This window comes from Hemitrygon akajei, chromosome 19 (genome assembly GCF_048418815.1).
Source record: "Hemitrygon akajei chromosome 19, sHemAka1.3, whole genome shotgun sequence".
In the NCBI taxonomy this organism is placed as follows: domain Eukaryota; kingdom Metazoa; phylum Chordata; class Chondrichthyes; order Myliobatiformes; family Dasyatidae; genus Hemitrygon; species Hemitrygon akajei.
In genome coordinates this window covers 55,283,939-55,427,188 of record NC_133142.1, presented here as the reverse complement: position 1 = coordinate 55,427,188, position 143,250 = coordinate 55,283,939, and the positions used below count along the sequence as shown (strand labels likewise).

The window sequence follows — 143,250 nt, the reverse complement described above, 5'->3', positions numbered from 1 at the left end:
AAGCTGTTTCTAAAATGTCAAGTGTGTGTGCCTTCAGGCTCTTGTACCACCTCCCTGATGGTAGCAATGAGAAGAAGGCCCATTGGGGATAGGTGGGCCCTTAATGATGGATACCCTTCTTAGGGCATCATCTTCTGAAGATGTCCTCAATGGTGGGGAAATCTGTACTCATAATGGAGCAAGATGAGTTTACAACCCTCTGCAGCTTTTTCCAATCCAGTGCATTGGCACCTCTACATCAGACAGTGATACAACCAGCTAGCAAGTTTCCCGCAGTACATCTGTAGAGATTTACGAGCGTCTTTTGTGACATACCAAATCTCCTCAAACCCTAATGAAATATGGTGTGTCTTCTTTGTAACTGTATAAATACGTTGGGCCCAAGATAGATCCAATTCCCATTCCCATTCCGACATGCCGGTCCATGGCCTCCTCTACTGCCACGATGAGGCCACAATCAAGTTGAGGGAGCAACACCTTATATTCTGTCTGGGTAGTACCCAACCTGATAGCATGGGCATCGATTTCTTGAACTTCCAGTAATTGCATTCCCCATTCCTGTTTCCCTCTCTCACCTTACCTCCTTACCTGCCATCGCCTCTCTCTGGTGCCCTCCTCCTTCCTTTTCTTCCATAAACCTCTCTCCTCTCCTATCAGATTCCCCCGTCTCCAGCCCTGTATCTCTTTCACCAATCAACTTCCCAGCTCTTTACTTCACCCCCTACCCCTGGCCTGGTTTCACCTGCCACCTGCCACCTTGTATTTCTTCCTTCCCTCCCCTCAGCTTTTTACTCTGACTTCTCCCCTTCCTTTCCAGTCCTGAGGAAGGGTCTCGGTCCAAAACATCGACTGTTTACTCTTTTCCATAGATGCTGCCTGGCCTGCTGAGTTCCTCCAGCATTTTGTGTGAGTTGCTTTAGACGTTCAGGGATGATGACAACCAGAAACTTGAAAGTCTTCACCCTTTCCACTGATGACCTGTTGACGATGATTGGTGTGTATCAGCATCTGACTTGATATCCAGTATATTGCTGATATTTTATCAATAAAATCCTCAAGCTCCCTACCAAAGATTACTAGCAGTGCCTTCATCGCATAGATAGGGGTAGTGACCTTGAGTTCGTATGTCTAGAATTGTATCATCACCTCAGTCAGGGACAAGTATAAATGTTTGTTTTGCCTGCAATACCAGTGCTTGTGAATAAGTAAGAGGAAAAGAGTAGCAAAGGCACTAAGGAGAATTTTGGTCCTGGGAATGGAATCTGTAACAGTGGAATGCGTAGCCAGAAATTTGGATGGAACCCATCTACCTCCATTGGATTTCCACTCCAGGAAGGAATCAGCTGAAGATGTTGGTAATTATACTTCTATTCAGCTTGATGGTCTGTCTGAAGGTGTACCTGAATTCTCCATCAATCTTGCAAGTTTACCACTGCCGTTGCCCAGCAGTGATATTAATCCGCACCAGAGTGGGCAAGTAAGAGGGCAGCTTATTATTTGTCTCAGGACCTAACACTGTAGCAAATGTCCCACCAGCTTCTGTGCAGACAAGTCAGCTGTCTGAGACTACCAAGCTTCCATGATTTTCACCATGTGACCATCCCTGACATGGTGCTCACTTGGCCATAAAATGAGAATGACCTCACTTGGAGTACTGTGCTCAGTTCTGGTCGCCTCACTACAGGAAGGACGTGGAAACCATAGAAAGGGTGCAGAGGAGATTTACAAGGATGTTGCCTAGACTGGGGAGTATGCCTTATGAGAATAGATTGAGTGAACTTGGCCTTTTCTCCTTGGAGCGACGGAGGATGAAAGGTGACCTTATAGATGTGTACAAGATAATGAGAGGCATTGATCGTGTGGATAGTCAGAGGCTTTTTCCCAGGGCTGAAATGGCTAGCACAAGAGGGCATAGTTCTAAGGTGCTTGGAAGTAGGTACAGAGGAGATGTCAGGTAAGTTTTTTTATGCAGAGAGTGGTGAGTGTGTGGAATGGGCTGCCGGCAGCAGTGGTGGAGGCGGAAATGATAGGGTCTTTTAAGAGACTCCTAGATAGGGTCATAGAGGTAGGAAAAATAGAGGGCTATGGGTAAGCCTAGGTAGTTCTAAGGTAAGGACATGTTCAGCACAGTTTTGTGGGCAAGCGTCTGTATTGTGCTGTAGGTTTTCTATGTTTCAATGTTTTTACCCCTACCTTGAGACTTAGGTCATGGTAGCTGTCTCAGCTACTGTACTATGAGACTGTCAGATCTTTTGTTCCAAAGGAGGCAGGAAATAGTCATTTAAAAATACATATCCCTTTAGGATAATTAATTAGGTTAAATTAAATGTAACATAACAATAATTCCTTAGACCTCAGCAGCAGTTTAAGAATTAGTAGCAATAAATCCCCTTGCTGAAGTGGTGCTTTAAAACACTTAGTTATTGCACATAAATCTGCAGCTGCAACTTTTCAAATGACTTTGGATCGCTGCCTTTTCTTTCAAAACTTTCTCAAAACTCAGTGTATGGCCAGGCACTTACTGCCAGAGAGAATCTGCTATAACTTAGGAGGTTTCTCCATGTTAAGAGGGCAGGGTGAGTGGTTGTTGCTGCTGGAGATCGTTTGAAGAGTTGACAGGACTCCCTTAACTTAAAGCTGAACCACAAGGGTATCTTAGATATAAAGTGAGTAGAGCAAGAGGCTTAGCACACAGTCTTGTGACGCACCTGAGCTGATGGTGATTGTGGAGATGTTGTTGTCAATCCATTCTGATAGGGGTCTACAAATGAGGAAATCAAGGATCTGGTTGCATGAGGAAGTATCAAGGCTCTGGTCTTGGTGCTTAGTGGTGAGTTTCATGGGGATGATAGTGTTGAATGCTGTCAATGAAATGGCATCTATTCTTGGCCTATTATGACAGTGGGCAAATTGGAGTGGATCCAGATCACTCCTCAGGCAGGAGTTGATATGCTTAATGACCAAACTCTCGTAGCACTTCATTGTGGATGTAAATGTTACTGGAATTTAGTCATTGAGGCAGATTACCACATTCTTCTTGAGCACCAGTGTATCTGATGCCTGCTTGAAACAGGTGGGCACCTCAGACTCCCGAACTGTGACTTTGAAGATGTCCGTAAACACTCCAGCCAGTTGCCCATGGGATGACTGTAGTTGAGAAGAAACGGTAGCTCACCTCTTTGCAACTGTGGGTTTGGAGAAAGATGCGAGTGCCTGTGTCACGTTCATCCTGAGCAGCTGCATGACAGAAGATTGGGATCTACAGGCTGTTCGCATGGAGGTGAACATCAGGTGCTGCTGACATAGCCTCACCTTGGTGAAAGATGCCGTTCACTCTGTTTGAGAGTTGTTGGTCTGTCAGCAGATTGAGATATTCATAGAAGAATGCTGCTGACTGGCTGCAGGAGTACGTGCTGAAACTTGGTGCAACCTCTTCAAGAGCTCCTTGTGGGAAAGCACCACAGTACAGGGTTCTTCCTGGACAGGGAGGGGCCAGGTTGGGTGAGGAAGCCTCTCAATTATTGCAGTACTGTACCTGAGTGCTTTCCTGGATTGCCATTCCTGTCTCCTATCTAGTCCTCAGCAGATTTCAAATCTCTCGGTTCATCAAGGGCTTCTGGTTGGAGAGGACTCTGATTTTTTTTTGGGGGGGGGGAACACACCCATCCACAAGTGTCTTTATAAAGTCTGTGACAACCATGGTGTATTCATTTAGGTCTTCTGATGAGTCCCTGAACATGACCTTTGAAAGAATTCCATTGCGGCTCCTCTGCCTCTCACGGTCACCTCTTTGTTGTCCTTACCTCTGATACCTTGCTCTTCAGTCTCTGCCAAAATGCAGGTAGGAGGAGGAGAGCCAGATGAATTTGATTGAGGGATGGAACAGTAAGCACTCTTGATAGTAGTGTAGCAGTGGTCAAGTATGGTTGGTCCTCTAGTGCTACAGGTAGCTGGGCAGAGGTTTCTTCAAGCTAGCCTGATTGAAGTCCCTTGCAAGGATGTGAAAGGTGTCAGGGTAGGCTGTTGCTTGTTTGTTGATCATGGCATTGAGTGCTGGCTTGACATCTGCCTTTGGCAGGATGTAAACTGTGGTCAAGGTTACCTTGGAGAACTTTCTCAGTAAGTAAAACAGTTGGCCTTTAAATGTTCCAGATCGGGAGAACAAGAGTGAGACAAGACTGCTACGTCCAAGCACCAGGAAGAGTTTAATCATGAAGCAGATTTGTTCTCTGACCTTTCCTGATGTCACTGGATGTTCCATACAGTGGATTGAGACCCCACAGGCATTGTTTAGAGTGTGGAGGGTGAGCCACGTTAGAGAACGTGAGCCAAACAGAGAACGCAGCATTACTTCATTTCCCTCCAATACAGCAATCTTGCCCTTAGCTCATCTGTCTTTCTCTCCAAAACTGTAGGATGCTATGGAGCACTGGTCATTTCCCCTTGCTTTAGTCTGGCCTGGGGTCTTTGGATTCTTGAGGAAAAGCCCATATGTTTGCTTATTATTTGCTATGAAGAAAACAGGAGTGTTGGAACAGAGCTGGGATGAGACATTCCGATTTTCTTTTTAATATGGAAATGTGTGCATCTGGATACCAGCAAAAATCCTTTCTGCTGAATACACTCTGATGTATCGGTTCTGAAGGCTGTGGGTTTCCTGCCACTCCAGTGCTTTGACCTCCTCATTCCATGCTGACTTTCCGGTGAAGTACTGAAGAACTGTTGTACTGGCCTTATTGATGCTAATCTTGCCATCTAAGTCATTTTGTGCACTCCTGGCTTTTTGTTAAAGTAAGACCAATAAATGTCCCCATTGTCCTGGCTAATCCTTCAAAAGGCATTGCTAAAACATCTTTCATTTTGTTGCTGGGTGAGGACCTAGCTGAACATTTGTGCCCTCTAACACTGGCAGACTGCAGCCCACATTGTTTAATCCTAGCAGAATGCACTGCAGCAATTTAGTGATGTTCATTAATAGCACTCCCAAGCTTCTAACCGCTGGGCATGGAAACTCACTGGAGCCTCCTGCAGAGCAATCTGAAGGAAGTACTTACACTACACCTTGCAGATTACTTCTTTGGTAGGTCTGTCACTTTACACAGTAAATAGCTGCTTGTTTGAGTAGAGTCTCAGGTTTAGGAGGTCGTTATCTAAAGCTCCTCGTGTCCACATTCAATTATCAGATTAGATTATCCCGGAGCAAAAATCAGTTTAGAATGCACAAAATGAGGAGAAACAAAGACAATTGGTTTGTCTGTTCCCCTTGTCTGATTCATTCGAATCCACTAATTGTCGACTAGTTTCTTCTGGCCAACATCTCCCTCCTCTTGATCCAAACATATTTATCTTAGGATCATTGTCTTCCTCTCATTCAGTTGACTGTCCATAGGAGTGCCATAGAATCCCAACAGGTGTGCAGCACTTACATTCTATAAATAATACTAGTATTTACTTACTAAATTCACCCACTTAATTCTGACAATCGTCTCTGCTGGTTCATGAAAGCATCATCCTCTATTTTTTTTCCATTATTTCAGCCCTCCACCTTCTCAGTTGACATACATTAAACAATACAATTATCAGGGCACATAAGATTAGTATTACAGCAGCATGTGATTCTATTTTCACTCACGAATGTATCTGAATATTTGTTCCCCAATTCCAAAATTTACTTCAAAAGCCTGGGTCAAACAATATTTCATTGCCTTACCAGCATGTGTTTTATTTGCTTTAGTGTGTTTAGTCTGTTGATGGATTACTCCCTCGCCTCCTCCACAACACATGGCCAGTCTGCAGTCGTGCTCAATTGGTGGTAACTCAGTATCAACATAGTCCCTCTGTATCAGAGCATTGGATCTTGAAGTTCTCCTTCATTACTGTGTCTCCTGCTGGCTGAGGCAAAGTTCATCTTCCAACGGCCAGATGTAAAGTCACATTCCCTATGGTGACATTGTGACTTTCCAAAGGGCATTGTTTCCATCCCTTGGTATAACTTGTGGCCACTGTTGCTATATAATATGCCTGTCCCACCAATGCATATTGTAAGAAAGACTGATTATTCACAGGCAAAATAGACAATGAACAATTTTCTTAAGTACAGAAACAACAAATTTGTAAGTTTCTGCTTACCGGTAGTTATTTCTTCCAGATAAGACAACTGGTCTCCCCCTCGATGGTCTTTAGATAAATCTTTCTCTTTCCCATAACAATAGAATGTACTGGTGGGTTACTTAGGAAATCCATGTATTCTCATGGGATTTACCAACATTGTGAACCCTTTTCAAAGGATAGCTTGAATTATCTCCATGTCAGGGAATGTGCTCTGATGTAAAACCTTCATTTACCATCAAGAGAGGTACCCAGTTCTCTGTAAGACTTCTAATATGACACAATGGCACCCTTTCTCCGACTCATTCTGTTAGCTGCACATCTGAGACACAATTTGGTACTTGATGTGCATCAAGTTGTAATAAGTTAGTGCCGATCATGGTAAGCAACCAATTAGCAAATGCAGCACAGATCTCAGTTTTCTGCATTTCCTTAGACATGAGGTCTATGCGGTCAGTAATCAGATTTGTTGCATCTTGAAGGGGCTTCAGAAGTTAAACAGCATCCAGAGTTACCAGGGATGCATCTCGACCAATCTGATTACTTTGTACCTGATCTTGGTATATTTTTTCAATAATATCCCATATTTCCTACTGGAGGGACTGTATCTGGTTTTCTAATTCTGCTCTATCTAGGGTGTTGACCGTTGCTACCCCTGATGCATAACCTGCTCCCACTAATTCCAACAGCCCTCTTTTTCCTTCTATATTTGACTGGCTAGAACTCACACTTCTGCTTAGTTATTTCCCAAGAAGGTGAGTAAATAATCGTTTTGTTGCAGGCAAACACCGTTATTTCAGTTAGATTAAAAGCTACCTGCACATGCAGGTACCCTGGTACCAAAGTGACAAACTCCCCTGTATCTTCTAACACTAATCCTGCCCCATTCGTATTACATTGTGTCTCACTACATTTAGACTCTGGTGTAGTTTCCGTCGCTTGTGGGTGTGGAGTAGTGATTTTTCTAATTGTTTTGAAAACCTTAAAGGGGCCTGGGCCCCGATTCTCCATGTCCTTTAGTGCCTTCCCCATTCTACTCTCCTGTGTACTACATTCCCTTGAAGACAGTTTATAATGATGGAAGCAACCTTTGAGAAACGCTTGGGGTGACCTCCCCAGTTGATATATGATGCACCATCAATAACTCTCAGAGACGTGAGGCAAGATAAAGGCTTTTATTGGCTGGAAGAAAGAACAAGCAGCAATTGACCACCACACAACATCCTGGAGACTGAGGCCGGGGCTGTGTCTCCAATCACCTTTATACCGGGGTCTGTGGGAGGAGCCACAGGAGCAGTCAGCAGTGGGGGGGGGGTGTGTCCAGACAGGTATATGTAGTTCACCACGTTCTCTCCCCCTTTGTTTTAAAAGAGAGTCCCCATGGGCGAAGTTTCTTACAAGTATATTTATAGGTTTAGTCTATCAGGTGGTCGAATCTGTCGCTGCGATCTACGTAGCACCGGCTGTGATTGCACAGGTACCGGTGGTGATTACACCGGAGACGGTGGTTGTGCTGGTTCTGGCCTGACTGGAGGTGTCAGCCCACTAGGCGTCAGTGATCCCTCATGCGTGTGCGAGGCGCCTGGTATATGCGTGTGCGAGGCGCCCGGTATAGGAGTGTCGTGAGGAGTCCGTGTAGGGCTTGGTGTGCGCGGTGTCACCTCGGGTACAGGGTTCATAGTTACCGTGGAGTGTTTGGGGTAGTGGTCTGCTGCTCCTGCGGGCGCCAGGTTGCGGACGGAGACCGTGTCCTCCCGCCCATCAGGTAAAACCACGTAGGCATACTGGGGGTTCACATGTAGTAGGTGAACCCTCTCGACCAGCGGGAAGTATTTATTGCTCCTCACATGTTTCCGGAGCAGCACTGGTCCTGGGGATGTCAGCCAAGCTGGTAGGGTGGTCCCAGTGACAGACTTCCTGTGAAAAGAGAATAGGCGCTCGTGAGGGGTGGCATTGGTGGACGTACATAACAGAGAGCGGATAGAGTGGAGTGCCTCGGGGAGAACCTCCTGCCATTGAGAGACCGGCAATCCCTTTGACTTAAGGGCTAAAAGTGTGGCCTTCCACACTGTGGCATTCTCCCTCTCCACCTGTCCATTCTCCTGGGGATTATAGCTCATGGTCCTACTAGTAGCAATGCCCCTAGCCAGCAGGTACTGGCGCAGCTTGTCACTCATAAAGGAGGACCCTCTATCACTGTGGATATAGCAGGAATATCCGAACAAAGTGAAGAGCTGGCGCAGGGCTTTTATGACGGACGTGGCAGTGGTGTCGGGGCAGGGGATGGCAAAGGGGAACCGCAAGGACTCGTCGATAATGTTGAGAAAGTAGACATTGCGGTCGGTGGAGGGAAGGGGGCCCTTAAAGTCAACACTCAGTCGCTCAAAGGGGCGGGTGGCCTTGATAAGTTGTGCCTTTTCAGGACGATATAAGTGCGGTTTGCACTCAGCGCAGACTTGGCAGTCCCTGGTCATCGTCCTGATGTCCTCAAGGGAGTAAGGCAGGTTCCGGGCTTTCACGAAATGGTAAAATCGGGTGACCCCCAGGTGGCAAAGATCTGCATGGAGGGCGTATAGCTAGTTGACCTGCGCGCTGGCACACGCTCCCCGGGATAGGGCATCGGGGGCTCATTGAGCCTTCCAGGCCGGTACAGGATATCATAGTTGTAGGTGGAGAGTTCCATTCTCCACCGCAAAATTTTATCATTTTTGATTTTGCCCCGCTGTTGGTTGCTGAACATGAACGCAACTGAGCGCTGGTCGGTCAGCAAGGTGAACCTTTTGCCGGCAAGATAGTGCCTCCAGTGCCTAATAGCTTCCACTATGGCCTGGGCTTCTTTCTCCACCGCGGAGTGTCGAATTTCAGAGCCTTGAAGGGTAAGAGAGAAGAATGCTCCCGGCCTTCCTGCCTGATTGAGGGTAGCAGCCAGCGTGAAGTCGGAGGCGTCACTCTCTACTTGGAAGGGAATGGTCTCATCCACCACATGCATCGTTGCTTTGGCAATGTCCCCTTTAATGCGGCTGAAGGCCGCGCGGGCCTCGGCAGAGAGTGGAAATGTGGTGGACTTGACCAGGGGGCGGGCCTTGTCTGCGTAATGGGGGACCCATTGGGCGTAATAGGAAAAGAAGCCCAGGCACCGTCTGAGGGCTCTGAGGGTGGTGGGAAGAGGGAGTTCTAACAGGGGGTGCATACGGTCGGGGTCAGGGCCAATGACCCCATTCTCCACGACATACCCAAGGATAGCGAGTCGGGTGGTTCCAAACATACACTTGTCCCTGTTATAATTAAGGTTCAGGGCTTTGGCCACTTGGAAAAATCGTTGGAGGTTGGCGTTGTGATCCGGCCAGTCGTGACCACAGATGGTGATGTTATCCAGATAGGGAAATGTGGCCTTCAGTTGGCACTGGTCCACCATCCAGTCCATTTCCCTCTGGAAGACAGAGACACCATTCGTGACACCGAAGGGGACACGCAGGAGGTGATAGAGCCTGCCACCCACCTCGAAGGCAGTGTAGGGGCGGTCATCTGGGCGGATGGGGAGCTGGTGGTAAGCGGATTTCAGATCTATGGTCGAGTACACCTTGTACTGAGCTATCTGGTTGACCATATCCGCGATGCTGGGTAGGGGGTACGCGTCAAGCTGCGTGAATCTATTGATGGTCTGGCTATAGTCCACGACCATCCTATTTTTCTGCCTGGTCCGAACAACAACCACCTGGGCCCTCCAAGAACTTGTGCTTGGCTCAATGATCCCCTCCCTGAGCAGCCGCTGCACCTCCGACTTAATGAAGGCCGTGTCCCCCACGCTGTACCTCCTGCTTTTGTTGCCACAGTCTGTGTGGATAGAACTGAGGAACAGTAAGGGCAAAAGGACCCAAATGGGTGTTGTCTACAGGCCACCAAACAGTAGCATGGATATTGGGTGCAAGTTGAATAGGGAGTTAACATTGGCATGTGGCAAAGGTAATGTCGCAGTAGTTATGGGGGATTTCAACATGCAGGTGAACTGGGAGAATCAGGTTGGTGCTGGACCACAGGATAGGGAGTTTGTAGAGTGCCTATGGGATGCATTCTTGGAACAGCTTGTACGAGAGCCGACCAGGGACAAGGCTATTCTGGATTTAGTGTTATGTAATGAACAGGATTTGATAAGCGATCTTGAAGTAAAGGAGCCATTAGGAGGTAGTGATCATAATATGATAAGCTTTTATCTGCAATTTGAGAAGGATAAGGGCAGCTTGGAGGTGTCAGTGTTGCAGTTGAACGGGGGAAACTATGGAGCCATGAGGGAGGAGCTGGCCAAAGTTGACTGGACGGATAGCCTAGCAGAAAAGACAGTGGAACAGCAATGGCAGGTATTCTTGGGAATAATGCACAAGGTGCAAAATCAGTTCATCCCCCAGAGAAGGAAGGATTCAAAGGGGGGAAGGGGCCACAGTGGTTGACAAAGGAAGTCAGAGATTGCATAGCATTAAAAAAAAGGAAGTATGACAGAGCTAAGGTAAGTGGGAGGACAGATGATTGGGAAGTTTTTAAGGAACAACAGAACTTAACTAAAAAGGCAATATGGGGAGAAAAAATGAGGTACGAACGCAAGCTAGCTAGGAATATAAAGGAAGATAGCAAAAGCTTTTTTAGGTATGTGAAGAGAAAGAAGATAGTTAAGAACAATGTTGGGCCCTTGAAGAATGAATTGGGTGAAATTGTTATGGGAAACAGAGAAATGGCAGAAGAATTTAATGAGTACTTTAGATCTGTTTTCACTAAGGAAGACACAAGCAATCTCCCAGATGTATGGATGGGCCAAGGACATAGGGTAACAGAGGAAATGAAACAGATTGACATTGGGAAGGAAACGGTGATGAGTAGACTGATGGGACTGAAGGCTGACAAATCCCCAGGTCCAGATGGTCTGCATCCTAAGGTACTAAAGGAGGTGGCCCTGGAAATTGCAGATGCATTGGTAATCATTTTCTAATGTTCCTTAGATTCAGGATCAGTTCCTGAGGATTGGAGAATGGCTAATGTTATCCCAATTTTTAAGAAAGGAGGGAGGGAGAAAACAGAACTATCGACCTGTCAGCCTGACATCGGTGGTGGGGAAGATGCTAGAGTCCATTATTAAGGATGAAATAGTGGCATATCTAGATAGCAGTGATAGGATTGGGCCGAGCCAGCATGGATTTACCAAGGGTAAATCATGCTTGACTAATCTGTTGGAGTTTTTCAAGGATGTAACCAGGAAGTTAGACGGGGGAGATCCAGTGGATGTAGTGTACCTCGATTTTCAGAAGGCATTTGATAAGGTCCCACATGGGAGATTGGTGGGTACAATCAAAGCTCAGGGCATCGGGGGGAAGACATTAACATGGATAGAAAACTGGTTGGCAGATAGAAAGCAAAGGGTAGCGGTGAATGGGTGTTTCTCGGAATGGCAGGTGGTGACTAGTGGGGTGCCACAGGGCTCGGTATTGGGACCACAGCTGTTTACAATTTACGTCAACGATTTAGATGAAGGCATTGAGAATAACATCAGCAAATTTGCTGATGATACTAAGCTAGGTGGCAGTGTGACATGTGATGAGGATGTTAGGAGAATTCAGGGTGACTTGGATAGGCTGGGTGAGTGGGCAGATACTTGGCAGATGACGTTTAATGTGAATAAGTGTGAGGTTATCCACTTTGGGAATAAGAACAGGAAGGCAGATTATTATCTGAACGGTGTAGAGTTAGGTAAGGGAGAAATACAAAGAGATCTAGGAGTCCTTGTTCATCAGTCACTGAAGGTGAATGAGCAAGTGCAGCAGGCAGTGAAGAAGGCTAATGGAATGTTGGCCTTTATTACAAAGGGAATTGAGTACAAGAGCAAGGAAATCCTCTTGCATTTGTACAGAGCCCTGGTGAGACCACACCTGGAGTATTGTGTACAGTTTTGGTCTCCAGGGTTAAGGAAGGACATCCTGGCTGTAGAGGAAGTGCAGCGTAGATTCACGAGGTTAATTCCTGGGATGTCCGGACTGTCTTACGCAGAGAGGTTAGAGAGACTGGGCTTGTACACGCTGGAATTAAGGAGATTGAGAGGGGATCTGATTGAAACATATAAGATTATTAAGGGATTGGACAAGATAGAAGCAGGAAATATGTTCCAGATGCTGGGAGAGTCCAGTACCAGAGGGCATGGTTTGAGAATAAGGGGTAGGTCATTTAGGACAGAGTTAAGGAAAAACTTCTTCTCCCAGAGAGTTGGGGTCTGGAATGCACTGCCTCGGAAGGTAGTGGAGGCCAATTCTCTGGATGCTTTCAAGAAGGAGCTAGATAGGTATCTTATGGATAGGGGAATCAAGGGATATGGGGACAAGGCAGGAACCAGGTATTGATAGTAGATGATCAGCCATGATCTCAGAATGGCGGTGCAAGCTCGAAGGGCTGAATGGTCTACTTCTGCATCTATTGTCTATTGTTTACATCTATTGTCTATTGTTTACACAGTCAGGGGTCAGGTTGGCGAACAGCGGTGGGGAAGGGATCTTGAAGGTGGAGAGGCTGCAAGTGGTGTCAGTAGCGCAGCTGTCGGCATGGTGCTGGGTGGAGTGTGCGGGTCAGTGTGTGTATGTGGTCAGTAGCAGGGTATATGACGAAGTCCCACAAAACTGAGGATTTCTGTCAGTGAGTGGTGGGAGGGGCCCGTCATATGCCGTAGTCACACTTTCGAGGTGGCTCTGGAAGTCCAGCCCCAATAGCACAGGAGCACACAGTTGAGGCATGACCAGTAGTGCAAAGTCCCGATATTCTGTGCCCTGCATCACCAATGTCGCTACACAACCCCCCTGGATGTCTGTAGAATGCGACCCAGAAGCCATGGTGACCCTCAGGCTTACCGACTGTGTCACGAGTCCGCAACGTTGCACCGTGTCCGGGTGAATAAAACTCTCAGTGCTGCCCGTGTCAAACAGGCAGCTAGTCCTGTGCCCCTCCACCAGGATGTCCATCATTGATCTTGCAAGCTGGTGTGGGGCGCTTTGGTCGAGGGTTACAGAGGCCAGAGTTGAATTGCCGTCTTGGTGCCCGGTAAGCACCCGTGGGTCGGGGGTGGGGCGAGGTGGTTCTGACAAAGATGGCCACCCCCATGTCTCGCACGAGGCGGGCAGGCAAGATGGCAGCGACCAAGATGGTGGCTCCCATGCCTCACACGCGGCGCTGCCCGACCCCGCTCATGGTTTAGACTTACAGACCTTGGCGAAATGGCCCTTCTTTCCGCAGCTGGAGCAGGTCGCTTCTCGGGCCGGGCAGCGTTTCGCTCGCAGGTGGCGGGGCCTGCAGCGTCCATGGAACCGGCGTGGGATCGCACGGCTGGACAGCGTCAGCGTTGTGCAGAGCAGCCTCCAGCGTGTCGGCCATCTCGATCGCCGAGCGTAAGGTAGGATCGGCATTTTCCAGCAGCCGCTGGCACACGTACACTGACCTGATCCCCGTAACGAAGGCGTCTCGTACCAGGAGCTCCGCATGCTGTTCCGCCATCAGTCCCTTGCAGTCGCAGGCCCGCATGAGTGTCTGTAGGGCTCGGAGAAACTCCCTGCTCGACTCGCCGGTTCGCTGCCGCCGCGTCGCTAAGCGATGTCTTGCATAGACAGTGTTCACCAGCCGCAGGTAGTGTCTTTTAAGGGCGTCCAGTGCCCCTTGGTAGGTCGGCATGTCCCTGATAAGGGAGAATACTTTCGGGCTGATCCTGGAAAGGAGGATTTTGTGCATTGTGGCAGGCTCAGTCACGGGAATCACTTCCAAGTATGATTGGAAGCATGTAAGCCAGAGTTCAAAGGCAAGAGCTGCTTCTGAGTCTTGAGGATCAATGTCTAATTTTTCCAGACGTAAAATACTCTCCATATTTTAAAACTTCCAGCCAATAAAATTGATGCACCATCAATAACTCTCGGAGACATGAAGCGAGATATAGGCTTTTATTGGCTGGAAGAAAGAACAAGCAGCAATTGACCACCACACAACATCCTGGAGACTGAGGCTGGGGCTGTGCCTCCAATCGCCTTTATACCGGGGTCCATGGGAGGAGCCACAGGAGCAGTCAGCAGGGGGAGCGTGTCCAGACAGGTATATGTAGTTCACCACAATATACCTCTTGTGTAGATCAGGGCCCCACTCAATATTCACCTGTGTGTGATCCCACAGAACTGTAATCTTACTGGGGCCATCATTACCTGAAGGCTACTTAGTAGTTGGACCTAAAGACTGACTTATGATTATGCCCTCTGGGATATTAAGTAATGTCACCTCTAGAATTTTATTGCATAGGAACTGTACCTTTGATCTGGAATTCCTAGAATTATGTCCACGCATGTCAAGGCATCTAACCCAAATTTGAATCTTCCATTTCTCCTTTGTTAGCCCACATTACCCATGTCCGTAGAGAAGATTTGTTATTGTTCACTGAGTGTTCTCCAAGTAACAACCTCACTGTTGAAACATTGTTCGTGTAATGGCTTTGGAGCACAACCCTAGTCATAGTTAATTCCATTGAAACAAAATTCAAACGTTTGTACATTATTCTCTCCATGTTGATTTAAACCTGTACCACACACAAGTAATCTCTGCTCTTACTTCCAGTTTAAATCTTAAATTATTTTAAATCCATATTTTCTATTTGTTTTTCCAGACCATCCAATCCAGACTCCAAACTGTCTTGGACACAAGGCGTCCATTTTCTCCTCACCCAGTATTGTTTTGGGTCAGGAGAGACAAGCATTAGCATATTTTCCTTTTCCTTTGATTTTTTTGACAAAACTCCCCCGGTTCTCAGGACGAGGGAACTGAAAATTACCCCTTTGATAGGACCTGTCCCCACCTTCTTGGAACAGTTGTTCCATCCTCAAGTCTCCCAAATCAAGGTTATCATGTACATCAATTGTTATGCGACGATGGTGAATACATTCCTGTTTCTCCCCCACCAATTTCAGCTGGTTGATATAGTACCATCCACTTTTATCAGGAGGAGTCAGTACTGGGCTGTGAAATGTGTGCCTTGATCCAATTCGAAACTCCGGGGTAGTCCCCAGTGAGTGAATATCCTTTCCAATAAGATTTTTGCAATGGCCCTTGCTGTCTCCGTCTTAGCCGGGAAAGCTTGCACCAACATCATAAAGGTATCTATTACTACCAGAGTATGTTTGTACCCTCCTGGGATGGGCAGTAAGGGACCAACATAAACCATTAGTCCAAAGCCCTTCCACTAGCCTGGTGTGTTTAAGGGCTGCTTTCTTTACATTTCTGTCAAGATTATATTGTGCACAGATCAAGCAATTTTTGACATAATGCTCCACATCATCCTTTATCTGAGGCCACCAGCCCGCTTCCTCAATCTTTTTCAGAGTGCTTTCGCACCCCTGCTGTCCCCATAGATCATGGTACCGATAGATCATCTGGTTTCTTCCTCCCTCCAGACCCACAAGCTTTCCTCCATATAGAACTACTCCATCTTTGGCAAACACTCCCCTGCTCCTTGTATATTTCAGAACCTGCTCCTTCTATTAATTTTAAAAATTCTTTCTTTCTTTTGCTCCTCTGTTAAATCCATAACCTTAATCTGTCGTTCCTTCTGCCTCCCAATCTGTTCTAATTCTATCAAATCCTCAATTCAACAGCCAACTGCTACTATTTTTTGTAATTGTTTAAACCTCCTGCCCAACAGCTTCCCTTGGGCGATTTTCCAAAGGGCTTTCCCAGCAGTTTTCCCTTTGCAGCCAGGGTGACCGACAAACTCCACGTATTGTGGTCACTTCCCCAACACATAGTTCTGGAGGTATTCCCTCCAATCAAAACAATCCAAGTCCTTCAGACTTGCAAAATTTCCTGAATTCTTCATTCTGGGTTAGTAACTGCTAACTACCCAGCCCCATATTTCTCTGTCCCTCACCTATATAGTCCAACTTGAGTCTACTGGAGAACAAAGATGTATCCTCGAGCCTCCAACAGGGATGCAAATATTCTGTTACAAGAATCACCCCTTGTAATAATGATCAGTGAAGCACAGAAAATCTAGAATTATCAACAAGTAACTTATATTGTCTCAACTAAAAAATCATATGGGTTCACAAGCTAACTACTTGTGTTCACCCTACTAGAATCCTTGAAACTCCATGAACAGTCAATGAAGAGAAAAGGAGTCTAACTGTGGTCCTGATCTCCACATGTCCATGGGGACCCCCTTAACTGCAATGGTTGGTCTCTGGTTGCTGGAGAGTTATCACTGGTACATATTTGGAGCTCCTGACTCATATAGTGGTCCTCATCAGTTGAACTGGTGAATCTCCATCCCATTGTCTCAAGGTCACCTTCTTACTGGTTCTAGTCCAGAGCTACAACCAACATCGTTTCATGCTTCTGCTCACCACTCCCCTCTCCAGCTTTATGTATTTGTGTTTTTCAACTCTGACTGGTCCAAACCGGTTAAACTAGGCAACCCAAACAGAGTCTATTGAGATTACAGATTGCTTCTTTGGTAGGTATGGCATTTTGCATAATAAATAGCTGCTTGTCTGAGAATGGCCTCAGGTTTAGCAGGTCATTACCTGAAATTCCTTGTGCCAACATTCAATTGCTCTGATTATATTATCTCAGAGCAAGAATTAGTTAAGAATCCACAAAATGGGGGAAAAAACCATAAATAAAAGAAAATCTGCAGATGCTGGAAATCCGGGCAACACACATAAAATGTCGGAGGAATTTGGCAGGCCGGGCAGCATCTACGGAAAACAGTACAGTCGACATTTCGGGCTGAAACCCTTTGTGAGGACTGGAGAAGAAGAGCTGAGGAGAAGATTTAAATGGTGGGGTGAGGGGAGAGAAAACCACCAGGTGCTAGGTGAAACCTGGAGGGGGAGGGATGATGTAAAATGCTGGGAAGTTGGTTGGTGAGATGAGGTGAAGGAGGGGAAAGGGTATGAGAAATGGAGAAGGGAAGGGTGTGGGGGGGGGTTTGGGGGACATTACTGGAAGTTTGAGAAATCGATGTTCGTGCCATCAGGTTGGAGGCTACTCAAACAGAATATAAGGCGTTTTTCCTCCAACTTAAGTGTGGCCTCATCACGAGAGTGGAGGAGGCCATGGATGGACATATCGGAATGGGAAGTGGAATGAGTGGCTACTGGGAGATTCCACTTGCTCTGGTGGATGGAGCGCAGGTGCTTGGTGAAGTAGTCTCCTAGTCTACCTAGTGACCAATGGCCACACCGGGAGCACCGAACACAGTAAATGACCCCAACAGACTCACAGGTGAAGTGTCACCTCACCTGGAAGGACTGTTTAGGGCTTTGGATAGTAGAGAGAGAGGAGGTGTAGGGGCAGGTGTAGTACTTGTTCCGCTTTCAAGGATAAGTGACAGGAGGGAGATCAGTGGGAAGGGATGAATGGACAAGGGAGTTGCATTGGGAGCGATCCCTGCAGAAAGTAGGGGGGAGGGAAAGATGTGCTTGGTGGTGGGATCCAGTTGGAGGTGGCAGAAGTTTCGGAGAATTGTGTACTGGATATGGAGGCTGGTGGGATGGTAGGTGAGGACAAGTGGAACCCTATCCCTGGTAGGGTGGCGGGAGGATGGGGTAAGAGCAGACATGCGTGAAATGGATGAAGTGCGGTTGAAGGCAACTTTGATGGTAAAGGAAGGAAAACAAAGACAATTGGTTTGTCTGCTTCCCCTGTCCTTGTTTAATCAAATTCACAAATTTGTAGACTATAGTTCCTTCTGACCAACTGTTCAAAGTAAGCTTATTATCAGAGTACATATATGTCACCGTATACAACCCTGAGGTTCATTTTCTTGCGGGCATTCTCAATAAATCCATAGAATAATACCAATAACAGAATCAATGGAAGACTGTGCCAACTTGAGCATTCAACCAGTGTACAAAAGGCAACAAACTGTGCAAATACAAAAATTAAGAAATAATAAAAAATAAATAAGCAATAAATATCAGGAATATGAGATGAAGAGTTCATTGATTGTGGGAACATTTCAGTGACAGGGCAAGTGAAGATGAGTAAAGTTAAACCCCTGGTTCAAGAGCCTGATGGTTGAGGGGTAAAACTATTCCTGAACCTGGTGATGTGATTCCTGAGGCTCCTGCACCTTCTCCCTGAAGGCAGCCATGGGGAAAGAGAGCAGGTCCTGAGTGGTGAGGGTGTTTGATGATGGGTGCTGCTTTCCTGCAACAGCACTTCATGTAGATGTGCTTAAAGGTGGGGAGGGCTTTACCCTGATGGACTGGACTGTATCCACTACTTTTTGTAGGATTTTCCATTCTAGGGCATTGGTATTTCCTTATCAGACTGTGATGCAGCCAGCCAATATACTCTCCACTACACATCTATAGAAGTTTGTCAAAGGTTTTGATGTTATACCAAATCTTTGCAAATTCCTAAGGAAGTAGAGGTGCTGCTGGCTTTCTTTGTAATTGAACTTATGCACGGGGGCTAGGACAGATCCTCCAAAATAATAACACTGAGGAATTTAAAATTGCTGATCCTCCGATGAGGACTGGCTCATGGACCTCTGGATTTCTCCTCCTGAAGTCAATAATCAGCTCCTTGGTCTTGCTGACGTTGAGTAAGAGTTTGCTGTTAAGGCACCTCTCAGCCAGATTTTCAATCTCCCTCCTATATGCTGATTCATCACCACCTTTAATTGGCCTACAACAGTGACGTCAACAGCAAACTTCAGTATGGCATTGGAGCTGTGTTTAGTCTTCGGTGACATACCAAATCTCCTCAAACTCCTAATGAAATATTGCTGCTGGCACACCTTCTTTGTGTTGGTCCTAGGATAGATGCTCTGACCCAGGAACTTAAAGCTGCTCATCCTTTCCACTGCTGATCCCATGCTGAGGACTGGTGTGCTTTCTCCAGACTTCCCTTTCCTGAAGTCTAAAATAATTTCCTTGCTCTCACTGATGATGAGTGCAAGACTGCTGTTGCAACATTGTGCAACCAGCCATCTGTGATTTTTCTAGCAACAGTGCTGTCACTGGTGAGTTTTCAGATGGAGTTTGAGCTGTGTATAGTCACACAGTCGTGAATGTAAAGAGAGTTGAGCAGTGGGCTAAATATGCATTGGTTGCCAGTGAGGAGACATTATTTCCGACCCGTGTTGACTGCCGTCTCCCAGTGAGGAAGTTGAAGACCCAGTTGCAGAGGGAATGTAGAGACCCTGATTTTGAAACTTGTTGATTAGTACTGAGAGGATGATGACGTTGAACGCTGAGCTGTAATCGATAAACAGCAATCTGTTTTGTGGTTGACTGGAGAGCCAGTGAGATTGCACCTGGTGTGAGGGTGGGCAAGCTGCAGCAGGTCCAGCTCCTTTAACAGAAGTTAACTTTAACTATAGCCAACTTTCCAAAGCACTTCGTTGCAGTTGATGTGAGTGCACACCAGTCAACAGTCATTGAGGCAGCTCACCTGCTCTTCTTGGGACTGGTAGATTGATCCCCTTTTGGGGCAGGTGGGAACCACTGACTGCAGCAGTGAGAGGTTGAAGATGCCCTCGTACACTCCAACGAGTTGGTTGGCATAGGTTTTCAGTATCCAGCCAGGTACACCATCAGGCTGACGCCCTGCGAGGGTTCACTCTCTCAAAGTTATGTTCAGACATTGGCCTCTGAGACAAAGAATACAGGGTCACCGGATACTGTAGGATTTGTCCTTATTCTGCCCTTCAAAACATGCATGAAAGGAATTGAGCTCACCGTGGAGTGAAACGTCACTGTCATTTATGCCGTTAGGTTTTGCCCAACATGCAAACCCTGCCACAGCTGTTATATACCTGATAATGTCTCAAACTTCATACAGAATTGTCTTTTGACTCTCACAAAGGCCTTCCATAACTTCTTATAGGGTTCTGGATCACTATTCTTGAATGCCACAGATTTAGACCTCAGCAAACTGTGAATCTCATGGTTCATCCAGAGCTTCTAGTTTGGAAAGACTTGGTACCTTCTCAAAAGCAAACTGTACATTTGTCCACGTAGCTCAATGAAGGCAGAGACAGCTGTGTTGTATTCATTAAAAATTGGTGATGAATCCCGGAATATGGATGGTCCAGTCTAGTAATTCAAATCAGTCTTGTAAATATACCTCTGCCTCCCTCTCCATCTTCACCTCTGGAGCTATGGTTCTTAGTCTCTGCCTACCTGCCGGCAGTAGAAGTACAGCCAGATGATCGGACTTGCCAAAGCATAAGTGTGGGATGGCACTGTAAGTATTCTTCATCATGGTGTAACAGCAATTAAGTGTATTGACTCCTCTGGTTTTACATATGATATGTTGGATGCAGTTAGTCAGAGGCATCCTCAAGCTAGCCAGGTTGAAGTGCCCTGTAATGATTGGGAAGGCATTAGGGATGCTGATTCGTGACTGATGATTGAAGTGCTAATCTGCTCCAGTGCCAGCTTGATGTTAACCAGAGGTGGAGATGATGGTGGAGAAAAAGTAGAACAGATGACACTGGACCACCAGATGTTTCAAAGCAAAACAGACAGAACTTGCACGTCTCCACCTCTACGTGATACCACCATCCAGTCCATGCAGCCATGTGTCAGTTCCCCATGACCCCAATATTTCAAATATATATATAAAATGATCCAGCCTCCTCCATCCTCAAAGGCAGAAATCCAGAGATTTACCACCTTCAAGAGAAGAACTTTCTATATACATCTTGCTTTTAAATGAGAAGCCCATTCTAAGTGTTCCTCTTGATTGCGTTTCTCCCAGCTGGGATGGAGACATCCCAGCATCTACCCAGTCAAACCCCTTTAGAACCTCAGATGTAATTTCTGCATTTGGTTACACTGATCTTTGGGAATTTAAGACCTGAGCTTCTTGTCCTCCTGGAAATTCTGTTTCAGCTATCAAGACTGCCTTTGAAGAGAGCATGATCCAAGGACTCCTGCAGCAGGGCTGTAATCACATCAACCCAAGAACCACTCTACTCTGAGTAACACCACCCTTTTGACTGGAAAAGAATTGGCTTGTGGTGGTGGGGTAAATATGAAAAACTGTGTTATATCAGAATATCAGAGGATCTGCCCTGGGGCCAGAAACAGGCACAACAGTACCTCTACTTTCTTAGAAGTTTGTGTAGATTCAACAGATCATCTAAAGCTTTGACAAACTTCTATAAATACTGGAGAGTATCATAATGGTTTCATCACAGAATGGTATAGGAGCAGGAATGCCCAGGAATAGAAAGCGGTGGATACAGCCCAGTCTATCACAGGCAAAGTCCTCCCCACCATTGAGCACATCTACATGGAGCACTGTCAAAAGAGATCAACATCCATCATTAAGGGCCCCCACCATCCAGGCTCTCACCATCAGGAGATACAGTATCCTACTCAGATACAGGAGCCTTAGGTCCCACACCAGCAGGTTCAGGAATAGTTATTACCCTACAGTCATCAGCTTGCTGAACTAGCATGGATAACTTCATTCACCTCAACTCTGAACTGATTCCACAACCTACAGACTCACTTTCAAGGACTCTGCAACTCATATTCTCCATGTTATTTATATTTTATTTGCACTATTTATCTTCTTTTGCACGTTGGATTTTTATTAGTCTTTGTATATATATAGTTTTTCAGAAATTCTATTGTATTTGTAAATGCCTGCAAGAAAATAAATCTCCAGGTCAGATATGGTAACATATGCATACTTTGATAATACATTTATTTTGACTTTGTGTGAAGGATCGGGGTCTAATCTTTTCTGTGAGATAATCAAATTCTCTTAATTCCCTCCTCTCACCAAAGACACACGCAGGTTTTGGGTTCCACCACAGTACTGTAAGTGAATGGGTGTTGGAGTGCTGTTTATTCAGAAGACAGACCGCTGCAAAGAACTACAACACCCCGATGCAGGAGCTGTGGTGTGTTGGGCTGTAGTACCTGACATCACCATGAACTCAGAGCCTGGCATTGTGCTGCCCCTCAAGGCTGCAGTCTGTTCGTGTGGAGGAAGGTAGGCAGTTGTCCTTGAGTCAAAGGTCAAACTGCTGGATAACAGAGGGAGCAAACCGGGGGTGAGGGGGTGGTGTGGGTGTCAATTCCATAAGACCATAAGACAAAGGAGCAGAAGTCGGCCATTCGGCCCATCAAGTCTGCTCTGCCATTTCATCATGAGCTGATCCAATCTCCTCTTTAGTCCCATTCCCCCGTCTTCTCACCATAATCTTTGATGCCCTGACTACTCAGATACCTATCAATCTCTGCCTTAAATACACCCAATGACTTGTCTCCACTGCTGCCCGTGGCAACAAATTCCATAGATTCACCACCCTCTGGCTAAAAAATTTTTTTCGCATCTCTGTTCTGAATGGGTGCTCTTCAATCCTCAAGTCATGTCCTCTTGTACTAGACTCCCCCACCATGGGAAACAACTTTGCCACATCCACTCTGTCCATGCCTTTCAACATTCATAATGTTTCTATGAGGTCCCCCCTCATTCTTCTAAACTCCAAGGAATACAGTCCAAGAGCGGTCAAACGTTCCTCATATATTAACCCTCTCATTCCCGGAATCATTCTAGTGAATCTTCTCTGAACCCTCTCCAATGTCAGCACATCCTTTCTTAAATAAGGAACCCAAAACTGCACATAGTACTCCAAGTGAGGTCTTACCAGTGCCTTATAGAGCCTCAATATCACATCACTGCTCCTATACTCTATTCTTCTAGAAATGAATGCCAACATTGCATTCGCCTTCTTCACCACCGACTCAACCTGGAGGTTAACCTTAAGGGTATCCTGCACGAGGACTCCCAAGTCCTGTTGCATCTCAGAACTTTGAATTCTCTCCCCATTTAAATAATAGTCTGCCCGTTTATTTCTTCTACCAAAGTGCATGACCGTACACTTTCCGACATTGTAATTCATTTGCCACTTCCTTGCCCATTTCCCCAATCTATCCCTCTGCAGTCTCTCTGTTTCCTCAGCACTACTGGCCCCTCCACCTATCTTTGTATCATCAGCAAACTTAGCCACAAAGCCATCTATTCCATAATCCAAATCGTTGATATACAACGTAAAAAGAAGCGGCCCCAACACGGACCCCTGTGGAACACCACTGGTAACCGGCAGCCAACCAGAATGGGATCCCTTTATTCCCACTCTCTGTTTCCTGCCAATTAACCAACGCTCTATCCACGTATGTAACTTTCCTGTAATTCAATGGGCTCTTATCTTGTTTAGCAGCCTCATGAGCGGCACCTTGTCAAAGGCCTTCTGAAAATCCAAATGCACAACATCCACTACATCTCCCTTGTCTAACCTACTTGTAATTTCCTCAAAAAATTGCACTAGGTTTGTCAGGCAGGATTTTCCTTTAAGGAAATCATGCTGAGTTCTGCCTATCTTGTCATATTCCTCCAGGTACTCCGTAACCTCATCCTTGACAATCGACTCCAACAACTTCCCAACCACCAATGTCAAGCTAACAGGTCTATAATTTCCTTTTTGCTTCCTTGCCCCCTTCTTAAATAGCGGAGTGAAATTTGCAACCTTCCAGTCCTCTGGAACCAGGCCAGAATCTATTGACTTTTGAAAGATCATTGTTAATGCCTCCGCAATCTTCACTGCTACTTCCTTCAGAACACGAGGGTGCATTCCATCTGGTCCAGGAGATTTATCTACCCTGTTCAGCTGAGTACTTTCTCTGTCGTAATTTTGACTGCGCATATTTCTCTTCCCTGACGTCCTTGAATGTCCGGTATATTGCTGATGTCTTCCTCAGTGAAGACTGATGTAAAATACTCGTTCAGTTCCTCCACCATCTCCTTATCTCCCATTACAATTTCTCCAGCATCATTTTCTATCGGTCCTATATCTACTCTCACCTGTCTTTTACTCTCTATATACTTGAAAAAGCTTTTAGTATCCTCTTTAATATTATTTGCTAGCTTCCTTTCATAGTTCATCTTTTCCCTCTTAATGACCTTCTTAGTTTCCTTTTGTAAGCTTTCAAAAACTTCCCAATCCTCTGTCTTCCCACTAATTTTTGCTTCCTTGTATGCCCTCTGCTTTGCTTTTACTTTGGCTTTGACTTCTCTTGTCAGCCACGGTTGCATCCTTTTTCCATTCAAAAATTTCTTCTTCTTTGGAATATATCTGTCTTGCACCCTCCTCACTTCTCGCATAAACTCCAGCCACTGCTGCTCTGCCATCCTTCCCGCTAGCTTCCCTTTCCAGTCAACCTTGCCCAGTTCCTCTCTCATGCCACTGTAATTTCCTTTACTCCACTGAAATACTGACACATCGGATTTCGGCTTCTCTTTCTCAAATTTCACAGTGAACTCAATCATGTTATGATCACTGCCTCCTAAGAGTTCCTTCACTTCCATCTCTCTAATCACCTCAATTCCAAAAGAGAACAGGGTACTGAACTGTATCAGTTTGTGAGAATGTGGCAAGACTATGAGGCATAGGAGTAGAATTAGCCTGCAAGTGCACATACAGCTGATTGTTCACATGGTGAATCAGTTGGGCCTCCTACAAGCACAGGGGTTCCCAACTTTTTTTATGCCGTGGACCCCTATTGTTAACCAAAGGGTTTGTGGACCATGGGGTTGGGAACCCCTGTACTAGCGTGAGGCATTCTCTTTTTGTGCAGGCTTTGGAGTGCATATGTTTCTGTCTCAATGGGCTTGGTTCATCACTCCCACATTGTAATTGCCTAGCATGTACCCTGGCTAACATGACTTTGTAAAAATGTTTAATCCTACTACTCCATTGTCATTCTTACTCTGCACATACTTAACAGGATCCATTACTTACCCCTACCCCGACTTTCCACAGAGGGCGGACGGAGTTATTCCCATCTCAATGCATCATGGCTTGTCTTGGGATGTCTCCAAGTTGCCATGGATGACTTATAATGGAAGTCCATCCTTCGTTAACCTTTAGTAAGAGGCTCAGAGGTGACACTGAAGGGTTTAAATGGATGCCAATTCACAGGCAAATGCCAAGCCTCATAATGCATAGGAGCGGAAAACACAGGCCATTCATCTCATTGAGACTGCTCCGTCTGCCATTCGATCATGACTGATTTATTATCCCTCCCAGCCCCATTCTCCCTACAACCTTTGACACCCTGACTAATCAAGAACTTATCCACTTCCACTTTAAATATACCCAGTGATGTCCTCTATAAATATCTGTGGCAAAAAATTCCACAGATTCACCACCCTCTGACTAAAGAGATTCCTCCTCACCTCTGTTCTAAAGGGACGTCTCTCTATTCTGAGCTGTCCCTCTGGTCCTAGACACTATCACTGTAAGAAACATCCTCCCCACATCCACTCTATCTAGGCTTTTCAATATTTAAGGTTTCGGTGAGATCCCCCTTCATCCTTCTAAACTCCAGTGAGTGCAGGCCCAGAGCCATCAAACACTCCTCTTGCACTAACCTTTTCATTCCAGGATTCATCCTTGTAAACCTCCTCTGGAGTCTCTCTGAAAACTGAATAGAATGGGAGTGAGCGCTGGGAAGTATGCTGGTGAGTGAGAAACCAAACTCGGTGGGAGCTCTGCATCAGCTGAGTGGAAGAGAGCAGAATTCAGCCACCCAGAGACATAAGAGTTGCTGGAACTTGTCACATGCCACCCCTTGCGCCATCTCCTCTCTACTCTTCCAGTCCAGTGAAGGGACTTGCCCTGAAAGGACAATTGACCACTTCCCTCCACAGATGCTGCCCGACCCACTGAGTTCCTCCAGCTGTTTCTTTGTTGCTCACAGTGAAACTGCTGGAATTAACGACTGATTTTAAAGAGGAGGCTGAACAACCTTTGAAAGTTTGGAATTAACAGCTCTGGGGCAGATCTGTCATGATCATATTAAATGGTGGGGCAGATTGGAGGGGCTGAGTGGCCTGTTTTCATTTTGTTCTTGTAATTCTTTAAGAGGGTGCAAAGATTATGCTTCTCAGCACTATTGCGTAGAGTTGGGAAATGTGAATGATTATCTTCTTTATCTCTTACCATTTGGTGACTCAGAGCTCACGCCTATGTTGCTTCAGGATATGTGTGGGGAAGGGAAGGGCGCCCTTCCATTTCCTTCCTTCAGCCCTCAGACTCTGATGCCATTTGTCTAATTCAACAGCTCCTTAAGGGTGATCCGGAAGCGGTGGGGGTGTGGAGGGGAGGGGGTCATTTGGCTGTTTGACTGTTGAGGTGTCACCTCCATGCCTTCACCTAAAGTCCACGTGCTTTCTGCAGACTGTTTTAGTCTGCTACAACAGTGGCGTTCCAGAGGCTTTTAAATAAACACGTATGTAGGGAACAGAGGGATATGGATCAATGCAAGCAGAATTAGCTTAACACACAAAATGCTGGAGAAACTCAGCAGGTCAGGCAGCATCTATGGGGAAGGGTTTGTTTGATTTGACATTATGTTTGCTGCAGATATCATGGTCTGAAGAGCCTGTTCCTGTCATATGCTTTCAGTAGTTATCACCTTGGCCCAGTGCCTAACAAGGTGGGTTCAAGCATCACTGTGCCTTCTCCTGCAGTGTCGGAGTCCATGAAATGTCACATCATTGGAGAGAGGGCTGGTTCTTCCTCCAATGGTAGTAGGGAATGGATACGATGGTCTTTCATCACTATTAATGCCACCATCCCTACTCAGCTCTCATTACTAATCCACATGCTGCCTGGAAATGGGTTAGGCCCAGAACCTGTCATTCCCCATGGATCTCGTTCTTCCCAAATTGATTCCTCTTGTTCCTTCACTTAAAGTCCAGTTTGGGTGAAGTAAGAAGATCCTCCGATATGGCAAAGATTTAAGTTCTTCAGAATTGTCCACTCCTTCACCACCTTCTGCAGCAGAGAACTGGACCACACCTCAGGCCGCCAGTCACCTTACTGTACCTCCTCTTCCACAGGAATCCTCAGCCTGTTCCGCCCTCCACTGGAAATTATGGCTCATTCTCTTCTCTGGTGTCTGCACACTGTGATCCCAGTGCAACAAAGTGCTCTGGAGTCAGGCGGATCGAGGGTCAGTGTCATGGCAAGAGACTTATGTGTTGTCGGGGAGACCGGAAAATCTTTCACTCTGGGCCTGAAGACCTGAGATCTTTGCGATCTTCGGGCACAGAGCTCGTAAAAAGCGAGGAAATGGACTTTTTAACATCGTAAACCAAGGGGTTGTTGTTATACCTCCCGCTCGCTGTGAAAATGGGGGACACCTCCCTCTCCCTTATTAGGGAGACAGAGAACCTGTGGGTTGCCAAATGCCGGATGAATTGCAATTGTCTTTGGGGTAACTGCAAGGTCTGTATCTTTGCTATTGCTTTATTCAGGCTTGTGCTTGGTAGTGGGTGCGCTTTTTGATTTGCCGGTGGGGGAAGGGGAATTGTTGCTCATTGCCGCTTACACGTGGGAGGGGGGAGCTGGGAGGGTACTTTGGGGTTCTCACATTTAACTGTCATTCTTTTGGGCATTTCTCTGTTTTCATCGATGTTTTGCGAAGAAAAAGCATTTCAAGATGTATATTGTATACATTTCTCTGATATTAAATTGAAACTTTGAACCTCCTTTCTTGCACACTCCCATTCTGGCCTCTGGCCCTTCCAATTCAAGTAAGATTCCTGGGAGGGATGTCCGTTTAGAACAACGCACATTTCAGCGTGTCAATGGAGTGACACGGAGTGACCAGTCACTTGGGAAGGGGCAACAAAAGAAGTTACAGTAGTTTTAGCAGAGCTGCCATTGTGGGAACGGCCATAGTGTGAGTGTGGCAGGGTTGGAGTGGTGAGTTGAGGCTTTGGCTTATAGAGGCTTCAGTGGGGAGAGGCGGATGCTGTAGGTAGATTTTTCAGATAGATTTCTTTTCTTCTTTGTTATTGCACCATTAGATCAGTGGATAGTGGAATACTCCTCGAAGTTTTTGGGAAGGTGGGGAGACCTCCAGTATCCCTGACACTACAGCTGCAAGAAGTGCATCCAGTTGCAACTCCATACAGACTGTGTGAAGTTGTTAGATGAACTCTGGATCATGTGGGAGGTTGAGGGGTTGATTGACAGGTGATTCACGGTGGTAGTTACAGAACGCAGGTGGCCAGGCAAAGGTGGGGGTAGGGACTAGGGAGCCAGTGTAGGGTACCTCTGTAGCCATTCCCCTCAATAAACACTTTGGAAAATGTTGGTGGAATGACGTATCAGAGGAAGGCCACAACCACAACAGTCAGGTCTCTGCCACTGAATTCAGCTCTGTGGCTCAGAAGGGAAGTGGGGACAAGAGACAAGCTGTAGTGATTGGGGATTTGTTGGTCAGGGGAACAGACTGTAGATTCTGTTGATAAGAATGAGATTCTAGGATGATATGCTACTTCTTGGGTGCAAGGGTCAGGGACATCTTGGATCGAGTCCACAGCATTTCAGCATTCTTAAATGGGAGGGTGAGCAGCCAGAGGTCGTGGTCCATGTGGGTACCAATGGCATGGGTAGGAAGGGTGACAAGTCCTGAGCTGCAGATCCTTAGGGACAACATCAGGGAACTGGAGCTGCAGCACAATGACCTTCGCCTGGTCAGGGAGAGTGAGGAGGTGATAGAGCGGAGCTATAGGCAGGTAGTGACACCGGGGCCTTGGGAGACAGTTGAGTGGGTAACAGTCAAGAGAGGGAAGGGCAGGATTCAGAGTGGTTGAATCTGTGGCTGTGCACCTTGACAATAAGTACTCCTGCTTGAGTACTCTGTGTGTGTGTGTGTGAGAGACAGAGAGAGAGTGTGTGAGGGGGGCTTAAACTAGAATTGCAGGGGGATGGGAGCCAGCGCCAAAGTAAATAGTGGAGAGGTTGTGCAGAAAGGTGTTGTTAAGCCTACATACAAAGTCAGTTGAGCATGGTGGGAATAATGTTCAGGTTGCATCTATTCAATGCAAGGAGTATTGTAGGAAAGGGAGATGAGCTTAAGGCATGGATCAGCACATGGAATTGTAGCTATCATTGAGACTTGGTTACAGGATGGGCAGCACTGCAAACTCAATGTGTGGGGTTCTGTTGTTTTTAACATCACAGAGGGGGAGGGGTGGCATTAACAGTCAGGGAAAATGTCACGGCTGTTCTCAATGAGAATGAACTGGACAGCACATCTACTGAAGCTATATGAGTGGAACTGCAGAATAAGAAAGGGATGTCAACATTAATCTCAGGATTATATGCTGCATACATACTTTGATAATAAATGTACTTTGAACTTTAATGGGATTATAGACCACCCAATAGTAATAGGATTTAGAGGATGAAATTTGTAAAGAGATTGCACAGTTGCAAGAAACACAAGGTTGTGATAGTAGATGATTTTAACTTCCAATATATTGACTGGGACTCCCATACTGTAAAGGGGCTATATGGGATAGAGTTTGTCAAGTGTGTTCAGGAAAGTTTCCTTAATAGAAGTCCCAAATTTGAGAGAGTGTGATACTAGATCTCTTACTAGGGAATGAGAAAGGCAGGTGACGGAAGTCCATGTAGGGGAAACACTTTGCACTTAATAACTGTAACTCCATTAGTTTCAAGGTAATTGTGAAAAAGAATAGGTCTGGTCCTCAGGTTGAGATTCTAAATTGGAGAAAGACCAATTTTGAGGATATCAGAAAGGATCTGGCAAGTGTGGATTGAGACAGGCTGTTTTCTGGCAAAGGTGTACTTGTTAAGTGGCAGGCCTTCAAAAGTGAAATTTTTTAGAGTACAGAGTTTGTATGTTCCTGTCAGAATAAAAGGCAAAGCCAACAGGTTTAGGGAACTTTGGTATTTGAGAGATATTGAAGCCCTGGTTAAGAAGGTGCATAGGAAGGAACAAATGAGGTGCTTGAGCAGTATAAGAAAAGCAATAGAACGCTTAGGAAGCAGGAGAGTTAAAAGAAGGAGTGAAGTTGTTTTTAACATAAGGTGAAAGAGAATCCTAAGGGTTTCTACAGATATATTAAGAGCAATAGGATTGCAATAGACATAATTGGTCCACTTGAAGATCAGGGTGGTCATATATGCATAGAGCTGGCTGTGATGGGGGAGATATTAAAGACTTCCATTTACTCAGGAGACAGACACAGAGTCAAAAGAAGTGAGGCAAAACAGCAGTGAGTTCATAGCAATACACACAAAATTTTGGAGGAACTCAGCAGGCAACAGCATCTATGGAAAACAGTAAACAGGTGACGTTTCATGCCAAGACCCTTCATTAGTGAGTTCGTAGACTGTGTCCAGATTACAGAGGAGGAGGTGTTTGCTCTCTAGAGGCAAATCAGGGTGGATGAATCCCCAGGGCCTAACAAGGCGTTCCCTCGCACCATGCGGGTGGCTAGAAGAGAAATTGCAAGGGCCATAGCAGAGGTGCTCAAAATCTCCTCAGTCATGGGTGAGGTGTTGGAGGATTGCTAATGTTGTTCCACTGTTTAAAAAAGACTCTAATAGGCCTGGACATCAAAGGCCAGTGAGGCTAACATCAAGGTGGGTAGTCTAAGGGACTGTTATGTAAGTATTCGGATAGACAGAAACTGATTAGGGGTAGTCAACATATCTTTGTTTGTGGTAGGTCATGTCCAACTGATCGTATGGAACTAGGAAAGGTGGTGGATGTTGTCTAGATGGGACTAGAAGGTCCTGCATGGGAGATTGGTAAATAAGGTACAGATGCTTGGTTTTCAGGATAAGGTATTAAATTGGATTAGACATTGGCCAGAGAATGGTAGTATATGGTTGTCTCTCTGACTAGAGGTCTGTGACTAGTGGTGTGCTGCAGGGATTTGTTCTGAGTCTGCTGTTGTTTGTCATCTATTAACAATCTGGATGACACATGATAAATTGATTCTGTAAATTTGGAGGTGTAGTGGACAGTGAGGAAAGGTATCAAAGCTTTCAGCAGGATCTTGACTAGCTGGAAAAATGGCCAATGGTATTTAACGCAGTCAAGTGAGAGATGTTGCATTTTTGGAGGACAGCTAGGGTAGGACATGCATGGTAAGTGGTACTGTAGAGTGTGGTAGAACAGAAGAATCTGGGAATATAGATCTGTTAATTCCTTGAAAATGTCACAGGTAAGAGGGTTGTAAAGAGTTTTTGACACATTAACCTTCATAAATCAAAATATTGAGTTCAGGAGTTGGGATGTTATGTTGAAGTTACGAAAGATGTTGGTGAGGCCAAATTTAGAGCTTTGTGTGCAGTGCTGGCCACCTACCTACAGAAAAGATATCAATAAGATTGAAAGAATGCAGGGAAAGTTTACAAGTTTGTTGCAGGACTTGAGAACCTAATTTATAGGGAAAAATTGAATGGGTTAGGACTTTTTCCTGTGGTCTAAGGGGAGATTTGATAGAGGTATACAAAATTAAGAGGGGTATAGATAGGGTAAATGCCAGTAGGCTTTTTCCACTGAGGTTGAGTGAGATTAGAACTAGAGGTCAAGAGTTAAAGGGAAAGGTGAAATGTTTAAGGGGAACATTAGGAGGGACTTCTTCGCTCAGAAGGTGAGTGTGGAATGAGTTGCCTGTGTAAATGGTGAATGTGTGTTTGATTTCAACATTTGAGACATTTAGATAGATACATTGATGGGAGAGGTATGGAGGGCTACGGGTTCTGGGTGCACATCAATGGGGCTAGGCAGAATACTTTTTTCAGCACAGCTAGATGGACTGAAGGGCCTGTTTCTATTTACTCTATGAGGAAGAATTTCTTTAGCCAGAGGGTAGTGAATCCGTGGAAATCATCGCAACAGACAGCTGTGGAGGCCAAGCCATTTGGTATATTTAAAAGCAGAGGTTGATAGGTTCTTGATTAGTAAGGGCATCAGAGATTAATTCTGCTCCTGTTTTCTGGTCTTCTAATGCTCAGGAGAAAAACAACGTAAGCTTATCCAACCTCTCCATATAGCCACTACTCTCCAATCCAGGTGGCATCCTGATAAATCTCTTCCATGCCCAGAACTGTGCACAATTCGCTTAATGTGGCCTGGCCAAAGTTTCATACAGCTAAGGATTTCCAGCAGCCAGAGAAATTAATTGGCACATAACATCCCCCTAAGATACAAGAAGAGGGATCAGCAAACATAGAACCTGACAAACAAGGCTCAGAATTTGGATAATTGAATGCTCTGCTCGTTTGAACTCTCTCAATAGCAAGTGATATGCATTCTGGAAATCAGAATCAGAATCAGATTTATCACCACCGACATGTGATGTGAAATTTGTTAACAGCAGCAGCAGTTCAATGCAATACATAATATAAAAAAACACAATAAAATAATAATATATAAATAAGTAAATCAGTTATGGTATATGTGTATCGAATAGATTAAAAATTGTGCAAAAAAACCAGAAATACTATATTTTTTTTAAAGTGAGGTAGCATCCAAGGGTTTAATGTTCATTTAGGAATCGGATGGCAGAGGGGAAGAAGCTGTTCCTGAATCGCTGAGTGTGTGCCTTCAGGCTTCTGTATCTCTTACCTGATGGTAACAGTGAGAAAAGGGCACGCCATGTGGTAATGAAGGTCCTTAATAATGGATGCCACCTTTCTGAGACACCGCTCCTTGAAGATGTCCTGGGTGCTTTGTAGGCTAGTAACCAAGATGGAGCTGACTAAATTTACAACCCTCTGCAGCTTCTTTCGGTCCTCCCATATCAGACAGTGATGCAGCCTGTCAGAATGCTCTCCACGGTACATCTATAGAAGTTTTTGAGTGTATTTATTGACATACCAAATCTCTTCAAACTCCCAATGAAGTATAGTCATTGTCTTGCCTTCTTTATAACTGCATTGATATGTTGGGACTAGGTTAGATCCTCAGAGATCTTGACACCCAGGAAACTGAAACTGCCCACTCTCTATACTTCTGATCCCTGTGAGGATTGGTGTGTTCCTTCATTTTACCCGTCCTGAAGTCCACAATCAGCTCTTTCATCTTACTGATGTTGAGTGCCAGGTTGTTGCTGCGGCACCACTCCACTAGTTGGTATATCTTATACCCTCTCGTCAGCACCTGAGATTCTACCAACAATGATTGTATTGTCAGCAAATGCATAATGGTATTTAAGCTATGCCTAGTCACACAGTCATGGATATATAGAGAGCAGAACAGTGGGCTAATCACACACCCGAGGTGCACCAGTGTTGATCGTCAGCGAGATGTTATCACCAATCTGCACAGATTGTGGTCTTCCACTTAGGATGTCGAGGATCCAATTGCAGAGGGTGGTACAGATGCCCAGTTTCTGCAACTTCTCAATCATGGGAACAATGAACAGTGATCCACCGTGGGATGTAGGTATTGTACATGGGGTACGTGATAGAATGTGGTGCTGTGAAATGGATATTTGAAAACTGCATTGTGCTCAGGGGACATCCTTGGGGAGTGGAATTGGATGCCAACATTTGTCATGTAAATATCATTCTGCTCTTTGAGGGAGGGAGGCAAACACAGGAAACTATAGCCTAGTTAGCTTGATTTTTGTGATTGGCAAGATGGTACAGTCCACTGTGAAGTATGAGGTTTCCGGGTACATGATAAAATAGGTCAGTCAGCAGTTTCCTCAAGGGGAAATGTTGCCTGATAAGTCTATGGGTACTCTGATGAAGTAACAGGCAGAATAGACAAAGGAAAGCCTATGGTATCACAGGAAATATACTAGCATGGGCACTGGCTGATTGGCAGAGGAACAAGGTCGGGAATAAAGATCTGGCAAGATGATGTTCTGCAGGGGTTGATGTTTAGTTTATTACTTTCATGTTATATGTTAAACAGAACTGAGGAATTTGTGGCCAAGTTTGCTGATGATGCAATGACAAGTAGAGGGGCAGGTAGTAGGGAGGAAGCCGGAGATCTGCAGCACATGGACTGATTAGGAAAATGGGCAAAGAAATGGCAGATGGAATACAGTGGAGGGAAGTGTAAGGTCATGCACCTTGGTACAAGGAATAAAGGCATAGACTATTTTCTAAATGGGGAGCAAATTCAGAAATCAGATGCACAGGGACTGAGCACTAGTGAACAATTCCCAGAAGGTCAAATTGCAGCTCGAGTTACTTATAAGTAATAAAGTTGAGGCTTTCTAAAGCATTCAATCAGACCATATTTGGAATAATGTGAGCAGTTTTCGGCCCCATAAATGTAAGAATGAATGTCCAGCATTGTAGAGGGCCCAGAGGGTTACAAAAATGAACCTGGGAACAAAAGGTTTAACATATGAAGTGTGTTTGATGGTTCCAGGCCTGTATCCACTGCAGTTTAGAAGAATGGGGGCAGGGGGACAGCATTGAGACCAACCCAATATTGTAAGGACTAGATCATGTGGACATGCAAAGCACATTTCCAATATTGAGGGAGTCTAGGACCAGAGGGCACAGCCTCCTAACAGGACATTCCTTTAGAACATGGATGAGAAGTTCTTTTGCCAGACCATGGTAAATCAGTGGAATTTATTTCTAAAAACAGCTCTAGAGGGAGGTCATTCAGTATACTTAAAGCAGAGATTGGTATGTACTTAGTAAGGGTGTTAAAAGGTTATGGGGAGAAAACACAAGAATGGGGTTGAAAGGGAAAATAAATCAGCCATGATCAAATAGAGGGCTGAATTCTGCTCCAAAATCTTATGGTTTTAAGATCTAAGACTGATTAGAAGAGTGGTGAGTACAGTCTCAGACTGAAGAGGCAAACTCATACACAACCAACAGCCTGACTCATATGTCCCAGGCTGTGCTGAGTTGGAACAGCCAATCTGCTCCTGGTTGCAAATGAACACAGCACCCCAACTCTGAAAGGCATCAGCCGGGCCGGGGTCTGATATTTCTCTGCTCAGGAGGCTGGCACATGGGCTTTGGCTGCATAGTAAGTGTGAGTCAACACCCAGGGCCCAAGCCTCCAGAAAGGAAGGAACAGGGAGTGTCTCCTGAGTGCAAGCTAGATCAAAGTTTGAAATCACTAGCAATTTAAAAGGATGGAAATCGCTGCATTAACAGGAAAGGGGCAAGCATAGGTTATTAAGCCTCAATACAAACTTGCACTGAAACCAGGAGAGAGGATAATCCTAGAGTTGACCCAGGCTTTTATCTCTGCAAACAGAAAATGCAGCAGTAGGGACCACTGTTTCATGATCTTACAGCAAATTATTGTAGCATTAATGTAAATACAGAATCTTTTTCTTTGCTATTCACTTGCCCAAACTAGTCTAGATTGAAGCCCAAACTCAGAGCAGCTGCCCAGTTGATGGTAACTCCTAGTTTTTAAGTAACAGCCCTTTTCCATTTCATGACAGCCAGAACCTGGCAGCTGAGGTTTGTATCAGTTTGAATATGCTTCAAATGGTATAGGTCCAACTAACCCAAGGTTGCGACACAATATTTATCACTGCCCCTTTCGAGTTGGTGGATGACTGTTTTCCCAGTGGCATCACTGAGGAATGAAATGAGCCTGCACTCATTACCTGATAGCTACTTATAGTGAGCCCTTTGCCATTGCTACTAATGGACAGGCCTTCAGTGTGAACCCAGCCCAGACAGATTCCACAACTCACCACCTACTATATTTGTTCTTGTAGGAATCTTTGAAATCTCAAAGAAAAAATGTCACAGAAAACTCCTGTAATGTGCCAAAAAACTTTTATTAAGATTTTATAAAAGGAATTTGTGTTGCATAAAAAACTTTTATTTAACGAAACATAACAGGAAATATAAAAGAAACAACTGCAAAGGAAAATGGAGAGCGAATTTGAACACCACAACACAAGAAGATGAGGACAGAGGCGGGATGAAGACAGAGGCGGGAAGGGGGAACGAAGATCTGGGTCTGTAATTTTAAACATGGCCATCTGCCCAGAACCCTGTGTGCACACACACAGAGGCTCCGCCTGTATCATTACACAAAACTTTCTTCAGTCAAGGACTCAGCACACTGGCTCATCTAAACAAGTACCCTCAATACCATCTCAAGTGAGGGCAACGTCATCACGTCAATCACAGTGCTTCAAGCTCTACGGAGCGGAATTGCAGGCTTTGTCCAACCTTCCTGCGAGGTCTTGCGTCCCAGGTCAACGAGGACGCCACTGGCATTCAGAGAACAGCCTAGAGGAGGCAAATATGAACGCTTCATGGGACCTGCTCTGAGGGTAAGGAACTTGTCTGCCCTACACTGTCCTACCGCCCACTCCCAGGGCAGATAGAGTCCTCCCACACTGCATTTGAAGAGTGCACCTCACAGCACCCATCTCCAACATATGCCCGAGTCAGGCGGAATGCAAGACTGCACCTGGTGTAAGCAAGGCCTTGAGCATGTTGTACTGCTGGAAACCAGCATTTCTGCATTCCAATTCTAACACCAACACCTCCTTCAACCTGGCAAAACTGGTGTCCAGTGAATGGCCCACGTGCAAGGGAGTGGAATGTCTAATGTAGAAGCTGTCAGTGTGATGTGAGACTGTGTGGTGTATTATTGTGCCTGTGTGGGTGTGTGCATCTTCATGAGATGTGTTGCAATCCTGTAGCCTAGTGGTCACCAACCTTTTAAAGCCCAAGATCCCCTACCTTGGTCTTAGTGAAAGGCAAGATCGACCCTACTAAATTGTTTGGACACATGCATGCGCACCAGGCAGAAGGGACCGGAAGTGGAGCCCCGCAGCCCCAGAAGCAGTTTCTCTTTGCAGGCAGCTTTCCGTAGCGGGAGTGTTGTTATGTTACCATTATCTTAACTGACTGACTGTTGCACTCAGTGTGATGACTGGGGCTGAATACTTTGTCAGTTCCCTGAGATTTGGTTCAAACTACAGCCAGCCAGTCTGACACAATCTGTGAGGTGTCTGTCAGTAAGACAGCTCATGTACTTAGATCTAATAATTTTCATCTGTTGCAGCACAGCACCCTCAGCAGTGACAGACTGAATATTTGAATGGACAGTTCCCTTTGTTAGACTGAATGCTGAACCTGCCACGTTTTTCCAGGTGTTCTGTATTGTTACTGAGGCTGTAGTATAAGTTTCAGAGGTACACAAGCTAATGACACCACTGGTTTTTGTTTCCCAGTTCTTGTACATTTGGGGAACGTTGGAATTTAAAGGGGGAGAAGTATTGTAATGTGAGCATTATCAGACATCCCATCCTGCAAAAATTCATTTCAGGGAGGTAGCACCACCAATTTGCAGGAGACTCCCGGGAGAGGTGGGATGTCTGCAATAGAGTGGCTCCTTAGCAGCTAGCCAGCTAGTTTAAATAATGTTAGCTATGCTAATGTCACCTGTTAAACTCACCTCAACATGTCTTTTACAGTCATTTAACCCACCATGGGCAATAGAAAAGTCACTGTTGCAAACAGTGCAGCGAGCAATACTGTCATTATTTTTGACCCCTATTAGGCAGGGGTACACTTTAGTGTAATCTGGGGTGAAATACATTTTATATTTTCCTTTTCTTGGAAAACTCTGCCATGGTGTGCTCTCTCTTTAAAAAACGAGATTTCAGGGATATTGTATATAATTTGTGGGTATCAGGGAGCCGCTATCAATATGCAGGAAACTCCCAGGAGAGGTGGGATGTCTGCATTATAAAGATAGGTTGATGCCGATTAGGATAATGGTGATATAGCGGTGCTCCCGCTGCAGACAGCTGTTTGAGGGGAGAGGTCGTTTCCAGGTTGCAGGGCTTTGCTTCCAGTCTTTTCTGCCCGGTGCACATTTTCCCCCCCAGGATCTACCGGGGAAGTCTCAAAGGTCGACCGGTCGATCGTGATCGACTGGTTGGCAACCACTACTATAGCCTGTACAAAGAACTTTTTCCTTCATGTCTGTCCTGCTATGCTCCATTCTGCACTGGGAACATTGGAGCCGCAGAGGAACTGGGAAAATATGATACATTTTTCTAAATAAACCAGAAAAGGTCCAGTTCCAATAGTTTACAGAAATCTGTCCTCTGGGAGTGGCTGCATTAGTCAAATCAGATATTTGTAAGTTTTTAAAAATTAAGTCTATGTGTAACTTTGCATAGTCAGTTAATGTTTAATTTTCATTATGTGCACTAAGGGTCAGGGATTAGATACATGGAACTGGTAGGAGACACTTAAAAACTTGTTGAGGTTGGACCAGAGGTGTTTACTGGCTGTTCCCCTCACTATGCCTCAGCAGTTACTGTGGTCATTTCATACTTAGAGAGAAAACCAAAATAATTCCATTGTAATTATTCAAAGTTGAAATATTGCCTGAAGTCATCAGGTATAAACTAAAATCCTTAAACATCTGAATAATGCAAAATACAGCACAGAAGTGGTTCGATTGACAGAATGCACCAAGCCCCAAATGTCCAGTGACTTCCAATACATCTTCCCAATATCCAAAAAGCACAGCAAGCTGTTATCAGTATAAACAATGCCACCACCCCTTCAAATATTAATTATCATGTTCACATTCCACATTACTCCCTTCTCTTCTGAGAGGCAGTGACTTAGCTGGGATAAAGGTCTGTAGGAGCTAACAGACAGACCCCACTCCTGCACCTACAGGTCAGTTAATCATCAGACAGTAGTTGACCCTGCTGGTGCCAGGAGAGATGAGAGGGTTGAGCAAACTTGGCTTGGATGTCCCCTCTGCACCCTCATCCCACCCACTGGTCGATCTGCCTTCTGATGCTTGTTCCAGCAGAGGTCACTGATGCCGTTCAGGAATGGAAACACAGACAGATGTCTCCCCTGCTCGCCCACTCTGGTCACCGAGGATCACTGCCATCCTGCCTTGAAAGTGAATGCAAGGAATGCTTGGCCCAGTGGCTCAGTTATTCATCAGGCAGTGTATGCAACCCACTGAGCCACTGTCTTGATTGTGATTAATTTAACCAATGGGAAATTTAAAATCATTGAACAGCACCAGCTGTTAAGAATGTTAGTTTTTTTTGTAAATGCCAAGGGAATCAAATAAAGACTATTCAGCCACTCTAAGGGGTTGGGGTTGATTTGCAGGTACAGACTTGCATGAAAACAGACCTCCTAAATAACAATATTCACAAATCTGAATGGTTCTCCCCATGACTCCTTCCCGTTCACTCGTTACCTCACTAGTTCTACACAGGGTCTGGGCAGCTGCACCATCCTCTCAATACGGTGAGAACTTCTGTCGCTCAGACTTCTTAACCCCATTGGATGAGGGGATTTTGGCTGTGTAAGCTGACATGCTCCCAGAAGGCCCCGAGCTGGCTGCAGACAATGCCAGGAAGGGAACATTTTTCATGCCAAGGAGGCTGGAGATGGGAATGGCATAGGGGGCATTCAGCAGAGAGGATGGGAGGGCGGAGCTCATCGATGCCAGTGGGGAAGAGGCAGGGTTGGCAGGCTGAGAGAAGGTCATGTTGAGGTCAACTGGGGTCGTGATGGAAGCATTCTGGGAGGTGGTTTTAGCCATCTCTAAACTGTAAAGAAAGAGAGGTGGAGAGAGGTCAGGGTTATATTAGGTGAGAGGAATTGAAGAAGATTGAGTTAAGGAGGGTTGGTGAAGGATGATATTAAAACAAATGTAAGGATACATTATGCCACAGGTTCAATACTTCAGTATTGAATTAAAACACACACATACACAAGGCAATAAACACATGCAAGGGGGGCATTCTCAGCTCAATGACCTTCAACCACCTAAGACACCCCATCTTATGAAGGGTACACAGAATGGAGCCACACTCAGCCAGTTTCAGCCTTGGGTCCTGTCGCCGACCAGTAGACAGCCACAAACATCTACTCAAACCTCAGCTGAGGAAATGGCTTGGTGGGCAAACCAGCTCCAGTGTGCAAACCATTCTCTTCACCCCAAGCACAGAACAGGCATTTCTGGTTAGAAAGCTCTTCAAGTTATGTCCATCTTCTATAAAACCCATGAAAGTGGGATAAACTGGCTGGAAGGCTGCATCAGAAAGGGTTTTTGCTCTCACTACACATTTTGGTCTCTTCTCTCATCCCATTTATTCCTTTACTGGACACACCCAGTGCCTTCCAAATAAAGGTAACTATACAATTCACATTTCTTCAATCTGGCGATTTATTTCTTGAAAGGCCAGATTGTTTGTCTGAAAAGGGTCCTTGATGATTATCTGTGCTCACTGGCCTTGACTACTTTATTTGGGCTTCTCAATGACAAACCTAGTGACAGGGCACAATGCCAAATTTGACCAAAGAGTGGTGCATGGCTCAGGGGAGTGGAAAAGCAAACAGAAGGTAAAACATTGCAATACTGACCATTTTATCTTAAATTTTAAGTGTTCTAAGAAAGGTTGGTGAACTCATTAGAGTAGCCAAGGGAACCTGAACATTCAGTGTCTGTAATCTTAAAGTCTCTCACAGCTTCACCAACAATGGACAGACCCAAACCTCACCAACCAATACAGTCTCAGGTTCAATCCCCACTGTCAGCTGATTGAACCAATATCAGCCAATTAAACAGCCATCAGTGTTAAAGGTCTGGCTGGGATAGAAGGATAAAGAGGTTCAAGTTGGGGTAACTTACGCCAAGTTTTAGCCTGTGACCGAGCCAGAGCACACTTGACCTGCACCTTTAAACAATGCATAATGACAAACAGTCCTTTTGATACATCAGTGCTATCACTTAGGTGGGTTACTAGAGGGTAAACAGTATTTGTGAAACTGTACCCCAATACAGGAGGGGAGAAAATAAGAAACTAACCACAGAGCTGAAGCATTTCCCCAAACATCCCAACGTAGTGGCACTGCTGGTACAGCCACTGTCTCACAGCTCCAGAGACTCAGGTTCAATCCTGACCTCCGGTGCTGTCTGTGTGGAGTTTGCACGTTCTCCCTGTGACCGTGTGGGTTTCCTCCAGGTGTTCCAGTTTCCTCCCACATCCCAAATGCGTGCGGGTCGGCAGGTTAATTGACCACTGTAAATTGCCTCTAGTGGGTAGGTGAGGGGTAGAATCTGGGGGGAGGGGATGGGAAGTTGATGGGAATGTGGGGAGAATAAAAAAAATAGGATTAATATAGGATTTATGTAAATAATTGGTTGATGGCTGGCATGGACTGGGTGGGCTGAAGGGCCTATTTCAGTGCTGTCTCTATGATTATCAGTCTGAGAAGGGACAAACTGTGCCAGTACTCAGTCCAGCAAAGATCCTTGCAAGAAGGCAACGATCAGAGGCCTTTGCCTCCCATGGACGGGGGGGGGGGGGGGGGGGGGGGGGGAGGGAGGGGAAGGGAAGGAACGCAGGAGAGGAACTGGATTTCAGATCATTCTCCTAATGTGGAATGACACCTGCAGAGTCTGGGAAAATGAAAGCACGTGTGGGTGAGCTCAAAACAAGACTTCAATACATATTGAGAACCAAGTGCTCCGAACTGTCCCCCTCCCATGCACCCTGTTAATTTACTGGGTGCTTACATGAGTTGACTTGACTCCATCCACTGTGCCCTTCACTCTGTGCATAGCTCACCATAACCCAACATCAAACCTGTGCCTCCTGCCAGCAAGCTTCCTTCCTGTCTCTTTTATGTGCTACCTCTTCCATTACTGTGCTGGGCTAGGCCACTGGGTTTCCTTACCATGCGTTTATGAGGTACTGTGCCAAGTTGACGTTCAGGGCACCCCCCGTGATTGTAACGAGTCTCTCGGTCGAACCGTCAACCTGATTGTCGATCTTGATTTGAGCACCTGACATCTGCCGGATTTCGTTTATTTTACTGCCCTGTCTCCCAATGATGCAGCCTATTAACTGATGGAGGAGAAAATAGATCAGGAGTTACTGAGAAGACCAAACCACTACTGACATCTTTCTTACTCTTATTAAAAAGAAAATCCTTGGGTAGTGATCTAGCCCAAAGTACCAGGGAAAAGAACACAAACATTTCTGACAGCAGATACCACCATTAACACCATCTATAGTTATACAAATCTTAGAGCTTCCATACCCGGCCCCAAATGTGTCACCCCCCCCCACCCCCACAGGTCCAAATGTTCACTATACACAAGGTAAAGCCTGCCTCTTGTACATTGAGCCCAAACCACTAATCATTTGTCTTGGACCCAGTCTTCAAAGCACATTGCTTAACATTATGATCTGTTCTCAGTGAACATCTACCCTGCAGGAGCTGGGCTGAAACAGCCAAATGCACAGGAGCTTGGAGTTAGGTCTGAAAACCAACAGCTTGAGCTCCTTTGAGAATATGCGTGAGCATGTTGTATATTTTCTCCATACAATGTTGAATCTTCATAAGGGAGGCCCTGCATCATGATAGCATAGTGCTTAGTGTAACACTTCAACAGCACCGGCTCCAAGACCAGGCTTCAATTCCTACCACTGTAAGGAGATTGTATTTTCTCCCTTTGACTCTGAGTTTCCTCCCAAATTCCAAAGAAGACCTACAGTAGATTAGAGTGTTGTGGACATGCTATGAAGGCATTGGATCTGTGAAGACACTTGCAGGCTGCACAGCACAATCCTCACTGATTTTATGCTAAAAACACTTAGCAATGTGGAGCCGAGAAGGGAAGATCTGTGTTTCTTTTTAAAAAGCAGGCTAATAACTTGTTCTTATGTTAGTAAGCCCCTTTCCTGAGTGCATAGTGCATGATATGGGGGAGGAACAGCACCAAAATCCCACCTGAGCTTTTATGCCACACAAAGCAGATGATCAGAATCAGAAGACCAGAAAACAGAAGCAGAATTAAGCATTTGGCTCATTGTGTCTGCTCCACCATTCAATTGTGCCTGATCCTCCACCCCGCCCCCTCCCCCCCAGCCTTCCCTCTGCAACCTTTGATGTCATGTCCAAACAAGAACCTATCAATTTTTGTTTTAAAAACACCCAAAGACCTGGCCTCCACAGCTGCTTGTAGTAATAATCTTCAATCTTCGTATCATCTACAAACTTAGCTACAAAGCTATCATCTAAATCATTGACATACACCATAAAAAGAAGCGGTCCCAATACAGATCCCTGCAGAACACCACTAGTCACTGGCAGCCAACCAGAAAAGGATCCTTTTATTCCCACTTGTTGCCTCCTACCAATCAGTCAATGCTTTAAACCATGCCAGTAACTTTCTCATAATACCATGGGCTCTTAACTTGGTAGCAGACTCGTGTGGCACCTTATCAAAGGCCTTCTGAAAATCCAAACGTACTGCATCCCTTTTATCTACTGAACTTGTAATCTTCAGGTTCATCAGGCAAGATTTTCCCCTTAAGGAAATCATGTTGACTTTGTCCTATCTTGTTCTGTGTCACCAAGTACTCCATAACCTAGTCCTTAAGAAATGACTCCAACATCTTCCCAACCACTGAGGTCTGGCTAACTGGTCTACAATTTCCTTTCTTAAAGAGTGGAGTGACATTTGCAATTTTCCAGTCTTATGGCATCATGCCCGAGTCCAATAATTTTTGAAAGATCATTAAAATGCCTCCACAATCTCTACCACTACCTTTTGCGGAACCCCAGGGTGCAGTTTATCTGATCCAGGTGACTTGTGTACCCTTAGGTCTTATAGTTTTTTTAGCACCTTCCCCCTTGTAATAGTAACTGCATTCCGTTCTCTTCCTTCACACCCTTCAACATCTGGCACACTGCTGGTGCTTTCCACAACGAACCTAATGCAAAATACTTATTTAATTTATCTGCCATGTCCATGGCCCCCGTTATTTCTCCATCCTCATTTTTTAAGCAGCCCTCTCATCTCTATTTAGTTATTTAAACATGCTTAAAAAAAGTTGATATTGTTTGCTAGCTTGCTTTCATATTTTATCTTTTCCCTCCTAATGATTCTTTTAGTTGCTCTGTTGGTTTTTAAAAGCTTCCCAATCCTCTATCTTATTGCTAATTTTTGATTTGTTATATACTCCCCTAGGCATTCCACAAACTGACTCTCGAGTTCCATTACCAACCTGATTTTCCCAATTGACCCGCCCAACATTGCCCCTTTGACACACCTTTCATCATCAGTGTGACCAGCTCTGGCAAGGGTACCTACTAACAGCAAGTCCAGCAGCAACTATTAGTACTTCCTGATTTGAATAGTGCAAGAATAAAACATTGCAGCTATAAGTAAGGAGATGGAAGATTCAGCCCCATCACACCACCTAGATCCGAAACAGTTCAATCTCATTGCTAATTAATACCAGTCATCAGCCTCTTTAGAAGGTACAAGTATGATCTACTCAGAGCCCCAAACAAGAGATCTGAAGCTTACTCCTGAACAAATGTACTATCTTTTCAGATGAGAATGAACTGAGGCCTCTATTCACAGGCAGGAGCATCATGGCTTCAAGATGGCGGCGTGACGCAGTTTGCAGCGGCCTCTCCGGAGTTGTTATCTGTTATTTGTTAAGCGGGCTGCCGTGCACAATCCTAATCTGATGAAAAATGGACGTGGGAGCACAGAAGAACATCTGAAAATCTCCAGCAAGGCCGCCTTCATTGCTGCTGCTGTTATGAGGTCTGGGTCTCTGCTGGGAAGAACAGGCACCCAGTCCTCGGGGTTGTGTAGCCGGGGGCGTCGTAGTGCGCTCGGCAGAGGATGGTGCTCAGAGAGGCTGTGCCGGAGGAGATGGTCAGAAGCTCGGAGGTTCGATGGACTTGGAGTCCGCTGCAGTCGGGGCGCTTTTGCTGTGTGCTGCGTCTGTGAGGCTGGGTCTGGTGGCGCCGTGGAAGTCCATAGCGGAGGTATTCCCTTCTGCCACTTGTGTGGGATGACGAGTCTATCGGGACCCTGAGGACTTGTGGAAACTGTGTGGTGGTTTCTTTTGAACTTAGTCTTTTAACATCTTTGGACTATTTTTACTGTGCCCATGGTCTATTTAAAAAAAAAAAATCAATTTATGGTATTGTTTGCACTGTTGTAACTATGTGGTTTTGTGTAGGTCTCGTAGCTTTAGTTTTTGGTTTGTTGGATGGTAGAGTTGGTCTCCTGACTTGGTGTGTCTGGGTAGTCTTGTTTTGTCTGGGGGATTTGGAGCTCCTTTCCGGCGAACGCACTAAGATGGTAGTGTGATAATTAATAGGCAGCAGCCTCTCCAGACTCTGGATCTGGGGATTGCCAAATGTTATGTGGATTTTCTGGTGTAGTCTGTTTTTTCGTGCGCGATCATTCTGGAGGAACGTTGTTTCATTTTTTAACTGCATTGCAGTTGTAGTTTCTAAATGACAATAAACCAAAATTCAATTCAATTCATGATGCAAAATGTCTCAAGGAACAAGTATGAAGAGTAGTTCTCTTTGGTACTCTATCAAATATTCAGTAATATGAGAAGAATAAAGTAGGTTATTTCGTCATTGTCACTCTGCAGTTTGTAGGAGCTGACTATGAGCAAATTTGCTGCAGTTTTTCCTACGTTACAACACGGAGTGCTGAAGTCCTTTTATTGGTTGTAGAACCACAGGGTTGTGAAAGGCTTAGTATAAATACAAGGTTCCTCCTTTCATATTAGTGCAAATGTCCCTGATGTGGTTTCAAAATTACAGATTCTAGAATGCTCAGTACACTCTACATTATGTGCTCTGACCTCTAGCAGAGTTGGAGTGTCCCTCCAGCTCTGGCCTGGCATCTGTTTAGTGAAATAGATAGCTGTTCATTCTTGTCCTGGATTTCAAGAGGAGCTTGCTGTACGTTGTCTGGACAGCATTCCTTTCTGCCTTTGTCACTTGACACTCCTGGGTTTTGTGTGGTGCTGCTGACTGACTATTTATAAGCATGGTCTTCGCAGGGACTATGACCCTGCTTCACATTGAACACATGCCAGGAATTGCAGCTCAATTTCTGTCCACTGTCCTTCAGCAGGAGCAAAATAACAGATCACAGAATGGCAGTACCAGTCTCAAAGATTCACATGAGCACAGCTTAGCCAACTTCAGTCCAAACAGGGCATTGAGAACATTACAGCACAGTGCCAACCTTTCAATCTACTTTGATTAATTTAATCCTTCCTTTTCACATAATTCTCAATGTTTCCCATCATCCATGTGCCTATGTAAGTTTCTTAAACACCCTGATGTATCTGCCTCGACCACCAGCCTGATGGAGCGCTCCTCCCTCATGCTTACTTCCAAATTGTGCCCCAGATGTTAGTCATTTCTGCCCTGGCTGTCCACTCATTCCTGTACACTTCTACAAGGATAGTCACCACTCATCCCTCCTTTGCTCCAAAGAGAAAAGCCTTAGCTCACTCATACTATCATCATAAGACATGCTAATTCAGGCAGATCTAAAATCTCCTTTGCACCCTCTCAAAAGCTTCCACATCCTTCCTATGATTGAGCTAACAGTATTTTCTGCAGATTTGCTGTGACACTGTCTACATGCCCCATCCCAAATCAGTGGCAAGTTCAGTTCCTCAGTTGTAGTTTGAGCTGTTCATTTCACCTATAGGGCAAGATGAAGTCACCCTACTGATACAAAGCTGCAGCCTCCCATGTATTGTTGATGTATACACATCATCCACTTGTGATGAGGGAAGAGATTCACTGACTGAGGGCAGGACACTGGTGGAGCTGTGGTCTCATCTGGGGTTCAATCCTGACCTCTGGTGTTGTGTGATGTGTACGTGGTCTCCCCATGGCATGTAGGTTTCCTCAGAGTAATGGACGGGGATGTGCAGCAACCTCCCCCACCAACCACCCACTCTTTGGTAATTCTAGCAGAGCATGGAAGGCACAACAAGTAGCAAGAGTGATTATCCATTCCCCAGACTACACAACCGCTGGCATAGAGAAAACTAGAAAAAGATCAGAAAATACAAATCAACAAGTTAGCAACCCCCCCCCCCCCCCATACACATCCCTCCCCCGATCCAGAATCTTTTGCTTTTCCCTCTTGTCCGGATTGTTAATTTGCAGCATCAAAATGTTCAAACCCCTGGTTTAGAGATGAGTTATCACTGTACAATTCTCAATTCTTTAACCAATGCATTATCAATTCTTACGAAATCCTCCCAGATCCACAGTACTGTTCAGATTCTCAGTGTTAGGATAGCCTGAACAAGGCACTCAGTGTGGAGGAAAGAAGAACCCCAAAAACCCCTGTTGTTCTAAAGCTGCTGTTGCTGAAGTTCAGAAATATCCCCATATCAGAATCAGGTGTTGTTTCAGTCTGAGGCCGATGAGCAAAATTTTGACTGAGCGGCAGTGCAGAACTGACAAGAGATTCTCCCCTTTGGCTATGGCAATAAACAGATGATTCAGCTGGTCTCAGAATGATTCCAGTATTGGAAGAGCAGATTTTATCCCTTTCAAGCAAGCAAATATTTATCATTCAACTAATATTGAAGAATACCTCATTATTTCATTGTTATTTGTGGAAATAGGCTAGGTACAAATTAGCTTTTACAGTTTCAATATTACACAAACACCACTGTGAGATTATGAAAGGCATCAGAGCAATGCACATCTTGAATCTCAGATGTTAATCATTGGGCTAGCAGTCGGTGCATACACACAATCCCAGCTCATCTCCAACTCCCTCATCTGTGTGACACCAGTTTCACTTGAAACTGACTCAATGTGCCATGGCATAGTTTACTATAGAAATCTTACTAGTTGGCCTTGTTCACCTTAAGAGAATGTGGCACTACCTGTAAGTTAATCAGCAAAGTGCTTATATAATTTTGCAATCAAATTATCTAATCAGGCCATGGACCCAGAATGCAGCTACGTGAGTGTTAGTCCCAAGAATGGCAGAATGTACAAATTAGAGAATGGATCACATCAACTGCCTATTTACTAGGTGTAATCCAAGAGCAGGGCAGCAGAAACCCAGCACACCCAAGTCTACTTACGTCATTTGGAATCAGAAGTTCCTGAGATGTAGTCTGACCGCTGTTGTCCACTCCTGCAGGAAGAAAGGAACATAGCATGAAGACAGGGCACTGTCTAGCTTCAATCACCATCAAGGACATTATGCAATTTTACCCAATGGACAGTGAAAAGGTTTGCCAGTTTTCTCCAACAGCTTCACGGGCAAATTGAGCAAATTACTTGGGATGTAATGTTACAGACTCCTTTAGTCGTAGAGCACCGCAGCACAGAAACAGGCCCCTTTGGCCATCTTCCATGCCAAACTGTCATTCTTCCTCGTCCTCGATCCATCATGGACCATAGCTCTCCATACACCACTGAAATACTTAATTTCTCCTGAATGCTGAAATCAAACTTGCATCTGCCTCTTCCACTGGCAGCTAGTTCTGCACTCATGCCACCCTCTGAGTTAAGTTCCCCCTCAAACTCCCCTTTATTGAAGCTTTCATTCCCTAGTCTCTTCATATATACCCAGTTCCTCACAGCCACCATCATATGCTTGTACTCTTGTTTCTAATAATCCCTGCCCTGACCCCCATCCAAACGAGACAGCCATATTCTTTCACAATGACTGGTATTATGTCAAACGGACAGCTTCAGTCCCCACTGTATGTGGTTCAGTACCACTCACTCTACTGAGTCGATTAAACAGATAAAGCAGAGGCTTCTGGCTGAGAGCTTATTGTTCCAGATACAGGACTGCTGGGTAGAGTGCAGCTTCACGCTGTAATGAACTGACAAAGTACTTTGTACATACCGGAGAATGAGGATGACGACTGGCTCACTGTGTTGTAGGAAGCATGTTGAGCAGCCAACTGATGAAGCTTGGACAACTACAAAGTAAATGCAAGAAGGTATCAACCAAAGTTAATTTTGAGTGTCGAACTTTATGATTGTCTCACTCTCAAACTTCTGATTCTGTAATATCAACTTGGCACCTGCCCTTAACAGAAGAGTTGTCAAGGTAAGGGATAGAGCACAGCATCTAGAGTAAATGTCACAGGTCTGGTCTCCTTTGCTAAGGAACACAGGCATGTGGAAAAGGGTGAGCAACAAAGATTTGTCATGTGAGTTCCTGGGACTGGGGGCGGGGGTGGTTGCACTGGGGCTGATGTCTTATGACAGAACGTCGAGTGCAGGAAACAAGAATGGGTTTTATTTAAACATACCACCAGGGATGATGGTAAAGGCAGATACATTAGGGGCATTTCAGAAACTCTTAGATAGGCACACAGATAGAAAAATGGAAAGCTATGTAGGAGGGAAAGAGATTGATTTTAGTGTAGTTTAAAAGACTGGCATAACATTGTGGCCAAAAGGCCTATACAATGATATGTTCATACAAAATTCTGGCAGGGTAGATGAGGGATTGATAGTTTCCTGGCAAGGGCATTTAAAACCAGGGGTAATTCAGGACTGATATGAAAACAAACACTTCACCCAAAGGGCGCCAAATCTTTGCAATTCTCTATCCAGGAAGGTGATGGAAGCTTAGTCACTGAGTGAATTTAAGACAGAGAGATCGGCTTTTGGATAGAGGAAATTAAGGGGCGTAAAATCAATACAGGGAAGTCCTGAAGTCACAGATGTTATTGAATTCTATATCTGAATGCACGAAGTGTCAGAAATAAGGCGGATGAGCTTGAAGCCCAGGTGCGAATGGGTAACTATGATGTTAGGATAATGGAGACATGGCTGCAGGGAGATCAGACCTGGGAAATGAATGTTCAAGGGTATACGTGCTATTGTAGGGACAGAAATGTGGGCAGAGGGGGTGGGGTGGCCCTGTTGGTGAGGAATGAGATACAGTCCTTTGCAAGGGGGGGGACATAGGGTCAGGAGAAGTAGAGTCTGTGTGGATAGAATTGAGGAACAGTAAGGGCAAAAGGACCCAAATGGGTGTTGTCTACAGGCCACCAAACAGTAGCATGGATATTGGGTGCCAGTTGAATAGGGAGTTAACATTGGCATGTGGCAAAGGTAATGTCGCAGTAGTTATGGGGGATTTCAACATGCAGGTGAACTGGGAGAATCAGGTTGGTGCTGGACCACAGGATAGGGAGTTTGTAGAGTGCCTATGGGATGCATTCTTGGAACAGCTTGTACGAGAGCCGACCAGGGACAAGACTATTCTGGATTTAGTGTTATGTAGTGAACAGGATTTGATAAGCTATCTTGCAGTAAGGGAGCCATTAGGAGGTAGTGATCATAATATGATAAGTTTTTATCTGCAATTTGAGAAGGATAAGGGCAGCTCGGAGGTGCCAGTGTTGCAGTTGAACAGGGGAAACTATGGATCCATGAGGGAGGAGCTGGCCAAAGTTGACTGGACGGATAGCTTAGCAGAAAAGACAGTGGAACAGCAATGGCAGGTATTCTTGGGAATAATGCACAAGGTGCAAAATCAGTTCATCCCCCAGAGAAGGAAGGATTCAAAGGGGGGAAAGGGGCCACAGTGGTTGACAAAGGAAGTCAGAGATTGCATAGCATTAAAAAAAAGTATGACAGAGCTAAGGTGAGTGGGAGGACAGATGATTGGGAAGTTTTTAAGGAACAACAGAACTTAACTAAAAAGGCAATATGGGGAGAAAAAATGAGGTACGAACGCAAGCTAGCTAGGAATATAGCAAAAGCTTTTTTAGGTATGTGAAGAGAAAGAAGATAGTTAAGAACAATGTTGGGCCCTTGAAGAATGAATTAGGTGAAATTGTTATGGGAAACAGAAATGGCAGAAGAATTTAATGAGTACTTTAGATCTGTTTTCACTAAGGAAGACACAAGCAATCTCCCAGATGTATGGATGGGCCAAGGACATAGGGAAACAGAGGAAATGAAACAGATTGACATAAGGAAGGAAACGGTGATGAGAAGACTGATGGGACTGAAGGCTGACAAATCCCCAGGTCCAGATGGTCTGCATCCTAGGGTACTAAAGGAGGTGGCCCTGGAAATTGCGGATGCATTGGTAATCATTTTCCAATGTTCCTTAGATTCAGGATCAGTTCCTGAGGATTGGAGAATGGCTAATGTTATCCCACTTTTTAAGAAAGGAGGGAGGGAGAAAACAGAGAACTATCGACCTGTCAACCTGACATCGGTGGTGGGGAAGATGCTAGAGTCCATTATTAAGGATGAAATAGTGGCATATCTCTATTAGCAGTGATAGGATTGGGCCGAGCCAGCATGGATTTACCAAGGGTAAATCATGCTTGACTAATCTGTTGGAGTTTTTCGAGGATGTAACCAGGAAGTTAGACGGGGGGAATCCAGTGGATGTAGTGTACTTTGATTTTCAGAAGGCATTTGATAAGGTCCCACATAGAAGATTGGTGGGTAAAATCAAAGCTCATGGCATCGGGGGGAAGACATTGACATGGATAGAAAACTGGTTGGCAGATAGAAAGCAAAGGGTAGCGGTGAATGGGTGTTTCTCGGAATGGCAGGTGGTGACTAGTGGGGTGCCACAGGGCTCGGTATTGGGACCACAGCTGTTTACAATTTACGTCAACGATTTAGATGAAGGCATTGAGAATAACATCAGCAAATTTGCTGATGATACTAAGCTGGGTGGCACTGTGACATGTGATGAGGATGTTAGGAGAATTCAGGGTGACTTGGATAGGCTGGGTGAGTGGGCAGATACTTGGCAGATGACGTTTATTGTGAATAAGTGTGAGGTTATCCACTTTGGAAGTAAGAACAGGAAGGCAGATTATTATCTGAACGGTGTAGAGTTAGGTAAGGGAAAAATACAAAGAGATCTAGGAGTCCTTGTTCATCAGTCACTGAAGGTGAATGAGCAAGTGCAGCAGGCAGTGAAGAAGGCTAATGGAATGTTGGCCTTTATTACAAAGGGAATTGAGTACAAGAGCAAGGAAATCCACTTGCATTTGTACAGAGCCCTGGTGAGACCACACCTGGAGTATTGTGTACAGTTTTGGTCTCCAGGGTTAAGGAAGGACATCCTGACTGTAGAGGAAGTGCAGCGTAGATTCACGAGGTTAATTCCTGGGATGTCCGGACTGTCTTACGCAGAGAGGTTAGAGAGACTGGGCTTGTACACGCTGGAATTAAGGAGATTGAGAGGGGATCTGATTGAAACATAGAAGATTATTAAGGGATTGGACAAGATAGACACAGGAAATATGTACCAGATGCTGGGAGAGTCCAGTACCAGAGGGCATGGTTTGAGAATAAGGGGTAGGTCATTTAGGACAGAGTTAAGGAAAAACTTCTCCCAGAGAGTTGTGGGGGTCTGGAATGCACTGCCTCGGAAGGTAGTGGAGGTCAATTCTCTGGATGCTTTCAAGAAGGAGCTAGATAGGTATCTTATGGATAGGGGAATCAAGGGATATGGGGACAAGGCAGGAACCGGGTATTGGTAAGGAATTGATCAGCCATGATCTCAAAATGGTGGTGCAGGCCCGAAGGGCCGAATGGTCTACTTCTGCACCTATTGTCTATTGAATGGCAGAGCACTGAAGTGCTGAACAGCCCACTCCTGCTTTCATTATGTTCAGCAAGTGGGAGGCAGAAAGAATAATGGTGTCTACCCCGAATGTGATGGTGGGACTGGCATGACCAAATAGACATAAAATCTCAGTTTCTGCCTTGTGCCTTTTCAAGAGATTGGGAAATTGTACTCCTCCCATCCATTCAACATGGAACACTTATTCCGAGCTGCTGTTTTGAGCCAAAGGTTTTTCTGACGCAGTACAAGATTTGTCTGCAGCAACAGACTTCAATACCCAATCCCAAAGGACTTCTCAAAACAGTGTTTTGTTTACAAGCTATAACTATTTGAATTACACTTACATCAGGATGAGGGACCGCAAACTGTCCCTGGACGGTGTAGGCCTGAAAGAAAATTTAAAGCATAAGACATTGTTTGAATAAACATCTCACTGTAGTTGCTGAGCACTCAAAGGCTTAGCAAGCAAGCAGCTGGAACGAAGTGACTAGAATCTCTTGCCCTACCATGCAACTACAGAAATTTAAGTCACAATGATTTATTTTCCTAGGACAGAAATAGCTAATATGAGGGGTGTAATTTTAAGATGATTGGTTAAAGTATAGAAGAGATGTCAGAAGGACCACCCCCTCTCTCCCCAATGCTGAGTGCGTGGAACGCCTTTATCAGGGTGATCGTACAGGCAGAAACATTAGGGACATTTAAGACTCTCAAGATAGACAGGCACATGGATGAAAGAAAAATGGAGGCCAATGTGGGCGGTAAGGCTAAATTGATCTTAGAGTAGGTTAAAAGATCATCACAACATCATGGGCCAAGGGCCTGCACTGTGCTGTAATGTTCAATGTTGTAGGTGCTAGGTGTTTGGCACTTTGAATACATCCCTTCAAAAACAGAATTCAGGCTAGTCCATAGCTTTGTACATTTTGCTGTTCAAGAGCTCAAACAAGCACTTTGTAAATGTTGTGAAGATTTCTGGTTCAACGTCCTTGCAGGAAACGAGCTCTAGACTCCTAAACCAAATACCTAAAAGCTTTTTTATAACTCAGGCACAGCTGACTCTGGCACTTCAAAGGAGAACACCGGGCAGTTGTGCACAACAAAATATAGCCAGGGCTCAGCAGCAGTACTTTCCTCAAATCAAAGAGCATAGATTTAAATCCCATTCCACTGATAAACAAAATAGCAGGCCGAGAGATGCTGACTATTGGATGAAATGTTGGTTAAAGAACAGCACTGCCTCGAAGCCTGGGAATGCTCTTCATTGCCCAGCCCAATTATTATTCCTCAATCCCTGAACTATAAAACCTGTTCATTTTCTTGCCATTTTCCCCATGTTAATAAACTAATTATTTGATTACTATCACATTGAGACTTTGCCAAGAGCATGGTGGCTTCCTACGATAAACCACATTGATACTTTATTATTTAATTCATTTTAATTGACTGTAAAAAGACTGGGTTGTCCTGAAGGTATTAGTTCTTTAACTGCAGTGCAAAAACCTAGACAACATTGAAAAATATAAAGGTTTGATCATGTTAATGAGAATTAATGCTTATTCTTTCACCAACATTTGTGCAATGCCAACAGCAAGATGGGATTCATCTTCAGCAAGTTTCCTTAGGATTCCTGTCTGGAGAATTGATCCCATGTTAAACTAAAGGAATTAAGATCTTGAAGAATAGTAAAGTATCAAGTTGTGATACAACTTCTAAAGTCAATTTCTAAAACATGTCACAGTTTCTTGAGGGAACCATGTCAGAGTATTAAATGGTGAGGTAATGTCAAATGCTACAAAGGACAGCTGGACCTGGTAGGTAGCTTTATATTCAGAGAAATGAACATTCAACCAGAATAGAAACAGCTTCCGAAATGCAGCCACTGCCACAAATCTTATTAGCAAGACAGCACTTAACTGAATTGATCATTCATTCTGACTCACCTACTTCTACATCTAATTGTGTTCATAAAAAAAGTGTCAAAAGCCAAAGGAGGGACACATCAATACAAGATGCATTAGCGGTACAGTACAGAGTGACTAATACATGAATGAGTTCTGCTAACCCTGATACCAACTAGAAGGACCCAGAGAACCTTATCTACAGGGAAGGGAACGGAACATCATGCAATGGTGCTCTAAGATGCGGTATACCATAATAAGGAATTGCAGTATCTCAAAAATGCAATAATACGCCACCACTGGCCAGAAACATGCATACCCATGCAAGTATGCACATAACAAAAATTCTCCTACAACAGGACAATGTTTCTGAAGGAGACTAGAAGAACAGAAGGACACTAACACACTACTCTGTCCTTAAAGTGGAAGGGCTAGGATTGATGAAATGTGCCAGGTAGTAATAAGTCTGGCTGCAAATCATTTGGTTCTGTCCAAATTCCATTTCTAACAATTGAAAACTGAAGGTTGAGCTTTAACCCAAGCAATGAACTAGGAAGTAGCCTATCCCACTAATACCCCAGCAAGGTGCTTGCACTCCCATCCCCAAAAAGACCCAGTAGACAAGGCTAACCTGCACTAGTGACATCACCTTCATCTAAAACCTACTTCCATCCTCATAGCACCAAGGCTTTCTCTAAAAGGGAACCACCAAACTGCAAAACTTCAACTACAGAATCCACCAGCCCACAAATGCTCATTCAAGATGAGGGCTAATTCTCTAAAAGGCTATTTCACTGAACAAGCATCCCTCTTGACAGGAAACAAAGAAACACACAACAGCCACTGGCCACATTCGAACAGGTCACTATTAATATCATGCTTACCTGTCCACCAGAGAACACCACTGGTCCGGGAGCAAGGGTGGGACGGTAAGGAATGGTGGCACCTTTAGGTGGAGACTGCAAACAAGGAATATTATCATAAAGTATTAAAAATTCTGGGGAATCCATACAGACTCAATGCCACTTATTAAGTCTGTGGCTTTACTTCAACTCTTGATTTATCTGCATATCATCAATTCCATTAATATCTAAAAAGTCTTGAATGTGTCATCACCCACTGCTCTAGATGACACAGGACCAGGCTCAGAAGGGAGAGAATTGGTGACCTGGCCCTATCAAATAACTAATAGTTGTGGGATTCCAGCATGGACAAGCTGAAGGAAATTTGCAGCAATAAACTGCTCAAGCCATGACATATTCAGGAAAACCTCAAACCCACCCCTATTGTTAAATCTAATTAAATCCCCAAAGATACCATTGTAAGGAGCTCTGTGTAGCAATTAGTACAATCGCTTTACACAATCACTAATCAGGAGTTTAATCCACTGCCTGTAAGGAGTTTGTACACTCTCCCTATGACCACGTGGGTTTCTTCCCACATTCCAAAGACATACAAGTTAGGGTTAGTGAGTGGTGGGTATACTAAGTTAGTGCTAGAAGCATGGTGCCACTTGTGGGCTGCCCCAAAAACAATCCTCGCTGATTTGATTCGACACAAACATCACGCTTCCCTGTATGCTTCAATGTACATGACAAAAAGCTAATCCTTGACCTGCATGGAATATAAAGCATCTTATTCCTTCTCTTCTCATTACATCCTAACCTCACTCGTGCCTTGGCTCCATTCTCACAACTGTTCCAAACTTAAATCATGGTACAAGGCAGAATTCAATGTATTGTGCTGAAAGGTTTTAGACTCCAGTTCATCATCTCAGCTTAAAAGCAATGAAGCTCCAGTCCTCCTCTAGCAGATTTATAAGTATCAAGCTGCACTATATCATCACTGCACATTTATCTCAACTCTTTCCAGCTGCCTTTAAGGACAATGCCCTGGTCCCTTAGGGGCTTTACAGTGATAGACAGTGACCTGCTCTTCAAATTAATTTAAATGTTAAGTTTACTGTCCACTGGCCAACAAGCTTAGTTTTCCAGGAAAATTAATTCTCCTGAACACTTATGAGCCTGAAACATATTATACTGATAATAATTACAACAATGTCATTCACTTTGCATGGGTTGAGATCTATACTACCCTCTTATCCTTTTGCTGGAAGATTTCAAATCCTGATCTCATCAACTTCCCCAATATATTATGGCAGAGAAGAGGAACAGTTTCCAGCAACAAGCTCAGCACAGGTTAGAAAGAGGAATAAATTATTTTCACACTGCTCTAAAAGAATCGCAGGACTGAGAACTAACTATGATCTGTACATCATTTTCTGAGCACTTATTACACAAACGTGGAATCAACTACAAAACACAAGGCACTCTGCTCCAGGATATCAAGATTGCCTGGGTGACCCTTAGTGTCAACTGCTCATTGCTTTCCTGTTAATCATTTACCAGAGTCCATCACTGAGCCTTCACAGTTTACAATTCTCACCTCCAGAATAACTGCACAAATTTGCCTAATGCAGTGGATGATGGCATCCTGGGTTCCAGAGATGGTGACTGCACGCTCTGTTGAGTTTGGCAGCAGATCACCAGCTACCTGGACCTGAGCTCCAGTAGTCTGTAAAGGCAAAGAGAAATTTGCTTTGAATTGCTTAAATCACAGTCTGACATGTGCAACAGCTGGTTGGTACAAACTTAATCCTTGGCATCTTGGCTTCACAAAAACTTGTATGAATGCATTTCTCAGAGAAATCTAAGTAAATTTATTTTCAAACTACATATGTCACCATATACTACCCTAGATTCATTTAATTGCAGACATTTACAGGAAAATAAAAAAAATTAGGATTTACAAACAAGTAAACATAAATAATGACTGACAAGCAACCAATGTGCAAAAGACAACAAATTCTGAAATTAAAACATAACTTAATACTGAGAATGAATTGTAGAGTCCTTGAAGTGAGTCTGTAGGTTATGGAATCAGTGCAGAGTTGTGGTGAGTGAAGTTATCCATGCCATTTCAGGAGCCTGATGGTTGTAGGGTAATAAATACTCCTGAACTTGGTGTAGAATCCAAGGTCCTGCACCTCTTGCCTGATGATAGTAGTGAGAAGAGAACATGGCCTGGATAGTGAGAGTCTTTAATGACAGAAGCTACTTTCTTGTAGCAGTGCTCCTTATCAATAAGCTCAATAGCGGGGAGGACCCTCACCTCTACTAATGGACTTAAGTCACAGAGGTAAAGCTACAGATGCAGGAAATCTGAAATAACTTAAATGTTGGACACATTCAACAAGTCAGGAACATCTGGATTGATAAATGAATATTTCTGACTAAAGCTCATTGACATGACACACTCTCATTCCTCCACAAATGCTGTTTCTGACCTACTGAATATCTCCAACATTGCCCATTTTTAAAACTTCAAAGCCCAGATCAAACAGTTACGCTATTCAACTTATTATCCCCGGCACTGACTCCGTTCTAATAAAAAAGTTACTGGTGAATTAGTATATATGCCAGATTACTATGTTGCATTTAAAATTGCTCTTTCTAGGTGCTTGCCAGTAATTGTATAATGATAATCCTCCATTAACTCTCCTCTAGGCCTCTGTTTTCATTAAGCCGAACAGCAGTTTTTACTTTTGCCCCAACACTCAATGCCTTGTTTGCACCACTATTCATCAATGCAAGCTTCTGATTTCCATACTGTGAGCAATGAACACGCATCACCTAGTATGAAATGGGTTTAAATTGCCTACTCCTCTGTCTGCACCATTGTGATCTTAAACCTGTCACAGGTCAAATTCAAAGTAATTATCAAAATACATTCATGTCACCATATACTATCTTGAGATTCATTTTCTGAAGGCATTGACAGAACGAAAATAAAATCAAATGTATGAAAAACTACACAAAGACAATTAACATACAAAAGAAATTCTGCATATATAAAAATGATAAACATCACTTCAGATTTGAGGTGAGCCAAGTTATCCATACTGGTTCAGGAACCTGATGGGTGTAGGGTGTTCCTAAACCTGGTGGTGCATGACCTGAAGTTACTGAAGTGGGTCAATAGATACCCACTATATGTGGTAGTGCATTAGTTGCTTGCAGTTAAACAAGAGCTGCATTAGTACTGTTGAAGGTTTAGAGTGCATAATATCGTGAATGCATTGCCCACAACCAAATCTAGGCTCCTACTTTTCTCACAAGCTATGACTGAGTTCCACACAAAACAACTTACCTCTCTGATCTCCTTGATTTTTGATCCCCCTTTTCCTATCAATGAACCACACTGACTGGCAGGGATTACCAGACGCAGTGTAACAGGGGGTTTGCTCCTTGTCGTGTCACTTATGCTTGAGGTACTGAGGTCCTGAAACAAAGGACAGAGAGGAGTTTTGGTGTAATGTCATCGACAGAAGATTCAAGATACTGAAAATAGGAAAGGGGGGAAAATGGAGGGAAGATACCAAATGTAACACACTAATATATTCCAAGATTTTTCACAGAATTTTCTAGAAATTAATAACTAAAACCAGATTTCAATTCATTACCCAAGGACTGATCAATGGAATTATTTAAGACTGTTATGGGAGAATTGGAAATGGAGATTTTAAAGAGTCACTTCTGCAGAGTATGGTCAAGGGAGGGAGAGGAAGCAGAAGACAGGTTAGATATAGGAAGGTCATGGAGGGATTTTTAAAATCTGAAGCACAGGAAGATAAGGCTAAAGCAACGATGACAGCAGCAGTATGGGAAGTATCATAAACATCTCATCAGGAGGATTCTTACTTTACTAATCTCTGTGGTTTGAGGACCACCTCCCCAAAACTGATGGATCTGTCACAGAAAGTGGCCAATCCTATCGAAGCAAATCAATGCAATACCTGCTTTATGTGGCCTTTGCAGAACTTACGTCACCCACTTGGCTTTAGTGTAATTAAAAGTGAACCACACTCAGTACCCAACCATAGGCTCCTGCTTTTAAGGACACTGGCAAGGTACAGGCAACTCACGTTACAAAACATCTAAAATATGGAATAAAGTGCATGCTCGTCCAATCTGTGTCATTTTTATTTTCAGTTCGCATTTCTTGACGCATGTAGAGGTGATGTGGTTTTGCATTACTAAAAACTACAATGTGGGCTGTTTTCTGGGAACGCAATCCTCCCATAATGCAAGGAGCTCCCATATTTCATCTCCACCCTCATTAATGTTGCACAAAATGGAAATGCTGTAACATCTCCAGTTAGCCTTTCACTGTCCTTTGCAGATGGCCACAGGCTCCAGTACCACACACCTCTTCTAGTTTGCCTGCGATCATTGTGAATGCTTTGAAGACTGCCTCCATTGAACCAGTAATCGTGATTATCCGCTCGGGGCATGAGCCCTCAGACACATTGATACGTGCGCTGCTCTGCATGAAAGAAACAAAACATCAACTTAGTTACATGCAGCAAGGCAAGCCGTATTTATGTTGCCATCACTGAACACTAGCTTCAATTACAGTTTGCACCCAGTCCCAAATATAATTTATTCTAAAAACAGTGCAAAACTATCAAGTACAGTGCATCCAGTAGTGTAATCTTGAGTAAACATTACTTCAAGCAAACCAACTAAAGTCCTTGTCTGGAGTTTGAAGGGTCTAATTCAGGTAGTGAAGGACCAAGAGGGTGAACTCCTCAGCTGTGTCCACACCAAACTCTTGTGGAATCAACAATATAAATGAACTCACCGAGAAGATCACCTTCAAAAGAACAATGTACAGTACAATGTACTATAAATTACAATTACATAAGAGTGCTGTGCAAAAGTCTCAAGCATGTAATTACCTAGTGTGCCCAAGACTTCTGCACAGTACTGTAGTAATTCTATGTGTTGCACTGTACTGCTGCCACAAAAATTAAAATTTCATGACATACATGAGTGATGATAAACCTGATTCGGATAGGAGTCTATTGTGGACTGAGAGTGAGAAGGGGCAGGGAGAGGGGAGGGAGCGGGATGCATCAGTGACATTTTATAAAGATCAATAAACCAATTGCTTGGAATCAAATAACCTGGGTATGTCTGCACCCATGCCCTGGCAATCCTTCCTTGCCACTTGTCCACACTCTCGCCATTCCCAACATCCATTGCTCCTGCCAGATTGTCAGCGCTAATGCAAAAAGAGTAACTAGTGCAACAAGAGCAAAAATAGTGAAGTAGTTTTTATAGACCGTTCAGAAATCTGATAGCAGATGGGAAGAAACTGTTCCTAAAATGTGAGTGGGTGTCTTCAGACTCACGTATGTACCTCCTAATCGTAGCAATGAGGAGGCATGGTGGAGCCCTTAATGATGAATGTGGCCTTTTTAAAGCATCGATTTTTGAAGATGCCACTGCTGGACAGACTAGTACCAATGATGGAGCTGGTTGAGCTTACGATTATTGTGTGCTGTAAGCAACAGCCTTTGCATTCTACCCAGTGACAAACCCTGTGATCAGAGTGAATATTTAATGACCAGTGTCCCAATATAACTCACCTCCTCGCGCATTCGCTTTATTGTGTCACCTTTCTGAAAAGTAAAAGAAAGTGAGTGAGATCACTGAAACACCCCAACCCACAGCAGTGGCTAGGAATCAGAAACAAATCTGTGAACAAAGACATGTGCGCTGGGTACTCACCTTTCCAATGATGCTACCAACCTCCTGTGAGGAGAAAGAAGGAACACAATAATCAAAATATATCCAGATCCCAACTCTAGTTGTATTAGCTTGGGTAGAGATGCTACATGGGACATTGAGACTGAATATTAATCAAAAGCAACAATTTAGTATAATGTCCACCCTAATTGTTCTTTTTAAAGATGAACAGCTTAAGCTTAGCAGGCTGTTTTAGGTAACATTGAAAAGTTGGTATGGCCAGACAAGGCAAACATGGTGAATCTGCATCCTTAAATTAATATTTGCAATGATTATCTAACGGTTTGATATGTCACAGTTATACAGCAATTTTCCTGAAAAAACAATTTGAATTGGCCCAGTATTAACACAGACATTATTCACACACTATAGTGTGCTGTACAGAGGACGAGAGGTGACTTGAGGTGTACAATGTGATTAGAGGCATAGATCAAGTAGATAGACAGACTTTATCCCAAATTAGAAGTGGCTAACATATTTACATTCATAATTTTAAGGTAACTGGAAGAAAGTATTGGAGAAGGAGATGTCAAAGAGTGTTTTTTCTTAACACAGAGTTGTGGGTGCTTGGAATATCCTACCAGGGGTGATGGCAGAGACAGATACACTAAGGGCATTTATGAAACTCTTTGATAGGCACATGGATGGTAGGAAAATGAAGGATTATCTATGTAGGAGGGAAGGGTAAGACTGACTAGGTTAAAGGGTCAGCACAACATTGTAGACTGAAGGGCCTGTGGTGTGCTGTAATGTTCTATGTTCCACAATGCATCCCTCTGGTGCGAAATAGAGTCTACTTCAGGAGTCTATCCAGTGACAAGATGAAGAGATCTAGCAGTGCCACACTAGGACTATGCATAAATGGCCTTTAGGTTCTGATTGTACTTTGCAGCCCCTCAGTTACATACCCTGCCATGCATGAGCAGTCGAAGAGTCAGTGTGACGTGCAGTGCTCCATCTGTCAAGTAATCAGTTTGATCCATTGTCGTCTGGACCTCCAGGTCAGGGCACATATAACTGTCACTAAACAAAGAGAAAGATTGCAATGTCAAATACAAATGCAATGGCATGGACCGGAGAAGAAACAGGAATGGAAAAGAATTAACAGAAGGCATGGGGTGAAAAAGTACTTAATGGACAATAAGCACTCAATGTTTATATTCCAATAAAATTCCTTGGATCACAATGTCAGAAATCTACCAGGGATCTCACACACCAGTCTCTGAAAATGGTTAGCATCAGCATAATGGTACAATTACACAGAGGATGGCAAACACCAGGCTCCAAAATTGACCCAGTGCCTGTCTACCTAATCATATGGGAGAGGGAAGAGGATTGCCAAATCTTTTCTTATCTGGACAGAGCAAAGTCCAAGCTCAGAAGTGAAGCCAAGGCAAAAGAGCAAAACATAGAATGTTAATAACCTGAAATAAAAGCAGAAAATGCTGGAAATACTCAAAAACCACAGGAAACATATGACCTGTATTGATAATTCTGTTCCTTTATCCTCTGCCTTCAAAACTACAGCTCAATTCATAACCATTATGAAACAGCTATAGTCTTATTTATATATCCCAGCAAATGACAAAAAGGCAGCAAAGATGGGACAAATGGCCTAATTCTGCTCATCTTATGGGTGTTAAGGTCACCTCAAAACACAGAAGAAACAGGAAAAAGGGTGTAAGTAATTCCACAATAACTGAAATTAAGAATTTAGCAGTAAGGTCACAAATGTAAAACAATCTGTATTTTGTAATAATAGAAGAGCATGTTTAGTTCAGAGCCAGTATTAATGACACATTGACCTCACACTTCGTATAATCCTGTTTTTTAAAAAATTCATTCCTGTGACAAGAATACCTCTAAATATATATTAAACACATCACTGTACATTTTAATACTCTTTACAAGTCATTTAGCATGGAAACAGGCCATCAGCCCACAATGTCCACACTAAGCAGCAGGCATCTATCCATATTAATCATACCTTCCATCACTTAGCCTGTAGCCTTCTATGCCTAGTGCTTGTCGAGATACTTCAATGCTGTCAGCAGCTCTCCCTCCACCACTCTCTCCTGCCATCCATTCCATGTACTCATCACGCCTCAAATTGTTTACTCTTTACCTAAACCTACATCTATTCAACTCTGATAATGGGAAAGTTTTCTGCAGTCTACTTTATGTATACATTTTATTCCATATACCTCACTCATGCTTTCTCTAAACCTTCTCCAGTCTTTCCAGCTACTCAAAATAGTTGTAGTGGACAGCCAATGGACAAGAGCTTCACTTTCTCCAGAGTGTGCTGTGAGCCCAATGACTGCAAACAACGTGATTGGTTACCGTCTATTCCTTCACTTCTAACCACAGAGCACAAGCAGCAAACAGCACGAGGTTTCACATGGAGAACTGTCCCATTCTCATGGTTGTTATCAAACCAACTTATATCTGTGACAGGTTTTGCAAAAACACCACAGGAAAAGGCAGAAATATATCCTAACAATCTAATCATTCCTATTATTCTTTCCCTGTAAGCCTTTAAAATTTTAAGTGTTCAATTCCTGTTTGAATTCCCTTATATTAAAAAAATTTCACCACTTTAAGGCAATACATTCCAAATGTCTTGGTCCTTTATCCAATTATCATTAAATTTCTGTACTTCGTGATTTTGAAACCTTTATTAAATCTGACAAGCATAATCATTGAACTTTTAAACAGTGCTTGTGTACATTAAAGATCTCCAATCTCAGTATTTACATTGCCTAGAATAACATTAGCTAACACTCCAAAGCCCAGTCCTTAGGTTTCCACATAGTGTTAGATGTTGGTTTAGAGGACTTTACATGATGGGAGAGCAGATGTAAAGGCATTCTGCCTTTTGATCTCTCTCAGCTGTCTGGCACTCTGCCTAGATCTTTATCGTGTTTTAACAAGACCAATGACAGACAGGCCACTGGGGGCAAGCAAAATTTGGTGCCTTCGTATTGAAATCAAAGCTCTGCATTTTCTCCACATCAAATGATAGATACATCTGACTGGATTTCCACCAGTTTTCTCAGTCACTATTCAGAACCACACCTCTCCACTGCAGAGATGCCACCTTTCAACTGCGACATTAAATCAAGACTCATCTTTCCCATGGTTAACTGTGACCACCAAAATATGCTATATTTACTTATAATCTTAAATAAAAATGTCTATTTTACTTTTATTTGGAAAAAACAATCTCTCTGGTTGTGGGCTCCACTCAAGTTAACATTCACAATGTTCCATCATCACCTATCAGCCTGTCTCTACCCTTCCTCCTCCCTTCCCCATTGGCCCTTGCTGTGTTTCAACCTACCACCCCCCTCCTCTCCCACCTTGCTTCATCTGCCCCCTCCTCCTCCGACTCCAGCTATCCCTAATCAGTCAGTCTCACTTCTCAATACTACACTCTGCAATCTGTCCTAATGCAGGGTGTCAACCCAAAACATCAGTGCACAACTTTCTTCCAGCAGTTTAATTTTTGCTTCACATTCCAGCATTTGCAGTCTCATGTCTCCAAGTTAATGTTTATCACACATCCGTAAATGCCCTTAAGAGACAAGTCAGCACTTCTCAGCACTACACAGTGAGTAATAGTGCTGCTAGGAAAGGAATTAGCAGAATTTTGACCCAATTAAAGGGGGAGTATAGACACCAGAAAGAACGTGCAATAGCTCTCATGGACCTGCTGACCAGCAAACTCATTTAAACTTACTGATAGGGCTAATTAGAGTCAATGTGCAAAGGCTGTTTTCTATAGTGGGAGAGTCTAGGACCAGGGAGCACAGCCTTAGAATAAAATGACATCCTTTTAGAACAGAAATTAGGAGGAATTTCTTTAGCCAGAGGGTAGTGATTCTGTGGAGGACAAGTCATTGGGTATATTTAAAGCAGAGGTTGAAAGCTTTTTGATTATTTAGTGTGTTAACGGTTACAGGGAGAAGGCAAGAGAATGGGGTTTGAGGGGGATACTCAGCCAAGATGGAATGGTGAGCAGACTTGATGGACTGAATAAACTAATTCTGCTCCCATGACTCACAGCCTAGAGTCCAGGTCAACTTCAGTGCAGGGGCCCTTGCTCAAGTTGCTTTGTCTTATCACCAACTAATCGCATTACACAAAGCAAATGGAGTTCACCACTGACCACCTGGCTTGCAGACAACACAGAAGTTTCAGTAGTCAGTCAATATGATCACGTCATAATGAAAATTAATGGAACAAGACAGTGTAACCCCCTGATGGTCAACTAGAGTTTTACAAGAGACAAAACACATACTGTGAAAGAAACAGAAGAGACAGAGTATTAGCGCAGATCAATGTAATGAAAAAAGGGAGCAGCCAGACCAATGGTGGAAAGAGGGGGAAGTTGGAAGGACCCAGAGTTCCGGGGGGGGGGCGGGGAAGGTGTTGGAAGGACCCGGAGGGGAGTGGGGGGGGGGAGGGAGGGGAGGTTGGAAGGACCCAGAGTTCCGGGGGGGGGGGGGGGCGGGGAAGGTGTTGGAAGGACCCGGAGTAGGTTGGGTGGGGGAGTTGGAAGGACCCGGAGGGGAGTGGGGGGGTGGGGGGGGGAGGGAGGGGAGGTTGGAAGGACCCAGAGTGGAGTGGGGGGGGGGCGCGTAAGGAAGAGTTGTGGAGTTAGGAGAACCCCGGCGGAGGGGTGGGGACGTCGGAAGGACGAGGGGGAAGGGAGGAGAGAAAAGAGTTGGAAAAACACGGAGGGTGGGGAATATGGAATGACCGGGTGTTGAGGATGAGGGGGGCGGCGGGAAGGAGGTAGATTCGGGATGGGCCGGGAAGAGGTGCGGAGAAGCTCCGGAGGGAGCCCGGATCGGGGTGAAGGAGTTGGAAGGACCCGGGGGGTGGGGACCGTGTGTTGTGGGGTTTGGGTAGGTCCGGTGTGGGGAAAACAAATTGATAACGGAGCAGAGAGCGGAGCTTTCGGGCGTGGGGGGAGGGGAACGGGTCTGAGGAAATGCGACCGCGAGGCCTACGACGCCAGGCCCATCGGAGGCCGCGTGAAAAACCGCCCCGACGATAGGCCGCGGGTGTCGCCTCGAGTACAACTTAGGCACGCGAGCTGGGCTCCCCGTGCGGTGCCCAACGGCCGCTACCTTACCCCCACTTACCCCGCCAACATCGCCACTGCCGTTGCTGCCGCCGCCGTTTTCCGAATGCTTCCTCCCCGACTTCCTGCTGACAAGAAGCAGCGACAATCGTCCGCTCACACGTAGCACCATAAACCGCGACCTCCCACTCTACCGCCCCCCGCGGCCCAGTGCGGCGCCGCAAGCATCCTCCCTCTAGCGTTACTTCATTCCAGAAACAAAATCGTTTTCAGTGGTTCAACAGTGGGAAAAATACAGCCAGTGTTACTGTAATAATCTGGCTATCACAATGCTTTGTGTGGGAACATCTGTGCTAAACTTGATTCACACTTCCCTCAGTTCTATCCTGAGAAATCTCGTTAACAATGCAAGTTGTGGTGAGAGAACAGAATTAGCTTTCACATCAGCAAACAAAATTAAATACCGCCATTTCTGGATTTTATAATAAAAACATAAACGTAGCAAACATGCAGCAGACCAACAGGCATTTGTGGAGGGAGAACAGTCAGTGTTTTGGGTCCAAGTTCCTTTATCAGATTTGAAAAAGCAAGCTCTAATAAAAGCCAGATGACATAGGAACAGAATTAAGCCATTCCATCATGGCTGATTATTAAGCCTCCCAACCTCATTCTTCTGCCTTCTTCCAGTAAGGGTGTCAAAGATTAAGAACCCATTAACCGCTGCTTTAAATATACTCAAAGACTAAGCCTCCACAGTCTGTGGCAATGAATTCCACAGATTCACCACCTTATGGCTAAAGAAATTCCACTGCATCTCCCTTCTAAATGGACATCCCTCTATTCTGAGGCTGTGCCCTCTGGAACTAGACTCCCCCACTGTTGGAAACATCACATCCACTCTATTTGATAGGTTTCAATGAGATTTCCACCCCCCCCCCAAAAAAATCTTCTAAACTCCAGCAAGTTAAGACCCAGAGCCCTCAAACGCTCCTCATCTGTTAACCCCGTCATTCCCGGGATCACTCATGAACCTTCTCTCCAGTGCCAGTACATCCTTTCTTAAATAAGGTGACTAAAACTGCTCACAATGCTCCGTGTGGTCTGACCAATGCCTTAAAAAGCCCCAGCATTACGTCTTTGCTTTTATATTCAAGTTCTTTTGAAATGAATGAATGCCAACATTGCATTTGCCTTCCTTACCACCAATTCAACCCGCAAGTTAACCATTAGGGAATCTTGCAAGAGTCATCTACAAGCCTCTAAGCACCTCTGGATTCTGAATTTCCTCATTTAGAAAATAATCTTTATTCCTTCAACCAAAGTGCATGGCCATATACTTTTCTACACTATATTCCATTTGCTGCTTCTGTGCCCGTTCTCCTAATCTGTCAAGTTCTTCTGCAGACTCCTTGCTTCCTCAACACCACCTTACCCTGCACCCACCTTTGTATGGTCTCCAAATTTAGCCATAAAGCCATCAATTCTGTTATCCAAACCATTGACATATACCATGAAAAGAAGCAATCCCACAAATCACCACTAGTTGCCAGCAGCCAATCAGAAAAGGCGCTCTTTATTCTCATTCTTTGCCTCCTACCAGTCAGGAAATCTTCCATCCATGCTAGCATATTTCCCATAAAATCATGGGTTCCAATTTTGTTTAGAAGGCTCACGTGTGGCACCCCGTCAATGGCCTGAAGAGCCAAGCAATCATCATCAACTGACTCTCCTTTGTCTATCCAGCCTGTTATTTCCTCAACTTATCCCAACAGATTTGTCAGGCAAGATTTCCCTGACCCAAAACATTAAATGTTTCTCTTTCCACAGATGCTGCCTGATCTGTTGAGTGATTCCAGCATTGTCTACTTTTATTAGCACCACATTAATAACCTGTAAAAAAAAACTGGAAAAAGTTAGAAAAGAGAATATTTAAGTTACAGAGAAAGGGTTCCTTGGCAGCAGATGGAACAAGAAGGGATGTCTGTGATGGGTAACACACACAAAATGCTGAAGGAACTCAGCAGGCCAGGCAGCATCTATGGAAAAGAGTACAGTTGTCATTTCGGGCCAAGACCCTTCAGTAGGACTGGAGAGAAAAAAAGATGAGGAGTAGATTTGAAAGGTGGGGAAGGGGAGAGAGAAACACAAGGTGATAGGTGAAACCAGGAAGGAGTGGGGGGGGGGGAAAGGAAGTAAATTGCTGGTGAAAGGGATACAGGGCTGGAGAAGGGAAGAGTCTGATAGGAGAGGGCAGACATCCATGGAAGGGGGGGTTGGGGAGGAGCACCAGAATGAAGTGATGGGCAGGCACGAAGAGAAGGTGAGGGAGGGAAAACGGGAAGGAGTGGGGTGGGGAGGGGGGGACCATTACCAGAAGTTAGAAAAATCGATATTCACGCCATTAGGTTGGAGGCTACCCAGATGGAATACAAGGTGTTGTTCCTCCAACCCGAGTGTGGTCTCATCGCGACAGTCAAAGCAGCCATGAATTGACCTATCGGAATGGGAAATGGAATTAAAATGGGTGGCCACTGGGAGTTCCCACTTTTTCTGGCAGACGGAGCATAGGTGCTTGACAAAGCGGTCTCCCAATCTACGGTGGGTCTCACCGATATACTGGAGGCCATACTGGAAGCACCGGACACAGTATATGACTCCAACAGACTTAGGGCTGAAGTGTCACCTCACCTGGAAGGACTGTCTGGGGCCCTGAATGGTAGTGAGGGAGGATGTGTAAGGGCAAGTGTAGCACTCGTTCTGCTTGCAAGGTTAAGTGCCAGGAAGGAATCAGTAGGGAGGGATGAGTGGACAAGGGAGCCGTGTAGCAAGCGAGTCCTGCTGAGGGGAGGGAAAGATGTGCCTGGTGGTGGGATCCCATCAGAGATGGCGTTCCAGAGAATTAAGTGCTTACACGGAGGCAGGTGGGGTGGTAGGTGAGGATAAGAGGAACCCTATCCCTGGTAAGGTAGCAGGAGGATGGGGTAAGAGCAAATGTGTGTGAAATGGAAGGGATTCAGTTGAGGGCAGCGTTGATGGTGGAGACAGGGAAAACTTTTTCTTTGAAAAAGGAGGGGATGACCGCTCTCCCCATTGGCACTTACCCTTGCAAGTGGAACAAGTGCTACACTCTGCTGTACACCTCCTCCATCACTACCATTCAGGGCCCTAAACTGTCCTTCCAAGTGAGGTGACACTTCACCTGTGAGTCTGTTGGAGTCATATACTGTATCCGGTGCTTCCAGTATGGCCGCCTATATATCGGTGAGACCTGATGTAGATTGGGAGACCGCTTCACCAAGCACGTATGCTCCGTCCACCAGAAGGAGCAGGATCTCCCAGTGGCCACCCATTTTAATGCCCCTTCTCATTCCGATATGTCAATCCATGGCCTTCTCTACTGTTGTGATGAGTCCACCTGGGTAGCCTCAAAACTAGCCTCGACTTCTAGTAATGCCCTCCCCCTCCTCCTTTTACCATTCCCCATCCCCTTTTCCCTCTCACCTTAGCTCCTTGCTTGCCCATCACCTCCCTCTGGTGCTCCTCCCTCCTTTTACTTTCTTCCATGGCCTTCTGTCCTCTCCTATCACTCCTTCTCCAGCCCTGTATCTCTTTCACCAATCAACTTCCCAGCTCTTTACTTCATCCCCCACCCCTTCAGATTTCACCATCACCTGGTGCTTCTCTCTCCCCTCCCCCACCCACCTTTAAAATCTACTCTTCATCTATTTTTCCTCGAGTCCTGCCAAAGCATTGACTGTACTATGGAAAACCATAGATGCTGCCTGGCCTGTTGAGTTCCTCCAGCATTTTGTGTGTGTTGCTTGGATTTCCAACACCTGTAGGATTTTCTCGTTTGTGTCTGTGACAGGGTTGATTGGTTCTAGATTAGTCGGGGCACCAGAGGTTGTGGTGAGAAGGCAGGAGAATGGGGGTTGTGAGGGATGATAGATCAGCCATGATGGGGTAGCAGAGGAACTCGATGGGCCAGACAGCCTAATACTTTTCCTCTGTCTTGCGGACAGAGCCCAAGAGAGACAAGTTGCTTGTGGTGCTGGAACTGACAGGGAAAAGCTGAGAAAGGCTGTTGACCAACAATAGCCGCAACTGGAGATGGTGTGAATAGGAGAGGATTTAAATCAGTAAAACAGATTGTAGATGCTGAAACGTGAAGGCCATCACCTGTGGAGAGAAATGGGTAGTCACGTTTCAGGTTGATCTGGATTTAAACCTGCAAAGACAGAGGCATTTTTACAGAGTGGCAAATACACAGAACACCCTATCAGGGATGAAGGTAGAGGCAGATGCTTTCGGGGCACTTAAGAAACTCAGATGATAGAAAAATGGAGGGCTATGTAGAAGGGAAGGGTTAGATTCATCTTAGAGTAGGTTATGAAGTCAGCACAACATTGTGGGCCAAAACTGTGCTGCACCACCCCATCCAATACTTGGGCAAAAAGGGGGATTGTCTACACACCGCGCAGCACCAGAGGTCAGGATTGAACTCCAAATGAGTCAGCAGCTCCACCAGAGTCCTGCCCGCAGTCAGTCAGTCTCTTCCCCCATCACAAGTGGGTGATTTATATACAGTCGGCCCTCCTTATCCGCGGGGGACTGGTTCCGGGACCCCCTGCGGATACCAAAATTCGCGGATGCTCAAGTCCCTTACTTAAGGTGTATCAGCGCGGTGGTTTTTAGGACCTAGCGGAACCCCGGACTTTATTTAACACGTCTTCGTGCGGTGGACATTAGGACCTGGCGACGCAGCTCTGAATGTGCAGTGTTTCTGTTCACAAAAATAATCACAATCACGATTGAAAATAAGGTGGAAGTAATAACGCGATCGGAAAGAGGTGAAACACCATCGGTCATTGGAAAAGTGTTAGGCTACAGTCATTCAACAATCGGAACAGTTTTAATGGAGCATGTGAAAGGCCCTGCCCCAATGGAAGCTACAATTATTACTAAGCAACGCAGTGGTTAAATTATTGAAATATGTATGTTTCTCAAGTGTTTTATATGCATAGAAAGGTAAAATATATACTAAGAAAAACGTTTGACTAACTGACGCTAAATAATACCAGATGTACCTGTTCCGACTTCAAATCCGACTTAAAGATGGACTCAGGAATGGAACTCATTCATAACCCGGGGACTGCCTGTACTTTTAAGTCATTTCTAGATTACTTATAATACCTAATACAATGTAAATGCTATGTAAATAGTTGTTATACTGCATTGTTTAGGGAATAATGACAAGAAAAAAAGTCTGTACATGCTCAAATAATGAGTGCTGGAGAGAGAACTTCCGGGTTTTCCTGGTCCGCGGTTGATTGAATCCGCGCATATGGAATCCGTGGATAAGGAGGGCTGACAGTACATCAACAATACATGGGAGGCTGCAGCTCTCTGTATCAGTAGGACGACTTCATCTTGCCTTGGATCAGAAAAGTTGCGAATGATTTTGTGACTGTAGGTTTAGTGCACAGTGAGGAAGCTATCAAAGCTTGAAGCAGGATCTGGACCGGTTGGAGAAAAAAAAATGGCAGATGTAATATAATGCAGTCAAGTGTGAGGTGTTGCACTTTGGGAGGAGAAACCAGAGGAAGACTTAGACAGGGGACTGCGGAGTGCGGTAGAACAGAGGGATTGGGAATACAGATTCATAATTCCTTGAAAGTGGAATCACAGGTGGATAGGGCCATAAAGACAGCTTTTGCCACATTGGACTTCATAAATCAAAGTATTGAATACAGCAGTTAGGGTGTAATGTTGAAGTTGTGAGATATTGGTGAGGTCTAATTTGGATATTGTGTGTGGCTCTGGTCACCTACTGTACCTACTGGAAATGTAACATTAAGATTGAAAGAGTGCAGAGAAAATTACAAGGATGTTGCCAGGCCTTGAGGACCCGAGTTATGGGGCAAGGTTGAATAGGTTAGAGGTAGGATAATGAGGGGAGGTTTGACAGAGCTGACTACAAGATGGTGTATGACTTGACCAAGTTCTGTACTGTAACCATAACCTAGAAGCTGATTTTTGTCTATATTCCTCCTCACTGATGGGTCCTTAGGTCCCATTCCATCAGGGCCAGCAACAGTTATTACCCTATAAACATCAGGCTCCTGAACCAACGTGGATAACTTCACTCACCTCAACTCTGAACTGACTCCACAACCTCCAGACTCACCTTTAAGACAATCTGTTCTCAGTATTTTTTACTTTATTATTTGCAAATTGACTTCTTTTGCACAATGGTTGTTTAGTCAGTCTATTATAGTTTTTCCATAAATTCTATTCTATTTCTACACTTTCCTGTAAATGTCCGCAAGTAATTGAATCTCGAGGTAGTTTATGATGACATGTGTACTTTGATAATAAATTTGATTAGAACTTTGAATAGGAGATACTCAGACACACTAACAAAGCACACAAACCCTTCACAATCAACTTGACTACAGAGCCCTATCTTTGTCCCACCTCTAGATTCATACACATAATGGGTGCCCTTCGAGGGGCCCATGCCCCTCCTAAGTGACGGAAGAGGAGTCATACCAGGCTTCATCAGATTTCAACACCAATGGACCCTCTAGGGCACCTCACATCAATGCCACATCCACAGAAATAACTATAAATGGACAGGTATATTAATACATTGTAACCCTACTTAATTTCCTAATTTTCAATTCAGATGGGTTGTAAAGAGGTCCAAGTTAACTCCTCTTCTGGGACTCCAAAGTAGGAATAATGGGACAGGTAAAGACTGGTCAGCCTTCTGAGTCTGCTCCTTCACAGCTAATCTGAACATCCACGAGGAAATTCTTTCAGTTAGTCCTGACGAAGGGTCTCGGCCTAAAACGGCGATTGTACTTCTTCCTATAGATGCCACCTGGCCTGCTCCGTTCCACCAGCATTTTGTGTGTGTTGCTTTAATCTGAACATCCGTTCGACCACCAGTTTCAAATTCTTGCTCATTACTTGATCAAGGAGAGCCAATTGGGGGGGGGGGGGGTCATCACAGGTGTCTTAAACCCAGGAATGTATCTTTGCAAAATATGTTAAGGCAGAGGTGAATAGATATTTGCCAAATGAAGGGGATTATTGGAGGAAGGTGGGAATGAAGGAGATGAGGTTACAATGAAATCATTCAAGAATTTATCAATGGCCCTTTTGCTCTTAAACAGAACCAGGCAAGTTTTAAAAGCCTTGTGTCCTCAGACCTCCTGCAGAGTCTGAATATTTGAATCCTTCAGTGTGTGATTAAGAACATTGAACATTACAGCATAGTATAGGCCCTTTTGCCCACAGTATGGGGAGTTTTCAGAAAATAGGCATGAGATCTTCTTGAAAATATTGAAAGAGAACATACCTCAGTTGCCTGGGAAAATATGAGAGACCATTTTACCTCCCCACCTTCCACACTTATTAGGCTGATATTCTACAATGGTAGACACAGTCCACCCTGCACTATGTGACAAGTTTGGGCCTTCACTCAGTCAACCATCTTCCTGCTGAGACATTACATCTGTAGGCAACCCTTCCCAACCACACCACACTACTAAGCCAGAAGGTCAACCAGCTAGTGGCAAACAAGGCCCATGAAAACCACCGTCCCTTCCACTGGCTGTCTACACTTCTCACTGACTCAGAGGAGCAGCCAACATAATCAAGGACCCCTCCCACCCTGGTCATTCTCTCTTCTCCCTCTTCATGTTGGGCAAGAGGTACTAAAGCCCGAGAGCAGTCAAACACCAGCTTCAAAGACAGCTTCTGTCCTGCGTGGATGGTCTTCACATGGTAATCTAATCTACCTCATGGTGCCTGAACACACTATGACCACTTTACACAGCAATGAACTTTGTTTTATTTTGCTGTAGCGTTGTTCCTTGTGCAATTCCTATAGAATTTACTTTTCCCTTTGCGCGTTGTGCCTCACGTTATATGCTTTTTATTGCACCTGCGCAATGGGGCGGCACAATGGTGCAGTGATTAGCGCAACTATTTACAGCGACAGTTGTAAGATGGCATTCAACTTCTACCACTGTCTGCAAGGAGTTTTTTTAATGTTCTGCCTATGACCCTGTGGGTTTCCTCCTCATGCTCCGCTTTCATTCCACATTCCAAAGCAGTATGGGGTAAGAGCTTGTGGGTCATGGCCATGCTATGTTGGCGCTGGAGGCATGCAATACCTGCGGGCTGCCCAGCACAATCCTTGTTGATTTGATTTGATGCAAACAATGCATTTCTGGGCAGGCCTATTGTGTCTGCCTGCTCCTGCCCTGCTGAGTTCATATCCTCATACCTTGATTGCATTCTACCCCCTGGGCTCCATCCCTTCCCACCTACATTCACGATGCTTCTCATGCCCTCGCTCTCCTCAGTAACTTTCAATTCCCTGGCCCTGACTGCCTCACCTTCACTGTGGATGCTCAGTTCCTATACACTTCTGTCCCCATCAGGAAGGCCTCAAAACACCCCACTGCTTTCCTCGAGAAAGAACCAATCCATCCGCCTCCACACCACCCTGCTCCATCTGGCGGAACGGGTCCTCACCAGGAACAATTTTTCCCTGCAGCTCCTCCCACTTTCTCCAAACCTGAGAGGTATCCATGGGCCCAAGCTATGCCTGTCTCTTTATCAGCCATGTAGAACAGTCTATGCTCCAAGCCTTCCCCAGTTATACTCCCCAACTCTTCCTCTGTACTCTGACAACTGCATTGGTGCTGCTTCATGCACCCATGCCGAGCTTGTCAATTTTACCAACTTCGCCTCTAACTTCCACCCTGCCCTTATAATTCACCTGGTCCAACTCTGACACCTCCCTCCCCTTTCTTGATCTCTCTGTCTCCATCTCTGAAGACAGACTATCAATCAACATCTTTTATAAACCTACTGATTTCCACGGTTACCTCGACTATACCTCTTCCCACCCCATCTCCTGTAAAAATGCTATTCCTTTGCTCAGTTTCCTCTCATCTGTTCCCAGGATACGACTTTCCTTCCAGGACAACTGAGATGCCCTCCTCCCTTAAAGAACAGGATTTCCTTCCCTTTACTATTGATGCTGCCCTCACCCACACCTCCACTTCCTGTACATCCACATTCACCCCATCTTCCTGCTGTCCTTACCCACCACCCTCCGCATCCAACACATTATCGTCCGCAACTTCTGCCATCTCCAAACAGATCCTACCACTGAACATGTCTTTACCTCCTCCCCCCTCCGCGATTCCTTTGCCCATTTGTCCCTACCCATTCATCTCCCTCCAGGAACTTACCCCTACAAGCAGCCCAAGTGCTACACCTCCTCCCTTACCTGCATTCAGGGCCCTGAAATGTCCTTCCACGTGAGGCAACATTTCCACCTGTGAATCTGCTGGGGTCGTCTATAGTGTCCGGTGCTCCCGATGCGGCCTCCTCTACGTCAGTGAGACCCGTCATAAACTTGGGGGGGGGGGGGGGGGGGGGGGGGCGCTTCGTCGAGCACTTCAGCACCATCCGCCACAAGTGGGACTTCCCGATGGCCAAACATTTTAATTCCAATTTCCACTCCTGTTCCTATGTGTTGATTCACGGCCTCCTCTTCTGCCGAGGCAACACCTTGTATTTCATCTGGGTAACTTTCAACCTGATAGATTTCTCCTTCTGGTAAAATTTTTCCCACCTCCTCCCCTCTTCTATTCCCCACTTTGGCCTTTTACTTCTCACCTGCCCATTACTTCCCCCAGTCCTTCCCTTTCCTCCTTGCTTTCCCCTATGATCCACTCTCCTCTCCTGTCAGATTCTTTCTTCTCCAGTCCTGGACCTGTCCCACCCACCTGGCTTCACCCATCACCTTCCAGCTAGCCTCCTTCCCCTCTCTCCACTTTATTCAGGCATCTTCCCCCTTCCTTTTCAGTCCTGAGGAAGGGTCTCTGCCTGAAACATCGACTGTTTGCTCTTTTCCACTGATGCTGGTTGACCTGCCGAGTTCCTCCAGCCTTTTTTTTTAAAAAAAGTGTTGCTTTGCATTTCGCTGTATGTTTCTGTGATAAATAAAGCTAATCTTTAATCTATGTTAGATTGGATGTGATAGCTTGTCATAACACAGAAAAATAAACCACACTAACACTGAAAAATGCTGAGTAATCCACACCTGTCCTTTCCTCAGGAGGTCACAGATTTTTAGATTGTAATCTGACTTGACAGACAAATTATAGGTGAGGAAGGCAGTTGACAAGGAGGGTAGGGCAAGTGGAATAATGTAGCAGTCAACACAACGACTGTGATATATCCAATTCAACCCATGTCACATTACACTGTTGCTATGGCCCAGGGCAAAAACTTCAGTGACATGGGACACATCTAACAAACTTGACCAAACTGTCACCCCTCTCCCCCCCCCCCCCCCATCTGCCTCCTTCCTTTTGTCAGTCATTCTCCCTCTCCCCATTCCCTTTTTATTTGCTGCTCAGACTGCCTCAGAAATTTGCACACCATCTCCTGCACCAGGGCGGGAAACAAAGCAGTAATGTACAGGGATAATTTGCTAAATTGTCCAGAAGCCTGGACCTAGATTTATGCTATTCCTTGTTTGTCTGCTCTGTACAGATTTGGAACTAATTGAATTATCTAATGGAAAGGACATGAACACATTAATACCATAAATCAAGGCACTGGCTGGAAGGGAGTCAAGAATACAGACCAGCCCAGTATCACCACCCATCTCCTGGAGAAAACATCACTGGCCTTAGTCAGTTCCACCGACTCCCCTAGAAGACCTCAACAGAAGAGGTTTAGGAGGGGAGTTTGGATTCTATTGTGAATGAATGTCCTCCATTCTACAGAGACACCAGATATTGGACTGGAATCTGAATAATGAATGGCCATCTTTTTGATCATTAACCTTAATCACTAGATTTTTAAAAAAATTAACAGAATATACCAGTTAAAAAAAAACAAAAAACCGACAAACCTAAATACAATCTCACCAGCAACAATATTTCATTAGAGTAACTGGGAGAACTGTGTCTAATGTAAATAGGTTAAATTATTCTTTCAGTACAGATCAGCAAGTAGAAAACACAAGGACCCACAATACATCAACGGTATAGTCTACCACAACGTTTACTTTTCATTTGATAGGAATCACTAATTACATCAGATCCCACTAAACTACACACCCAAAACTTGGAGATTAGGCAGGATATAAATATTAAAATCTTTGAGAAAGCTTTTAACATTGCTTTTCAGAGGAGAACACTAGCAATTGCACAAGTCTAAAGGCAGATGGAAAGACTGAGTAAGGGGCACAATCAGTCTGAAAGTAGTTACAACGATAGGGAGAGTGTGAGGTCACAGAGAACAAGGATTTCTGCAGCAAGCAGGCAGAGGTTGTCAGGGGTAATGGGGAGATCAAACTGGGTGCCACCCTCCATACAGTAATGGACCATGCATTCTCTCCTGGAATGTACAGATATGAACTGATGCCAAATAATAATATTGGGTCCTGTTATGGCAAACAAGGTCATGAAGGTGGAGACAAAAATCAAAGCCTTCTTAACTGGGAGCCAATACAGGTCAGCAGAATACATTATGGGTAAGTGGGACTGGAGATGGTGTTGGGATACCAGCAAAGGTCTGGATGACCCTCTAGTTTGTGGTGAATGGAGGAAGGGGTGAGCAGGAGCTGACAGCATCAGTGTGGACTCGTCCTTCAATAGGGCTTGATCAGCAGATGAGAGGGGGACAGGAGCAGAGTACCGATGAAGGGTCTACACCTGAAACGTATACTCTATTCCTTTCCATAGCTGCTACCCATCTTGAGTTCCTCCAGCATTTTGTTTGAATTACTCTGGACTTCTAGCATCTGCAGAATCTCTTGTGTTTAGGAGCAGTCTTGCTGGGGTGTGCAGGTGTCATTTGGTGATGTCCAAAGCTCAGCTTGCAATCAAACAGTTCTCACAGCTAAAAGCACCATTTTTCCTATTTCTTTTGCCTTTCATTTTCAACATTTGCAGACCCTCCCTGCTATAAAGCCTCAGTTTCAAAATCTAAGGTTCCTAAGTATTCCCTTCCTATTCACAGCCTTTCCTGCAAGTCCTTCCTCTCACCTTTGCCGAGTCCTTCCTGAAGAGTGGTGCCCAGATGTGGAGTGGATACTCTTTCAGATGCCCTCCCAATGATTTATACACGCCCCCTGTTGGAGTAGCTATCAAGAGAAGTGTCAGGAATGAGAGTTGAAATCATCCAGACTAGAGTAATTTGATGGATACCCTGCAAAGGAAATGGAATAAGTGAGTCTGTTTTTAGCTTTAGGAATACAAGGTTGGAGGCAACAATTACACAGCAAGAGTTAGATTACACCATGGAGTTTGTGAGACTGATGGAAATTAGCCCTGTCTGGCTAATATCAGATAATTGGACCAGCTAGTCCCCATCTCCCCCGATTCCCTGGCACTGTAATTGTAGCTCTGTCTTAAATAATCCCTTAGTTTTGTCAGAACTAAAGCAGCTTTTAGCTGATCTGTCTAACTCCGCTCCAGCCTGTTTAATTATACACCCACAGAAATAGGCTCAAAGCAGCCATCGTTACCAGTGATAGTCTGCACCAGAGAGCAGAATAAAGATAAACAAGTCATGGCCAGTCCCAATGCCACAGGTCACGTTCATTTCAGCCATAAAGTTGTTACCGTCAAGTGTTAAAGACATACTCAGAAGCCGGTACTTTGGCCCAACCCATCCACGCCGACCCCTTTGCCTATTTTTCTGTACTAGGGCAGTGACTTCCTATGCTTCACCTACTAAAGAAGAATCCTATAAAAAGTTGTGGATATGGCCCTGTCCATCGGGGTAAAACCCTCCCCACCACTGAGCACATTTACACAGAGTGTCAGAGCAGGAAAGCAGCATCCACCATCAGGGACCCCACCACCCAGTTCATGCTCTCTTCCTGCTGCTGCCATCAGGGAGGTGGTACAGGAACCTCATGACTCATAGCACCAGGATCAGGAATAGATATCATCCCCGGACCATCAGGCTCTTGAACCAGAGGAGAAACTTCACTCAAAATCACTTGCCCCATCATTGAATTGTTTCCACAATCCATGGCCTCACTTCCAAAGACTCTTCATCTCTTGTTCTCGATAATTATTGCTTATTTATTATTATTTTTCTCTTTCCTTTTGTATTTGCACAGTTTGTTATCTTTTGCACACTGGTTGTCCACCCTATTGGGTGAAGTCTTTCACTGATTATATTATAGCTATTGGATTTGAGTATGCCCACTACAGGGTTGTATATAGTGACATGTACATACACATTGATAATAAATTTGCTTTTAAGCTTTGAACTAGTGTCTGCGTCAATGCAGATGCTGGAAATCCAGAGCAAAGCAGGCAAAATGCTGGAGGAGCTCAGCAGATCAGGCAACCTCTCTGGAGAGGAACGAAGTGTTGATGTTTTGGGCCAACACCTTTCACCAGGACCCTGCTCAGTTTCTCCAGCATTTTTGCACATGTTACTCTTAGAAAAAGTACTTGTATAGGATTCCACCTCCTCCTCCAGATATCAGCTAGTGGACCTTGGCACTCTTTCAATGCACACACTCTTATCGAAGGCAAAAGAGATTCTGACTGTAGCAACAGCTGCCTTTGCTATGAAGAAAATACAATATTCTTTCCTCAATCCACAGCAAAACAGATTGCCACCAGATCAAATCAGAGTTCAGATTAAACAGAGTGCAGACAGCTCAGACTAACATTGTAAATGGTTAAGACTAACTTGCATTTCTAAAGCAATTTTCACAACTCCAGCCTCTGCCAAGTGCTTTCAGTATTATTGAAGTAAGCCAATTTGCAGAGAACAAGCTCCACAATGATTTTGCCCTCTTCCACAAATATTAGTTGAGAGATGAACATTAGCCAGGACATTACAAGGACTCCGTTGCTCTTCTCCGCAGTGCCACGAGCAGACGGCGGCACAGCTAGTAGAACTGCTGCTGCCTCACAGCTCTACTGTGTTTGATGCCGGTCTTCGAGCTGTGGAGTCTGCCCGCTCTCCCTGTGACGCAGGTCATTCAAAATGTGCTTTGGTCTCATCTTAAAGGCATCTGGGCCGGCAGACTAATTGGCTACCATACATTCCCGCTGCTGTAGGCACCGGAGAAGGTTTTTTGGGAGTAGGTTACAGGGAAAGTTATTGACTGAATGGGACTGTTCTGAGCTGGGAGAGAGCAGCGAATTCAGCCCGTGTTGCACTTTCAGAGTACATTGGAGAGGACACTGCCAGTTCCATCACAGATATAGCTCTCCCCACCACTGAGGACATCTACAAAAGGTAATGTGTCAGAAAGGCTACATCTGTCATTAGGGCCCCTGACCATCTGGGCCATGCCCTTTTCCTGATGCCTCCACTAGGCAGAAGGAACAGAAGCCTGAAGACCCACACCCCAGTGTTCAACAACATCCTCATCCCCACTGGTATCAAGTCCTTAAAATATGAAAAGCCCTAACATTGCCTCAGACCCTCTCTCTACATCCCCCTCCCTGCACTGGTGTGATGGTGTTTATCTTGTTGTGCACATTACGTACACTTACGTTAATTTATTGTGTTAACTTGAGTTTATAATCTACTGCAGAGCTGCTACAAAGAGCCGTTTTTCATGGTGTTTATACTCTGAGCCTGCTCGTCTATGACAATATACCCGAACTTCAGAATATGGGATTGTTTACACTCAGGGAGGAGGAAACGAGGTTGCCGTTTAACCAGGCAGCGGAAAGCTGACACAACCAGTAAGTCTTCAGTCATGGTGCCATACTGCACAGAAGGAGGCCTTTTGGCCCATCATCTCCAAGTTGACCATCAAGTACCCATCAATATTACCCATTTTGGCACTGGAATACCAGGGTGGGTTGCTATCATGCAACGAAGACTGACACGGTGACTTCATAAGACATAGGAGCAGAATTAAATCATTCACATCTGCTCCACCATTCCATCATGGCTGATTTATTATCACTCTTAAACCTCATTCTCCTGCTTTCTCCCCGTAACTTTTGACTCCCCTATTAATCAAGAACCCATCAACCTCCACTTTAAAATACACCCAATGACTTGGTCTCCATAGCCATTTGTGACAATTAATTCACCACCTTCTGACAAAAGAAATTCCTCCTTATCCCTGTTCTAAAGGGTTGTCCTTATATTCTGAGGCTGTGCCCCCTGGTCCTCAGCTCCCCCACTATCCTCTCCATGTCCACTCTATCAAGGCCTTTCAATATTCAATCTGCTTCAATGAGATCTCCCCTTACTCCAGCGAGTACAGGCCTAGAGCCATCGAACACTCCTCATACTGAGCTTCAGAGGCTGGGTAAAGAAAAGGCCCTCTGGAACTTGTGTGAACACCCAGCTAATAAAAGGCTCCTTCTGTTGAAGCCGTTCTTCAGAGACTGAGATGGGATGGGATGGGAAGGGAAAAGGGTGGGGAGATGGTGTCCAGGCGACACTGGGGGGAGAGCAGTGACCATTTTCCTCTCTCTTGTCCCCTCTTGAATGAGTTACTGGCTGATTGTGCCGTCTTTGAAAGTGACCCCAGTAATGGTTAATCATCGGAATCCAGGGGAAAAGGCGGATAAACAGATAAAGCAGGAGCAGGTGGAGGCTGGAAGATGACCGTAGTAACCTTTGGGCTTATCCTTCAATCGGATGGCTTATCCACATTCTGACACTACAGCTGTCACTCGGATTCACTGTTGCATGAGGGGCCTCTCTGTCGAACTCACAGGTTTAAAGTGCCGGTCACATTTCTCCCAATCTAAACCTGGGGACTGAAAGTTTCACATTACTTTTGGAGCAGAAACCCCACTCTCTCAGCCCCACACCTCCTCCTCCTCCCCCCATCCCCCATACACACAAGAATGTCTCTCCCTGGGATATAACATCTATAATCTACAGATCCCTGCAATCACACAACACACACACTCCATTATATAACCCTGTAATGCAGCTAAAGCATCCTCCGGCAGAATTAGACAGATCTACACGATATTGGGACCGGGTGTTCAGAAGGGAGGGAGGGGGCAGAGTTTCAGGGCTGAGATTGGAACCCAAACCCTATTGCCCCAGCTCGAAGGCTGCCCTACCTTTATCCTTTGATCTGGAAGCAGCTGCTAACGTAGTGGATGCCCAGGGCTCGATTCACTCCCTGGGAGGTGGGAGGTGGGAGGTGTTTTTTTTTAAATATAAAAAAGACTAGTAGCTCGGTACACACAGATTCTCCGCTACACCGTCCCCCGACATTACAATCACGCCTTTCTCACAGCCACAGTTCCACTAAAATTAACAAAGAGAACAAAGCTCCGCCCTTCCAACTCAAAAAAAAAAGTGGGCGGTCACAAAAGTTCTTGCTTTTCACCCCCTTAACCCTTCAGTAGTCAGAACAAAGGCTGTTCAAAGATCACTCATAGATCAATGGATTAGTGCACAAGTCTTACTAACATCCACCCACACGGCAATTAAACATGAGATCAAGTGCGGAGATGGCGATGACAACTAGTTTCACAAATGAACAAAAATAATTTCAGCATTAAAAATAACTGCCGATAAATTAACAATTAAAGGCATTTGTGAGATTGTTACTAAGGCCCTTTCCACTCTATCTAAATTCCCCAACCCTCAAACAACACCAGTATTTATCCCTCAGGTCAGGTAGCATCTGTGGAGAGAGGCATGGAGTTGAGATTTCAGGTTGAGGACCCGAGAACTCTGGCACTTTCTAGTTTTGTTTCAGATCTCCAGCATCTGCAGTCTTTTGCAAAGCAAACTGATGGTGGAACTCAAGTCAGGTAGCATCCATGGAGGGAAATGGACAGTTGACATTTTGGGTCAAGATCCTTCATTTGGATTTGTCCATTTCCTTCCACAAAATGTTGTCTGATTCTCAGAATACCTCCATCACTTCAGTTTTGCTCCAGGTTCCAGCACTTTCAGTCTTATGTCTCTACAGCCTTTTGTTTAGATCACCCTTTCCTATTCCTCATTCACAACTTCTCTGCTCTTCATCCACTAGAAATTCCATTCCTCTGCTGTCTATCCTGCTCTGAGTGGGCCCCTTGGCCTCGTCTACTTTGCAGGACGTCCTGAAAAGTGAACAAACTTCCTTCAGGTCTCGATTGAGTCTTGCATTGTCAGTCCCATCACTAGGCAGGCTCACAGTATGAAACAGATGTATCTGGTAAACTTTGAAGGCAAGAGTTCCAGGTTAATGGCAGGATCCTTGGTGCAGAGGAACAGCAGGATTTTGGTGCCTACGTCCATAGATCCCTCACAGGTGCTGTGGAAGTTGATAGTAAGACAAAAGGTGTGGTGGCCTCCATTAGTTGGGGGAAAGCTGTGTGGTAATGTTTCAATTCTATAAAACCATGGTTAGACTACACTTGGAATATTGGGTTCAGTTCTGATCACCTCATTATTGGAAGGATGTGGAAGTTTTAGACCAGATTTACCAGGATGCCTCCTTCACTAGAATGAGCATCATACGAGGACAGGTTGAGTGAGCTTGGGCTTCTCTCTCTGGAGCCAAGGATAAGAGGCGACTTGATAGAGATGTAAAAGAGGATAAGAAGCATAGATCCATTGGATATACAAAGACTTTTTCCCAGGGCAGAACTGGACTAAGACAAGGGAGCATAATTTTAAGTATGTGGGAGTGGGTGGTGTCAGAGGCAGATACATTTGGGGCATTTTTAAAAACTCTTAAATAGGTACATGGATGATAGGAAAGTAGAGGGCTATGTAGGAGGGAAGGGCAGATTGATCTTAGTGGATTAAAGGTTGGCTCAACATTGTGGGCCGAAGGGCCTGTACTGTGCTGTAACATTCTATATCATAGGACTATCTGTCACCCAGGTGGGTTTCACCAAGCTTGGTAAAGACTGAAAAGTTGCTGGTCAACCTCCACAAAATTCTCACAAAGCTTGACAAAGTAGCTACTTAACTTCTTTGACTGTTGTGTACACCAGGGTGCAATGAAATTCCATGCTCACAGAGTAAACAGTATACACAGTAATAATAAATACAACAACTAATGCAAAACAACAATGGTGCAAAGATCATTGTGTGAACAGAAATGTTAAAGTCCCAATAACAGATGAGCAGTTGCACTGGGAAGGGGATGTGAAAGAGGTGACTGGTTCAGAAGTCTAAAAGCAGTAGCAGAGAGCCTTGTCCTCTGGGCTATCAAGCTCCTATTTCTTCTCCTAGGAGAGAAAAGTAGATGTTTAAGACATGATTCCCCTGGGGGGGGGGGGGGGGGTGCCTGGAATCAGAGATGATAGTTTTTAAGATAAGCTGGCAGGGTGGACCAAGGGAATTTCTTCACCTAAAGGGTTTGAATATTTAGAGTTATCCTGCTGAAAAGACTGTGGGGATTCATTGGATTTAAACTCAAGATTGATCAATTGAAGCATGGGATGTGAAGATATTGTAGGAAAGGGGCGAGGTAAAAGATCCTTTGTGATTTGATTGGATAGGATAGTGAAGTAGATATGAAGAGCCAATGGCCTACTGCTTCTGGTTCTTACTTTGGGGGGAAAACCTTGTACAGAATTGCACTTTGAGCTCAGTGGGTCCAGTTAGTGTGAAACCAAACTCCAGCTGAGATTTGCCTGGCCTGTGTTCATGTGAGCAGTGACATAGACCCGCACCTAATGAAAACCAGATGAACTGCAGATGCTGGAAATCTGAAGTAAAAACAGCAAAAAAAAGCCAGTCAAGAGTTAGCATTTCAGGTCCAAGACCCACACATAATTTGGCTACTTGGTGGATAGCTACAAGCTATAGGCTGTACTTGATATACTGCAATCTTCAGGAAACTAATTTTTTTTTAAAAAATCTGGGGAGAAACAAATTTTGTCAATAATTCAATAAACTTCAACTGTTCCAAACTTTTTGGTCAATCTTACATCTTAAACTCCTCCACTATAAACAACCACCCAGTGCTGAACTTGGGACCTTGGTCTCCTAGTGCCCACAGTCTCTTCCCATTTCAACAGGCGAGTTAGTTAATTCACTGGCCCAGTCTTAAAGCCTTATTTCTGCAATTCCTTCATCCATTGCCTATGACATACCCTGTGCTTGAGCAGCTCCCTCAGCCTTCTCTCTACCCCAAGCCAAAATAACATTTCTTGCTTCCCAGCTCCCTCTTCTGGGTGAGTTAACAGATTTTAACACTAATCAGAGGATCAGAGGTGGAGAGGGTCAGTATTTTAAATTTCTGTATGTCACCATCTCACAGGTCCTGTCCTGGACCCATCATACAAATATTATTGCAAAGAAAGCACAACAGTGCCTCTACTTCTTCAGGAGTCTGTGGAGGTTCAGCATGTCATCAAAAACCTTGGCAAACCTCTATAGGTGTGTGATGGAAAATGTGCTAACTGGCTGCATTATGGCCTGGTATGGGAACACCAATGCCTTTGAGCAGAAAACTTCTACAAAAGGTAGTGGGGTCAGCCCAGGACATCACAGGTAAAACCCTCCCGACCATTGAACACATCCACATGAAACATTGCTGTAGAAAAGCTGCATCCATCATCAAAGATCCTCACCACCCTGGCCTTGCTCTTTTCTCACTGCTGCCATCAGGTAGAAGATACAGGTGCCTCAGGACTCACACCTCCAGGTTCAAGAATGGTTACTACCCCTCAACCATCAGTCCCTTGATTCATTTAAGGACTGTTATATTGTTATTTCTTGCTATTTATTTGTTATTCACATTTGCAGTTTGTTTACAGCTTATAGTTCCTGTTACATAGATTTGCTAGTGCCTTCAGAAAAAGAATCTCAGGGTCGTATGGTGACATGCATGTACTCTGATAAGTTTTATTTTGAACTTTGATCTTCCCTCTTAGACTGGGTCATCTGAAGCTATCCCTTCCACAACTTCCTCCAATTCTTGAATGGTTCCAGCCTCCAAAGTTTGTGCCCAGAACTGAACCATTTTTCAGAACTTTGCCATTTTTTAAAACTTTGTTGAAAGGTTGCATGCCCTCACACAACTGAAATAGCTCCCATTAAAGCTGCATTGTCAAATAGCATCTGTTCCTTCTCAATCTATTGCTCTTGGCATTGTCTACCACTTTGTTCTCCATCGTTTCCCCACACCCACTTTGGAGCAAGCACATTCGCCTCCTTTCCTGTCCATCGACTGGTTGCTGAGATGTCATCCATAACACCTTCCACCTAGATTCTTCCAAGAACAAATCTTTGGATCATTCTATTAACACACTTGGCCCTCCACAAATATTATTCAGCAACACTTTTCCCCAATGTACCCTGGCATCCAGTTTCACCAGACCACTATCCATCCCTTCACAATTCCCATGCCTGATGTCTGACAAACACTGCTAAATGAGAAGAACTTTGGGAAAGTTGGAGTAATAGTCTTGGGTTCCTGCCACAAGTGCCATTCCCGGCATCAACTCCATCCCTCTGAGGTCGAAGGAGCACATTTACAATCGGGGTGTCCCTACTGCCTACTGACCCAAATCACTCTCTCTCTCTTCCCCTTTCCCATTGGGTAGGGAATACAAAAGACTGACAGCCCATATCCATTGATTCAGGCCAGCTTCTATCCTGACATAATGACTATTGAATGGCCCCTTTATACAATAAGGTGGATTCTTGACCTCGTCATAGCCTTGCACCTTACACTCTGCCTGCACTGAACTTCTGTAACTGTATCATTTTATTCTGTGAATAGTTTTTCTTTGCATCACCTCACTGGACTGATTGATGGGATGATCCATATGGTAAGGATGCAGATCCATATTATCTATGGATCAGCATTTCAGTTTTTCCACTGTATATCATTACAACTCATTACAAACCAATTTACCCATTGAGGTATAAACTGAGTTTTGGATGACATAATATCATCACTAAGAATGTCCATTTGAAATTTGTCTGTTCATCTGCTACTGAAATCATTGCGATGCTTTTGTTACTTCCTACCGGTAACTATTCCAACACACAAGCGATGCCTCAGTCTTCTGGAGTCTGCTCTTCCAGTTCTGCTCTCTTGCTCATCCCTGAGTGAACTGCTCCGCTGTTACTGATTTGTGCCTTCATCTACCAAGGTCTCAACGCCTCCCTTTCACTCTCTCAATTCCACTTTTCCCCCTACATTCTCCTGATATTTTAAAACACTTTGTAAAACCTCCTTTGTGTAAATCTTGCTGCTACTGTGGTTCCTGTGTGTGCCGCTGCTTCCTGTAGGAGGGTGATCTCCACCTTCACAAACAGGCCTTGCTCTTGTTTGCAGCAAGCTGCCTAATGCCCAACAGAAGGGCAAATTAATGGAAAAGTGCGTAAAGAGCTGGTTAGGGGAGGAGAAGGGTTTCTGTACACAGAGTTACTACAATTAAGGATTTTCCTAGTAGTTCCTTTGAATGACCTTCAGTGTTCATACCCAGTCTGATAAATACACCCTCCCCCCACCTCTCGCCGTCTTCATCAGTTTTTATAACTACTAAATTAAATGCCTTTTTTAAAAAAAAAAGCAGGTAAAGAAACTGCAGGCAATCTTTTTAATGCACCAATTATTTTTCTCCTGGGCTGTTACACCAGTGTCGAGAGCATTAATCTTTAACTGGTGGAGAATCCTGAGTGCTCCTGGAGCAGTGCCAGCCCTTCACTGACTGGAAGATTGGGTTACACACAATTCACAAGCACAGAACTGATCTATTTACCTCACTCAATATTTGCAACTGCTTCTCTGCCATCAGAGCACTTTCCAATCTCATTTCCCTTCTGCCCCACCTATGATTCCTCCTTCGCTAGGTGCATCTGTCTCAAGATAGAATTGCGTTTTGGTAGTAACAGGAAACTGCACTGATCTGGAGGGTCAAGAGTTCCAGGTTAACAACTGTGGCTACTGCACATGACTCCATGGTTGGATCAGTATTGACACCAAAGCCTTGCCCCAAAATGATGATTTGCAATCAGAAGGAAGGATTTGCAATGAGAAATGGAATTATTCAATGTGAGTTGTGGCATTCTCTCCCCTAGCCACACATGGACATTGAGGGTGTCAGGTTAAAAATGTTGTTAGCCCTAAAGTTTGTATTAGATTGGGGAGATGGAGCAAATGTGGGTAAACAAATTGGGGCTGCATGTTGATTATGGTCAAATGTGTTGGCTCCCTTGATTCCACAGGTGACATGTTGGTGGTAGTTCAGAGATTTCTTTAAGCTGGCCTGGGTGAAATCCCCCCACAATGATAGGGAGGGCATCAGGGTGCATTGTTTCATGGCTGTTGATCACAGTGCTTAGCTCCTTCTGTCCCTGCCTGACATTGGCCTGAGGTACACTACTACCAGGATGATGGCAGAAAGCTCCCTCAACATTTGACCACTAGCTGTTCCAGGTCAGGTGAGCAGGACTGGAGACAGCACTGTTACATCTGTGCACCATGATGATTTAATCACAAAGCGTACTCCCCATTTCTTTACCTTTAAAAGACTCAGCTGACCTGTGTTTATGCTGAAGCAGCACTGTGTCCAAGATGGCAGAGGGGAGCCATGTTTTCATGCAGCAAAGTGCACAACAATCCTTGATGTCTCTCTCGTACTGAAATCTTGCTCTGAGGTCATCAATTTTATTTTCTAGAGAATGTACATTTGCCAGCAGGATAGTTGGGAGTGGGGGGTCCAAGGCTTCCGTGTAGCTCAGCATGCCTTCTTCACTTCTGTTTTCTTAAAGGGGATTGCACTCATGAACCAGAGTCTGCGGTTGGGGTCCGTCAATTTTGAGGGTCGTTTGATTTGATATTTACATTAATGAATGTTCATAGACCATTCAGAAATCTGATGGTGTTGAGGGAGAAGCTGTTCCTAAGTCATTGAATGTGCCTTCAGGCTCCTATACCTCCTCCCTGATGGTAGTAATGAGAAGAGGGTAAGCCCTGCGTGGTGGGGGTACCAAATGACGCATGCTGTATTATTCCATTTACACTAATCATACACTGATCCCAGCTCCTCCTGACTTTACCACTCCAATACACACCAGAAGCAATTTAATAGCCAATTGGCTTGATAACCTGCACTAATCTGGGATGAGGGAGGAAACAGTGACACCAGAGACCCACGAGGTCACAGTGAGAATGGAAAAACTTCATACCCGAGGTGTGAATTGAGCCCTGGTCAATGGCTCTACTAGCTGCCCTGTAGGTTAGAGATACAAATCTGGACCTGTGGTGCTGACATTTCTCCTCATCTCTGTCCTGAACAGCCAACCCTCTATTCTGAGACTACAACCCTAGCTTCTAGGCACCACAGATGCCTAGAATCTATTTCTACCCCTGTCAAGCCCCATTCAGAGCCCTGATACAATACCTGTTGTAGGACATCAAATTCAAGCTGACCGCACTCAGGGAAGGAGATCAGGCCAGGCCCAGCCACAGAACATAAAACTTCCACATCCTTCCTAGATTTAGGCAACCAGAACCAATCTGGAGCATCACTCCAAAGTGTAGCTATCCAGATGAGAGATTCCCTGGGGTGGAGGTGGAAGAACAGCCATATTAAGAGGATGTTTCATGGACAAAGTCTGGGTTTAATTAGGTAGGAATAAGGAGAAGCGAGTTAATAAGGTAGGGGGGAAAAGGGAAGGAATTTGTTTTGCTGGGAGCTCCAGCAGAGGTATCACAGTTAGCTCTGCCGTCTCACAGCTCCTGGCTCAAACTTGACCTCCTGTGTCATGTGCATGGAGTTTCCAAGTTCTTGTGATTGCTCAGACATTCTCCCACATCCGAGATGTGTAGGTTAATTGGCTACTGTCAATTGTTTTATAACACCTCAGACCCTTAGGGAGAAGTATCCCAGTCTATCCAGCAACTCCAAAACCCTCTAATCCCAGTAGTGATCTTGTCCTCTCCAGTTTAATGGCATCCTTCCTATAGCCTCGTGACCAGAGCTGTCAGTAGTACTCTAAGCGTAGCTTTATCAGAATTTTGTACAGCTGTTACATGACATTCCCAACTCCTGTACTCAATTTTCTGACCAATGAAGGCAAAGGTTTTTTCTTGAAGGCACAGGCATGAAAGGTCAATGAAATTAATTTCTGATGCATTGAATATTTCAGTCAAAGTGTCTGCCCTCAAATCATTCCTGAGCCACTTTCTAGAGCAGTGATGCCCTCCCCTTTTTATGCCATGGACTGCTACCATTAACCGGGGGTCCGGGACTCTGGTTGGGAACCCTTGCTCTAGTATTTTGGATGTGGGTGGCTGAGATTTGGTTAAGTGAAGGTGCCTCATACACAGTAAATCAGGGAGCTCTCTTTAGAGACACGAGCCCAGCTATTTTCCTTGTATGTTGTTGGAAGTTCCAGATTCTCAGTGGCTTTTCTGAAGAAATACTTCCTGATGCCCACATGACCTATTCTTTCAAAGTCTAACAGTACAGGGACAGGGCATTTTGGCCAACCAACTCCTGCATTAAGTGTGCAAGCAGATCAAATGTGTCCTGAGAAATTCCCACATACATTACACAACAAAACACCTTTTCAAGTGCCCACTTCAAAGGGCAATTCTGTAAATGCCCAGTGTACAGTGACAGCATGCACTGCCACCGATTCCTGGAGGGGAGTCACCTCACACCTCGAGAAATCTTCCCTTATTCTTAATATTTGCTGCTCTTAATTCACATCTTGCAGATGAGACCAAAATAGGCAGTAGAGAAGGCAGTGTAAACTTACAGGAGGTCTTGATCAGGAAGGTAGAGTGACAGGTGCTTCATTTTGAGAAGTCAAACCAGGGTAGGATTTAAACAGTGAACAGGTATTAGGGCATATTGTAGAACAGAAGGGCTGTGGAGTACAATAACAGTTTCCTAAAAACACTTGTCACCGATAAACTAGACTGAAAACTCACACTCGTTCCTCATTCACACTTTTACTTCTGCACAAAAGAACAATCCTGTCACCAAACTCTTCTGGTTTGAACACTAGTTGGACACAGATACTGATAAATTGGTATCCTTGTGCAGGTTCAAACTCCTTATTTGTATAATCAATCACACTACAATAATAGGGGTATTAGCCAATAGAATCTCCATGTTGAAGGCCAATAATACCTCAGAATTAAAGTAGCCAACCAATAGTAAGCATCACCTCAGAATCCTCCATCTGCATCCTCATCTTGCCTCGGTATGGCAAATGGCTCTAGCCCCATGCTGTACAAAGGGTAGCTATGTTTTTCAAAGGTCTCATTTGCCTGGATTGTCTGCACACTACCTGTAAACTATCCTTGCCAGGACAATCTTAACCCTTACCTTGCTGCAACTTCCACAGTGCCATCACATGCAGATGGGGTGGTGAAGGTGGCCTCTGGCACGCAGGCTTTCATTGCTCAGGGGAACAGAGTATAGGAGATGGGAGAGAATGATGCAGTTGGACAAGACATTAGTAATACCACACTTGTAGCAAGGTAATCAATACTCCGAGAACTTTGCCAGAACTTTCTTAGCTTAGAATGTAGGGGAATGAGACAAAATCTTAGAGGTCTATAAAAATCAACCCTTCCCTCCCCTCCCCCAGGTCGGGGAATCAAAAGCTAGAGGTGATAGATTTAACGTGAGAGGAAAAGACTTCATAAGCACCTGAGAGGCAGTTTGTTTTCACCCAGAGGGTGCACTAAGCTTATAGAACAAGATGCCAGAAGTAGCCGAGGCAGGTACAACAATAACATTCAAAAGGTACTTGGACAGGTACATGGATGGGATCCACGTCGGATGCAAGCAGATGGAAGAGTTTAGCATAAATGTTGGGCCAGAGGCCTGTCTCCTTGCTCTACAACTCCAATACACCGCCAGTCCTGTGAGAATCAGTCCCAGCTTGTAATGAAGCTGCTCCTCTTGGCAGCTAATGGCCGGCATTTTGGAGAATGTTCCTCAGGTCACCTGGTAACTGCTAGAGTTTCCTGCTCTTCCTCGGGAATAATGCAGGACTTGAAATTGCATTGCCTGGGTCTGTGTACTTGCTATTTCTCTGCTCAGTCCCTGCCCCATGGTCACCTGGTGTTATTGCCTCAGCTGCCCCGGGATGGGCAGGTGGGGCCAGGTCCTCAGCAATATGTTGGGCTGGGGCCACAGGTTACTGCTGGGCTGGCCACGGTTCAGCAGACTCCTCCGTGTGACTGTGAACAACAGAGAGCCCTGCAATACACCACAGGCAAGGCCATCTGTCAGCCAGAGCCCAACAATAGCAGAGACATCTGTCCGCTGCCCCTCCGGGAACATGCTTCTCCAGGGGGAGAAAAGGTCACCGAGAGCGTGCAGGCAGAATAGGATTAGCAGCATCAGCCCATCCTGAAGCTGGCCCAGGGTCCAGAGCAAGAGCGCACGCACACCAGTGCTCACCAGTGTCCCAGGACAGATACTGTCTGTGGGGTCAGTGTGTTCAGATGTCCCCAGTTTGTCAGGGAGGTTGAGGGAGACAGTGTTCAGGCTCCAGCAGCTGGAAGCAGAGGCAATGGGGTAAATCAGTACAACAGCACCTGCCCACTCTCTACCCCTACCCAGAGATACCACTTAGCTGTCTTCTCCACTTCACGGACACTGCCAGACAATCAAGTTTTTAAAATCAGGCCAATAATGTGCCTGTTCTGGTAAAAGATCAAACCAAAGTGTTCACCACCTCTCTCTTCACAGATACTGCCCAACCTGCAGAGTATTACCAGGAGCTGATTTCACAATAGACACCTCATTGGTCAACTTCATGTTGATAGTGGAGGTGGGGGTTACACTGAACAGCAAGGGAAATGGGCACCTTGCCATAATCAGAGTCATAAACCACTATACCACAGAAACAGGCCCTTCAGCCCATCTAGTCCGTGCTCAACTATTATTCTGCCTAATCACATATACCTATATCCAGACCATAGCCCTTCATACCCCCCTTATCCATCTCCTTATACAAACTCCTCTTAAGTGTTGAAATCAAACCCACATCCACTGGTAACAAGTTCTCATCACTGAGTGGAGAACTTCCCCTTCGGATTTCCCGTAAATATTTTTACCTTTCATCCTTAATCCATGATGTCTAGCTGTAGTTGTAGTGGAAAAAGCCTGGTTGTATTTAATTTATCTATACCCCTCATAATTGTTGCATCCCTTATGAAATCTCCCCTCATTCTCCTACGGTCCAGGGTATAGAGTCGTAACCTATTCAACATTTCTCTACAACTCAGGTCCTCAAGTCCCTGGCAGCATCCTTGTAAATTTTCTGTGTAACAATCTTATTGACATCTTTCCTTTAGTGACCAGAACCACACACAATACTCCAATTTAGGCCTCACATTTATAGGTCAAATTAAGTCTTATAAAAAAATGGTCTTATACAACTTCAACATAACATCCCATCTCCTGTACTCGATACTTTGATTTATGAAGGTTAATGTGCTTAAAGCCCTTTATCTAGCTGCGACACCGCTTTCAATGAATTAAAAGAATCTAGGGGGTTCTTCTCGGTTGTAGGGAAGAACCGTAATGCTGAGGGGGGGGGGGGGGTTCTCCCTGGTCTTACTCAGCCACACTATCATGTTGTTAACCTCTACCCAATGGACAAGGCAGAGGCAAACACTCCTGGGGACTGCATCAGGTGGTTTGTCCCTTTAAACCTCAACCGTCCACAGGGCCTCAAAGCTCAGAGAAACTGAGGCAAGCCAGACAACTGGTAAAGATACCTGGCTGGCTGGCTGGATGTGGCAAGAGGAGGAAGGTGCTGCAGAGTGTTTGTGTACACAGACACGAGCAAGGGCCAAAAACAACTATGGCGCTTTACACAAACCATTCCAGGTTGTCAACAGGCCCCAAGCACAAAGGTCACCACCAAGCAGCACCCCCTCCCAGCTGGCAAGAGAATCAATGCTGCCTCAGCCACACAACAGAAACAAGGCAGTGTATCAATGCTTCACCCTTGCATACTTTTGCCTTAATGTGGAACGGCACAGCACAGAAACAGGTCCTTCTGCCCTTATTCCATTTCAATACTGGAGAGAAGCCTGGATAATTATATCAAAGGGAGGGGTATGGTCTGGATGTGGGTTGATGGGATTAGGTAGGGTAACAGGTTGGCACAGATTAGATCGGCCGAAGGGCCTATTCTGTGCTGTTGTGCTCTATGACTAACACATTGGAAACAGGGAAGTTCATATGCACATAGCAAGATGCCACAGAGTAAAAGACGACAATAAGCAGACAAATCTACGTTTTCCTTTAATGACATCAATCACAACACTGGTAAAATATACCCTGGCTACTCTTCAATACCTGCCTTGGATTCAGTTGCATCCACCTGATAGAGCAATTGGGGGGGGCTTTGTTCCCAGGGCCCATGCGGTGGCCCACAGACCTGCTGTGCTGGAGTGGCAGCATGTGTTACCACAACTATGTCCGCTCTGGGAACTGACCCTCTGACTCATTGTATTCACATGATTCAGCTGCAGCTGGACCAGAATGAAAGGGCAACAGGCAAGGACAGAGGGGCACAGGATGGTAAAACTCCAAGCTACATAAACACTTTTCATATAACTCCTTCAGAAATACAAGAGTAAAAAAGATTCTTCTGTTCAGAACTTCAAAGTCACTTCCGTTATAGGAAATAAACAGGGGAATTGAAACAAGAAACTGCCTTCCTCTTTGCTTTCCATCGCCTCCCCCCTCCTGATTCTCAGACGAGCCTCGGGAGAGAGGGAGAAGGAGAAAGAGAAGGCCCCTGACTGCAGTGCATTAGGTAATCGGCAAGGAGACTGCTCATCTCCACTCCATGCTCGTCTCCTGCATAATTGATGATTACATTTCCTGCCCCATATTCGGTTTCAGGTTCCCAATCAATCCTCTCATGAAACACTTTGGGAAATTAATCTCTCACCACGTTGACCCTTCCCCTCCAACCTCCATCATACATCTGTGCAGGAACTCTTAAGTACTCGATAAATAAAAATATTCTGATTCTTAATTATAGCCAACGACTTAAAGACCCAAGGCTTGTGCTCTGGATGGTGTACAATGTCTGTTGTTCAGAAACCATTTCAGTACCTCTACATTTTACTCTTAATAGGAGACAACTGATAACAGTTCAGTGTGGTCTAAACACTATTCGACAACAATTGTCAGGATGGCCAGCATTCTAAGGTGCTATGTTTAGGTTGCAGTCACGACTGAAGGCACGAGTTTGAAACCCTGGCAGTTGGGTGTTCTTCCCCTCTAGTTTCCCTGTTTGTGGGCAGCATTGTAGCGCTGCAAGAGCTCAACATCAAACAGTGCCGGCGACTCAGGTTCGATTCCCACTGCTGCCCGCAAGAGTTTGTACTTTCTCCCTGTGACCACGTGGGCTTCCCCTGGTGCTCCGGTTTCCTCCCACATTCCAAAGATGTATGGGTTAGCAGGTTAATCACCACGTGTATAATTGGACATTGAAGGCTCATTGGACCAGTAGGGCATATTGCTATGCTGCATCTCCAAATAAATAGGCTATTGAATTGGCAGCAGCAACAAAGAGGAAGGCACATTGTTCACCAGTCACTTCCTGAGCAGGTACAGCTAGAGCAAAGCTGCTGCCAAGCTCTTCCACGGTGGGCTACGGGGTTCTATAATAATGTAGGAATTATTAGACGGAGAACAAGCAAGGCCCATCGTGTTTACTCTGTACCATCCTGGCTGTGATGCAATAACAACTGGATTGATGATTTACTTTTTGCAGTCTACAACAGAGAATGAAGGATGGAGTGTAAAGGGTGGGTCCTGGGCCTGCCTCACTACCTCTTTCATCACCTCTGGGTGCAACTAAACCCTCACACTCTAACCACCCAGAGTTCTGGAATTCCATTCCTAGCCCCGTCAGCTTTCTTTTCAGACACCTCGTCCCCAAAACCCTCTTGCTGCCTAGTCGGATTTTGTTTGGTAACCCAGCTGCAAAACCCCACATTTTAGCTAAATTAAAGGAAGTACATTAGTAAAAGGTTGTTGTTACCCAAATACCAAGTAGGCTTTAATACAGTTCCCTTTTAAAAAAAAAAAAGGAATTTTAGCCACGTTTGCATTCTGGAGACCGACTCAGATCCCCACAATAGCAGCTGTGTCAACCAAATTCAACATCACCCTAGCTTCAAATACTAGTTTAGCACCAGCCCAGTTATTTGAGTCAGGCGTTTCCAGACACGCAGTCAATAACAATCAGACCATTCATCTCTGGAAAGAGAGTCAGATCATCTATCAGATCCATAGTGGAGACTTCAATGCCTTCATTTTGATTCCCAGCTCCCTGTACCTCTGACATTCATTAAGAGGGCTGTTTTAGAACCCTTACAGAACTTATCATCCACATCTCCTCAACTTTGCCAAGGCTCACTGGCAGACAGTCCCAACATCCCTCAGTTTTAAATCCTCCACGGCTTTGCCTCTTCCCATCTCCAACCCTCAAGTCCCTCAATCCTCCAACTGCACCCAGTCTCTATCCCTGATGCTCACCAATTCAGGCCACAAGCTTTTGGATTTCATCAATCTTCTCCAAGCAGCCCTTTAAAATTCCCCACTGATCAAACTTCCAATACCATCTCAAGTGTGCTCCTGTGAGGTTGAATTTATTGAATTAAAGTTGAATTTATTGTCAAGTGCACAAGTGCAGGCAGGTTTACTAGAGCTGTTGGGAGTAGCTTAAGCCAATATGGCAAGGGGATGGGAACCAGTTTAACAGGGTAAGGATGAGCCAGCAGGTTTACAGGTAGATAATGACTATAACATGCATGTAAGGAAGGACAAGCCAATGATTGGGTACAAATGCAGATAGAGCAATTGTATCACACAGGCAAAATTCAAACAGGCAAAAAATGCAAGACTTAAGATACTTTATTTAAATGTGTGTGACATTCGGAATAAGGTGGATAAACTCGTGGTGAAATTAGAGATTGGTCAGTATGACATCGTGGACATCACTGAGTCGTGGCTGAAAGAAGGCCATAGCTGGGAGCTTAACGCCAAAGGATATAGTTTGTATCGAAAGGACAGGCAGGAAGGCATAGGCAGTGATGTGGCTCTGTTGGTAAGAGGTGGAATTATATCTTTAGAAAGAGGTGACATTGGGTCAGAGAATGTTGAATCTTTGAGGGTGGAGTTAAGCAACTGCAAGAGTGAAAAGAACTATTATGGGTATCATATATATGCCTCCAAATAGTAGCCAAGATGTGGGGTTGAGATTGCAAATGGAGCTGGAAGAGGCATGTAATAAAGGCAATAACACAATTGTAATGGGGGACTTCAACATGCAAGGGGATTGGGAAAATCAGGTTAATGTCAGATCACAAGAGAGGGAAGTTGTTGAATGCCTACAAGATGGCTTTTTAGAGCAGCTTAGGCTCAAGCACTTGGGGAATGGCCATCCTAGATAGGGTGTGGTGTAATAGGGAGCTTAATGTAAAAGAACCCTTAGGAGACATGATCATAATATGATTCAATTCATCCTGCGATTTGAGAGGGAGATGTACAAGTCACATGTATCAGAATTGCAATGGAATAAAAGGAAATTACGGAGGCATGAGAGAGGAGCTTGCCCAGGTAGTTTGGAGGAGGATACTGGCAGGGATGATGGTCGAAGAGAGGTGGCTGAAGTTTCTGGAAATAGTTCACAAGGTGGATAGAGATGTCCCACATGAGTATTAGTTCTCAGGAGTAGGTAACCATGGCTGATAAGGGAAGTTAAGGACTACATAAAAGCCAAGGAAAGGGCATATAAGGTAGGAAAAATGAGTGGGAAGTTGGATGATTGGAAAGCTTTTAAAATGCAATAAAAGGCAACTAAAATGCTACAAGAGGGAAGAGATGAAATACGACGGCAAACTAGCCAATAATATAAAGCAGGATACCAAAAGTTTTTTCAGTTATATAAAGAATAAAAGGGAGGTGAGAGTTGGAAAATTATGCTGGTGAGGTAGTAATGGGGACAAACAAATGGCAGATGAACTTAATGGCTACTTTCTATCAGTCTTCACTCTGGAAGACACGAGCCGCAAGTCAGAGGTCCATGAGTCTCAAGAGCGAGTCCCATTGCTATTTCAAAAGAAAAAGTGCTGGAAAAACTCAAAGGTGGACAAGTCAGCTGGACTACATCCCCAGAGTCCTAAGAGAGGTTGCTGAAGAGAATGCATGCATTGGTCATGATCTTTCAAGAATCAATGTCATTCCACTCTAAGAACGGAAGAAGGCAAAAGAAAGGAAACTATAGGCTAGTTAGCCCAACCTCAGTGGTTGGGAAAGTGTTGGAATCTATTATTAAGGATGAGGTTTCAGGGTACTTGGAGACTAATGATAAAATAAGTCAAAGTTAGCATGGTTTCTGTAAAGGGAAATCTTGCCTGACAAATCTGTTAGAGTTCTTCAAGGAAGTAACAAGCAGGTGGACAAAGGAGAGGCAGTGGATGTCACTTACTTGGATTTTCAGAAGGCATTTGTTAAGGTGCCACACACGAGGCTGTTTAACAAGATAAAATCCCATGGTTTTACAGGAAAGATACTGGCATGGATAGAGGAATGGCTGACAGGCAGGAGGCAGTGAGTGGGAATAAAAGGGGCCTTTTCTGGTTGGCTGCCAGTGACTAATGGTGTTCCTCAGGAGTCAGTATTGGGACTGCGACTTTTCATATTGTTCGTCAATTATTTGGATAATGGAATTGATGGCTTTGTGGCAGAGTTTGCAGATGATATGAAGATAGGTGGAGGGGTAGGTATTGCTGAGGAAGCAATGCGATTGCAACAGGACTTGTTGGCAATGGGCAAAAAAATGTTAGACAGATATAGTGTTGGGAAATATATGATAATGCATTTTGGTAAAAGGAAAATAGTGCGGTCTATTATCAAAGTGGGGAGAAGGTTCAAATGTCAGAGGTGCAGAGGGACTTAGGAGTCCTCATGCAAGACTCCCAGAAGGTTAATTTACAGGTTGAGTCTATGCAATGTTGGCGTGTATTTCAAGGGGCATTTAATTACAAAAGCAAGGAGATAATGCTGAGCCTTTATAAGACTACTCAGGCCACACTTGGAGAATTGTCAACAGTTTTGGGCCCCATATCTCAGAAAGGATGTATTGTCATTGGAGAGAGTCCAGAGGAGGTTCACAAGGATGATTCTGGGAATGAAAGGGTTAACATATGAGGAACATTTGGCAACTTTAGGCCTATAGTCACTGGAATTTAGAAGAATGCATGGGGATCTCATTGAAACCTACTGAATGTTGAAAGGACTAGATAGGGTGGACGTGGAGAGGATGTTTCCTACGGTGGGGGCATCCAGAACTAGAGGGCACAGTTTCAAAATTGAGGGGCAACCTTTTAGAACAGAGCCAAGGAGGAATTTCTTTTTTTTTTTTTTTTTTTTTTTTTTTTTTAAGCCAGAGAGTTGTAAATCTGTGGAATACTCAGCCACAGACTGCGGTGGAGGCCAATTCCGTGGGTGTGCTCAAGGCGGAAGTTGATTGTTTCCTGATCAGTTAGGGCATCAAAGGATATGGTGAGAAGGCAGATGTATGGGGTTGAGTGGATTCCAGGATCAGAAATGATGGAATGGCAGAGCAGACTCGATGGGCTGAATGGCCTAATTCTGCTCCCATGTCTTATTGTGCACCAGTACACAGAGTTGCAATGAAAAACATAACAGGCATAAAGCATCAAATATACAGCTTTCACAAGAAAAACAATTCCTACTAGAAAGAACACAATTATTTAAGAATTATCCATTGTAGTATACAGTGGTCAAATTGCTGTACTGAGAATTGAATTTTGAAAGTATTTGAGATGGAGACCATTTGACTGACTACTGCCGTATTGGATATTGTCAATAAAATTTGTTTAAATCCACCAGCAAGAGGAGCTGAGTTTATGATATAGATCTGGATTGTGACCAAGCAGACAAGGTTCTGGAAGTTTCATCAGAGCCCCCTGCTCTATAACTGACTCACCACTCTCACGCCACTGACTCTCCGACTTTAAGAGTGTGCAGTTCAATGTCTAACAAAGACAAAATTTAGTGCTCATCCCTAATTGGCTTCAGAAGGATACTGGGGAGCTGCCCACTTGAACCACCGTGATCTTTCTGAAAGTGCTGTTATTGCACTGTTAAAGGGGGAGTTCCATGGGGATAGAAAGCTTAGTGGCATAATTGCAAGACAATGACATTCCCCTCTGTCAGCAGCACAAAAGAACTGGTCATTGACTTCAGAAAGCTGGGTCCTTGTATGTATCAATGGTGCAGAGGTGGAGATAGTTGACAGTATCAAGGTCCTTGGTACAAGTATCAACAATAGCTTGTCCTAGTCCAACCAAATAGAAGCCACAGCCAAGAAAACATCAGCACCTTACTACCTCAGAAGGTTAAGGGAATTCTACATATCCCTGTTGACCCACATTATTTTTAAAAACAGATGCACCATAGAAAATATCCTATATGGATGCATCACAGGTTTGTATGGCAACTGCTCTGTCCCAAATTACAAGATATTACAAAGAGCTGTGGATACAGACCAGTGTCACGAAAACCAACCTCTCTTACATTACTGTTCTCACTACCTGAGAAAGTAGCCAAAGGACCCTTCCTCCCCCAGCCACTCATCTATTAAGTAAACATGTACACCTGTTTGTTATTGAAATATCTAATCAGCCAATCATGTGCAACAACTCAATGCACAAGAACATGCAGACATGGTCAGGAGGTTCAGTCCAAACATCAGAATGGGGAAGAAATGAGATCCAAGTGACTTTGACTGTGGAATGATTGTTGGTGCCAGATGGGGTGGTTTGAGTATCTCAGAAACTGCTGATCTCCTGGGATTTCCCACAGTGTCTCTACAGTTTACAGAGAATGGTGTGAAACACAAAAAGAAACGCCCAGTGAGTGGCAGTTGTGTGAGTGAAAATGCCTTGTTAATGAGAGAGGTCTGAGGAGAATGGCCAAACTAGTTCAAACTGACAGGAAGGAAACAATAACTCAGAGAATCATGCATTACAATAGTGATGTGCAGAAAAGCACCTTTGAATGTAAAGCATGTCAAACCTTGAAGTGAATGGACTACTACAGCAGAAGACCACAAATGTACTCTGTGGCCACTTTATTAGGTACCTAATACACATATATACATACTATATACATGTATATGTACACAGTGGATTCTGGTTAATTGGGCCATCAGTTAATCAGCAGCCACTTATCTGGAACAATTCTTAAAGACCAAAAGCTAATTAAGAATATTGCCAGGATTGCCTTCATGTATTTGGGTTTTATGTCGGTTAATTGGGGCAGAAGTCTGTTGCCGAGCAGTTTCTAAACTAGCATCAGTCACATGTACTTGTCTGGCAGTTAGACACTGCACCAATGAACAGTTTTCAATTAGTGTCAGTTGCATGTAACTGTTCAAAAAGCAGTGATTTTTGTCACTGATAGTTGGTGAGAAATTAGCAAGACAATTCCAAACAGTTGTGGTTTCAAGCATTCAGGCTCGCAAATGTCAGAAACAGCCGGAAGTGAAAACAAAATGATTTCACTACTTCAACAAGTTAGGGACCACAAAAAAAATTCAAAAAGGTATTGACAATCATTTTGAATATTACAATGAAAATAAAGATTTGGAGGATGCAATTGTCAGAAGCATTGTTTGAAGGCAGTCCATTATCTATACTATGTACCTGCGTTGATTGTGTTCATTTACAGTCAATGAAAAGAACAAGGCAGCGTACACTGGATTAATTCCTCCATTGATAACTATTAGGAACTTAGCGTTATAGTACTGTAGTAACATTGATAGTGTTCTAATTTGTTCTGTTCTCTTTTTAAAACAATTTGTTACTTAAAGTATAGAAAAGACAAACTACAGTTTGACTATTTCCATGAAGCTTTTGCAATTGGGGTAGCGGGAAGAACCATTTCTTGGAGTGTAGGAGATTGTGGGGTGACCTTGGAAGTGTATAAAAATCAATTAAAAACCGGATGGCATAGGGTTAAGGAGGGAGGTGGAACATTTGAAAAGGGACCTAATGGAGAGGATGGAGTGAAGTACCAGTGGAACAGGCTGAGGCAGGTACAACACATTTTAAAGACATTTGCATAAGTACACATTTGGGTTTAGAGGAATATTGGTCAAGCAGTGAAAAATGTGACTAGTTTGGGGGATACAACAGCCAGGCATGGACAAGTTATCCAAAGGACCTGTTGCCATGCTATGAGCTCCTTGGGGGGAAAGAGGGATATTTTGCCCAGGCTGGAGAGACCACACAAGCTTTGAAGCAGCTGCTCGCTCTCTCTGTGAAGAGGGAGTGAGTGAGAATTGGGCAGCTGACACATTCCAGATGCCAGCAATCAGTGTTTTAGCAAGGGTAGCACACTCACATCACACCCGACTCGAGTAAATGCACTATCAGCACACTGGGATTGAGCAGGTTACATCACAGGGACTCTCCAGCAGCCGACCCTTTCTCTACTCCCCATCATAGTGAACCAGCCAGGGCGGAGAGTAGGGGAAAATCCGAGGCTTGGGCTCATACCGAGCGCAGCCTGGCTGACTGAGAGACAAGGTCAGACTCGAGACTCAACACCATCAGCCATAAACTGCAATTGAAAAGTGGCCAACTCAAGTTAAAAATCAATCAAAATGAATCATGTAGAACAGTTCATGAACAGGCCCTTTGGCCCACAATGTCTGTACTAACCAGGATGCAAAATTAAACTAAACCTACCTCCCTGCACATCATTCATACCTCTCCATTCCCTGTTTTGTTCATGTGCCTGTTTAAATGCCTCTGAAACATCACTATCAAGTCTTCTTCCGTCACCATCCCCGGCAGCACAGCTTGATTCAAGTTGATCTCCCATCCTGCGCACGGACTGTTTGATCTGCTTCCGTCTGGTAGGCGCTTCAGATCCCTCCAGACTAAGACTAATAGGCACTGGAGAAGTTTTTTCCCTACTGCGGTCACTTTGCTGAACAGTTAACTGCCGGTTAACTGTCGGCTAATTATTACTTGGATTGCACTACCTGTATGTATAATCTATATTTTCATTTATATTTATCATTATTATTGTTACGAGCGGAGAGACAACATCTGCCGGAAGGAAATTCCTTGTATGTGCATAGGTACTTGGCGATTAAAGTCTGATTCTGATCATGCACACATTGAAACATACAGTGAGATGCAACAACCAACACAACAAGGTGACATGCTGGGGGCAGCCCACAAGTGTCGCCACACTTTCCGATGCCAACATAACAGGCTCACGATGCCCAGCAGAACAACACAGAAAAGCGGTTATTGCAACGCTATTGCAGCCCGGGGGATCAGACCTCAGGAGTTCAATTGACAGCGCCGTCTGTAAGGAGTTTGTACGGTCTCTCTGTGACCACATGTTTACTGCGGGTGCTCCGGTTTCCTCCCAGGGTCGAAAGGCATACCTTTTGGTAGTTTAATTGGTCATTATAAATTGCCCTGCGATTAGGCCAGTGCTGGGTGGTGTGGCTTGGTGGGTCGGAGGGGCCTGCTCTGTATCTTTAAATACAAGCAACAAAATGACAACAGCAAAGCAAGTCCCTTTCCTCCCTCCCACACACAATCCAAGAAGCCCATCACTCTTTAAAAATAAACCTCACATCTTTAAAACTCCTCCCTGCCCCCCCAACCTCCACCTTCAAGCCATGTCGTCTGGTATTATACATTTCTTTTACACAGCCGAGTTGGAGGGAGCCAGCACCGATCACGCAGCTGAGACATGTGGATTGGTGTTGGGGAGAGTGATCTGTTCTAATCCCCACAGTGATTTGTACTTTGTGTCCTTCCTGCTAATTTAGAGATTGACAGGAATCCTTAAATGAGGAGGCATGGCAGTCTTGTGGTTTGAGCCAGGAAAAGCGTAAAATATAAAAATAGGTGATTTATTTTCTTTTTTAAAAAAAAAATCAGCTCAAGGCAGAGGCTTTTAAAAAAAAAAAAAAAGAGGTACAACACGGTAACAGGCCCTTTGGGCCTGAAATGCCCAAGTTCATGCATGTGACTAATTAACCTACTCGCCCATATACCTTTGGAACGCTGGAGGAAACCTGAGCACTGGAATAAACCCACATGGTCACAGGGAGAACATACAAACTCCTTACAGACTGCGGTGGGAATTCATAAGGGCTATCTTACCCACAGTATACACAAAGGGTCTCTCTCCTTCTCCTGCCTCTTCCATATGGTTCTTTTTTGTTCAACAAATCCTCAATATCAACTTCTCCACCAAGGTTCCCTAATCTTGGTACCTTTCACAATTTTTGGTAATTTTTAAAAAAAACTTTTGCTACATGCTGAGCAGTTCACAGCCAGCACCTAGGGGTGCAAAATGGTATTGGGCTGCAAGTACTGCTGGCGTGGCAGGACCTCAGTGGAAACCTGGGTTGTGTACACAGAATCCCAGTTGTGCTGAACCGGGATTAAGCTCTGCGCCAGACACGGCTACAGAGCTAAAAGGCTGCAAAGGAGATTAGTTTTCATCTCAATATAATGGCATGCTGGAGGCTTCAGCCAAAATCTGCACTCTCGTATCCCCAATGGAATCAAAGCAGGCTAATGGGATTTCCACATTACCTGCGTACACATCCATTATCCTTATTTCAATTCAATAGAGAAGTAATGGAATTGATCAGTAATAAACTGCCGGACCATTAGTACAGTAACCCAGTTAACAGCAGCTGGAATAGAGTCAGAAAGTTTTACCTGACCAATGTCCTTAGCATCCCCTTATGTCACCAACCTGTTGCTGTCCAGTAACTGTGCAGCCGGTTTTCCAACGGATTCTGAGGGGGCTCCACGTGGAAGTTGTTGGGATTCAGGAGAACAGACAACTGGGCTGCAGAGTAGAAAGGAATGGACAAGTTACAGGAGAGGAGTCAGGGTTATGAGTATTATGGGGGGGGGGGGGGGGAGAGGGGTTGCTTCCACTTTAGTTCGATGTCTTGCTTTACATAGCACAAAGCAGAGAACAAGCTTAGCAGTGACCATCTCCAACAGGAGAGTCCAAACACCTACCTGACCTTCAATGGCATTGCCATCACCAAGGGATCAGAAATGGGAACAAGCCATGTCATATCATAGAAGGCATATCTACAGCATACAAGCAGGCCCTTCAGCCCATCTAGTCCATGCCAACCTATTATTCTACCTAGTCCCATCAACTCACGCCTGGACTAGATCCATCGATGGACAAAAAAAGGGTTAGAGGCTGGGATGCCTGCAAGAAATGCCTCTCCTCAGACTTCCCACTAGTCACAAAGATATCAACATCAAATACTCTGCCAGAAAATCTGCAGAGGCTGGATATCCAAGCAACACACAAAATGCTGGAGGAACTCTCCTTCAATAATTTCTCCTTCAGCTCCTCCCACTTCCGCCAAACAAAAGGGGTACCCATGGGCACTCGCACGGGCCCCAGCTATGCCTGCTTACTTGTAGGCTACACGGAACAGTCCATGTTCCAATCCTACGCTGGTATCACTTCCCAACTTTTCCTCCGCTACATCAACGACTGCATTATTGGTGCTGCTTCCTGCACTCATGTTGAGCTCATCGACTTCATCAACTTTGCCTCCAACTTCCACCCTGCCCTCAAATTTACCTGGTCCATTTCTGACACCTCCCTCCCCCCCAATCTCACTGTCCATCTAAGGAGACAGTTTATCTACTGTTATCTTTTACAAACCCACCAATTCTCACAGCTACCTGGACTATTCCACTTCCCAGACTGTCACTTGTAAAAATGCCATTCCCTTCTCTCAGTTCCTCCATCTTCGCTGCATCTGCTGTCAGGATGAGGCTTTTCATACCAGAATGAATGAGATGTCCTCCTTTCTTTGTTTTCCTTCCTCCAGCATCAACGCTGTCCTCACTCGCATCTCCTCCATTTCACACGTCTGTCCTCACCCATCCTCCCACCACCCTATCAGGGATGGGGCTCCTCTTGTCTGTACCTAGTACCCAGTAGTCCAATATCTTGCACAATTCTCTGTAACTTCCACCATCTCCAATGAGATCCCATCTCCAAGCACATCTTCCTCCCCCCCCCCCCCACCACACTTTCCACAGGGATCGCTCCCTACGCGACTCCCTTGTCCATTCATCCCTCCCCACTGATCTCCCTCCAGGCACTTATCCTTGCAAGCAGAACAAGCACTACACGTGCCCCTACACCTGCTCCCTCCCTTGCTACTATTCAGGGCCCCAAACAGTCCTTCCAGATGAGACAACACTTCACCTGAGAGTTTGCTGAGGTCATCTACTGTATCCGGTGCTCCCAGTGTGGCCCAACATAGACTGGGAGAGCACTTCGCTGAGCACCCACACTCCATCCGCCAAAAGACACAGATCTCCGGTGGCCACCTGCTTCAATTCTATTTCCCATTTCCATTCCAACACATCAGTCCATGGCCTCCTCTACTGCACGATGAGGCCACACTCAGGTTGGTGGAACAACACCTTATATTCTGTCTGGGTAGCCTCCAACCTGACTGCATGAACATCAATTTCTCAAACTTCTGGTACTTCCCCCACCCCCACCTCCCCAAACATTCGTGTTTCCCTCTTTCACTGCATTTTCCTAACTGTCCAGCACCTGCCTCTGGTGCTCCTCCCCCTCCCTTTCTTCCATGGTATTCTACCCTCTCCGATCAGATTCCCCCTTCTCCAGCCCTTTATCTCTTTCACCTATCAGCTTCCCAGCCCTTTACTTCACTTCTCCCCACTCCCCATTTCACCTATAACCCTGTACTTCTTTCTCCCACCCTTCTACCTTCTTGATCTAACTTCTCTTTTCTTCCAGTCTTGATGAAGAGTCGTGGCCCAAAACGTCAACTGTTTACTCTTTTCCACAGACGCTGCCTGGCCTGTTAAGTTCCTTCAGCATTTTGTGTGTGTTGATCAAATACTCTGCAGTTGCCCGGAAGAGCGCAGGAGACTGGGTGGTAGTCCTTCACTCACCCTGAGCATACATTACCTCTACCATGGTGCACAGTGATGACTACACGCAACACACACTGCAGTCACTCTCTCAGGCTCTGCAGAGCTCACACACTCCACAAAGGAACAAGTGTCAGGGCACTCCCACATAAAGAGGGTGTTGAGATGAGGTTTCCAATAATGGGGGAGCCTAAGATGAAATAATAAAGCCTCCGAATACAAAGACATCTCCTTAGAACAGATGGGGGGGGGGGGGGGGGGGAAAGAGTTCTTTAGCCAGAGGGTGGTGAATCTGTAGAATTCATTGCCACAGATGGCTGTCGAGGCCAAGTCATTTAAAGGGGAGGTTGATAGGTTCTCGATTATTGGTGTCAAAGCTTACAAGGAGAAACCAGGAGAATGGGATTGAGAAGGATAATAAATCAGCCATCAAATAGCGAAGAAAACTCAATAGGATGACTGGCCCAATTCTGCTCCTATTACTTATGATCGTTTGAAGCGTTCCCCTTACACCACTCCAACTTGGAAATACAGTGGATTCTGGTCAATTGGGCCATTGGGTAATCAGGGCAGCTGCTTATTTGGGACAACTCTTAAAGAACAAAAAGTAATCAAGAAATTAGCCAGGATTCCTTCTGTTTATTTGATACACTATGCCACCTAATTGAGGTAGGTGCCTGTTGCCAAACATTTGCTAACTAGCACCAGTCACGTGTACTTATGTGGCTATTACACCAAGCTTAGAACAAACAGTTTTTAAAATAGCATCAATCAAAAAGCCTGGAAGGCTTGTAAAGGTAGAGAGTAAAATGAACACAGCAAAATTCAGGGAAATCCTGGAGGAAAACCTGATGCAGTCTGCAAGAGAACTGTGACTTGGGAGATTTGTTTTCCAGCAAGACCAAGACTCCAAGCATCAAGCCAAAGCTACACAGGAATGGCTTAAAGACAATGTTAATGACCTGGACTGGCCAAGACAGAGTTTAGACCTCAATCCAATTGAGAATTTATGGCTGGACATCAAAAGGGCTGTTCACTCATGTTCCCCATGAAATCTGACAGAGCTGGAGCAATTTTGTAAAGAAGAATGGGGAAAAATTGCAGTGTCCTGATGTGCAAAGATGATAGAGACCTATTCACACAGACTCAAGGGTGTAATTGCTGCCAAAAGTGCATCTACTAAATACTGACTTGAAACAGGTGAATACTTATACAATCAAATTATCTTGTGCTTTATATTTGTAATTAATTTAGATCACTTTGTAGATATCCATTTTCACTTTTACACAAAGGGTCTTTTTCTGTTGATCAGTAGCAAAAAGAGCCAAATTAAATGCACTGTGATTCAATGTTGTAAAACATGAAAATTTCCAAGGGGTGTGAATACATTTTCTAGGCACTGTATGTCTGAACCAGTCACAAAGCACAGAAACAGGCCCTTCGGAGCCAGTCATGTCCATGCTGACCGTGACTACACGCATCCTCCTAGATCAAAAGTATCCCCCCTCAAATCCCCCGCACCGACTGATGGCGAAAGGGAGTGGGTGGTGGCAATCAGTGATCAGAGCAGCTCGGGATCAACTGCATGTCTGCAAAATCGCCACGGCAACAGGGGGCTGAGATGCAGCCTTTGCGGATCAGCCTGGGGCAGATGAATGGAATGGAGCAGATGGTGTCAGAGGAAGGAAGGAGAGTAATGTGTGCAATCGATGGAACATCACTCTGTCGCTCACTACCCAGAACAGAAAGTCATTCTGCTTTCTTCACCTCCTGCGCCTATCCTTGATGCAGAACGTCACTGCTTCATTTTACTGCTTTTGATTTTGTGCACAGATTGCAAAGTAATGGAAAGTGTCACAGACACAAATTCAGCTTCAATATTCTGCAAATTTAGATTTAGTGAAAAATCATCCTCTTTTCCTCCAAGACAGGTAATGTTATAGGACATAGACTTAGGATTAGGGGCAAAAGATTGAGGGGGATTCAATGGGGAACTTCTTCACATAGAGAATCGTGAAAACTCAGAATACACTCCGGACAGAGTGGTGGAAACATAGCTGCTGCTGGTGTTTAAGAAATGTCTAGACCAGTATTTGAATTACTTCAGCATAGGTAGCAAGGGGCCAAAACCTGGCAGATGGGTTCAATACAAGTTTGGGCCCTAGTGGTCAGCGTGGATGCCCCATTGCCATGCTGCGTGGCTCTGTGAGAATACATTAGCCCCTCACCCATTGGCCACATGGTCAGGGTTAAGAGCAGCTCGTTTGGAAAATAAAGTTTGTCAAACAAGATTCTTAGAAGTTCGCAAAGCAAATCCTCCATAATCCTGGATCATACACAAAAATTGAGAGAGTGGCAAATTCCAGCAGCCGATTTTATGGACCATTTATAATGGAACTCTTGTGACAGGAAGCCGAAAAACTTACATTAGGTTTTCCTGACTCGGCTCCTTGGGAAGAACAAGCAGACAGCAGATTTAGTGAAATCCCTTTACATCTGGTAGAACCCAGCCGAGTGAAAGAGGAAAGGAGATAGAGGAAACGAAACCACAGACAAGACTCATTGGGGTGAATACTGCTTTAAAGTGGTAGACATATCATCTCCTTTCCTTGACTTTTGCTGAGGCAGTCTTGCACAGCACAGAAACTGGCCTTCTGGCCCATCACACCCATGTGTACACAGATCCCTGGTCTTCAGCAGGTTCTCCAGGAATGCTTGATCATGACCCCAAGGAGCAAGTTTCAGAGTTGTGAGAGAGGCTGCCCTTTACATTAAAGCAGCATTTAACTGTGTGGCATCTAGAATAAGGAGCTCACACAAAGCATTGGAGGAACTCAGCACATCAGGCAACACGTATCACAAAGTAGTACCATCAAAGGAGGCATGACAGTGCCTCTTCTTACTCAGATGACATGCTGAATCTGTCCAAACTTCTAAAACATTGACAAACTTCTATAGATGAAAGCACCCTGACTAGTTGCATCATTGCCTGGTATGGAAACCCCAATACCCAGGAACGGAGAAGCCTACAGAAAGAGGCGGATATATCCTGGTCCATCCCAGGCAAAGCCCTCCCTACCATTGAGAACATTTGTAAGGAACACTGCCACAGGAAAGTAACACCCATCAAGGACCCCCATCATCAGGCTATGCTCTGTTCTCACTACTGCCATCAAGCAGGAGGTAGAGAAGCCTTAGGACCTGAACTACCAAATTCAAGAGGAGTTATTACTCTACAACCAACAGGTTCCTGAATGAATGTGGATAACTTCACTCACCTCAACTCTGATCTGATTCCACAACCCACAGACTCACCACCAAGGACTCTACAACTCAAGTTCTTAGTTTATTATTTTTTTAATTTGCACAATTTGGCTTTTTTGCAGATTGGTTGTTTGCCAGTCTTTACGTAGAGTTTTTCCATTGATTCTGCTATATCCCTTTATTTTCCTGTAAATGCCTGCAAGAAAATGAATCTCAAGGTAGTAAATAGTGATGGATACGCAAGTTGATAATGAATTTACTTGGACTTCGATCTATGGAAGGAAATGAACCATTGAGATTTTGGGTTTGAGATCCACTGAGTTCATTCAGCACTCTGCATGTTACTCCACATTCCAGTATATACAGTCTCTAGTATCTGCAACAAGATGAAGGACGTCAGAGCAGCAGGATAGCATAGTAGTTAGCACAACCCTATACTGTACCAGCGACCGAGTTTATATGTTCTCTCCATGACTGTGTGGATTTCCTCTTGGTGCTCCAGTTTCCTTCCATAGTCCAAAAACGTATTGGTTGATAGGTTAGTTGGTTATTGTGAACTGTCCCGTGATTAGGCTAGGGTTAAATCGGGGGATTGCTGGTCAGCACAGTTGGAAAGGCCGGATGGGTCTATTCCCGGCTGTATCTCAAAAAAAAATTTAAACCAAGATATCAACTGTACACTTCCCTCCACAGATGCTTGCCTGGTCCACTGAACCCCTGCAGCACTTTGTTGTTTTTTTTGTGTGTGGCATCAAGAAATCAGGGTTAAGACTGAAAAACAGTAAGAACAGAGAGTGGCAGTGGAGAATCCTTCCACTTCTACAGACATAATCTAGAGTTATAAAGCACTATAGTCCAGAAACAGGACCTTCAGCCCATGCCAAACTATTATTCTGCTTAGTCCCATTGGACTATAGCCCTTCCATACCCCCTCCAAATTTCTCTTAAACATCAAAACTAAATCTGCAAATGGGACTTGCTGCAATTCTGCCTTCCAGTCATAATTCATATTTCTGGGATTTAACACAAAAACCAACCTTAGCTCCAGAGTCTGTCTGCACTTCCCATTGCCTTGGGAACCACAATCAAGCCCCCACTGGTCATTTTTCTCTTCTCTCCCTTACCAGCAGGCAAAAGGCACAAAAGCTTGAAAACACACTCCAGGAAAGCTTCTATCCTGCAGTTATAAGACTCTTGTATACAACAAACACTTAAATTCACAATCTACCTCACTTGTGGCCTTTGTATCTTGTTGTGTACTCACACTGCACCTTCTCTAACTGTAAAGCTATATTCTGCATTCTATTATTGCTTTTCCCTTTGTACTTATGTTTGGCGTGACCAGTAGGTATGGCATGCAAAACAGTTTTTCACTGCATCGCAGCACATGTGACAATAATAAACCAACTACTCGAGTGCTGGGCTGCTGCCCAGCTGATATGATGGCATTTAGCTGGATGAGAAGACTATATGCTCCTTCAAGTAAATGGAAAAGGTCTCACAGGACAATGTGTGGATCTGAGGAAATGCCTGCAGGGTTGTGGCCAGTATTTACTGATTCTACATCCAACAACCTCCAATCCCTGCCGTACTAAATTTCTACAGATGTCTGGTTTGAGTTGTTCTCTGATCTGGCAATTTACTTGCAGGCGTTTCATTACTATGCGAGGAGACATTGTCAGTGCATTGTTGGTTGTGTGGTGTTCTCCAAGTGCTTGGGCTTTATATATAGTCAGAGGGCACACTGATGATGTCTCCTCGCTTGGTGATGAAATGTTTACAGGTAGATAGCCAAGATCAGAGAACAACTCAATCCAACCATCCAAGCTGCACATTTTCATAATTGCTTCTGCAGATTTACTGCGGAGAGCCTCTGACTGGTTGCATCACCATCTGATGCCAATGTGCAGGATCAGAAAAAGCTGCAAGAGGGTTGCAAACTCAGTCAGCTCCATCATGGACAGTAGCCTCCCCATCATCAAGGCCATCTTGAAAAGGCAATGCCTCAAAACAAGGTAGCATCTATCATCAAGGATGCCCACCACCCCGGATATGCCCTCGTTCATTACTGCCAGAGAGGAGATACAGAAGCCTGAAGACACACACTCAAGATTTTAAGAATAGCTTCCTCACCTCTGCCATCAAATTTCTAAACAGTCCACGAACTCAAACTCACTATTTTTGCTCTACTTGTTTATTTTATTATACATTTCTTACTGTAACTTAGTCATTTTATGTATTGTACTGTACCACTGCCTCAAAACAACAAATTTCACACATTTGTCATGATTACCCACAACTGTACCCTCTGACTCTTTTCAGCCTCACCTGCACCCAACCCTCAACAGGTCATTGCTGATTCAGCTTAGGGGTGAAGTTTTTCCTCAAACTGCCCTGGATTTTATTGTTAGCATTTGCTTATAGCATTGCACAATATTCGGCAGGCCATCCTTGGGCTACTTTTTGGTTGTAAAAATGTTCCCAGGTCATGACAGGCAATGTGACAGGTGCAGATCACTTTACAGTTCAGTCTGACTCCAGCTGAGACTGTATGTCACCGATAGCAACAGGGCAGCAATTGGCTGACACTGGCTCACGATGAGCAGCGGTGTTCAAATTCAACAATCACATCACAGAGTTTTCAAAGACCCGCAGAGGCACTTGTCTGCCCTTCTCAACCTCGCGGGTTTGAGGACAATCTGTCTCCACTGCGTTGGCTGATAAGGGAACCAGTGACCCTTCCAAACAGAGGGTAGGTGCTGAGCAGGGAAGGCAAGTCATTCCTGAGGCAGTATGCCCCTCTGTTCTCCCAATGCATGGTTAAAGTTCTCAACATCTCATTCACCACTTAGAGCAATCATAGAGCCATAGTACAGGCCCTTCAGCCCAACAAGCCTATGCTAACCATGGTGCCCACCCATCCAGTCACAATTTCCTGCGTTCAAGAGCACTTTCATCAGACGGACTACAGAGGTTCAAGAAGACAAGTCACTTACATCAACTCCACAGATTCTGAAGATCCTGGAAACAGAGTAACGCACACAAAATGCTCGAGGAATTGAGGGGTCACTGCACAGGATCAGAAGAAGCTTAAAGGGTTGTAAACTCGTCCAGCTACATTGACAGTAGTTTCTCCACCATCGAAGACAGCTTCAAAAGGCATCATCCATTATCAAGGACGCCCACCACCCAGGGCGTGCTCTCTCAATACTACCACCACGGAGTTACAGGAGGCTGAAGACAAACACTCAACATTTTAGGAACAGCTTCTTCCTCACTACCATCAAGATTTCTGAACAGAATGAACCAACCTATGAAGACTACCCCACTATTTTTGCCCCCTTGTGCTACTATTCAGCATGGAGTGGCATTGAATTGTCAGCTGAGTGAGGACGACAGTTGCTATTCAAGGAAGGAGGGCAGGGATCACTGGTGCCTGGTAAACCATGGGTTTTATGCCAGGTCTGAGGTCTGTTCTACAACCCTCAACAGCTTGCTCTAACCTTTAAAGCTCAGGTAGCACGTTGATGAGATTTACCACCAATCTATTTTGTTTTTGGAGATGGCTGCTTCTTTCAACTCACCAGGGACCTTTATCACCAGAGGTTAAATATTCCCTGCAGAATCCTTCCATCTACACATCAGATGGGTTGTGAACAAGGCAGCCTGCCTGAAGCACAACCTCCTTCCACAGCCACCCTCCCCAGCCCCAAGATAAAGAGCGTTCCTCTGTTCTGTCCAGGGCCAGAGCTAATGGTAGCATGGTGGTCAGCACAACACCACAGTACCAGTGACCCGGATCAAATTCCAGCCACTGTCCGCAAGGAGTTTGTATGTTATCCCCGTGACCTCGTGGGTTTCCTCCGGGTGCTCCGATTTTCTCCCATGCACCGGCTGGTCACTGTAAATAGTCCCGTGACTAGGCTAGGGGTATATCAGGCAAATTACTGGGTGGCACAGCTCAAAGGACCGGAAAGGGGCTATTCTGCGCTGTATCTTAATGAATTACAAGTTATGGTGAGCAAACACTACTGCTTTTCAGTAAATGGTGTAGTCAGTCAGTCCTTTGTTCAAAAGCCCGAGCACAGAGGGCACGAAGGGTTTAAGAGCCAAAATGGGTCATCGGACTCAACACAACTGAACCACTAACAAGGAAAGAGAAGGAAGCTGGTACAAACCCCACAGTTGCTGCCTCTAGTAATCCCTGCCAGCACAGCCAATATTTCCGAGTTTGCTGACAAGAAAGTCAGAGTGATACAGAACCCAAGGAGTTGGGTGAAAACTACATGGATGTTAAACAGAAACAGCTCACCATGGACACACCCGAATAAGCCCACAGCTAACAGATTACACAAAATGCATTTCTGGATTCAGAAACGAGATCACACCTGAACAAGTCAGCCAAGAGCAACTGCTCTCAGTGTCAAGCCAGGATCTGATTGAGTGGGGCATGAGGAACCCTTGTAAAACAATGGGCAGCAAAGTGAATACAGTCCAGCGCTTGGAGTTACCGCTTAGAAGATGGTTTTGGTTGGAAGTCAATCATTCCGTCGCAAGAATATCACTACAAGAGTACTGCAAGGCAGTGTCCAAGATCCAACCATCTTCAGCTGCTTCCTCAATGAACTTTCTCCCATCGCAAGGTCAGAAATGGACAGGCCTGCTGACAATTGTGCAATGTAACACACATCAACAGCACAGCTCATCCTACGTAACATGGTCTAAGTAGCAAGTAACATTTGTACCACAAAAGTGCCAGGAAACTTCCAAAAGAAAATTATCAAAGCGTGTATACATACATCATCATATATTGCCTTGAGATTAATTTTCCTGCGGGCATTCACAGGAAAATAAAGAAATACAATAGAATTTTTGAACACTAACACACATGGAGTGCTATAGAAACTCGGTTTAGGCAGCATCTGTGAAAGGACTGACAAGTCAACATTTTGGATTGAGACCCTTCATTAAGAATTTATGAAGAACTATACATAAACACAGACTGACAGAACTAGTGTGCAAAAATAGGTAAAACTGAGAACACGAGTCATTGAAGGAGAGTCTGTAGTTTGTTGAAACAGTTCAGAATTGAGACGAGTGAAGTTATCCAGCCTGATGCTTGCAGGGTATTGGTTATTACAGAACTTGGTGTTGGGTGCAAGGTCCCTGTACCCCTGCCCAATGACATCAGTGAGAAGTGAACATGGCCTGATATTGGGGGTCCATAATGATGGATGCCACTTTCTTGTGCCAGTGGTCCTTGTAAACGTTCTCAGTATGGGGAGGGATAAACATACAGTGGCAAATACTCATCTAAAGTGTGCACCCAGGCCCTCTTTACTGTAGCACACTGCCACCGTCTACCAGGCCTGTATTGCCCCTTACACAGGCCAATCCCATGGGGGAGCAACTTTCAATGAGCAGACAAGTTAAGACTCTTACTGCCACACACACCCCATCCAATGTGAACATGCATCCATTGTCGTTATGGCCAAACCATGGAATTCCCTGCTCAACCCCACTGCAGAAAACTACCACTGTTCATTTGACTATAAAATAGAACAGAGAAACCCAGTAGGAGCAGCAGCGAGAGATGGGCAGGGATGCACGAGGGCCTGTCAGCTTAACGGCATTTACTTTAATGCAAGGAGCCTTACAATTAAGACGGATGAGCTGAGCAAGTGGATCTGTACACAGGATTATAATATTGCTGCAATCTCAGAAACGTGGTTCAAGGAAGGGGGAGAACTAGCAGCTCAATATACCAGAAGATAGAGGCTTCAGAGAGGTAGCAAAAAAAAGTGTTGTTTTGTTGATCAGGGAGACCATTACAACAGTATTCTGGGAAGAATCCTGAAGGGATCAGCCAGCAAGGCTCTACAGTAGAAATCCAGAATAAGCACTAGATATTGGTTGTTTGTCAGTCTTTGTTTACGTATGCTTTTCTCCCCCAGAAATTCTGCTGTATTTATTTTCCCCGTAAATGCCAACAGAAAATGAATAGTATATAGTGACATGCATGTACTTTGACAATGAATTGGCTTGGCTGTTATTACTTCAACAGGGTATACCAATAGTCAACGGGAATCTGAACAGACACGTAGCACATAGCAGAAGGGCGTAAAAGCAACAGGTTGTGGTTGAAAGATTTTAACTCTCCAAAATTAAATGAGAAAGCCTTAAAGGAGGCTTAGATGGACTGGAATTTGTAAAATGCATTCAGCAGGGAGGGGGGATGCACTGGACTGTAATTGAAGTGTCTGTAGAGGAACTGTTTAAGAACTTGACCAAAGAACAGCTAGCTTCATGGTAGTGGTAGGGAAAGGTAAATTAGGTCCTTGAGTTAATGCCTACACCTGGATTGGGGGTAGATTGGGAACAGCTGCCGGTGGGAGAGGGGAAGAGGGGAGAGGGGAGAGGGCTGAAGAGGGGAACAAGGACAGCATTTGGTAAGAAGGAGCAAAATGGAGTTCAGAGTTGGCAGGTTTCTATAAAGGTGAGAGGCAAAAAAGGGTAACCGTGAATGGAAAAAAAAAGGATATCAACCAAGGAAAAGAGATACATGTCAAGGATAGGTAACTGGTATTGAAAAAGTCAAAGCTTACAGGGGAAATAGGAGAAAACTTAAAAAAAAACGGAGGTCAAAAGGGACCATGAAAAGACCTTGGTAAGGAGAATCCCAAAAGGTTTGAAGTACATTAGAGTCAGGAGGGTAACAAAGGAACAAATCCCCTCCGGTGGCCATGGCCCAGGAGTTTCAAATTAATTTATCACATGTATATCAAAACATGACTTTTGCTTAATTAATATTTATTGTAATTAATAATGTTATGTATTGCACTGTATTGCTGCCTCAAAATAAATTTCATGACATACGTCAGTGATAATAAACCCGATTCTGACACAGTAAAATGCGACATTTGCATTAACAATCAATATAACCCAAGAATATGCCGGGGGCAGCCTGCGAGTGATGCCACACAGTCTGGTGCCAACACAGAATGTCCACAATGCTTGGCAGAACAACAAAGCAGAACGTACCAAGCAGCAAAACAAGGCCAGATCATCGAACATAGGACACCACAGCATGGTGCCAGCTCTTCAGCCTACACTGTGTACCAACCTTTTAACCATCTCCATGATCAATCTAACCCTTTCCTCCTGCCCACAACACTCCAATTTTCAATCATTCAAGTGTTTCATAAATATCCTTAATGTATCTGTCTCCATCACAAACTTACCTCTGACATTCCCCCTCTACACTTCCATCCAATCACATTACATCTACTTGTACAAGCCATTTCTGCCCTTGGAAAAAGTCCCTGGCTGTCCACTCAATCTATGGTGCTTTTCTTCAAGAAAGTTGCATCTTCTATGCGGTGGTGTGCTGGGGCAATAACATCACTACGGGTGATGCCAACAGGCCCAATAAACTGATTAGAAAGGATGGCTCTGATATAGGAGTCAAACTCGACACACTGGAGGCTGTGGTAGAACAAAGACCCTACGGAAGATCCTGACAAATCGGACAATGTTTCTCACCCTCTGCATGCCACCTTGACTGAACAGAGCAGCACTTGCACTACTCCAAAGAGCACTGTACAAGGCCATCCTTACCCTCAGCCACCAGGCTCTATAATGAGCCGGGGAAGAGAGGACTGTTGGAGGAAACTTATCTTTATTCTTTCTTACTTCTCTTCTAATATTTGTAGACTTGTGCATCAGTGCACTTGAAATGCTACTGTGACACTGTAATTTCCTTTGGGATCAATAAAGTATCTATCCACCACCTTCATTATTTCAAAATACCCTAGCAAATTAGCACACTACACACAGATCTGGCTACCCGCCACATCCTTCTCGTTGGTAAATACTGATGCAAAGTACTCATTTCGGGCCTTGCCCACATCCTCCACCTAAAAAACACATGTTCCCTACTTTATCCTTGAGTGGCCCTGCTTCCTAGTTATCCTCTTGCTCTTGTGTATATAGAATGCCTTGGGATTTTCTGCCTTGAATCCTACTTGCCAATAACTTTTCATGGCCCCTGTCCCACCCGCATACAGATTCTTCCAAACCCAAAACAGGCTATTTATCTTCGAAGACAGAACAAAGGAGATTGGCTGAAGCAGCCAATTCTGGTTTTAAACAAAGCACACATGGTCAATCTGGAGAACACGGCAGAGAAGACCAGCAATCAGCTCCTTTTTGGAAGGAAAGGGTCTGCTGGGTGGGGTGGGGCTAGCTGGAATGTTTCTATGGGGAACCAGTGGGACTCGTGGGCCAAGTGGCCTCCTTCTGAGCTGTAAACATTCTGAATTGCAGGTTCAGGCACCCTGACCCTGCAGCAGGCCTACAAGGCCCTGACCACCTCAACAAACAGCAGCCTTCCTTGGGTATTATTTTCTGCCCGGTCCTAATGCCAGGGCATTCACTGCTCCTGCTAATGTTTTATCTTCAGGCAAATCAGTCCTCCACCCACAGTTCCCACCAGGCAATGGATCAGTCCGGAAAGGATATGAATGTAAAGCCTTGTGTGAGGTGCAGGATGTAGGAGCTGGGTGCCCTTGTGACCTGCAAATTACAGCTCACAGTGGACCATTGAGCACATTGCATTGTTGGTGATTACAAGCGACTTCTTCACATTCCTCAATCCCACACATCCTGTTCCAAACTGCTGACCTTTCGTAATTGGCCACACCCTCCAGCTAGCATTGGTCAGGACCCTCTGGTTTAAGGAGGAGGCTTGCAGGATGCTTTAATTAGAGCTGCACATAGAAAGGCTTCAACCCCCAAAATGTCAAGCATCATGACTGTCTGAAGACATTTCTTCACCAAAAGGCCTTTGTATTGGAGCCTCTCCCTCTCTGCATTAAAAATCTCCCTGCAGAGAAAGGCAGCATTTAACAGGAGTCACTTAACTGCTTCAGCTGTGACTCAGTGGCACTTCACTCGCTTCTGGATCAGACAGAATGCGGTGGGTTCTTGTCCCACTTGGGCACCAAACCCAGACTGGCACCAGAGTCCATCACAGGCAGAGCTCTCCCCACCATTGAACACATTTACAAGGAGCAGCATCCATCATCAGGGGCACCCCCACCATTCAGGCCATGTTTCTTCTTGCTACTACCATTGGGCAGGAGGTGCAGGAGCCTTAGGTCCCACGTCATCAGGTTCAGGAACAGTTATTACCCTGCAGCCATTAGGTTCCAGAAATGGCATGAATAATTTCACTCACCACAAATCTGAACTGATTCCACAACCTACAGACTTACTTTCAAGGACCCTACAACTTGTGTTCTCAGTAATATTCATTTTTATTTGCTCAGTTTGTCTTCTTTTGCACATTGATAATTTGTCGGTCCTTGTTTATGTAGTGTTTTTCCATGAATTCAATTGCATTTCTTTATCTTCCTGTGTTTGTCTGCAGCAAACTGAATCTCAGTGTGTACTTTGATAATGAATTTACTTTGACTTTGAGTAATACTGAAGGGATTGTAAATACAGTCTTTCGCATACACTCAACCAAGGATGCCAAAAACTCCTTGCCAATATTTCCATTATACAGATGAAATGTTCTCCCCAGTGACACTGCCAACAATTGGCACTCAGATTATCCAGCACTGCAAATTGGCAGCAATGCTCCAAAAATTACAACAGCAGACAATAAAATGACCAAGTGGTGCAGCAGTTAGTGCTGCTGCCTCACAGCACCACAATACAAAGGAGCAGAATTAGGACATTCAGCCTATCCTAGGCTTGATTCTGACCTCTAGCACGGTCCACACGGAGTTTGCACATTCATCCTGTGGCCGTGTGCATTTCTTCTGGTGTCCTGGTTTCTACCCACGTACCAAAGATGAATGGGTTGGTTAGGTGGCTGCTGTAAATTACCCCTTGGCGGTGAGAGAATCAGAAGGGAAATACACGAGACTGCAGAGACCGGGGAGCGAGATCAGCAACCCACCACATCCCTCAAAAGGGAGTTGGATCGACATAGGAGAGAAAGACCAAGTTGCAGGACTGTAAGGAAATGAGAGAAACTGATGGAATTGCTCTCAGGGAGCTAGCAGAAACCCAATGGGCCAAATTACATGCCTCCCTCTGCATCTTAATGCGATTTACTAGTTGCAGCTGCACATACTGAGACTGAAAAGTGAACCGGAATCGGGTTTATTATCACTGACATATGCCTTGAAATCTGTTGTTTTGCGGCAGCAGTACAGTGTTACACAGTAAAAAAGATTACTAAGTTACTATCATAAATACATAAAATTAAATACAAACTGTGTAAAAAGATCAAAACAGTGAAGTAGCATTCGTGGACCATTGAGAAACCTGATGGCAGAGTGGAAGAAGCTGTTTCTAAAACATTAAGTAACATTGGAGACACTGTCCAGGGTCCTTGGATCTTTTCCCAGGTCAACGTCAGGTCTTGGACTGCCGAATGCGTCTCCGGTAACCTGCAAATTACCTCTGCCGAACAGTTCAGCACTGGGTGCTCCCCAGTCCTATTACCGTAGTTAGTTCAAATGTGCTGTCCCTTTGCCTCCCATGTCCTTTAACCACCTCACAAATCTAGTTACTTCCCACACTCGAGTCACAGCATGCATATATCCAGATGTTCCACCATGTTGAACCCTGCAGACCCTCTCCATTTAGATAGCGAGAGTAATAAAGCACAGAAGTAGACCCTTGGGTTAACATACGAGGAACAGAGCCTGCACTGGAGCTTAGAAGAATCGGGGGGTGGGTGGGGGGGGGGGGGGGGGGGAATCTCATTGAAAGCTACCGAGTATTGAAAAGCCGAGATAGAGTAGACATGGAGTGGATTTTTTCCTATAGCGGAAAAGTCTGACTAGAGGGCACAGCATCAGAATACAAGGACATCCCTTTAAAATTAAAATTTACCTGCCATTAAACCATACATGAATGCAGCCAAACAAAACTGCGTTACTCCAGAACCAAGGTGCATAACACAGTACCAACATTCACACACAGCACAAGGCACACACAAAATAGCAAGCACATCTATCAAATATCTGTAAAATACAGTCACACAAAAAAAAAATCCAGGTCCAATTACATAAATGTTGCAGCTTTAGAACAGAGAAAAGGAGAAATTTCTTTAACTCAAAGGTGGCAAATCTGTGGAATTTATTGCCAAGGGTGGCTGAGGAGGGCAAGTTACTGGAACGTTTAAAGTGGAGGTTGACAGTTCTTGATTAAGAACAGGGTTGAGGGGGGAATAAAATCAGCTATCGTTGAATGATGGAGATTCAATTGGTCAAATGGCCTAATTCTGTTCCTATATCTCATGGTTAGACCCAGAAGTGCTTTATGAAAATGAGCATCCCTTTCCTTCCTGGAATCAGATATTCCATGGTTCAGAAGTCTGTCAGTGATGAAAGCCCACCGACTGATTAACACTTCAATCCAATTAAAACCTTGATAGTGCCAGTGAAGGCTGGCCTTCCAAATGTAAAGTGGAGTAGCATGTACTGCTTTCACTTTGCATTACGGCTGGGGGCATTCACACCCCTGAACGAAGCTACCCATCCACAAAAAGATGGGCAAGTAACCATGCACCCCCCCACCATTGCCATCTCTAAAGCAATCCGCAAGTAACACACTCATATTGAGGAAGACTGAACTCCACAGACAACGCAGTAAATGATGTCAGGCTAATGAAACAGGACAGGAGCCTCAGAAAGGACACATTCCATCATTACTCCAAACATAGAGGCTGAGCATTAGAGCACAGAAACAGGCCCTTTGGCACATCTACTCCATGCCCAACTACGCTTGCCTAGACCCGTCAACCTGCACCTTATTGACTGTTCATCCATGTACATATCCAACCTTCTCAAACTCACATCCGCCACCCCTGCTGGCAACTCATTCCATTCTCTCACTGTCTGCCGTGCGAAGAGGCTCCCCTTAAATATTTTACCTTTCACCTACGACCTCCAGTTCTAGCCCAACACAACTTCAGTGGAGGGGAAAAGAATTAGCCAAGGCCCCAGACCCCAACCTCCCTCCGTTGTACAAGACTGGCAGGTCATTTTGACAATGCATCCACATCAAAACCACTGTAGCAAGCAAGATATTAATGGTACCTCCCAACAATTTACTAGCATCTGGGTCTTTCCTGGATAAAGCACCTTTATCCCAGAAACACTCCACAGCTCTCCACAACAAGATAATTACTTCTGAGACAAATTAAACAAGGCTTGCAGACAAACTAAGACACACATCTAATCAATCTGCTCCACGCTGAAGAACCCCTCACCTTTGATTGAGGTGTACAAGATGTTAAGGGGCAATAGATTGTTTCTGGCTATCCACTCACTTTTCTAGGGCTAATAAAAGGGGGCATTATTTTAAAGTGATCGGTGGAAAGTATAGTGAGGGTGTCAGAGGGACTTTTTTTTAAAAATTTATCTTTTTTTAAAATAAAAACCAGAGTGTGGTGAGTGTGTGGAGCTCCCTGTTGGGTGCTGGTAGAAGCAGATACATTCAGGAATTTAAGAACCTCTTAGATAGGCACCTGATGGTAGAACAATGGAGGGCTATGTAGAAGGGAAAGGGTTAGATTGATCTTAGAGTAGGTTAAAAGGTCGGCACTGCATTGTGGGCCAAAGGGCCGGTACTGTGCTGTAGTGTTCAATTTTCTATGTTGGTGTAGTACTCTTCTTTAAAGTGGCAGGAAACCCCTTCAGGTTCAGCTTAATCTCTCATCATGTGAGTACAATGCCTCACATTTTATAAACGAGTCACGGTACACAGCTTACAACATTCTGGTTTAGCAGTGCAAGCTGATAACACCTCAACACTATACAATCAAGTCTGGCACTTGGAAATGTCAGATAAATTATACTCCAATGCACAAGTTATTGCATGACATGTCAAAGCATCCATTCTGTACAGCGAGTATTTGATCTTGTACTCAGCGGCACACAGATGCTACTCTGTGATGCTTCAGGCTTAAATCCCAGAATACCTGAAGTACATAAAGAGATAATCACTATTTTTTTTTTAGGCAGGAAGTGCTGAAGCCAGCTAGCAGTATGAAGCGACCAAATTATGTGACGCTGCACAAAGGATTTACATATAGCAAACATCAGCCAAGATACCAATGCTCCACCTTTGCTGTCATCTCTTACATCCAGATGATGCAAAACTTTATCCCAACATAGCATGAATCAGTGCAGCACGTCTTTAGTTCAGTACCAAGAAGACAGTCTACATTTGTTTTTAAATATTCTCGTCTCTCAACTGGGAATTGAACCCCCAACCTCTCTCCTTTCTTGGAATAGGTAGGCAGGCCTGGTTTCCTGAACCCCAGAGATCAGGCATCATGGAGATGTTCTTCATCAGCCGCCTGAATACCAAGCTGGCTGTCAGACACAGGAGTGACTGGAAATGCCAAGACCACCCTGGCATAAAGAGATAAGCATCATTCATCATGTGTACATCAACACATACAGTGAAATGTGTCATCTGTGTCTAATCACAGCAGTGAAGATTGTGCTGAGAGTCCACAACCATCGCTAGGCTTCCAGTGCCAACATAGCATGTCCACAATTCGTTAACCCTAACCATGTGTCTTTGGGCTGTGGATGGAAACTGGAGCACCCAGAGGAAACCCACATGATCACAGGCCACAGTGGCTTTGAACCCTGTTAGATGATGTACTAACTGCTACGCCTCCGTGTCCCCATTCTCCAGGCAAAGGCCAGCAGGCCATTCACTCTATCATTTTTTAGAGTATTTAGAAGCATAGAAACAAGAAAGTAGTATCAACTATTTCATCTGGCACCTGATACCCAGTTGGATCTGGCCTGGTAACAGGCAAGGTTGGCATTTCCAACTGGCATAACCCCCTCAGTCCAACAATTCCATCATTTTATAACTCAGTGACAGCACAAAGTCACAGCAATACACAACATGAAAAGGGGCCCTTCTGCCCAACTCACTCAAGCTGCTCAAGCTCCCCAATTGCGATGGTCCCATCTGTACACATTTGGCCCATATCCAATCTTCTCTACCCTTGGAACCATCCAAATGCCTTTTAAATACAACTGTACCCACCTCTGACAACAACACCATAAACTCACAACTCTGTAGAAAAGGTTGCTCCTCAAATCCTTTTCAAACCTTTCTCCTCTCACGTTAAGCCTATGCCTTGCAGTTTTGGACTCCCCTACCCTGGGGAGAAAACTACAATCATTCACCTTATCTGCACCCTTCATGATTTTATAAATGTTTATATATATTTTTAAATATTTCTACATTTTCACACAGAAAATGAATCTCAAGGTGGCATATGGTGACATAGGTACTTTGATAATAAATTTACTTTGAACTTTGATCAGGTCAGCCCTAGGCCTCCAAGGATCCTGGGGGTGGGGGGGGGGGTGCGGGATGGAAATCAGCTCTTATCATTACAACTTAAATCCTCTGATCCTGGCAACATCCTCACACACCTTTCTTTTGGGCCTCTCCAGTTTAATGACAGCCTTCCTACAGCAGGGCAGCTAGAACTCTACCCAGTCCTTCACAATGGGTCTTAACAATGTTGTCGCCAATTAACTGAACTCCTCAACCGCACTTTATTTCACTTGTGCACAAGGAGAACAGCGTGGCCCCCTTGTCACTACACTGTTCTGAAGTCTGAACGGAGAATGCCATTTTTGATTAGCAGTTACAGATATTGACTATGTGGTAACCTTGCCTGTGTTCAAATTCCTTATTTGCAAGATCAATGGAGGTGTTAAAGTCAATGGACACTACGAGCTAACAACCAATGATACTTTGAAGCAATTATCCCTTAGTTGGCTCTGGTGGCTCCAGGCCCCTGCTGTGCGAACAGAAGCTATGATCTTCAAAGACCTTTCTAAAAACTTACTTTACTTTTGCATGGACACTATCTTAACCCTTGCCTTGCTGCAACTTCCACAGCAACATTTTGAACAGCTGTAACATGATGTCCCAATTCCCATACTCAATATCCCAACCTCTGGAGGCATGTGCCTACCAGCTCCTTCACCTCCATCTTACCCATGTCTCCACTTCCAAAGAATTGTATCCGTTCCCCAATTCCATTCTACAGTACTGTCCATGGTCTTAACATTTACTGTGCCAATTCTGCCCTGGTTTGTCCTAACAAAAATGCAACAGCTCTGCAATTATCCCAATTAGCTCCATCTGCCATTCCTCAGACCCCTGGCCCAGTTGATCAAGATCCTGTTGTAATCTTAGATCACCTTCTCCACTTCCCCAAGCCATCAGACTCCTCAGTACCCAGAGTCTGTACTGACACCAACTTATTGTCCTCTACTGTGCCTATTGTCTTGTTTATTATTTATTGTAATGCCTGCACTGTTCTGTGCACTTTATGCAGTCCTGGGTAGGTCTGTAGTCTAGTGTAGTTTTTTCTGTGTTTTACATAGTTCAGTGTAGTTTTTGTATTGTTTCATGTAGCACCAGGGTCCTGAAAAACATTGTCTCGTTTTTTACTGTGTACTGTGCCAGCAGTTATGGTCGAAATGACAATAAAAAGTGACTTGACTATCCAATCAATTTTAGTGTCGTTGGTAAGCTTGCCACATTAATGATATCATCGGTTATATTAATGATGTGGGTGACAACATGAAAGCAAAAAAACTTAACTGCAAATAGGCTTAAGCACGTCTACCCGACAGTTCTTTCATAACATAACACAGTGAGGAGTCCAAACTATAATCTAACCTGTAGCGACCTTAACATCAGTTTGACCATCAGTCCTAATTAAACAGCAAGTCGCGTCAAACTAACAGGTATCGCAAATACAAAAATCTGAAATAATTCTCCTTCCGTCCCTCTCCCAAATGGTCACATTGTTTTCCAAGATGATCATTTGCAGGGAGCAGGTACCAGAACCAAGCCTGGTCCTACACTCAGCCAGAAGATCCTTTGTCCTTCAACAGTAGAACAACCGAAGCGCAACTTCAACTCCCCCGGCCGGCTGAGACCCGGTAAATTGGGGGGGGGGAAGTCTTCCTGTGTACACATACACATCAATCTATCGGGGGCCGTCTCACTCACAGCAAACTCTGAGCATACAATCCCTCTCTCGCACACGCGCCCTAGGAGATGCAGGAGGGCGAGGGGCGATACAACAGGGAGTGGGGTAGCGAAGACGGATAGTGTATGACAAAAGGTGCCACGCAGGAAGTGGAAATACGTGCCCGGTCGGACCGAGACACAAATTGGGGGGAAATCAGCGAGATGGAGGGGAGGTCAGGGATGTGAGAGAATGAGTGTCGGGGTCATCCGGACTGGGGCACTTACCGCAAAACTGCAGCACCCGAAAGGGTTAGCCCGGTAGCTCTGGCCGACAGGGTCTCAGAAGCAGTTAGCGCTCTCTCCACAACGCCTGTCTCCGCGCTGCCGTCCCTTCGCAATTTATCCGCTGTTGACGGCGTTCAGCCAATCGGCGGCCGAGCGGCTGCTGCACCAGGAACGAGCCGGGAGCCGGAGGCTGCACCTGCCGCAATAATTCCCTCCCCCACGACTTAAAGGGACATACCCCTTTACCCCTGCGCGCCCCCTGAACTATCCCCATTCTCCCGCAACCAGAGCAGTTGCTGTACTCGATGTGAAATTGTGTCATGCAAAGGGAGGGGTGTGTGTGTTTACACATAAATACCCGTGTGTGTGTGTGTGTGTGTGCGTGCATGTCTCCGTACCTATGCGTGTGTGTACACGCGCGTTTGAGTGTGGTTTGCGTGTTGTGTGCGTGAGTATATGGACATCCATGTGTTTGTGTGCGTGTGTATGGTGTGTTTCTACGTGTGTGTGTGTGCGCGCGCGTGTGGTCTCTGTGTGACAACACCCCTCTTGCAAATAAATGTCCACCTCTGGTTTCCCAAATCCAATCCCTGATACCTTGTAAATGACAGTTCGGGTATTTCGAAGTGAGTCACTCTGCACCAGACCCAGCGTCTGAACTGACCTGCAGCCTTGCTATATGCGTTCGTGTTTGTCCAGCTGACTTTCTGGTAAATGCTGAGCGAGGTTGGATGGCGGCGTTTGATGGTGTTGTCGCTGAATAGCGAGGTTAGGCTGTCGCACCCTCTTGTTAAAGGTGGTCATGATGGCAGAGATACTAATCAGCTCATGTCTGCTTGGACTGCGACCTGCTCACTGCCAGCTCCAAGTAACATCAGGATCTCTGACATGTAGAATAATCAACCATTGATTGTGCTGCCTATCAGATGCCATTGAAACCATTTCCCCCATGATTCCTGTAGGCATCCGACAGGTAACACATAGAGTCACAGAGAAGCAGAGCACAGAATCGGGCCCTTCGGCCCATCTAGTGGATGCCAAAACTATTTAAACTGCCTACTCTCATGGACCTGTACTGGGACCATAGCCCTCCATACCCCTACCATCCATGTACCTACCAAACTTTCCTTAGACATTGAAATTAAGCTCGCATTCACCACTTGCGCTGGCAGCTCATTCCACACTCATGACCCTCTGAGTGAACATGTTTCCCCTCATGTTCCCCTTAAACTGCTCACCTTTCACCTTTAACCCATTACCTCTGGTTATAGTCCTACCCAACTTTAGAGGAAAAAGCCTGTTTGCATTTACCCTACCTATACCCCTCATAATTTTGTATACCTTTTTCCAATCTCCTCTCAGTCTTCTACGTTCCAAAGAATACAGTCCTAACCTGTTCAATCTTTCCTTATAACTCAGGTTAATACTTTAGATCTGTTTTCACTAAGGAAGACACAAGCAATCTCCCAGATTTATGGATGGGCCAAGGACATAGGGTAACAGAGGAAATGAAACAGATTGACATTAGGAAGGAAACGGTGATGAGAAGACTGATGGGACTGAAGGCTGACAAATCCCCAGGTCCAGATGGTCTGCATCCTAGGGTACTAAAGGAGGTGGCCCTGGAAATTGCGGATGCATTGGTAATCATTTTCCAATGTTCCTTAGATTCAGGATCAGTTCCTGAGGATTGGAGAATGGCTAATGTTATCCCACTTTTTAAGAAAGGAGGGAGGAAGAAAACAGAGAACTATCGACCTGTCAACCTGACATCGGTGGTGGGGAAGATGCTAGAGTCCATTATGAAGGATGATATAGTGGCATATCTAGATAGCAGTGATAGGATTGGGCCGAGCCAGCATGGATTTACCAAGGGTAAATCATGCTTGACTAATCTGTTGGAGTTTTTCAAGGATGTAACCAGGAAGTTAGACAAGGGAGATCCAGTGGATGTAGTGTACCTCAATTTTCAGAAGGCATTTGATAAGGTCCCACATAGAAGATTGGTGGGTAAAATCAGAGCTCATGGCATCGGGGGGAAGACATTGACATGGATAGAAAACTGGTTGGCAGATAGAAAGCAAAGGGTAGCGGTGAATGGGTGTTTCTCGGAATGGCAGGTGGTGACTAGTGGGGTGCCACAGGGCTTGGTATTGGGACCACAGCTGTTTACAATTTACGTCAATGATTTAGATGAAGGCATTGAGAATAACATCAGCAAATTTGCTGATGATACTAAGCTGGGTGGTAGTGTGACATGTGATGAGGATGTTAGGAGAATTCAGGGTGACTTGGATAGGCTGGGTGAGTGGGCAGATACTTGGCAGATAACGTTTAATGTGAATAAGTGTGAGGTTATCCACTTTGGGAGTAAGAACAGGAAGGCAGATTATTATCTGAACGGTGTAGAGTTAGGTAAGGGAGAAATACAAAGAGATCTAGGAGTCCTTGTTCATCAGTCACTGAAGGTGAATGAGCAAGTGCAGCAGGCAGTGAAGAAGGCTAATGGAATGTTGGCCTTTATTACAAAGGGAATTGAGTACAAGAGCAAGGAAATCCTCTTGCATTTGTACAGAGCCCTGGTGAGACCACACCTGGAGTACTGTGTACAGTTTTGGTCTCCAGGGTTAAGGAAGGACATCCTGACTGTAGAGGAAGTGCAGCGTAGATTCACGAGGTTAATTCCTGGGATGTCTGGACTGTCTTACGCAGAGAGGTTAGAGAGACTGGGCTTGTACACGCTGGAATTAAGGAGATTGAGAGGGGATCTGATTGAAACATAGAAGATTATTAAGGGATTGGACAAGATAGACGCAGGAAATATGTTTCAGATGCTGGGAGAGTCCAGTACCAGAGGGCATGGTTTGAGAATAAGGGGTAGGTCATTTAGGAAAGAGTTAAGGAAAAACTTCTTCTCCCAGAGAGTTGTGGGGGTCTGGAATGCACTGCCTCGGAAGATAGTGGAGCCAATTCTCTGGATGCTTTCAAGAAGGAGCTAGATAGGTATCTTATGGATAGGGGAATCAAGGGATATGGGGACAAGGCAGGAACCGGGTATTAATAGTAGATGATCAGCCATGATCTCAAAATGGCGGTGCAGGCTCGAAGGGCCGAATGGTCTACTTCTGCACCTATTGTCTATTGTCCTCCAGACCCAGCGACACCCTTGTAAGAGCAAACATGAGGAAACCTGCAGATGCTGGAAATTCAAACAACACACACAAAATGCTGGTGGAACACAGCAGGCCAGGAGGCATTTATAAGGAGAAGCACTGACGAAGGGTCTTGGCCCAAAATGTTGACAGTGCTTCTCCTTATAGATGCTGCCTGGCCTGCTGTGTTCCACCAGCATTTTGTGTGTGTTGTTTGAACACCCTTGTAAATTTCCTCTCCACTCTTTCAACCTTGCTTACATCTTTTCTGTAGGTATGTGACCAAAACTGCACACTGTGCTCCAAATCAGGCCTCACCAACACCTTATACAATTTCAGTACATTGACGTATGAAAGCCAGTAATGTCAAAAGCTTTCTTTACAACCCTATTTACCTGTGATGCCATTTTCAACAAATTATGTACCTATAATCCCAAATGCCTTTGTACTACCACACTCCTCAGTGTCCCTACTGTTCACTGTGTAAGACCTACCCTGGTTGGCCCTACCAACCTGCAAAACCTCGCACTTGTTGGCATAAAATTCCATCTACTGTCATTTTTCAGTCCATTTTTCCAGCCAATGAAGATTCCACTGCAAGCTACGATAGCCTTCCTCACTGTCCAGTACACCCCAATCTCGGTATCATCTGCAAATTTGCTGATCCGGTTAACCCCATTATCATTCAAATCATTGATTATAAATGACAAACAACAAAGGATCCAGCACCGATCCCTGCAGCATGCTACTCGTCTCAGATCTCCATTCAGAGAGGCAACCCTCTACTATCACTCTCTGGTGTCCCCCACAAAGCTAATGTCGAATCTAATTTACTACCTCATCCTGAATGCCGAGCGACTGAACCTTCCTGACCAGCCTCCCATGTGGGATCTTGTCAAATGCCTTATTAAAGTCCAGGTAGACAACAATCACTGCCTTGTTTCATCCACTTTCCTAGTAACTTCCTCAAAAAACTCTATAGGATTGGTTAGACATGACCTATCATGCACAAAGTCATGCTGACTATCCTTAATCGGCATGTTCATCCAAATACTTATATATCTGGTCTCTTAGAATGCCTTCCAATAACTTTCCCACAACTGATGTCAGACTCACCAGCCTATAATTTCCTGGTTTCTGTTTAGAACCTTTTTGAACAGTGTAACAACATTGCTGATCCGCCAATCCTCTGGTACCTCTCCTGTCACTAAGGATGTTTTAAATATCTCTACTAGGGCACCGGCAATTTCTGCACTAGCCTCCCGTAGGGTCCGAGGGAACACCTAGTCAGGATCTGGGGATTTATCCACCCTGATTTGCCTCAGGGAGGCACACACCTCCTCCTCCTCTGTAATCTGTACAGGGTCCATGAAGTTGATGCCACTTTACCTCAGTTCCATGGACTCTGTGTCCAACTCCCAAGTAAATACAGATGCAAAGAATGCATTTAACATCTCCCCATCTGTTTTGGCTCCACACATGAATCACCAATCTGATCTTCCTTGTGCTCTTAACATATCTGTAGAATCCCTCAGGATTCCCCTTCACCTTGTCTGCTAGAGCAACTTCATTCCTTCTTTTAGCCTTCCCGATTTCCTGTTCTTTTGCATTTCTTGCGCCTCATTTGTTCCTACTTGCCTATACCTGCTATGCAGCTCCTTGTTTTCTTAAGCAGGGCCTCGATATCTTTTGAAAACCAAGGTTCCCTGCACTTGTTATCTTTACCTTTTATTCTGACAGACACATACAAGCTTCATACTCTCAAAATTTCTTTTTTGAATGCCTCCCACTCTCCAAGTACACCTCTGCCAGAAAACAGCCTTTCCCAGTCCACACTTGACAGATCAAAACCGGCCTTTCTCCAATTCAGAATCTCAACCCGCAGACCAGACCGATCTCTTTGCATACATACTTTAAAACTAACGGCATTGTGGTTACTGGAGGCAAAGTGTTCCCCTACACAAACTACTGTCACTTGCCCTGTCTCATTCCCCGACAGCAGATCCAGTATCACACACTCCCTCATGTTGGGACTTCTATGTGCTGATGAAGGAAACTTTCCCAAGCACATTTGACCAAGTCTATCCCATCTAGTCTTTTTCCAGAATGGGATTCACAGTGCTATAATAACCTTATGTTTCTTGCAACAATTTGCGATCTCTTTACAAATTTGTTCTCTAAACAAATTTAGAGACTGGGACTGTTGGGTGGTCTGTAATATAGACCCATTAACGTGGTCACAACTTTCTTATTTCTCAGTTCCACCCGTAACACCTCACTAGTCACGTTCTCCAGTCTGTCCTGACTCAGCACTGCCGTGACATTTTCCCTGACTAGTAACACCACTCCTCCTCCTTTAATCTCTGCTGCTCTGTCGTGTCTAAGACAACGGAACCCTGGAATATTGAGCTGCCAGTCCTGCCCCTCCTGCAACCAGCCTTACTAATGTCTACAACGTTGTAATTCCAGGTGTTGATCCATGAGCCTTTCCTATGATACTTCTTGCAGTGAAATGTTTGCCGCTCTCGACACTAGTTCAAACTTTTGATTCCTGACTTTGTCTGAGGTCATACCGACATTTGCCTCCACAAGCCCTCCACCAACTGTTCTGGCACTCTGGTTCCCAGCCCCTTACAACTCTCGATTAAACCCCACCGTGCAGCATTAATAAACCTTCCCGCCAGGATATTAGTCCCCCTCCAGTTCAGGTGCAAACTGTCCCTTCTGTACAGGTCCCACCTTCTCTGGAAGAGAGCCCAATGATCCAAAAATCTTATCCCCTCCCTCCTACACCAACCCCTTAGCCATGTGTTAAACTGTATAATCTTCCTAGTTCTGGCCTCACTAGCACATGGCACGTGTAGCAATCTGGAGATCACAGCCCTGGAGGTGCTGTCCTTTAACTTAGCACCTAATTCCCTGAACTCCCTATGTAGAACCTTGTCCTTTGTCTTACCCATGTCATTGGTACCTACAAGGACCACAACTTCTGGCTGATCACCTTCCCATTTAAGAATGCTGAGGATTTGATCTGAGTTGACCCAGGCCCTGGCACCTGGGAGGCAACATAGCAGTGTGCCTCTTCCTCCCTTTGCTTCAGAGTCACAGAGCCAGACTCAGTGTCAGAGAGCCGACCACTGTGACTTCCCTCTGCTTGGTCAACCCCCCCAATAGATCCAAAGTGATAGACATTGTTGTGGGGTACTCTGTACTGGCTCCTTAAACCCCTCCCCTGCACCTTGGGTGTAACTACCTCCCTATATGTCCTATCACCCATTCAGCCTCCTGAATAATCAGGAGCTCATCCAGTTTCAGCTCCAATTCCTGAACAAGGAGAGTTAGAAGTTGCAGCTGGATACATCTCTCGCAGTTGTAGTCGTCAGGGACACTGGAGTTCTCCCTGCCTTCCCACATCCCGCAAGAGGAGCGTTCCACTATCCTGCCTGGCATCTCTACTGTCCTAGCTGAGCAGATATACAGAAAGGAAGGGGTGGGGGGAGAAAAACCTAACTTAGAGCTTTTCTTTGATTTCCTTTCTCTGACTGAAGCCTCTCTTTGATGAAGCCTCGAAGACCTAAAGCATATATGTCAAACTCAAGGCCCGCGGGCCAAATCCGGCCCACGGTGGAATTATCTTTGGCCCGTGAGATAATATCTAATTACTATTAAAGCTGGCCCCAGTAATCGAAGCGCCTATGGCGTATGATATGGCTAATGCTGAGTTTATTCAGGTACCAGGTTTTCAGGGTTTTTCGTGTTTATTCTGCAGTCTTGCTCGGCAGTCTTCTTCATAAGAAACGGAATTTGTAAAGTGAAACACTTTGTAGTTATAGCAGAGACTGTGACACATGAGAGCAGGCTGAAAAAACGGAGGCAACGAAAGCTGCGTTCGCACGCGTCCGACTGATCCGGCCCGCATGAAGCTGCATTTTGCTCAATCCGGCCCGTGACCTAAAATGAGTTTGACACCCCTGACCTAAAGCCTCAAGATCTCCACTCTCATTCTGTCTCTCATTGGATGGCAACTGTGATGATGGCCACTAAGGTTGACACTACCTCCCTTTAACTTGCTCTTACTAATCAATCCCAAATGCAGATTGATCACCGGTCAAAGCTCAATTATGCTGTCGTGATCAGCTGCTGCCTTTTCCTACTCAGGCAATGGATCCAAGTGAAATCCATCCTTTCAAACTTCCGATGCCCAGACTGGCCACTGGTCAAAGCTCTGTTGTTAGATGCAGGATGATCTGATCCAGTTTTTAAACTAAAAGGAAAATAGTAGATGAAATTTCAAGTTCCCATTTGAGGGCTGATGTTGAGGGTGTTCCGAGATTTCAGATTTAGGTTCAGGTTCAGGTTCAGAAGTGCATCGAAACATACAGTGAAAAGGGTCATTTGCGTTAACAACTAACACACCCAAGGATGCGCCCGGGTAACCCACAAGTGTTGCCACACATTCCAGCACCAACATACCAGGCCAACAACACTCCAAAGAATATTGAACCAGTGAGAGTCTCCTCCCCAGCCGCATTTTACTGGAGCATCCAGCAGAGACTTTTATTGGGTATCCGGGTGTAATAGAGGGAGGAAGAGCTCTTGAAGTGCTGATTGGCTGTGGTTTTATTGATTGGCAGGGAATGTTTAAACGGATAAAAATTCCCAGCAAAACAAAGTCCTGTAACTGACAACACACACGGAATGCTGGAGGAACTCAGCAGGCCAGGCAGCATCTAGGAGAAGAGTACAGTCGACATTTCAGGCTGAAACCCTTCAGTGATTCCTGCCTACATGCTGTCTGACCTGCTGAGTTCCTCCAGTATTTTGTGTGTGTTGCTTGGATTCCCAGCAACCGCTGATTTTCTCTTGTCGGTAACTGACAAGGCCCCTTTTAGCTACTCACCGACCTTGGGAAAAATTCCCTGTTCCTGTGGGATCCAGGTGAAGGGCCTTCACCCAAAACATTGACTGTCCATTTCCCTCCATAGACATGACAAAGGACATCCACGGTCCAGGCTTGCCCTCCTTGCTTGAAGGCCAATGACATGGTTGGGTGTCAAAGAACATCCTTGGATACCTGTCAGGTTGTCCCAGTCAGTATGTCCTGGGATTGGATGTCTGTGAGCACGAAGTATGTGGACCAGTCAGTTGGTGAGCCCACAGTGTTAGAGCCTGAAGTTCGGGGTCCATTCATCATCTAGTCCACAGGTTGTCATTGAAAGTCAGAGTCCAAAAGTCAATTGGAAGTTCGGATGTCAAAGCACGATGGCCGAAGCCCAGGATGCCTGTCCTGGAATTGGATGAGTCATTGTGTGTGTGGTGGATAGAAGGAAGAAAAGGGGCTTTCTTTGCTGTATTGTTTTGTTTCATGTTCTGCCAGACATTGTGAACATGCTGTGTTGGATCCAGAAAGTGTGGCAATACCTGTGAGCCGTCCCACCCACCCTCGGGTGTGTTGGTTTTAACTCAACACGTTTCACTGTTATGTTTCAATGCACGTGTGAAAAATGACCCACTCCGGCAGCTGATACTTTCTGATCCAGGTCCCAGGGTCGGCAGTCCCTCATCTTCTCTGCTTCCTCACTCTATTCCAATGGGGTTGTGGCCAGTCTGGCACCAGGGAGATTCTGCTTTCTCTGCTGCACCAACTGGTTTCCCTGGAGTCCAAGCTGAGGCAAAAGATGAGCTGGGAAGAGCTGTAGCTCGATCACTGTCTGCAGTCTGTTCACCACTGAATCTCTGTGAAGGTGAAGGTCAGCTCTCCAGCTGACTGTTATTTACCAACCAGTATAACGTGTGGGCAACAAGGAGGGCTGTTTGGTAATGGACAAGGTTGTGGAAGCCCTGACATATCTATGGCTACACAGCTAACACACCTAGTCACATACACACACATTTAAAAGAGCAGTTGAAATCACTGTATCAATGGAAACAGCTGACAAAAGGCACAATTGAGATGCATTCAGAAGAGAAAGTAAGTGTGACAAAATTACAGCACCTGGCCTGCCTGAATTTGTGTTACCATTGTGGTAGGGGCTCACATAAACCAGACCAATGCAGGTTTAAAGGTGAAACTTGCAGAACGTGCAACAAAGTCAGACACATACAAAGAGCAAGTTGGGCAGACCAAAATAAATGGACTGCACAGGGAAAGAAAAAGATAAAAAGTCAAGTTGCAGTTTCAAAAAGAGCACTAATCTGCACAATGTTGATGAAAAATCTGGTAATGATGAGAGTGACACAGGACTGAGTAGCTTTGAGATTTACAATGTGAAAACTAACAATAGACAAGTGATATGGCTTATGCCAGAAGTGATTGCAAAAATTTGTAGCACCTTTCACAGCTTTGCAGTCAATGCAGTGTTTATCTAGATCACATGGAGACTGAATGAATTCTTTCCAAGGTTGAGTACAGCCCATGGACAATGACAGTGGTCCCAGTAGTGAAGAAGAATGGGTCTGTCAGGATCTGTGATGATTTTAAGGTCACCATCAGCCCAGTACTGTATGTAGATCAATATCCTCTGCCCAGGATACAGGATATCTTTGCAAATCTTTCTGGAGGAAAACACCAGCAAAATGGATTTCGCTGAAGCCTGCCTATAGATGCCGATGGAAGGAGAGTCCGAAGTGTTTATCGCCATAAACACTCATAAAGGGCTTTATAATAGGCTTTTTCTGGGGGCGACATCTGCACCTGCAGAAAGCTATGGGCCAGGTGCTGCAAGGCTGCCCAGGCACTCAGTGGTACCTGGATGAAATAATTTTTACCTGTAAAGATGACAAGGAACATCTCCAAAATCTCAAGACTTTGCTAATAAGATTAGAAGATTATGAGCTCAGAGCATGACGTAAGAAGTGTGAATTCTTTAAACCAAACATCACTTATTGTGGTCACACCATTAATGCACAAGGATTACACAAGTGTGCTGAGAGAATTCAAGCAGTGGTGGATGCTCCAAGGCCAAAGGATGTGTCACAGTTGTGGTCCTTATTAGGATTTGCCAACTACTTTAACGGGTTCCTGCCAAACCTGGCTACTGTGCTCCACCCATTGAACTTATTTCTATAGATTGGGAAGTGTGAAATGACTTTCCGAAAGACAAAGGAAATGGTGACATCAGACATCATACTCACACATTGTGATCCACACCATCCAGTGATGCCTCACCTTATGGTTCAGGTGTGGTCATGTCACGTGTTATGAGTGATGGAAGTGAACACCTCATAGGCTTTGTGTTACATCTCGCTATCAGGTGTGGGTAAACATCCCAACGAGGGTCACCAGTTGAAAACAAAACAACACATTGGTATAAGGGGTTTTATTTAGTGCTGGGTGAAAAGAGTACAAAAGCTGCCCAAAAGTTGTGAAGAGAAAATGTATTTACAAATAGACAAATAAAAACAAACATGTATGTACAAAAATTTACAGATATACAGAGGCTTTCTCCACAACACACTGGCTTTAAGTTTCCAATGTAACTATTTATCAACCATCAGATCTAACCTCCGCATCTCTCTAGCAAGGCCAGACTGAGGGTTTAAGTTTGCCACTGTCTGACCTAAAAGGAACAGGAAATTCTACTGTTGGAATGGGGAGTGGGGGAGGGAATCACGTGACCAGACCATAATAATTATTTTAAATGTGGAATCAGAACATTTTAAACAGGGATTCTAACATCCTGTAGTTTTATTCCACAAGTGCCTCAGTTAAACCCATAGATCAGTGCTCACACGCTCAGATGAATAAAAAAGAATAATGCCTCCCCACCGGTGGTGTTGCCTGCGTAAGGTGGAGTGTACCTGCCCCCACTGAACCAGGCATTACTTTAGGACGCCCCAAACTGTCCCTCGGGTCTTTCTGCTGTCTACAAATGGATGTAATGGTGTGAGTGAAAATAAATGAAACTGTTTGAAATGCCCATGTCAAAAATCGTTATTTTTATAAGTTATAAACCAATAGAGCACATTAACTGAAGGGATTGTTTTGATTAGCCAAGCTAGCAATTGATTTCCTGTTGGGGTATGTAAATGGTGAACTCACAAGACCTACGGAATGGGAGGGCAAAGTGTGTGAACTATAGGAAAACTAGACCAGGACAGAGCGAGGAGGAGTGACTAACCGGCAAAAGGGCAAGGTTAGTGGGAGATTTCGCATTGCCAACCTGTTCTGTCACACTTTGCATCACGTTTTCTTACCGCAGCAGAGAAAAGTTATGCATAGATTGACAGAGGGTCCTTGAGTCTGGTTTTGGGTGTAAAACATTTTAACCGGTACTTGTATGGGAGAGAGTTTACTCTCATTACTGATCGTCAACCACTAGTGTCCATTTTCATTCCACAGAAAGGTGTTCCACAACAGCAGCAGCTCAGATGCAGAGATGGGCTCTGTTTCTTGGAGGACACGATTACAAGATTGAATTCACGAGGATGATGAGTTATGGAAATGCAGATGGATTGTCCCGTTTACCCTTGGAAAAGGAAATATTTGAAAAATTATCAAAAGAGGACACTTCTCGATGTATTCTCCCTAATGCAAATTGAAAGTCTCCCTGTTATGGCAGAGATAATCCAAAGTGAAACACTGTCTCAGGTCCACATGGCAATCCAAAGAGACTGGAGTGTGCAGCAGAAATCCCAGCTCCCCCATTTTTACTAGTGCTGGGATGAACTTGCCCTTAATGGAGGTTGTCTTATGTGGGGATTGAGAGTTGTTGTACCATCCAAGATGAGAGTTAAATTGTTAGAGGAGCTGCATGCTGGTCAAAATGAAAGTGCTGGCTTGGAGCTTTGTCTGGTGGCCTGGGATAGATCAGCAGATCGAGCAGCTTGTCATGCACTGTGCGGGATGCCAACACACCCTGAAGATGCCCAGAATAGCACCTCTCCGTCCCTGAGAATGGCCTGCATGGCCCTGGCAGAGGATGCATGTGGATTTTGCCAGACCATTCATGGGCACAAGTGTCTTAGTAGTAGTGGATGCAGCTGCAAAGTGGCCGAAAGCATTCCCAGTAGCCTCCACTGCAGCTGGATGTAGTGAGAAGCTGGTATTCCAGAACACTTAGTCAGTGGCAATGGACCACAGCGTGATGCAGAACAGTTTCAGTCCTTCCTGAAAATGAATGGAATAAGATTTATTACATCTTCACCATACCACCCGGCTACAAATGACTTGGCAGAAGGATTTGTCCAGAGTCTACAGAACACTCTGTGAGCAAAGTCAGCAGAATGCACTACACTGACACTGAAACAGAAGCTCACCAATTCCCTCCTCGAATATCGCAGTGCAGCATGCTCCACAACCAGCAACTCACCAGTGATGCTGTTCCTGGGTCGTTCCTTTGGCTCACGCTTGGATCCTCAATCCCAGTCTCCGAACGAGTACGCAGGACAAACAGCGGAGACAAGTCTCCTCACATCAGGAGGTTCGATGCTTCAGTCCTGGAGAGGGACCACGGAGGTGAACAAAAGTGGGTACTTGGAAAGATTAAGGACAGAACTGGACCACACTCCCACACAGTGGAGATTGCATCTGATGCCATCTGGGGATGACACATCGATGTCAGAACCACCTGCTGCAGTCCCAGAGCCAATGCCTACAACCATCACAGAGGAGGCCACAGAGCCACAGAACCAGAGGCTGTTTCACAGCCACAAGCAGATTGAACCCCTTGGCAGGAAAGACATTATCCTCCACAGTGGCTAAATCTTTAGGCCTAAATGGGACAAGTTAAAATTTAATCACTGTGGATGTCTATAATGTAGTTGTATTCTATAGTATCACTGTGGAGTGGATCCCCTAAGACAGCTGGACGTCACTTCCAGCAGGTCCTGCAGCTGAGCTGGTGCCAAACGTATTGCCTCACGTCACATGTGCACGCCTCACGAAGGTTAAAAACAAAGACTGTACATGTTTATCCCTGGCTCTGTGTTTCTCTTTCAATTAGTTTGAAACATAACACAGTGAATCAGTCATTTAACTTTTTCTTAATGCCTTTTTAACCGAATCTTCTGCTATTTGGAGCCAAAATGTACTGTTCCCGATGAGTCCACTGTAACTAAACCAATTGCAAACAAGAGAAAATCTGCGGCAACAGACCTTCGTGGCCGAGACCCTTGAGCAGGACAGGTCTCAGCCCAAAATATCGACTGTTTACTCTTTGCCATAGATGCTGCCTGACCTGCTGAGTTGCTCCGGTATTTTGTGTGTGACCCACTGTAACTGTACAGTATTCTTCAACAAACCCATCTGTTTCACTAATTGATCTGAAGTATCAGCTGTTTCTCTCCAACAGATGCTGAATAACCTACCAGTTATTTTTCTAAACTTCTTATTAATTTAAAATTTCCAGGAAATGGAACCTTTTGACTTTGGTGAATATGTATCCGTCTGTAAATGAGGATTTGCAACTCTGGTCAGAATGGCCTAATTCTACTGCTATGTCTCATGATCTCTCCATGCAATTAAATGAATAAAACTGGGTTAATTCCTGGTTCTTACCTGCCTTCTGAAATGGACACATCTGCGCCAGGTGCGTCGAGCTACATCTCCTTAGGGAACTGGAGCTGCAGCTCGATGACCTTCGCCTGGTCAGGGAGAGTGAGGAAGTGATAGATAGGAGCTATAGGCAAGTAGTCACACCAGGGCCTCAGGACACAGGTAAGTGGGTAACAGTCAGGAGAGGGAAGGGCAAGAGTCAGGTACTAGAGAGTAGCCCTGGGGCTGTACTCCTTAACGATAAGTACTCCTGTTTGAGTACTGTTGGGGGGAGGGACAGCCTACCTGGGGGAAGCAACAGTGGCCATGCCTCTGGTACAGAGTCTGTCCCTGTTGCTCAGAAGGGTAGGGGAAGGAAGAGGGTGGCAGCAATGATAGGGAACTCTGTAGTTAGGGGGTCAGACAGGTGATTCTGTGGATGCAGGAAAGATACGTGGATGGTAGTTTGCCTCGCAGGTGCCAGGGTCCGGGATATTTCTGATTACATCCACAATATCCTGAAGTGGGAGGGAGAACAGCCAGAGGTTGTGGTACATATTGGTACCAATAACATAGGTAGGGAAAGGGAGAGGTCCTGAAAACAGACTACAGGGAGTTAGGAAGGAAGTTGAGAAGAAGGTAATAATCTCAGGATTACTGCCTGTGCCACGTGACAGTGAGAATAGGAATAGAATGAGGTGGAGGATAAATGTGTGGCTGAGAGATTGGAGCAGAGGGCAGGGATTCAGATTTCTGGATCATTGGGACCTCTTTTGGGGCAGGTGTGACCTGTACAAAAAGGACAGGTTGCACTTGAATCCCAGGGAGACCAATATCCTGGTGGGGAGGTTTGCTAAGGCTACTGGGGAGAGTTTAAACTAGAACTGCTGGGGAGTGGGAACCGAACTGAAGAGACTGGGGAAGAGGAAGTTGGCTCATAAATACAGAAAGCTTGGAGACAGTGCGAGAGGGAGGATAGGCAGGTGATAGAGAAGGCATGGACTGACTGATGGTTTGAGATGTCTATTTTAATGCAAGGAATATTATGAACAAAGCGGATGAGCTTAGAGCGTGGATCAGTACTTGGAACTATGATGCGGTGGCCATTACAGAGACTTGGATGGCTCAGGGACAGGAATGGTTACTTCCAGTACAGGGTTTTAGATGTTTCAGAAAGGACAGGGAGGGAGACAAAAGAGGTGGGGGTGTGGCACTGTTGATCAGAGATAGTGTCACGGCTGCAGAAAAGGAGGAAGACGTGAAAGGATTGTCTATGGAGTCTCTGTGGGTGGAGATCAGGAACAGGAAGGGGTCAATAACTCTACTGGGTGTTTTTTATAGACCACCCAATAGTAATAGGGACATCGAGGAGCAGATAGGGAGACAAGTTCTGGAAAGGTGTAATAATAACAGGTTGGCGTGGTGGGAGATTTTAATTTCCCAAATATCAATTGTTTTCTCCCTAGAGTGAGAGGTTTAGATGGGGTGGAGTTTGTTAGGTGTGTTCAGCAAGCTTTCTTGACACAGTATGTAGATAAGCCTACAAGAGGAGAGGCTGTACTTGATCTGGTATTGGGAAATTAACCTGGTCAGGTGTCAGGTCTGTCAGTGGGAGAACATTTTGGAGATAGTGATCACAATTCTATCTCCTTTACCATAGACAGACAGACAGACAGACAGACATATGTTATTGACCCCGAGGGGAAATTGGGTTTCGTTACAGCCGCACCAACCAAGAATAGTGAAGAAATATAGCAATATAAAACCATAAATAATTAAATGATTAGCATTGGAGAGGGATAGGAACAGACAAGTTAGGAAAGCCTTTAGTTGGAGTAAGGGGAAATATGAGGCTATCAGGCAGGAACTTGGAAGCATAAACTGGAAACAGATGTTATCAGGGAAATGTATGGAAGAAATGTGGCAAATGTTCAGGGGACACTTGCATGGGGTTCTGCATAGGTATGTTCCAATGAGACAGGGAAAGGATGATAGGGTACAGAAACCATGGTATACAAAGGCTGTTGTAACTCTATTCAAGAAGAAAAGAAGAGCTTACCAAAGGTTAAAAAAACTAGGTAATGATAGAGATCTAGAAGATCACAAGGCTAGCAGGAAGGGGCTTAAGAATGGAATTAAGAGAGACAGAAGGGACCATGAGAAGGCCTTTGTGGACAGGATTAAAGGAAACCCTAAGGCATTCTACAAGTATGTGAAGAGCAAGAGGATAAGACATGAGAGAATAGGACCAATCAAATGTGACAAGTTGATAAGTGTGTATGGAACTGGAGGAGACAGCAGAGGTACTTAATGAATACTTTGCTTCAGTATTCACTACGGAAAAAGATCTTGGCGATTGTAGGGATGATTTAGAGCAGACTGAAAAGCTTGAGCATGTAGATATTAAGGAAGAGGATGTGCTGAAACTTTTGGAAAGCATCGTTGAATAAGTTACCGGGACTGGATGAGATGTACCCCAGGCTACTATGGGAGGTGAGGAAGGAGATTGCTGAGCCTCTGGCGACGATCTTTGCATCATCAATGGGGACGGGGGAGGTTCCAGAGGATTGGAAGGTTGCGGATGTTGTTCCCTTATTCAAGAAGGGAGTAGAGATAGCCCAGGTAATTATAGGCCAGTGAGTCTTACTTCAGTGGTTGGTAAATTGATGGAGAAGATCCTGAGAGGCAGGATTTATGAACATTTGGAGAGGCATAATATGATTAGGAATAGTCAGCATGGCTTTGTCAAGTGCAGGTCGTGCGTTATGAGCCTGATTGAATTTTTTGAGGATGTGACTAAACACATTGATGAAGGTATTGCAGTAGATGTAGTGTATATGGATTTCAGCAAGGCATTTGATAAGGTACCCCATGAAAGGCTTATTGAGAAAGTAAGGAGGCATGGGATCCAAGGGGACATTGCTTTGTGGATCCAGAACTGGCTTACCCACAGAAGGCAAAGAGTGACTGTAGACGGGTCATATTCTGCATGGAGGTCGGTCACCAG

General features: G+C 44.9%; 1 protein-coding gene across 8 annotated transcripts; it reads right to left on the bottom strand.

Moving 5' to 3' along the window:
* Positions 1-35,732: 35,732 nt before the first annotated feature.
* On the bottom strand, positions 35,733-126,741 carry pcbp4 (poly(rC) binding protein 4). 8 transcript variants are annotated; one of them, XM_073072543.1, is made up of 14 exons: positions 126,618-126,741; positions 104,821-104,916; positions 61,842-61,956; positions 60,916-60,939; positions 60,774-60,806; positions 59,549-59,665; positions 58,490-58,621; positions 56,726-56,854; positions 55,165-55,239; positions 52,724-52,765; positions 48,666-48,741; positions 47,890-47,942; positions 41,666-41,835; positions 35,733-39,531 (listed from the first exon to the last, which is right to left on the bottom strand). In XM_073072543.1, exons 3-14 carry the CDS (start codon positions 61,944-61,946, stop codon positions 39,219-39,221), a joined length of 1,269 nt encoding a protein of 422 aa, XP_072928644.1. In that variant the 5' UTR covers positions 61,947-61,956; positions 104,821-104,916; positions 126,618-126,741; the 3' UTR covers positions 35,733-39,218. The 8 variants fall into 8 exon arrangements, with proteins under 8 accessions (XP_072928644.1, XP_072928640.1, XP_072928637.1 ...); XM_073072539.1 differs by lacking the exon at positions 126,618-126,741 and adding an exon at positions 66,087-66,150 and having other exon boundaries at positions 104,821-104,841; XM_073072536.1 differs by lacking the exons at positions 104,821-104,916; positions 126,618-126,741 and adding an exon at positions 104,784-104,818 and having other exon boundaries at positions 35,733-36,211; positions 39,177-39,531.
* Between the last annotated feature and the right edge of the window lie 16,509 nt (positions 126,742-143,250).

What these genes read in the sequence shown, in the direction of transcription:
- pcbp4 (XM_073072535.1), bottom strand. Translation starts at nt 104,803, where the DNA reads ATGCTAAGGACATTGGTCAG. An exon ending in GACTGCTCATGCATGGCAGG is followed by an intron (nt 60,940 to 61,841) that starts GTATGTAACTGA and finishes TTCTCCTCACAG; the next exon opens with GAGGTTGGTAGCATCATTGG. An exon ending in GTCGTCATCCTCATTCTCCG is followed by an intron (nt 47,943 to 48,665) that starts GTATGTACAAAG and finishes TTCTTCCTGCAG; the next exon opens with GAGTGGACAACAGCGGTCAG.